Source organism: Neofelis nebulosa, chromosome 3 (assembly GCF_028018385.1).
Source record: "Neofelis nebulosa isolate mNeoNeb1 chromosome 3, mNeoNeb1.pri, whole genome shotgun sequence".
In the NCBI taxonomy this organism is placed as follows: domain Eukaryota; kingdom Metazoa; phylum Chordata; class Mammalia; order Carnivora; family Felidae; genus Neofelis; species Neofelis nebulosa.
The window spans coordinates 55,518,172-55,662,350 of NC_080784.1; the positions used below are offsets into that span (position 1 = coordinate 55,518,172).

General features: G+C 36.7%; 2 protein-coding genes across 12 annotated transcripts; one reads left to right on the plus strand and one right to left on the minus strand.

Moving 5' to 3' along the window:
- Positions 1-13,370: 13,370 nt before the first annotated feature.
- Positions 13,371-40,922, minus strand: CEP44 (centrosomal protein 44). 11 transcript variants are annotated; one of them, XM_058720872.1, is made up of 14 exons: positions 40,364-40,922; positions 40,133-40,189; positions 38,845-39,165; positions 38,114-38,145; positions 33,049-33,187; positions 29,595-29,742; positions 28,287-28,433; positions 27,337-27,459; positions 24,729-24,899; positions 23,468-23,674; positions 22,652-22,727; positions 17,036-17,160; positions 16,745-16,782; positions 13,371-16,003 (listed from the first exon to the last, which is right to left on the minus strand). In XM_058720872.1, exons 5-14 carry the CDS (start codon positions 33,135-33,137, stop codon positions 15,961-15,963), a joined length of 1,167 nt encoding a protein of 388 aa, XP_058576855.1. In that variant the 5' UTR covers positions 33,138-33,187; positions 38,114-38,145; positions 38,845-39,165; positions 40,133-40,189; positions 40,364-40,922; the 3' UTR covers positions 13,371-15,960. The 11 variants fall into 11 exon arrangements, 9 of the variants coding, with proteins under 9 accessions (XP_058576855.1, XP_058576858.1, XP_058576853.1 ...); XM_058720875.1 differs by lacking the exon at positions 40,133-40,189 and having other exon boundaries at positions 39,057-39,165; XM_058720870.1 differs by lacking the exon at positions 40,133-40,189.
- A 15-nt stretch (positions 40,923-40,937) lies between these two features.
- FBXO8 (F-box protein 8) lies at positions 40,938-87,209 on the plus strand. Its single transcript, XM_058720880.1, has 6 exons — positions 40,938-41,188; positions 60,816-61,152; positions 64,220-64,346; positions 83,935-84,053; positions 85,234-85,430; positions 86,575-87,209. The coding sequence occupies exons 2-6, from the start codon at positions 60,824-60,826 to the stop codon at positions 86,760-86,762; spliced, it is 960 nt and encodes a 319-aa protein (XP_058576863.1). The 5' UTR covers positions 40,938-41,188; positions 60,816-60,823; the 3' UTR covers positions 86,763-87,209.
- The last annotated feature ends 56,970 nt before the right edge of the window (positions 87,210-144,179 follow it).

Here is a 144,179-nt window from a genome sequence, read left to right on the forward strand (position 1 = left end):
TAACCGACTGCGCCACCCAGGCGCCCCTATAACATTTTTTAATAATGCATACAATCCACATAAATACACACATAGAAAAAAGTAAAAGGAAAAAGGTACACGAAAACCTTAACAAAGGTTATTTCTTTGTTATGAATTTAGTACAAATTTGCTCTTTGTACTTTTAAAATCTGTCCAAATGAAAATGTTATTTTTAACATCTTGAAAAATGAACATGTGATCTATATTCAGAATAAAAACAAAAGATTGTATATTCTTATATAGTCATTTTATAGGAAGTATGAAAGTTAAGCTATAATAAGTATTATCTAAAAAATTCAAGTTTACATATTCTTTCTGACCTAAGGGTAGAAGAAGTTATTTGTAACTCATCCAAACTCATCTTTAAAAATTTAACAGGATAGTCCAGTAGTCTATTTTTACCATAAATCTATCTTAGGCAAGAATGTTGATAACCTGAAGGTTAACATATATTCATTAGCATTTTTTTACAAAGTCAGAACAACATAATCCAAACAGTCTTATCCTTTTTTCAAACCTAAAAAAAAAAAGAAAGAAAGAAAAAAAAAAACACATGAAATACCTTTTGAACTTTTTCCCTTCAGTTTCTCATAGCATAACATTTTTAGTTCTCATGAGTAAAGTACATTCTTTAAGCTCTAAAGTGTGAGAACGTTATCCTGGAAGCAAAATGTTATTGTTAAACCACCGGATATATTTTAGCATTGACCATTTCATAACTTTGAAGATATACCAAAACAATTAAAAAACATGTGTCCTTCAACTTTAGCTTTCACAACTTAAAAATCAACTAAAACTATACTATGAGGCTAAGAACTTCTGAAAATTCTTATGATTTTCTTATGATTCTTATGATTAACTCTTGTAATTTTTGTGTGTTTTAGCAAAGTGCTTTCCTGTGTATGTTCCCATTCATCCTAATTCACCTTCCTAATGAAATGGGAAAGTATATAATTGCCATTACTTTTTACATTCCAATTTTAGATGGTAATGGTTTGTCATAAATTTTTCTATGTGACTTCAGATTTTAAAAAACCACTTTAATTTATATCGTTAAAGGATATTTTGGTCCAGGAAAACCCAGAGCAATTGATACTGTCTATGTAAAATTCAAGTAGCTTGAGTTGTATAATATACAGTATAAAATCTTTTACGTGTGTCAAGTGTTATGGTTAAAAATCATAGTTATTGAATAGTTCTTCTTTGCCATGAGAAAAGAATTAAAGAAATAAGTTTGATTTTTCCTAAAAATTACACACAATTTTCTGGATATAACATTGTACTCACACGGCCTCTAATAATCGCGGCAGTATATTGGTTCACGCAAATTTAAAGTCCACAGATCTGGCTTTCGAAGAAGCTTCCTTCAGCAATTCACATACTGTTTTTAGCATTGTGCCCTTTAAGATACTGTCTTCTTTGGGTTCACATGGCAGCTTATCCTCAGGCGTAAATAAGTATCAGCTCCAGACTCGAATCCTCACACTATGTTGTACAGAGTAAGAGAGAGAGCCTCTGCTGGTAGCTAATATAGAAAATGAAAGGGGCGCCTGGGTGGCTGAGTCGGTGAAGCGGCTGACTTCACCTCAGGTCATGATCTCACGGTTCGTGGGTTCGAGCCCTGCGTCGGGCTCTGTGCTGACAGCTCAGAGCCTGGAGGCTGCTTCGATTCTGTGACTCCGCCTCTCTCTGCCCCTCCTCCACTCACACTCTGTCTCTCTCTGTCTCTCAAAAATAAATAATAAAAATGTAAAAAAAAAAAAAAAATTAAAAAAAAAAAAAGAAAAAGAAAGAGGTTTCTCTTTCTCAAAAAGAACAAACTCTTTGCCCACAGTTGGGTTACCTGTTCACCTGTCAGTTAGTGTCTGAGAATAAGTAGAATGGGTTAAAATGTTAAGTGGGCCCACACCTGGATTCATGTCACTTAAAATTACACGCCTCAGAAAGGGAAGGCATTGTTGCCCATTAGGAAATTTGGGTGAAGTCTCCAAAGGAAGAGAAGTGTGAGAGTGCATGGCAAATAAGTGTCTACCCATCAAACTGTATAGATTATTTTGTATTAATAATTGTTATACTTCCTCACTTTTCAGACAAAACAGCCAAAATAAAAACCAATTCTATCGTCCTTAACTCCATGACCAAAGTGAACAATGTAACATGTTTTTGACTTGGAAATAGGTCTGGATTGACGAATTCACAAAGCCTGCTTTTTCGTATCATTAGAAGAACAGAGAAGACAGGGAGTCCCATGACATATCAGAAACCGCTTTAGGTAGTACTAAGAAAAATAATTGTATTTGAGTCCCTTAGGATAACTTTATGAAACTTCTGCCAGAAAATTATGATTTATGCAGAAACTGAATCATTGTTTGCAGTAGACATTGCACTAAATTCATATCAGTCGCATATAAACAAGCCCAAACAAATCAACATATGTAAGTTTCTAGAATTAGAGGTGGGAGATTATTTATCCTATTGGACCCATTTAAAGACATGGCTCTTCAGTGATTTTTCACAAGAGTACTGTCAACATTCTTTGTCATCCATCTGAGACAGAAACATCATTTTCCTTATCCAGCCACTCATCAATTCTTTGATTCTATTTCTTCACTATTTCTCTTTCCCGTCTCCCCTTTGTCTCCAATACTAATTCTTAACCATAAGCCCCTCTCTCTCCTGGACAGTGTGACAGGTCCCTAACAAGTCCTTGTGCTTCTACCTTTGTCATCTTCTAATTCCCTTTCTAAAACTCACTCCCCGCCCCCCACCTTGGGGAATCTTGGTAAAATGAAATTCTAGGCCCCATGACTTGCCATTGTTTCACAAGGTCAAAGCTCCTTAGGATGATACAGTAAATTCTACCTCTCCAGTTTCATTTCTCACTAATGGCTGCTACCATTTTTTTTTTTTGACAATTTCATGCAATACTACTATGAATACTATGGATATTCTTATACAGCCTTTAAGTACCTGTGAGAATTTATTTAAGGTGTACGCCACAGTGTGGTATTGCTAATTCTCAAGGTAACGCACATCTTTACCTCTATGAGATTTTGCCAAAGTATTTGCAAAGCAGTTGTACCGATTTGTATTCCTACCAAAAGTGATTAAGACCTCCTGTTGACTATAATCTTATCAAAACTTAATATTGGTTTTTTTCAATTTTATGAATCTAAAGGGTAACTCAGAGTGTATCTTCATGTGTGTACTGCTCATTCAGGATTCCTTTTCTCAGGATTCCTGTTGTTTTTTGTACCCTTTTCTGTTGGATCTATTCATGTATTTATAGGTGTTCTTTGTATAGGCTGAATACTAACCTGTTTGTTATTTCTACTGAAACTTCATCTTTGCTTTATCATCTCACATTTTCATTTGATGGACGAAATATTTTTAAGAGATTCTCGAATTTTTAGTGATGAAATCGCACAGGAATAAATCACACAAAAAATTAAAAATGGAGAATAAAGTATCAGCTGAGATTATGGGGGATAAGTGGTTAGAGGCCCTGGGGTTCCTCTGGGAACTTTCCTGTTTTCTACCAAATCCCTGAAGTAACTTCTGGAATCTCCAAAAAGTACATGGGCCCAGTTTGAGAACGAGGGCCCTGAAGCAAATTTCTCTGTACAGAGAAAAAAACCAAGGCTCAGAGAGCGTGAACTAAGTGCCCCAGGAACCCTAATAGTGGCCTTTCAACCAATGCCATCAGGAAGGAAAAGGTGGGGAAAGGAAGGAAATAGGCTGGAGCGGCAAGGGCATTCAGGTGGTGACCTTGATCTTAGAGGCTTTGTCCTCCACAGGTGTGCAAACTGAGGGCTTCAGGCAGTATTCCCTCATCCCTGACCTTGTACCCTTGGCATCCAGACTGCCAGCTCACTTCTCAATCTCACTGGCTTCACTGTGGATATAATATCAACAAAGGAATTTGAGCCCTGGAACCATTTTCTAAATGACTCTGTTGGGGAAAACCATGGCTGGCAGAGCAGAAAGGATAGATAAGGACAGTGTAGAAAACATGGGTGTGGAATGATCCAGCCATTCTCCATGACTGGCAGTTTGAAACCTTTTGCCAGGTGAGGCTGAAAGGCTTTCCAGGTTCCATGTGAAAAAGGACACCATTTCCAGTTCATATAAAGCAACTGAACAGCTTTTGGGAGTTGGAGGTCAGGCTTGACAGCACACGCTCCTTGTTGACCGTGTTTTGTCCCTATGAACATCTAAATTACCTGAGAGACACAAGGAGCGTAGGTTTTAGAGCTGTTAAACCTCTGTAACATTGACATTTTCTCAGGTTCAGGGAGTCGTCCCTCAGTCTACGCACCGCGTCTTTGTGGCCAGGTGTCCAGTGGGTTGGCAGGGTGGATTGTCACTGGCAATCCTGCATTGGCAGGGTGGCTCATTGTCATGAGCCGCACCATGGGGGCACACAGTGGCCTTCGCACCGGTGCCTGGTTCTCAAGAGCGTTCAGGATTGGAATTCCCACATGGCTACAATTTAGCTGTTTTCCTCTCCTTGGTGAGATTTCTGGGCCTCCGCACATCTAAGGTTTCCTTTACTCATCAAATCAATTACCTTTCATGCTTAAGCCAGTGTATGTCAAGCTACCCGCGCAATAGATACGGGATGCTGAAAATAGCTTCAAGTACCTTCCATTCTGACATATTTGCAGGGCTAACTGCCGTGTGAGCAACCAATCCTCCAGGAAGACACCGTCTTTCCTAATACAAGTATTTAGCATTAATGTCAAATTTGTTTTTTGTCTTTTACGGTTTGTGCATTTCTGTTTTAATCACTATTTCCCTACCCCAATGTCATAAAGCTGTTGTATATCGGCGCTTCTCCCTAGGCATATTTTTTTTAAATGTAGATTTAGCTCAAAGGTGATGTTGATACTGCTGTTTACAGACCTTTCTCTTCTATTTTCATATTTGTCTTTGATCTACTTGAAGATGTTTGTGAACGGTGTAAAAACAGGCTGTAAATGCATTTTCCCTCATAGCGGTAGCCGTGCATCCCTACTATTTACTCTATAATCCATCCTTTCCCCACCGATGAGTAACACAATATTCGTCATATATCTTATTCTATATAGACAGTCTGTCTGGGGGCTCTCTGCTCTACTAGCCAACTGCCCTACAATTGTTTAAGAATTCTAATTACTGTTATAATTACTACAGTTTTATAATATTTTCAAATATCTTACAGGATGAATTGATACCCCATTTTTCCTCAAAATTGTCTTAGTTATCTTTGAGGGCTTTTCTGTCTTAATTTTTATGATCTTAAATTCTGGAGGGAAAAACTGAAGGTTTTGGTTGGAATTGTGATGAAATTGTAAACTGGGGGAGAATGGACAATCTTTATGGAATATTCCTAGCATGATGATGGTAGGTGTCTCCATTAATTTAGGTTTTCTTTGTTTTTATTTTACATCAGCTTTATAATTTTCTACATGAAGTTCATACACATCTTTATTACACTTGTTACTATGTACTATATTATCTACTCCTTTTCTATGTATATGGATATATATATATGTATATATCTATATTTAACAAAAATCTCCATGAAAAAAAATAAATAAAAAAGAAAATCTCCATGGCTCTACAGAGATAAAATTAAGTTTTGCATATAGATGTAATACCCCCAATCCACCAAATGCTATTATTTATAAAAATTTGTCTGATTTTGTTTTTTTCTACATAGCCCTTCTCATTGCTGAAAATTAGTGGTAAAGAGAAATCTTAAGTAAAAAGTAGAGTAAAAAGGCAGATTCTGTAAAGAACCAAAGATAAAAATGACAGACTTCTCATCAGAAATAATGCAAACCAAACAGTAGAGAGGCATCTTCAAATTGCTGAAAAAACAAACCTGTTTACCTAAAACTATATACCTGGAAAAAAATATCTTTTGAAAATGGAAGTGAAAGAAAGTCTTTTTCAGAATCGATCAGTTGCAAACTAGTGAGAAAAGTTAAAGAAACTCCTTCAGACAGAAGGAAAATGATAAGAGGAGAAAATGTGGCTCTACATAAAAAGCAACCAGAAATGGTAAAAATGTGGACATCTATGACTTTTAAAAATTATTTAAACCTCTTTAAAAAAGAAGGAATTGTCAGAGCCTGGGTGGCTCTGTCCCGTTAAGCGTCCGACTTTGGCTCAGGTCATGATCTTACAACTCATGAGTGTGAGCCCCGCATCGGGCTCTGTGCTGACTGCTCAGAGCCCGGAGCCTGCTTCGGATGCTGTCTCTCTCTCTCTCTCTCTCTCTCTGCCCCTTCCCCGCTCACGCTCTGTCTCTCTCTCCTTCAAAAACAAACATTAAAAATAAGTAAATAAAAAAAAAAGGAATGGTCAAAGCAAACTTATTGGCAATGTTTTGTGGAGTTTATGCCACATTTAGAAGTAAAATATAACAAAACCTTGAGAGGAATGGAAGGATGTTATAATCTTGTTATGACCTACTTGAACTAGAGCATACTTATTAGAAGGTAGCCTGCAACAAGTCAGAGATGTATACTGCAAACCTAAGAGCAACCACACACACACACACACACACACACACACACACACACCACACAACACACACACACAAAGTATATTTATAAGCCAATGAAAGAGACAAAATAGAAACATAAAAGATTCAATTAGTGCAAAATAATGCTGGAAAAGAAGCCAGAACAACAAAAAAGGAACTAAGAACAAATGGGAAACAGAAAACAAATTAAGAAAGTGGTAGATTTTAAGCCCAGCCATATCCATCATCCAATTAAATGTAACTGACCCAAACACTCCAGGGATTTTCAGATTGGACAAAAAAACGACCAAATTGTATATTACCTTCAGGGAGCCCACTTTAAATACACCCACAGATACACTAAAAGATGGGAAATAATTACTGTACGACACTTTGTAAAAAAAAAAAAAGCTGGAGTGGCTATATTAATATCAAAGTAGATTTCAGGAGGATATTCCTAGATAAACAGGGCCAATTTATAATGATAAAGGAGTGAATTTGTCATGAGGAAACAGTCAATGTTTATACATCTAGCAACTGACTCCAAATACATGATAGAACTAAAAAAAACCTTTTTTTGTAGCCTCCAACAATTTATAGTTGGAGATCTCAACCACCCTTCTCTCAATAACTAAAATACATCAATTGGATGTTGTTAATGTTCAAAACTTCCGCATTGTGAGGGTAACATTCCTGACGTTATGGGGATGGCCCAACAGATGACCCCTGATACAGGGCAGGTGAGATCAACAGCAGTTTTAAGTTACATGTACTCACAGCCTATGGGAGGGGAACACTGCGTGCCATGCAGGGCCACATGGCAGTAACATTTGGAATCAGTGAACAATTAGGGGCTGTGGGAAGTAAGCTTTGTAGCATTATGAGGGGGGGTGTGCCTCCCGGTTGCTGCATAAGGATGCGATTAATTCTGTGTCTTCTGTGAATAATTCTGTGTCTGGCACGAAACTGAAACCTGCTGCTCAGGGATAAGCAAGAATTGTGCCTGGTCTCCCGGGGAAGGAGGGCTGTTTGGCTAGGGAACCTATGCGTGGCCGCAGGATGGGTTGGGTGTGGTTAGGCCATGTGAGGCCCTCCCCATTTTGCCAGATGCCACGACAGCACCTACTTTCGGCCTTTCAGCCTTTCATGGCACACACCCACCAAAAGGTTGACGGAACCAAGTGTTGGTGAGGATGCTGAGAAATGGAACTCCTAAATCGCTGGTGTGAAAAGTAGCACGGTACAGCTGTTTTGGAAAGCAGTGAAGCAGTTGCTCATCAAGTTAAACATAACTTTATCGTGTGACTCAGCTATCGCGCCTGGGTATTTACCCAAGAGAAATGAAAATGTGTCTTCCAGCAAAGACTTGTATTGAAATGTCTGAGCAACTTTGTTCATAATGCCCCCAAACTGGAAATAACCATCAACAGATGACACAATACAGAAATCGTGGTATTTCCACATAATAAAATAATCCACTCAGCAATATGAAGGGAATGGACTACTAATACACACAATATGGATGGATCTCAAAAGCCAAATAGTATAGGATTACATTTACATGAAATTCTAGAAATGGCAGAATTAAAATAACAAAATGCAGATTAGTGGTTGCTAGGGACGAAGGATAGAGGGAGAGGATTAACTAACTACAAAGAGTCATGTTCTGTATCTTGATTAGAGTGATGGCTACAAGAATATATACATTTGTCAAAGCTTAAAATTGGTGAATTTTGTTGTATTTAAATTATTCCATAATAAGACTGATGAAAAAAACATGAGGGGAAAAAACCTCCAGGCCTTAGGTTTCTACTATCAGCAAATTACCTCAGGGCAGCTGCTATTTTTGGCAAGTTCAAGACTACATTTCTGCTTCCTCTTGTCCCACTGGAATTTCTTCTAATTTCTTGTGATATTTCTTGTTATTTTCTGTTGACTCTGATTTATTGATTTTTTTAAATATCTTGTCTGCCATATTGCTACAAGCAGAAATCTCATTTTCTTTCAAAATCCACTGGTTTTTATGAGATCTATGTACTTTTTTTGTGCAAAATTTCCTCACTTTTTTAACAGGAGAAACTCCTATCAAGGCTAAAAAATATCAATGCTTAACATGGAGAATGATTTTAAAAGTTCACAGCTTGGAAATTAATGCTACGTGCTATTTCCCACTTTTAAATGCATTATCTATCAGATACAAAAATGTAATATATGTAAATAACGAGCCGATTTAAAATTGAAATGAAGATGTTGAATTGAGCAATCAGTAAAAGTTGACTACAAAATTTGTATTATCACGTAATACGGGGGCTAGGGGAGATCTGTGTGTTGATCTATCAAATCACAAAATAAACTGAGAATGTCCTATGTGCCAGGCATTGAGCTAAGTGTGGGAGGGTACGTCAGTAAACAAGACTCAGGATGTCTTCTCACATGTAGCTTCCGGTATGGCAGGGAGGACAGACTTTATGCAACAACCGTCAACAACAGTTTTTATAATGTACAAGTTGAAATGAAAAAATCCAGGTGCTTTAATATGTAATGGCAAGCCTAAGCTATGTTAGGCAGCAAGGGAAAGTTAACTGGAGGAAGTCAGGTTTGATCTGAAACCATGGGGTAAGTAGAAGTTGGCTACATGCGGTACGGAGGGTAAGAAACAATGACTGGGCAATAAGCAGCATTTCAGGTGAATGGAAACAGTATAAGGTCATCGTAAGTCCAACATGTTCAAAAACTGAAAAAGCAGTTTTTGAAGAGGGAAAATGGAACATAACACAGTAATTCAAAACATGTTGCAGAATTGAGAAAAAGATAAATGGACTACTGCGATGCTTTTATTAAAGTCTTCAACTGTGGCGGGTATTTTAGTTTTCTAGTTTGAATGTCAACAGACTAACCATCAGCACTCGAAAACACAAATCAGATTCTAGACTAGTAAATTCAGGCTTACTGAAATGATGAGGCTGAGGGCGAACATTCTGATTGGGTCAAGTTTATGAATGCCTAATGGTTTCTGCCTTCCTCTCCTTTTGGTCTACTCAGACCTAATCCATCTATTGATACCATTTCCTAAACATATTTTTTGAAATATAAGATGCATTTTTCCTCCCTCATTTTAAAACTTCTCAAATTGGGTTGTATGGGACAATTTTTTTTTTTTTAAGTTTGTAAGACCATTTATCCCTGAATTATAATTTAAATGTAAAATATGGATTCCCAAAATCATTTTCCAGGTTTTCCAAAAGGTGACTTTAGGACATAATACTGAAAAGTTAATATGTATGCAGAAGAGGATTGCTTTTTACACTTTGGGCAATATAATTAAGACAAAAAACCGGGAAATTTCTCAGCATACACACAGATATTTCAAGGATAGAAGATATTGTTATGAACTGTGCATGCTTAGTGAAGAATCATTTCTGATGAGACACCAAACATTAATTTGTACAGTTTACACCTAATTTTGGAAAAAGAATGTTTTAACTCCTAGTTATACATAATTCAACTGAATAAAGTAAAAAAAAAAAAAAAACTAAATGCATTAAAAACCCTAAACTATCCATTCAAAAGGGAAAAGAGTCCAAGATACTGAACATGGGTTGTAAAAAGTTATATTTAAAGCAATTCAAAAGAATCTGTATTTAAAAGTTTAGACTCAAATGTTTAATAATAAACAATTATTCGAGTCTAAGCTCTAAGCAAGTGGTATGTAAAGGTAAACTAGTGCTTCTCAAATTTAAGGCACCTACAAATTACTTTGGGTTCTTGTGCCATATAAATCTGATTCAGCAGATCAGGTAAGTGGCTTCAGATTTTGTATTTTTAGTAAGATTCCAGTCCAGGACCAGCTAGGTAATGTATCAAACCAAACATTAATGTATTAATGTATCTCCCACCACGCAGATACTAAATTGGAGATTATCTTTAAGTAAGATCAATTTATTTTTTTTTAATTTTTTTTATTTATTTATTTTTAGAGAGAGAGAGAGAGAGAGAGGAACAGAGGATCCTAAGTGGGCTCTCTGCTGTCAGCACAGAGCCCGACGTGGGGCTCGAACCCACAAACTGCGAGATCATGACCCGAGCCGAAGTCGGACGCTTAACCAAATGAGCGCCCAGGCGCCCCAAGTAAGATCAATTTAAATCAAATTTAAGATAGTCTTAAATTAGAAGAAATACATTTTCTTTCAATCCCATTATTTCCCTCCATCTCCAGTCATCATAAACCGAGTCACCCTTATCATGTCTTTCGTAGATTACGGTCACGGCCTCCTAGATGGTTTCTCTGCCTCTAGCCTTGGCACCTTACTCATTCTCCATAATACAGCACTAAAATGCTCGGAGTCCCATCTGGTTAGATATTCTGCTACTTACCTTTTCACTAAATACAAACTGCCCCTGGGGCCTGTATGAAGAGACCTCTAACCACCATTCCCTCCTCCCACACCTCATGACACACACTCATTAAGCTAGTTTTGGTGAATTTCCTTCAAATGACCTTCCTCTCAAGACCTTTGTTTATGCCAGCCCTTTTGCTTAAATCATCCCTGGCTATCCCTCATTCATCCCTTAGGACTTAGGCCGACAGCATTTTAGAAGCTTTCTCTCCACCCCACATTAGTCAGATGCATCATGCTTCTCTTTAGGTACTTACTCTTAGGTACTTACTAGATTCTGTCATTACTTATTTTAACTGTCTTTTCCTGCTCAGGTTTTTAGTGTATTGAGAACAGGAACCGTGTCCATCTTGTTCTCTGCTTATGGTCAGCGCCTGGCACACTGACCTACACCCAGTAAACAACTGAATCGGCTTTCATTCTAAATACCTCATTAACAGAGATACAAACTATGATGACCCTTTTCTAGAACACATGCTGATTAGATCCTCCATCAATACGTGTCTTCCACTGTGTGGATATAGCAGGACTGACCAGACTGCAACTTTCAACTTGATAAAATCTTACTTATCTGGAAACCTTGATTATAACTTATAACTTCATTATAATTTGATATTCACTCAGCCAACAAATAATTACTACGTACCACTTAGCTCGTAATAAATAAGCAAACAAACGATCAAATGCTAGGTACTAGGGGGAAATAAACATTGGAAGAAAGATGGAAAACCAAAAGACAGAACGGACACTAAAGTCATATAAGCAACTAATAACTACAAAATCGGTGTACAAATCAAAATTACAAACATGGCACTAAAGCAACAAAGAGGAGCATGTGCTTTGGCTTCTGCAGTTGATAAAAGGCTTTTTAAGGAAGGTACAGTGTCTTAGAAGAGAAGCAGAAATTTGCCAAATGGAAGGAAAGCCATTTTCAGCCAAAGAAACTGTTCAAAAGCACGAGTGAAGAGAGTGCTGTGTATATAGACTACAGAATTGGAGGAGAGGACTCCGGAAATGTAGATGAGACCTCAAAGAAAAAGATCTTCGCTGTCCAGGGTAAGAAGGGCTTTGCTCAGTAGGAGGAAGAGAAACTTCAGCATAGCATAATCAAAGGAACAATTCAGAAAAGCAGTGTGGCTACACTGAGGGAGGAAGGCTGTAAGCGGGGGGTCCATGAAGAGCGCCAGCACTAACCAGAAGAGGGAATGCAGTGGCAATGGGAAAAGAGGTACAAGGATTAAGAGGATACAGGACTCCGAGTGGGAGGTTAGGAGTAGTAATCTCTGGCTGAGTGAGATTCTGTTTTGTTTCTTGAGAGCAGCTGTCACTAAAACACACCAAAAACAAGCCACCCATATTAAAATTTAGAGATGGTAATATGTGTTTCTTCACCAGAGTGGGGGATGAGGAAAATGGAAAGTGAGCCAGTAGTAATGGTCTAAAAAATGATCAAATCCTGGCACCACTCTAATTCAAATGAATTGTTTTCCATTTATAACAATCAGTAACCAGCCCATAGTTTATTTTATCCATTTTTCATAAACATCCTAACAGGCATACATTCTTAGAGAAACTCAGAAGTTTCAGAAATGGCAAAATAGAAAAAGAAGTAGAAATACCATCTAGTAAGGATCCAGAAAGAAAGCACCTCGTTGGGGTAAATTTTACCGATACAGCACGTGAGAAGCTGTACGAGTAGGTGAGGCATGTACGGTCCAATCCATAGGGACAGTCAAAAGAGGTTTCAAAAAAACAGGTATAAAATAACTCTAGTGCATATGTACAAGTGTCTTTCAGGATTTCAACACCAAAGTAACTGAAGAGCTCAACCCAATTTACACGTTTGGGGATACTTATTAAGTTCTCTGTTCTTAACTTTAAAATGTTGAACACTTTGCATTTAAAATCTTCTTTAAAAACTCAAATTAAACTTTTCTATTAGTGATTTAGGGCTTGAGAGAGAAAAGTAAGACGTGCTATATACATAGTCCCTATTCCTACAAGTATTAGGTATAAATAACAATCATTATCAAACTAACATGAATTGTAGCCACCACCTCCCCAAATAAATTTGTCTCCATGTTGCTCCTGCTGTCAGTTCTGGTTTTCCTGCTTCCTTCACTCGGAACAGTATAAGAAACCTGCCATTTTCACTAGAAACATTAAAAGTCAAGGGACACAACAATTAAACTTTTAATTTTGTAGTTTAACTTTAAAGTTTCACACTACTCCACCTCTTCACCTTCTAAACAACCTGCAGCTGAAAGAAAGGACAGAAGAATCTGGGGACCGTTAAAAAGTAAAAATTAAATCTATCATGTTGTTATTTGAGCTCTGAAAGTGTTGCAGTTTGTAAAATTGACAAGGTTCTTTAATTTTTAATGCTTCCCCAAGTGCCTGTCAATTATATAAAGCCATGAGTACTGAATGGCGTAAAACACAGTTCCAAGTTTTATTTTTTAGTGAGTATATTTATTCCATGTTAAAACATCACATTAAAAATGCTACAATAAAACGAACAAAAAATATGGAACTTTTTCCAACTTATTAATCCTTATCTTTGCCTAGGATTTTCACACAGCTGATGTTACTTTTCTTTAATCTATTCTGACTAGTACCTTCCCTTACTCATTCTTTACAGTGTTCCTATATAATCTTCATCCAGACCAGCACAAGCTGCAGATGCCTCTGTTGGTAGTAAAATAAATACTTCTCATCCGGGTTATGGGAGAATTAAGGGGATGGAGTTAGTGAAAATTCCAATTAAGGGTTTAATAACATAGCTCCAAATAATCTCTCCAGGATTCTCCTTTCTCACTTTCTCAAGACCCTCAAATTAATCAAAAGGGGTTTAAGGTTACAAGCTACTAACCAAATTGTTTGAGAGAAAACTGTAATAAGAGTAAAATAACAATTTGGCTATCACTTCAATAACGTCAAAGTCAAATTAGCTTTGTTTTCCACAAAAACTATGTCGTCAGGGTAGTATAAGTGTAAATGTATATAGTGTTATTACGAGTTGACTTTTTTAGTTTTTGTTTCACGTTGTTAGACAAAAATATTTTTAAGATTGGATTCCAAATTTCTACTTGATAATATAAAACAACTTTTACTACATTTTCAATAGTTCCTTATACTTATAGTATATCTGCATATACTATATGCAAATTAGGATTAAAGAAGTTTCAAATCATCTAATTGTTATGCACAGTTGACTCTTGAACAACAAGGGTGTTGGGGAAGTCTACCCTCTACGCAATCAAAAATCTGCATATAACTTTGGATTCCTCAAAAACTTATCTACTAATAGCCTGCTGTAGACCAGAATTCTTACCAATAACTTAATGCTATGCAACACATTTTTTTTTTTAGGTTATAGGTATCACACACTGTATTGCAATAAGAAAAGAAAATGTCATTAAGAAAATCATAAGGAAAAGAATATACATTTACAGTACTGTGCTGTAAAAAATCCATGTTAAAATGGATCTGGGCAGTTCCAGGCAGTTCACACCTATGTTGTATAAGGGTCTACTGTATATGTATGCTATATAAAACAAAAGGACAGGGAGGGAAGAAAGAGACAAAGAGAAAAGGGGACATTTTTTTCTTCTGTTTTAAACAAGAAAACTTGAAAAAGGTTTTTTTTTTTTTTTTAATTGGAATTGAGTTTCTCAAAAGAGGAAATATAAAGTATGTTTTATGGGAAATCACTTGTTTTAATAAAAGGTAAAATACTGATATATGAACCACAAGGTGGTGCTATAATTCCATGCTGGTACTGATATTTTAGAATATAAAAGCAGTATTTTTTCTTTTATGACTGTAATATCTTGAGTTTTATAAATCTTTTATAATTGAAAAAATATAGCTAATTGGATTCATCAATTCTAGAGATATCTACTTAATACAATTTTTTAAAGTTGTAGGCTAACTTTAAAAATTCTTAAAGTCTAATAACTATGTACTAGAATACTAAAAATACTGAAAAGTTATTTCCACAGAGAATTTTAACGAAACGTTAATATTTCACGTGACAACTATCGAATTGAACATATAGACTATAAACAGATGAACAAATAAAATCTAATTAGATAATCTAAATAATAATAAAAAAGAAAAAATACTCCTTTTTTCCTTCAAAATAATGTAGTCAATTTTCTTATAGATTACCCAGGGCTATTATTACACTTTCTAATTTACAGAGATAAAAAAAGATAATTTCTCTAGTAATTTCAAGTGAATTTCATTTTTTCTCTTGGTTTAACTTCATCTAAGACCTTTTCTCTCTCTAGAAAAATATATAACTTCCCATCACCTAAAAAACCCAAAAAGACCTTACTGTGTACCTTGTAATACTGGATGGCCACCATCTGTGTCTGCGCTGCTGGTCTTAAAATGTGTTATGGAATAGAGCACTAAAATACTCAACACATTTCTCATGGTGAACTTTCTGACCTATTTCCAAACACAAAAGGAGAATCATACCCTGACTTTCTCAGTGTTAACTGAAAATGTACTGCTGCTTTTTGATTAACATTAAAGTTATATTTTTATTTAATTTGCAATGAGCATTTTTGATTTTTCATTACAACATATTAGTCAGTACAGATGGCAAGATGGTATGCACGAGAGCCTCCTGGGTACAATATGCAAGTCCCAGCTGGAGTGTTTCCAACAGGATGTAAACCATGGTCCACAAGCCTCTACTTTAAAAAACATATTACTTAGCACACTGCCAACAAATGTCAACACAAAAATACAGTGCTATAATGACTTCACTCTGTAAAAGACACGTACTGGCACATAAGTTTTCCTTAAAAAAGTAAAATACAGTAAAGCAGTGTAATCATAGCATAAAAATATTTAAGTATTTACTCAATATCGAAAAAAAACTCATATACCAAATGGAATTCAAAAATTCTTCATAAAAATATTGCAGTATGTTAAATTTATAGAAAATCCTTAAAATATACAACATGTACAGTAGCCAAAGTCCTAGAGAAGTTCACGCAGAAAATTCTATAATTAGTGATTTGGACATTTCAGTAACTCTGCAGTTTCTTCAAACCTGAAATATAACAAATAAATAATATGTTAAGTAAAAAAAAAGTCATAATGAGGCACAGGATTTAAGTGGCTGAAAATTATGCTTTTGAGCCCAAAATAAATTTCAGTACTTTTCTTATTTACAGGTATAAAAGATAAATTAAGTATATACCATGGCCAGAGGGGAGAAATACCACTAAAGTCAATTTTGAGTCTTTAATTCTTAGAGCATGAGTTATTTTAGTACTTATGAAATTTCAAAGTAGGATGCTGCATAATCATCTTACACAAGTTCATTTCATATTTCCTTTCAACTGCTTTTACTATTTCATATTCATACAAGACACAAGTATCATTTTTAGTATTATTTTACCAATAACTGAAAGACTAGCAATACTTTAACAATACTTAAAATGTCTCCAAACCATCCACCTACATATATTTAATATTTTGATAAATCAGTTATCAAAGGTAGATAATACTTTTGATTAACTTCAACCAGAAATATCTCTGCACTGTTTAATCCTACAATTAATTCCATTAACAATGTTTTACATCACTTGTTGGAAACCAAAATAGTGACTCATCTCACAAACACATAACTGTAGGGGGATTTATTATCCACTGGAGTCCTGAAGGAAATTCCACACCTGATTGAGAGACCTTTAAGGTTTGAAACACATATGCACTTTCTATATATACTGTAATCCAATACAACTCCCTACAGAGAAATGAATTTCTGTTCCCCCTTTCTGTTACTTACATTTTTTTCATCCTTTCCATTTTCTGGATTGTTGTTTCCTTTAATTTAAAAAGCAACAAATTTAGGCGATTTCTCAAAGTAAACCATCATCAAAGATGGACCGTGAACATATAAAACAGTCTAAAACATTGCATTAAGTACTGTTTACTTATCATAAAGAATTTTTACGAGAGATTAAGATTTACAGTTTCACTATTTTTCTTGCCAATGCATCTACAACCAAATCTAGTGCTTGCTTATTCTCCTGCCCTTAGAAAGGAAATCATCTAAGCAGTTGCCAGTTTTTCTTACCTCTGAATTCTCTTTCAGACCACAGTAACAAACCATTGGGGTTCTGGGAATTGAATCTGATGACACTGTACTATAACCAGAGGATAGAGGAACACTCGTTTGCCTCTCCTCTTTGCCTTTTCTATCTGTGGAGAAATTAATATTCAGGTTATCTTCACAGTGCAGTCACATCTAAAAATTTTATTTGTAAATGGAAGAAAAACAGACATTTTAATATAAAATGGCTACTGGTATTGACCCAGATAAATTGTTATTATTCTTTTAAGATTATACCTAGAGATCTAGATGTTAAAAACTGGCCAGTAAATATTATAAAAGGTACTACTATCTTTATCCCGATTGTCCTGATAGCAAGTAGGCAAGCTCATAATTTATTTTTAAGTATCAGCTACTGACTCATGAATATTCTTTTCTGAAGATGGTTGCAACTATTACTAATGCTGAGTATACTTTTGAAAAATCAATAAAGATTCCATCCTAAGTTAACCTGTATGGAAAAAACAATGCCTAAAATTCAGGGTTTAAAGATTTTTTTTTTTTTTTCTAAAGAAGTGAACAACTTTCCACCTCGTACACTGATACCATTCATGCGACAAAATGATGGCAAATCTTTCCTATGCCTAAATCAAATATAGAACATCACTTATAAGACATGCTACTATTAAATCAATCCCATTAGCCCTATGTCTTAGTCAAGATACATATGACCGCAAAATCAAGGCCAGAAAAAAAAAAAATAAGCACCCATTTAAACTGGTTTATATGAAGACAGTTTTATTGTAAGCCTACATAGACAACCTCAATTAGGGAAAAGGTATTACCACCTGAAGACTGAAACAACTGGAGGGGCGCCTGGGTGGCGCAGTCGGTTAAGCGTCCGACTTCAGCCAGGTCACGATCTCGCGGTCCGTGAGTTCGAGCCCCGCGTCAGGCTCTGGGCTGATGGCTCGGAGCCTGGAGCCTGTTTCCAATTCTGTGTCTCCCTCTCTCTCTGCCCCTCCCCCGTTCATGCTCTGTCTCTCTCTGTCCCAAAAATAAATAAAAAACGTTGAAAAAAAAAAAAAATTAAAAAAAAAAAAAAAAGACTGAAACAACTGGAAAGACTTCTACTTTCATTTCACACAGAGCCAGTCTCTTTTGTCTACTTTTCTTACCTATTTACTCCATACATCTGCTTACTTATCAGCATGAACTTGGAAGAAAAAGGCCAGCCTAGCCCAGGCTCAACATCTTGACTGACTCGGCATCCTAATTCCAAATTCCCAAGGGAGAAAAAATGCTCTGGCTCAACACCTTTTGAATTGGCATTCCATGGATTAGGTGTTTACTCTTGATTCAGTTGGTCAAGCTCAGGGATCAAGATCACATAGTACAATTTTGAAGATTATCTATACCCAGCTCTTTTAACAGGGGCTTTTGGCAATAGGTAATTTCAAGGAATAACCTGAGACTAGGCAGGAACTATATCTACCATTCCCTAATCTTGTATCATTTTCCATGGATAGAGATGAGTGTCCTTGGAAAGAGCTGAACATTTTTTAAGCTGTTCAAAAATAATGAGGTTTTAAGTCCTAGGACAGGAAATAAGAAGTGGGAAGACAGAATGGAAACTGAATGGAAGGTGAAGGAACAGCTTTCTGCTCTGCTCTCTGGGGCCTAGACTTGGAAGTATCTATCTAGCCTTCAAGGGTATATACCTCACAATGGGAAAAAGCTGGTATTAGGCAGGCTATGGAGGCTATTGGGAAAGCCACATAGGGCATTCCAGAGATTACAGAATGGGACATATACAGAACACAAGCCATATTTTAATAGCCAGATCAATGAAGTGTGTATTACTTTCTGTGATGATTTTTCCTATTGCTTTCCTAAGTCTTTAGTATACAGTCTTCATTGTTTAAACATAATGGCTTTTAACTGTGCTATGGGAAGTTGAGAAAAGATTTGGCAACTAAGTTCAGGTTGGAAAAGATGGGGTGCCTGAGGGGCTCAGTTGGTTGAGCATCCAACTTCAGCTCAGGTCATGATCTCACAGTTCGTGAGTTCAAGCCCCATGTCGCGCTCTGTGCAGACAGCTCACAGTGGAGCCTACTTCAGATTCTGTGTCTCCCTCTCTCTCTGCTCCTCCCCCACTTGTGCTCTGTCTCTGTCTCTCTCAAAAATAAATAAACTTAAAAAAAAAAATTAAGCTCAGGATGGAAAAGAAAGGAAAGAGTAGTAGTCCCTAGGGCAATTATTGTTTACAGTTTCAGAGTCATTGCCAATAGATCTCTAAGAAGAAAGGGGATCTGTAAGATCTAGATTTTCTAGCCAACTTCCCATGACCTTTAATCTTTAACTGACAACTTTGGAGAATTACCTTACTGCATTAAGAGAACTAGTTAGGTCCTTTGCCATTTAACTATACAGGTATCTCCCGCTTATCAAAAGTTCACATTATGCCACTTTGCTTTTAAAGAAGATCCACATTAGTGCCTGTTTTTGCTAACCAAAAGAAATCAAGGAGGATTTTCACTTTTTTTGAATAAAGGCAAAAAAATGAAAATAGCAGTCAGCACTTGTTTCACAGCAAGTTATTTTAGAGGCATCACACACCTGGAGCAGCGAGAGTGGCCCGCAAAGCTCCTTCCCTGGGAGTTACACTCAGCATCTCAGCATCAAGCCGCCATAGCTTTGAACTGTTTCTGTGAGCAACTGCTTTATCGGGACTTATTTTGTGCATCCATTGGCAAGATGTGTCCTAAGGCATCAAAAAAGCCTACAAAAAGTTATTTTTGAGGTGTGGGAATGCTCAAAATATTTTCCCTATAAATTCATGGTACTACTTTGCTTTATGCATTTAGGCTTATGAAAGGTTTCATGTTAATGCTCCTCTTTCCAATAGCAGGGAAAACTAATTTGTAAACCAGTCCTTCCCAATCAAGGGAAAATATGTCCGATTGATTTTTGGATATTCTGTCTTAAGTATCTCATACATAATTTCATATTTTCAAAAGTGAATCCATTTTTCCCCAACTTTCTCCTTAATTCTCTACTAAAGAGTACAGACTATGTACCCAATCACACAAGTCAAATACAAGTGGTCCGTTTTGACTTTTTCTCTCTCACCACAACTTCTATCAGCAATCAAGAGCTATCAATTCTAACAACTAAGTAATTTTTTTCTTAATCCTTACTATCATAGCCTTAGCAGGCACCCTCATTATTCTGAAATAAAGGATCTGAAAGACGCTTCAAATTACCGCCCTTTCCTGTGTTACTTTCCTATAATGAATCACTTTTCTGTTTTAAGATGATTTCTCTGAAATATAAATCTGATTGTATTTACTTTGCTAAAAATCTATGACCCCATATAAACTCCATGATTTTATCTTTCTACTCTTCTGTTTCAACTTCCTTCATATGCCCACATGTACCCTTCCTTCTAGTCATACTGGATCCATACACTTGTGACACTATGACTTTATTAATTTTTTTCTTATGAGGAAAAAGGCACAAAAAAAGCAAAGCAAAAAACAAAGAGCGTTCATGGTCATGGCCTATCCAATAATTAACAACCAGGTCACTGTATCCCCAACTGAACATAATTATTTATGTTCATAGAAAACCATCATATGAGGTCACTTCATTACCTTGATGAAACAAAACAAGACCAACTCTGTCATGTCTGAATACAGACAAGGACACCATGTAAGCAGCAAACACACAAAGGACCAGCTATAGTGCTCTCCCGACTAATATCAAGTACTTCTTTTCCACTGAAAATTTCAGCATTCATTCTTATCATCACTCATCAAAGTGTTCCCGCTTCCTAACAGAACACAAACTAGAAGAACGCTCATTTTAAACAGTCTCCAAAATCTCCCAGTGTAAGCGCAATCCTTATAATAAAAGCCTCTCCTCACTGATTTTTTACCAAACACAGAGACGCCTTACAGCCCCCCATGGAAACACTATTTCTAATAAAGGGAAAACAAATCTGAAACTTCTCAAAAACCATTCCCAACTTAACATAATCCTAAAATGAGATTGGTGAATTATTGCTCTCAACTTCCAAGTGAAATCAAACTCTCTGGTTCCATGTAGCATGCATATTTAAAGGACAAAGTGTAAGAATTTATAAACTTAACTCTTTTAACTGATCACTGTTAGATTACAAACTTCTTGAGACCAGATATTTATCTTGTTCATAATCTACAACCCATTTCAGATGATGGCCTATCTGCCTATCACTCTAAGTCTTAGTACATTGGCTTATGTTTGGTTATGTGTTAACTCAATGGGTTAAAGGTAGGTCTGTAAAAATGTTAATAAAATTATAATTGTGAACATGCAAAACCAAACTTGGAAAAGGCAAGCGTTTGCAAATAGCAGGCATTCAATACTCTTACACTACATACAAAACTGAACTCCATTATATACAGATATTGGAGCTAGAAGTACAGACCTAATTTCTGTCTGCTATGCAGATCATAAGGTAAAGATCCTGACCTCAAAGATCTCAGAGTTGAGCTTTAACATTTGCTGAATAAATGAATGAATGATAAATTTGAAGAGGAAACATTTACCAAACCTGAAATCTGTAGTCTAATAAATTTATTGCCTGAAATAACACTTCAAATCATTATATAGTAACCTAATCATTGAAACTGTCCTGCCATAAAACTGACATGTATACTAAATATGTAGTAGTTAAGAGAAAACTTCAGAGCCAAGTTCCCCAGATTAAAATATGCTCCATTATTCAATTGCTGTGTGGTCTTTGGCGTATTTATTTAATCTCTCTGTACCTCAGTTTCCTCTTCTGTAAAATATGGATAATTACAGTACTTGAATGTTTGAGAATTAAATTTGTTAATACAGCAGTTAAGGACAGTGTCAGGTACATAGTACTATAATGTTGGTGTTGTTATACACAGTAGCTGAAAGATTTAATGATATTAAGCATCCACAGATTTTAAAATGTTTTTTTGTTATGAATTCTCAGTTGGACAAAATATCTCTTCTGCAAATATGATTTAATTATTAGCATAAGACAAAATCTAGAACTTTGTCTATTCAAAAAGTATAATAAAAAAATAAAAGCTATCACCGAAAAAAAGCCCAGAAATATTAGCTTTGCTGCTCAGTCACAATGAAAATGTCAGTAATCCAGTGGAAGTAAGTGATATGGAGAAGACATTATCACCATTTAACTGATTAAATTCAAGAGGCTTGTAATACATTACAGGTTACTGACAAATGTTTTTTTTACTTATGTTATTTACAGAGGTGGAAGCTATCATAAGTTTAAATTAAAAACTCTGGAGTTCCATGTTTATTCTAGAGCATTTAGCAATTAAAAGAGTAAAATAAAATGCCTCTATAAAAGTTTGCAATTTTGTACACGGGACTTTATTCAACCACTACCTCGCGTAAGATATGTAAACTGGCTTTATTAAGCAATCCTTGACTTCAGTAGTCCATAATTTCAATACTGTCTTTTTTCCTAGGTGATTTGCAGCTTCTAAAAAATAAGGCTTGGGACTATTAAAATTATCAAATACCTATAAAAACCATCTTCCTGAAAACTCTTTACCTTACCACCAATACCACTACCATAATATTACAACTTACCAGAATTCAGAATATCCAAGTCATTACTGGATTCATAGTCTTCATTCACTTGACCAAAGTTTATATATTCATCATTCTGGAATAATATAATTTAGTATTTAGAATAAAATGAAAAGTGTTCTCATTTTATATTCTTACTATTCTATACTATATTCTTACTATCACTATTCTTACTATTAAGCATAAAAGATAACAAGATAAATGTTTAAATTTTAATTGTTTGTAAAGCAATACATAAATACCACTATGAATATGAAATAACCTTTCAAATGTGGAAGCAGAGGTAACATTCTTGAATCAACTAACTTTACTGTTAGGAAGGAAAGATAGACTAGAACCAGAAATTGAAATCCTAAGCAAATCAAAACAAATTTCTCAGACTTCATAAGGCAACGGCAAAGTTGGTAACTGTTTCCAGGAAATTTATAACTTGTAAATAAGAAAAGGAAGTCATGATTTTAATTGTTCCTGTTCTGTCCACTTTTTTCTTTTCACTATAAAAATAGGACCTTTGTACAATTAAAGAATATAATTTCAAGCTCTTCATAAAAATCAAACATTATCGTACCTTTTTTTAAATGCTTACAGTATCAACAGCTCTAAAAGCTGAACCTACAGAGGCTTGCCAGATTATCTCAGTTGCTAAAGAGAAAAACAATAACCACAATAGCAGCAACAAAATGGGCTACATCTAAACAGGGCCTCATTTCAACTAAACACTTTCTCCTTACCTAAATATTCTTTCAGTTTTTCTAAAAGAATACACACTTAACAATGTATCTGAGATATCCCATAAATGTTAAAGATAGGAAATACCTTTTTAGACAAAAGCATTTCTGTTTCAAGAAGAGTGACACGACTTAGAAGATTAGCCCAGGTTTTTTCATTTACCATCACTTTTCCTTTCATTTTTTCTTCCAAAGAGTCTAATCTACTCTCTACCAAAGTCAGTTTCTTAAGTTTTTCTTGGCATTCAGCAAGCATAGTCTGTAGTGCAGTAATCTCATGATTAATTTTAATATCCTAAAATGATTAGAAAGGTTAAAAATTGTATTAGACAGACTGAAATTGTTTTTAAAATCAATGTATTTCCATTTCCACGGCGTTATTTCAACAGTTATAACAGGCATACGGCATGAGAGTTAAAAGACTATGATCTATACAGGCAGAACGCTCAGACACTGAAACTACCTCTTCTGAGATGTGTGACCTTGGTGTTTCAATTTATATACAAACGTGTGTGTGTGTTTGTGTGTGTGTGTGTGTTTGTATGTGTGTGTATATGTACACATATATGTGTATATATACATATATATATCTCCAAGAGTTTGTACTTCATATAGTTCATCTGAAGATTAATTCTGCATGAAGCTATTAGAAAAGCACCCGGTAGTATAATAAAACTACCACTAACTAGCTATTTGTAACAGCACCCAGCACAAAGCTAAGAGGGAATGACCAAAATATGATAGTGCTTTGAAACTGTTCAGTTTGCTATTAACAGGAAATCAGCCTAATGACCATGTGGTAGTTTTTATAAATGCCAATTATAAACTGCGGTGTATAGAAGTTACAAGAAATAAAAGATAGAAAAGGAAGTCAGCAGAGCAGTATAGATAAGACACTGTAAGAAGGTCTGTGGCAATAAAGTAATAGAAAAGGTATTCTAAAAGTAAGAGAAGAAGATAGCAAGGTCCCAAAAAAGGAAATAAAATGGCAGGAGGGAGTGTGTACCAGTTTTTTCCATTCTTTAATGAGAGGGATAGATGATACAGAACCTTCACTGTACAAAGCAGTGTATTTCTGTCTCTAACCAGACTTTAAATCCCTTGAAGCAAAGTACTGTCTCTTATTCATCTTTGCATTACCCATAACACCTGGCCCCGTACCCTAAACCTAAGCAGCAAATAGTATCTGTTGAATTATAAACAGTAGACTTACTTATTCTTAAATACAGTGTTGTGTCATAAGTAATAATGCAAAAAGCTAGAGATATTCCAAAGTTTAGGTGCTGAAGTAATCACGTACATCAAAGTAAGAAATACAGGCATCTGTTAAGGAAGTCCAAAATTCTTACTTGTTGTTCAGACTTGATTGCAGGGAACTTTACTTCAGGAACCTTTATTTCAGTCGTCTTTAAGTCACACACATCAAATGCTCCACTAACATCTGTTACGGTACTTCTCGTACCTTCAGGAATGTCAACACCATCTTCATTATACAGGTGACGGATCACCACAGCTTTTGTCTGCATAGAGAAAAATATGTCAGAGCTGCCTCAGTGTTCTCCTCATACAATTATTTTCAACATAGACATAATTTTGCAGAAGAAATACCTTATCTTCCCTTTAAAATTTATGAAGGTTTAAATTATAACAGTAAGGTATATATCAAACATTGATTAAACTGTTAATATTACTAATATTTTATGATGATGAAATTGCAGTTATTATTTTTGGAGCATTCTTACATAATAGAAAAATTGAAGTAACTATTGAATAATGTCTGGGATTTGATTCATACTGTTTCAGAATTGGGGGCAAGATGTTGGAAAAGTGGTTATAATAAAGGTGAAACAAGACTAACAAGGGGTCGATAATTTGCTGATAGTGGGAATTGGTACTTTTATAAATGTTTGAAACATTCCATAATAGGTTGCCACATAATTCACATAAATAATCAAGAATTGGCTCCGTGAGTAGGACCCATTACAATTTTTTTCTATTAAACAAACCAGAAAATATCAGCTCTTCAGCTAACAATTCAAAATGAATAATGACAAAAGTCCTGAGAATAAGGCATTAGGTCAAACTATGCATTCAGACAAGACTCTCCTGCCTACCTCCTTTACCTTAGACTCTATATGCACTATAAAAATATCATATAATGTAACACAGAATTCACAAATCATACTCTACAGAAGGAACCGGGAAAAGAGATAATTTGTTTCAGTACTGACTTAATCTCTAACTGTAAACAAAGGAATGTACTTACTGATTCCAACTTTTAATATTAAAATTGCTGATAAAGATCCGATGCAACTGATTAAAATTTGACTAATAACAAACAATACTTTAAGAAAAACAAGTCTAAAATGCCATGAAATTTTGCACCTTTCCTTGTTAGGACAATATATATTACTACTCAGCCCTAAAACTGAAATAGAAGATTGAAAAATACATTTAGTTATATCAGCTTATATTTAGTAAGTGCTTATAGTGTCTGTACTAAGAACAGGAAGGTTAAAAAAAAAAAAAAAAAGCAGTATAGGGACACCAGGGTGGCTCAGTTAAGTGTCCAACTCTTGGTTTCGGCGCAGGTGATGATCCCACAATTAGTGAGACTGAGCACTGGGTCAGGGTTTGTGCTGAACATGGAGCCTGCTTGGGATTCTCTTGGTGCCAGCTTGGGATTCTGCCCTCTCCCTCTGCCCCTCCACCACTTGCATGCACTCTTTCAAAATAAATAAAAAAAAAACATTTTTAAAAAAGGTGTAAGAAATTTCTTGTTTATATTAATTCTTATATATTGGGGAAAGATACTAGATATAAACCACTTAAATATTAGAAAATCATATAAAACTAACAAGAGTTAGGTAAGAAAAGTTATTGATAGGAGGCGCCTGGGTGTCTCAGTCGGTTAAGCATCCGACTTCAGCTCAGGTCATGATCTCACAGTCCGTGAGTTCAAGCCCCGCGTCGGGCTCTGTGCTGACAGCTCAGAGACTGGAGCCTGCTTCAGATTCTGTGTCTCCCTCTCTCTCTCTGCCCCTTCCCTGCTCATGCTCTGTCTCAAAAATAAATAAAAACATTAAAAAAAAAAAAGAAAAGTTATTGATATAAGAATGCTTTTCCTACAGTAAAATGTCATTATCTGTTATAGAGGCATAAAAGTAGCTTTTTAATAGATTGTTATAACTCATGTACATTGTACTAGAAAGAAATAATTCTCTGGATTTTACTTCCACCAGAAACTATTCACATTCTTTATCTAATTGCATGTTGATTATTTATCTGATATTCTATGCTTTAATCTCAGAAATGGTTTGCCCCAAAAGGAAGATTGGTAAAAGTATACTGATCATTATAAAGTAATACCTTGAACTCAATTTCTCTTGGAGATAGAAAAGCTATCCCTAAATGCATGGGACTCATTAAGCCACAAATGCTCAGAGGAGACAAGGGTAGGTAAATATTTACTAACAAAGAGAAAATATTAAAAAAAACTTACCCAAAACCAGATTATAGATTTAGGGACTATCAATCACTGGATAATACACACTCATGGTACAGAGATAGGAATTCGTGCAAATGAATTATCATCATGTATCACTATAACTAATGGTATGTTCCTCATACATTTCCGTGTTTTAGAAAGACTAGATACATAAATGAGTACGTGTCATGACCACATTATACAACCTTCCCAAATCATCGCTATTCTATCTGGGAAATGAGGCAGATTTAGGAAATAGAAATGTAAAAACAAACCTTGTTCATTTTACATTTCTATCTTCTATGAGGACTGTTCTCCAGGTAATATGCAGTATACATTGTCAAAACTCCTTAACCAAATCTGACTAAAAATGTTTTACCAGCTACTAGTCAGAAAAGTGAATCTTGTACATTTGATTAATTAGGTAGATAAATCTTTAACACCTACATATTTTCTTAGTATCTTCCTACCTTTCCTGAAGTCATAAATCTGCCAGTGATATCAATGCCAACAGATTCTGTAGATGTCTTCTCAGTGCTTGAAGAAGGTTCTGACTTAACAGAACTGATTTTCTTTCTTTGTTGTGATGGAATCTTAAAAAAAAAAAAAAAAAGGTACTGAGACTAAATGTACGTGAAAGCTGACATTAAAATTATATTATATTTAAATTACATTATTTGAATTTTCATATATGAAATATGACTACCAAATAATAAATCTAATGAGATATGTCTCCTGAAAACTAAAAAGTAAGGAAAACGCATTATGTTTGAACTGTTACCTTAGCTAGTAGCTCAAAGTCACAAATCTGTAAAAACAAATGACCAGTATTTAATAAACAGGTCCATCTGACTCCAAAGAATGATCTCTTTTTTTTTTTTTTTAAATTTAAATTCAAGCTACTTAGCATACAGTGTAGTCTTGGCCTCAGGAGTACAACCCAGTGATTCATCTCTTACATACGTCACCCAGAGCTCATCCCAAAAAGTGCCCTCCTTAATGCCCACCATTCATTTAACTTACTGCCTCACAACGTATCTCCCCTCCAGCCACCCTCAGTTGGAGTCTCTCTTTTTCAAAAAAAAGTTTATTTATTCTGAGAGACAGAAAGAGCGAGTGGGGGAGAGGCAGAGAGAGAGAATTCCACACAGGCTCTATTAGTGCAGAGCCTGACGTGGGGTTTGAACTCATGGAACTGTCAGATCATGACCTGCACCAAAGTTAAATGCTTAACCAACTAAGCCACACAGGTGCCTCGGAAGTGACCCGTATTTAAAGCAAACATCAGGCATAAGGTTGCCTAAATCTGTGAACAATGCGGTAATTGTACTTATGTGTTAGTTGGCTATCTAGAGTACTGAATTTGTCCGCTAAAATATCAGGCAACTTAGAGTAAGTTAAAATCTATTAATAAAATTACCTTCTCAAAACTACTCAATTCCTTGTGCTTCTTCATCACACAATTCAAAATATCACAAACAATTTGGATTTTCCATTCTGCAAACCCACACTGGAGAAACTGCTTTTTTGTCAAAACTGGTTTATAATTAAATTGATCACGAAGAAGCTATAAAGAGGAAATAGATAAAAATCCAAAATGATAAATGGTCACCTGGTCAGGAATGTAATACCATCTTCAAGAAGGAGGATCAAGGCATTAGATGGAGGTACTAAAGAGATTTGTAGGCATGGTGGTAGTCAGAACCAGGTAGGAGGTATCCAGGTAGAAATGGGCAGCTAGGAAGTAGCAGAGAATAGATGCATGTCCAGGGAGATAACAAAATACAGTCAATGATCAAAAGGTTCACATATCCTCATAGGTACTAGAAAAACTCCTTAACTTAGTAGAAAATAAAGAATGCCATACCAGATGTTAGAAAACAACAGTTGTTTAGTTGTTATTTGTTTAGTTCTTCCACTATATGATTTCTTAGGTCAGCAGGCCTCTGAGTTCCAATGTTTCATTTGTAAAATGAGAGAAACAGACTAACTAGACCACCAATTTTCAAAGCCTATGCTCTAGAACCCTAGGATTTCTTAGAAGTGCCTCTTAGTCTTTCAAGGAAGCTGCTGGTGTTAGAGGCAAAGACAGGGAAGATTAAACAGAGACTCTACACATAGAAAAGATCCCATGTCATTAAATGTAAACTCTCAAAAAAAACAAAAACAAAAACAAAAACAACTTGATCTGATAAATGGGTTTTATTATTTTAACAACAGTTTGAGATAACCACTGCTTGAGTAAAAATTAGTAATGATCAGAAGGAATTTTTTAATCATTTTAATCAAGTTCAGTCCCAATATAGTACAAGTATAGACACTAGAATAGATAGAAGATATGGTCCCAGACGTCAAGGAACATGAAATCTCAAAGCTATAGTTCTTTCTTACTAACAACTAAGTTACTCATAATTCTACAAACCACAAAATTTACTCAACAGTCACATTTCTAACTTATGCCAACATGCCAAATTTTACTAAAATTTGATATAAAAAGAGTAAATGGTAACCACAGGCAAATGTTTACCAACTGCAATTTATTAGATTATAAAACATCAAGGGGACTTAAATTATATTTTGATTATAATAGGAACTGTCTAAATGAGAAATGCATATGAAAATACTGTCAACTGTATGTGCTGTACATATATTTAAGGAGTTATTATAAAACATTAATCTTAAAAAAATCATTATGACTTCTGAAATAATGTTTCATACAATCAAGTACCTTGTAGACAGTATCTATAAAGCGTAAGTCATTCTTCGCTATGAGCTCTATATTGGATTCCATCAGAAGTTCTGCTACATAAGGTGAGTATGAGGTAAGGGAATAGCTGATGATGGGCAAAGATGCAGTTGTATCTCCCTTTACCAAACTATTAGGAAGAAAAAGAAAAAGTTTTAAGGAGCATAATTCCACAAAGTTAGATAGAAAGGGAAATAAGATGCCGATAATTTGTAAGTTAACGTTATAGCCAAACAATTAGGAGATACACAAAAGTCTTTTGATTCCATCTCCTACTCTAAATCAGTATAGCCAGATTGCTATGAAATAATAGCTTATTTAACTTATTAGTTAGCATTTCAGTCATAGTACGGTCTATTCACCACAGTATTTGATGTTCCAAAGCTTAGCCTTATTTGATCAGTCCATTTTCTCTGATTAAACAAATGTACCACCTTATAGTGCTCCAGTACACTTTACAGTTTGGCAAACACTTGTTACCTTACCTCATTTGCTCTTTACAATAAACCTGCAAAGGTAAAATATTATGGATTTTAAATTACAGAGAGGAAAATAGGGCTAGAAACTGCAACTGGGCTAATCAGTTTGCATCTTCCATTTATATCAAGCTCATTAGAAATCTGTGCCTTAGATTACGTTAATTCTTCCAGTCTAGAAAGGTATCCCATTCTTTTCTACTTGTCTGTTATTCACTATGAATTATTTGTCAAGTTTCAAGCCATCCATAAAGCCATCCTCAACTTTCTGATCCAGACTGATCTCTTCCAGAATGAGTCCCAGGGTATTCAGTGTTTGATGCCTCAGGTTTTGTCTTGTACTGTTTTCTAATTGTCTACACATATGGGCATTATTTTCTCAATGTGAAATACCTTCACTGATTCTGCCACAACAAAGCAAGGAGGTATTTGTTCAATTATCCAGTTACATCTGTTCAACTGAAGTAAAAATGTGCTTACACAAAACTTGTTTTTCCACAAAATTCAAGACATAAAATTCCCCATCATCACCCAATTTTTTTTAAGAAGGCAGAGAACAAGTACATATTAAAATTACATTTTATTTTTCAGTACAAATATAAATCCTCTTTTATATTTACGGGTATAATAATATTTTACCCAATGATAAAACTGCTGGCAATATTGTCTGTTAGTTCAAAACAGGAAATGAGAACAATACTTTTGAACAGCAAAATCTGTCCATTTTATATACGTTATGACTAGATGACAGCCAGGTATACATTTAATACCTCTTGTTTTTTGGTTGTTTTTGAAAATTCATTTTACTTTGTTTTTTTTGTTTGTTTTTTTTTTTTTTAATTTTTTTTTTCAACGTTTTTTATTTATTTTTGGGACAGAGAGAGAGCATGAACGGGGGAGGGGCAGAGAGAGAGGGAGACACAGAATCGGAAACAGGCTCCAGGCTCCGAGCCATCAGCCCAGAGCCTGACGCGGGGCTCGAACTCACGGACCGCGAGATCGTGACCTGGCTAAAGTCGGACGCTTAACCGACTGCGCCACCCAGGCGCCCCTAAAAATTCATTTTACTTTGAAAGAGAGAGCAAGGGTGGGGCAGAGAGAGAGAGAGAGAGAGAGAGAGAGAGAGAGAGAATCCCAAGCAGGCTCCACGCTGTTAGCACAGAGCCTAACATAGTCCTCGATCTCACAAACCATGAGATAATGACCCAAGCTAAGACTAAGCGTCAGACACTTAACTGATTGAGCCACCCAAGTGCCCCTAATACCTCTTGTTTTAACTCAGAAATCTTTGTTATCTAGTTTCTGAGAACTTTGATTAGACACTGTGAGAAAACATATTACAAGTTGGCATACTGGCCCCCAAAAAATCAGATGCTGAGAGAAAACATTTTCAAAAAATGGATAAGAAACAGAAAGAATCAAAATATGTGTGGGGGGAGTGTGTATGAGTGTGAGGGGGGCAATCTGAATAAACAGCAGCAAGCAGTGTTATCAATCTCAATAGACTCTGCAGTTACTACGTTGTGAAATAGTCTAAAAGCAATTGTTCTTAATGATACTCCTGAGACAGAAAATCAAATGTTTAAATGCTATACTCAAAAGACAGAAGAATTATCAGTATATTTTAGAAGTATTCCTATCCAAAATGTGTCTTAAAATGATGCTTAAAAGTAGTAGGAAGAAAACTTGGCTACTCAAACTGGTTAAATCCCAGGAAGACTAGATTTCCCTGTTTAAGGAACCAAGACATGATTAGTACATACTATGGGACACCTTCTGTTTCTCACACAGAAGGGCTATAATAGGTCATCAGAACTCAACTTTCTCCCCACTCTCCTCACTATCCTTTCATTTGTAGCCATCTCTTGGAGTTAACTCTCCCCAGTGTCCAACAGAACATTCATTCTTGTATGTAAAGCACATTACTCCAGGATTCTCTTTTTTATTGTTTTAACCAAGTTTCACTCCACTCCTTGAACATATACCTAATCTGGACTTGTCCACTGTCATTGAATAAATGTCTAATTACCTGCTAATATGTACCAGGCACAATTCTAGATATGGGGATACTGCAGCAAACAAAACAAAGTACCGGACTTCAGTTGTATTCTAGTGGGGAATATTTTTTAAATTTTTTTAATGTTTATTTATTTTTGAGAAAGAGAGAGAGCATGGGGGGTGAGGGGTAAAGACAGAGAGGGAGTCACAGAAACCGAGGCAGGCTCCAGGCTCTGAGCTATCAGCACAGAGCCGGACATGGGGCTCTAACTCACGAATCATGAGATCGTGACCAGAGCAGAGGTAGGACACTTAAATGACTGAGCCACCCAGGCACTCCCAGTGGGGAATATTTTTAATCAATAATCCCAGATAAGAAGAAAAAGGAAATATGGGACAGAAGATGACAAGAGTACCATTAGGTTAGCATGAATATAGAAGGAATGCATGTTGCTACATTTACAAAGGAAAGCAGTCATATTGGAAAAGTAGACACTAAAGCAAAAGTTTCAAAGTGGGGTCTATTAAATGAGTTAGCTTGGTAACAATCTTTGAGCATGGTGTAAGTTCTCATAAGCAATCTATTAACTAGAATCTTCCAAATCAAAAAGAAATATCATCCAACCCAAAATGTGAGAGGATAGAATACTGTATAATTAATGAAATCCATTATATTATTTTTTATGAATTTAAAAGTTCTACAGAAACTATGCCTTATACTGGGGTATATATTGTGGTTGCATATTTTAAATCTCTTGAGTTAGATACAATTTTTCATTAATTCATACTTAGTGAAAAAAAAACCTCCTGTAGTTACTTGCTGTCTAAAATATTTTAAATATTACAGGGAAAATTTTCAATTGACCCAGATAAAACCTGTCTATTTAAATACCTCCCCAATGTCAAATCTTACCTCAAGTCATTGCCAAAAAGAACACAAATAACTTTGATACATAGCTTACCCTACACAATCCACTTCTTTAGGATAATTTAGCGAGCGAAGCACTTGTTCTAAGTTCCGTAAGCTTCTTTTTAAGTCACCAGTTGCCATTATTTAACATCACATTCAGCTCCAGCTTTTGAAATGATCTGATTTTTCACCTAAAATTAAAAATCCATAAAATGCTGGTTAGGTCTGTCTATTTCTGAATCTTCTATTTTATTTGCATCCCTTATAGGAACTAACCATATTTATCTTAGCTATTTCCCTACTAACTTGACTTCCCTACTGGGCTAGTACTGTCTTCTATTGACAGTATAGTATTCCTGAATCTAAGATATGCTTTTACCCTAAATATTTTTTCCTTACAAAAAATGTTTGCCTTATGTTCATGTTTTTAAAATATGTCCCATGAGGGACACCTGGGGGGCGCAGTTGGTTAAGCGTCCGACTTCGGCTCAGGTCATGATCTCACAGTCCGTGAGTTCGAGCCCCGTGTCAGGCTCTGTGCTGATAGCTCAGAGCCTGGAGCCTGCTTCAGATGCTGTGTCTCCCTCTGTCTCTGCCCCTCCCCTGCTCATGCTCTGTCTCTCTCTGTCTCAAAAATAAATAAAAACATTAAAAAAATAAAATAAAATATGTCCCATGATACTCTACCAAATACTGTATTTTGAACAAAGTGCCATTTGGGAGGAAACATGAACTTGAGATAATCTCCAGAAATGACTATTTTAGATGCTTATAAAGGTTACATTTGAAAAACCCATAAAAAATGGAGACAAGGGAATTTAGCACAGATTTAGTCATTATTCCTAGGGCTTTGACCTCACATAGTCGCCAATAGGATGCTTTGTTTAAAAAATAAAATGACAAGTTAAAAAAGATTCAGGATTCGGCTGGTAAAATATGGCAGATTAAGTGCATGTTATCTTCATTTCTTTTCTTTCAACACTACTAAAATGAAAGTAGATGATTAAAAGCCATGTATACTCACCAGGGCAAAATGAACTAGAGGGGATTCCACATGACAGAAGTACTAACAAAATTTTGAAAGACTGAAAGCAGATGAAGGAGTGATAACCAACCTAGCAGAGCAGAAACAGCCTAATCCTATCTATTTACAAGGAAACCAACAGCAGCAAGATAGTTTTAGAAATAAGGGGCCCTTAAATGCTTAAGAAAGGCCAAGGATAAGGCCTTGGATAAGGCCAAGGGGGTTGAAACATGGATGATGATTTGAAAGTCCATGTAAGGAGCTGCTAAAGCTAGAATTTTACTCCCCCTGCCCTCCCATAATTTGTTCAGGTGAGCAACTACCTGTTTCCCTGGGTTTAGCAATGACTTAGTATCAGAGCACAATCAATAAAGTTTTAAAAAATGGTAAGTTGTACTTCATTAAAATTTAAAACTTCTGTTCTATAAAAGACATTATTAGCAAATGAAAAGATAGTCCACAGACTGGCAGAGAATATTTACAAAACAAATACTGACTAAAAGAAGTGTTTCCAAAATATACAAAGAACTCTTATAAGAGTAAGAAAACACCCAGTTAAAAAATAGGCCAAATAGCTGAACATACATACCACCAAAGATTATATACAGATGACAATAAGCATATAAGAAAACACACTCAGTATTACATATCATTAGGTGACTGCACATTAAAAAAAAAAAAAAAAAAAAAAGATACCAATATACACCTATTATAATGGCTAGAATCCAAAAAACTGGTGATACCAAATGCTTATGAAGAAACAAAAGAGACTCACTTATTGTTATCATTTAGTCATTTTGGAAGACAGTTCAGCAGATACAAAACTAAATGTAGTCTTACCATACAATCAGCAATCATGTTAACAAAGTTTTCACCAAATAGAATTGAAAACACAGGTACATATAACATCCTGCACCTGAATGTTTATGGCAGCTCTATTCATAATCACCAAAAAATGAAAGCAGCCAAGATGTCCATCAATAAGTGAATGGATGAAAAATGTGGTACATCCATACAATGGGATATTTATTCAGCAATAAAAATAAATGAGCCATAAAACCACAAAAAGATATGGATGGACCTTAATGCATCTTTCTAAGTGAAAGAAACCATCTGAAAAAGCTACACACTGTATGAGTTTAATTATATGGCATTCTGGAAAAGACAAAACTATAGTGAAAATAAAAACTATAGAGATCAGTGGTTTCCAAGGATTCAGAAGGAAGAACACAAGTTTGAATAAGTAAATATAGGGGAATTCTTTAGGATAGTGAAACTATTCTGTATTATACTGTAATGGTAGATACATGACATTATGCATTTGTCAAAACCTATAAAACTTTATAGCACAAAGAGAACCCTAATGTATATGACCTTAAAAAAACATGCAAAAGCTAGGGAACCCCAGGAAAGGATGCAGACTGTGATGAGAAAATCAAACTATATTACCAATGTGTGAAACCACCTCATAGAAGGCATTGGATGGAAAAGGTGCTAACTTTGGAAATGAGTGGAGCTTGAGAGACTAAAGACAAAATCAACTGCATGTAAACACTCTACTCTAGTTTATAAGATGTTCCCCAAGGACTTATGAGGTAATTCTGATACTTCTATGCATATACCCTGGAATTGAAAAATTAAATAAATAGATGGTAGAATAGGAGTCTGGTTTCTCACTGCTGGAGTGGGAATTTACAGATTAGCAAGGAGAGGAGGCTAGAATGAGCCATGCTTACCTAATGGATTAGTTAGAAACATCAGTATGATGAACTCATGTTTGAAACATCAGTACAATGAACTCATGTTTAGCTTTACATAGATACAGATAGTTATATATTGAAGTATTTCAAGACAGTTTAGCATACACATTTCGTTTCTCTGCCAGCGGGAAGTGATTGAAAGCAACAACTCTCCAGCAGTAAAGAGCACACCTAGCATTCAGGTCTTGGTTTGTAACATTGTTCTCCAGTAAAAGGAACCAGGACTCCCTGGAGAAATGGTCAATTCTAAGACTGGGACAGAAAATCTGTAAGATAAGCCTGAAACTTTATGTAGTTCCAGAAAGTAAGAAAGTATACACAAAACAAATCAATCCCAAATTGGTGGGGTATGCCAAAGGGACACAGGAGACAAATGAAACAGTTCCCAGTGGTCAAAGGTGAAACTCTTTGAAAGACAAAAGTAATTTAATAATACTGGATTAAATGCAAAGTATGAGCAACACAAAAATTGAATTACTATACTTCAATGCATCAACAAATAAAGGAGAAAAGTGTTATTATTTAAATACATGCGGAATAGGCATTTCATAAAATTCAAAATTCACTAATGATATAATACTTAGGACGTTAAGAATAGAAGAGAACTGCCTGCATTTGATAAAGGGTATCTACAAAAAAAAAAAATACAAGAAGAAATAAAAGGAATAAAGACTAAAAAGGAAGAAATAAAAATATCACTATTCACAGATGACATAATTGTATATAAAAAAATACAAAAAATAAGTGAATTTAGGATGATTGCTGGGTACAAGGCCAATATATAAAAACCAGTTGTATGTCTCTATATTCCTCAGTTAAAAAATTTATTTTAAAAGTTATATGTGTAGAAATCAAGTAGCCACAAACATCACAAGCATGTGACTAAGTCTAGAATAGATGTGTAAGACCTCAAAACAAAAAAACATAAAACTTTACTTAGATATATTAAAGAGGCCCTAAATAGAAAACTATATACTTGTTTAAGGATTGGAAGACTCAATAAATTGATCCATAGGTTCAATGCATTCTACCACCCCCATCCCCACTGAAAAAAAAATATCTAAAGGATTTTTGGTAGACACTGATTTGAAAATGTATATAGAAGTGCATAAGGTAAAGGATAACTAACACAATCTTGAAAAAAATCAAAATTGGAGGACTAACCACTGGATAGCAAGACTCATTGTATAACTTAAATTTGAATTCGTGAAAATATGTACAAATAGAACAATGGAATGGAAGACTCCAGAAAAATGACCATGCATTTATTGACACTAGAATTATGACAAAGTTGATTCTTAAGAAGCTATGAAGAAAGGATGGTCCTTTTCCATAAATGGTTCTCTGTCAACTTAATATCCTGATAGAGTAAATAAATCTTGACCTCTTGATGTAAATGGTACTTCACATCTTTTACAAATTAATTCCAGGTTTGTTGAAGATCTAAACATAAAATGTAAGACACCTAGGCTTGCTGGAGATCACAGAGGAGAATATCTTTGATCTTCAGATAGAGAAAGATTTCTTAATGACTATTAAAATGAACCTCATTAAAATTAGCAACTCTGTTCATCAAAAGACATCCTTGAGCGTGGAAAGACAAACTATTGAGAGAAAGTGATGTTGTGGATAATGTAAAACCAACAAAAAGATGTGTATCTAAAATATTTAAAGAATTCCCTTCAGAGCAATAAGAAAAAGAAAGACAACTCAATAGTAAAAAAGGAAGGAGACCTGAACAGGAACTTTACAAAAGAGTAAATGTGAAAAAAACATTCAGTCACATTTATCATTAGGAAATAACCAAAGGAAGCCCAAAATGTGGAGCTCTAGAACATTTGAAACACAGTGCTGGGAAAGGGTAAATTGGTACCACTACCTAGGAAAACTTAATGGTGATATCTACTAAAGTTGACATATACTGGGACTATGAAATAGGAATAAAACTCCAGAAAATATATGTTACAAACAGTATGTGTGTATATATATATGTGTGCACCAACAGACTAAAACAATATTTGAGATTTTAAATAAAATAGGTCATTTTTGTAAATCTCAAAGAAAACATCATGTAATTATATTTTTAAATGACTCATTGCATACTTGTAGGGCTTTCATTAGATTCTCAAAAAACATTATTCCCAAAAGAGACTCATAAAATAAATAAATGTATTGGTAGGTAAATAAATGTTTATGAACCTTTGCTAGAAAGCGCTAAAAGGCTTCTAAACTGTAAGTAGTCAATCAGTAAGGCAAAGGTCAATAAGGCACTTAAAAATATCTATTTGTAATTGACCGTGGTCATTTCATAGAAGGAAAATATATAACAATACCTTGAAAAATGAATCCTCTGGAAATGAAGCTCCTTTAAAATGAAGTCATTACATTAAAAACAAAACAGAACAATTTATAAATCAGGCAGAGATAGTATAATCTTCCCCCTCCCCGCCAGTCAACAGTCCAGCAGTTGCCCAGGATACAAATCATCTCCTTACACACTTTCTCTGTTATCTATGCATAACTAGATTTGCAAAATCCTAAATTTAGTAGGTTTTCTATTTTAAGCCCCTAGCCACACAATTCTGTCCCCTTTTCTCCCCTCTTTAGGAACACAGTAACTTCCTGTTGCAAGACTCCTCTCCTTTAGCAACATGGTAAGATGTTTTTGAATACAATTTTATACACTCATACTTGAATTTCAGTTTGTGTTTTCTAGCCAATCAATTACTTCTAAATATTTCAATTTTTAGGCAGAGGGAATTTCAGGTACCATCAAATGAGAGATAACTAGAAAAAGAGGAAGTGATCCTGAAATCACATTATACAAAATACTGGCCAAGAAAATAAACCTTATTTAACATCTTTTAGGATGACCTGGGGATAAATAGATATAGGGAAGCAGTAAGAGAGATGACTTCCAAAGTGCAGCCTTTACTTTCCTGGGACAGAGGAAGTGGTAACTAATCTGCTTGTAACTGCAAAAAAAACAAATAAACAAACAAAAAAACCACATTCTTAGGTACTGTATAGGCCAGAATATTATTGCATTAAGTTCCAGACCCACCTATTTTAATATGATTCTTCTCCTGGTAACTTTTCCTCTAAGACATTCTATAACTTTAATATAAATATATCTCTTTTCAAAAACTTCCTTTAATTCTTCTAGATGTATATTCCATCTTTCTACTACATGCAACTTTGCTTTATTTAACACTTTGTGGTATCTTTCCTTTCTCTGAAGTCCTGGAACATATCAATGTCTCATATTATTTCTACCTCCGATAACGGAATTTCTGACAACAAAGTATGTCCTTGGAACACATCCTCTTCAGTACCAGCAGAATAAATATTTTGAAGAAGAGTAAGATACAAGTACAGGTTGGATCTGTAGGTGAAGGAGATAAGTAATAAAACGGGATAGAAAAATACAGGGATAAAAAATTGTATTACACACACAAAAAAATCACAGCTACTGCTATACATTGTCATGAAAGACGGCTAAATCTATTATAAAAATGAAAAACACTAAAATTAGGGTATTAAAAGAAGCCAATCTACAACTTAATCACAGTTTAGTATAGTACTTTCAGAAATGGAAAATAACTTACTTTTTAAAAAACTGATTAACATTTTAAATTTATAACCCTTAACAAAAGAAATTAACAGAAAGGATCTATTACTCTGCTATTGTAGTATAAATTCAATCTTTAAGATGGAATCAATGTTGCTTCCTCCAGAGAGTTTCTCTACAAGTCATATCTGCCCAACAACTAAATTTATCGGGGGGAAGGTGATGAAAACGGCATCGATGGCAGTTTAGGATTTTTAATCTAGTTTACTCGCATTGCTCTCACAGGTGTTAAGTGATGCCTCCCAATGGAATGCCATTGAACTCAGTGATTTTTGTTCAGAATGAACAAGTACACTGACTTTAACGATCATGGTCCATGGCTAAGAGTTTGTGACATAGCTTACAACACTAGATAGTATCTAAAACCGTGAATCAAAAATAAAAGGAGGAGTACATGTGAGGAAAAGCTAGGTTTATGAAATTTTAGCAAAAGATATTAAGGGAAACGCTGCTCTACAACAGGGAGAAAGATCTGGAAAAGGGAAAACACTAAGAAAACACAGAAAAACAGGCAGTACGGAACAAGAATAGAGCTCTGTAGGACTGCTGTGTTCACAGCTAAAACTGTCAGAACGTTTGTGGGTTATTTTAGCAAAATAGCGTACCCATAATTTCGGAATCAAATGCCAAGACTGATATTTTCACTGAGGGGAAAAAAATCGGAAGTTGCCTAGAAAGATACGGAAACCCAGGGAAATGCGAGCAAAGAAAACTCAACTACCTTCACCTCTTTCTTCTAGCCAGCCCTTCGGAGGAGTCGGATCAGAGTTCGGTGGTTCTGAAAGAACGAATCAGTCTGTAACTTCCCAGCCCAGACGCTAAACTGTAACCAAACCTGAGAGAATTAGCTTCCGCGATTCTTCCAACTTCGCGGTTTATCATAAGGGTATGCCAGTTGAGTATATAAGCAAGGGGTCTCCTCCATTTGATTTAAAAGGATGAAAACGCAGACCTGGTCATTCGCTCCCGCCCGTGATTTCGGTCAAGGCAGCAGGAGAGAGGCTTCCCCTGCTTAACCTGGGGCGCAGCCTCGCCAGCAGCCGCCAAGCAAACAAGTGGGCCCCGACGGCCTCTGGCCCCGCACAGCAAGGACAGAGGGAGGTAGCATATGCGACCGGAGATAGCCAGTGGAGCCCAGACTCCAGCAACGCGTCGCTGTGTCCCGACGCCGGCACCGAGGCGCACCCCTCGCGACGACCGTTTGTATTTAAACAGTGGGTCGCGGCGCGCCACGCGCCCGGCCAGCCCTTCAAAGCGGCAGGCTCCTAAGTGCTTCACGATTCCTCGCTGCAGATTCCACACTACTTTTGTCCAGACCCCTGAGGTGACTGACTCTGCAGAGGGGCTTTTCAACGGCCAGTCCGATCCCAAGTTACGGATTAAAAATTTGTCTAGTGTTCAAGCTCAGAGGGGCTCGGGCTGCTAAGCGAGAAACAGGGAATCTATAGCGAATCATAAACATCGGGGATAAAAATGCTTCTTCTTTAAGGCTCAGAACCCGAACGTCACTTCCGGCAACAATAGGAAACGTCAAAAGTCGGGCAGTCCGCAACTCTGGCTGCTACAGCTTGAGGCGAGCTGAGTCCAGAGGAATCCTGTGCTGCTTCTGATATCCTCACTGCTGTCACCACTATCGGCGCGAACAAGTGAAGTTTGAACCGGCTTCTCCATGGCCCGGGCACCGGTTCCCGGCTGAGCCATTTTCTTTGTGACTAAAAAAAGCCCCCGCCCAGAGACCGATTCGTCGCGGCGGCGGTGGGGATCGCAGGTCGTTCAGGTACAAGCATCAGCCTAGATATGTCAGAGCTCTTGCCTCTCTTCTTTGCATACCCTTACTTTTCTTCTCGGAAATAGACAACGGGTGCTTGCCAGTTGGCAGAAACTTGCCAACCAGAGAGACTTTGGGACCAATAGCTGTGCAGAGCATTTAGAGTGACAGCTGTGATGGCTTATTAAAATGTGGAATCTGTATCAGGAGGCGGGAGTAGGTGTGTTCCTTGTGTTTCTAGGCCACTGGAGTGTAGGTGAACTTGGGACCCCAGGTGATGACCCGGCCTCATTATGAAATAAAGGCAAGAAATGGCAAGGAATCCTCTTTCTAGCCCAAGTGTTGCTTTTCAAACAGTGGTTTCTTGATGCATAGGTACCATTTTCGGTTCTTTACTTACTTTTCAGTAATAAGAATGCAAACACTTTTTAGTTAAGGTTATGATGGATTTGCCAGTTGCTTCAGCAGTCAAACTTGTATTATAAATCTGGCATATTTTTTAATCTATCTCTTGTTTGTGACTGGGGTCTACTCTCTTACGGTGAGCGTTCCAATGAAATATTGTTAGGTGAAAATACATAAATTAATTCCAATCCTCAATGAAGTTTTTGTTCTTGTTTTTAGGATCTGTATGTATTAGTAATTTAATAACTGAGTCTACTTATTTTTTTAAAATTGAACTTTTATTTTCTTGGATCCTAGATGTTTCTCTCCAATACAATATATCATGATCTTTATTACTGCAAAGTGAAGCTAACTTATGTTTTGCATTTGAGCTTTCCTTTTAATATTTGGAGTTTGGCAACCGTATTTATGAGATAGGAGGTTTTTAAACCCCCCAAGAAAATGGTTTACAAAAGTGAGCAGATCTGAGAATGAAGAAAAAAATTTATTCTGTTTTTCAAGTTGAGTAAGAAACTTGCCATTGTTATTCACTTTAACTTGATATTTTGTCTGATGAGATACTGTATTAGTTATCCATTGCTGAGTGACAAATTACTCAAATTCAGCAGCTTAAAACCACAAACATTGATTATCTCACAGTTTTTGTGGGTCAGAAACTTGGTTACAGCTTGGTGGAGAGCCTCTGACTCAAGGTCTTTCATGAGTTTGTAGTCAGGCTATAGGTGGGGACTGGTCTTATCTGAAAGCTTCTCTCAGGGGTAGAAGGATCCGCTTCCACGCTTCCACGTGCACTCACATGGTTGTTTACAGACCTAGGTTCTCCACCACATAGAGAGTACAATAGAGAGTCTTTTGTCAGTAGTTTTTTATAACCTAATCTCTGAAGTGGTATTTGCCACATTGTAATAGAAGTGACTCAGTAAATCCAACCAAAAGTCAATGTAGAGAGGAATATATGAGGGCACCAGTTCCAGGATGCAAGGGTCTTTGGGGGCTATCCTCAAGACTGCCTAACACAGACAGCCTGGCTGATAACTTTTAAGAGTTAATGGATGGGCGGGGGGCGGGGTGCCTGGGTGGGTCAGTCGGTTAAGCTTCTTCTGACTTTGGCTCAGGTCCTGATCTCGAGGTTTGTGAGTTGGAGCCCCAGGTTAGGCTCCGGGCTGGCTCAGAGCCTGGAGCCTACTTCAGATTCTGTCTCTCACCCTCTCTGCCCCTCTCCTGCTTGTGTTCTGTCTGTGTGTCTCTCTCTCAGAAGTAAACAAACATTAAAAATGTAAGCGTTAGGGGCGCCTGGGTGGCGCAGTCGGTTAAGCGTCCGACTTCAGCCAGGTCACGATCTCGCGGTCTGTGAGTTCGAGCCCCGCGTCGGGCTCTGGGCTGATGGCCCAGAGCCTGGAGCCTGCTTCCGATTCTGTGTCTCCCTCTCTCTCTGCTCCTCCCCCGTTCATGCTCTGTCTCTCTCTCTGTCTCAAAAATAAATAAACGTTAAAAAAAAAAAAAAATGTAAGCGTTAATAGATGGAAATAACTGAGCAAAAATGCATCCAAATGAAATGCAGTCAGAGGAGAGATGTCAACTTGTAAAGAAATAAATTTGGGCAAGCATTACTTCTCTGAAAAAAGTTGGGCTTTTGTTTGTTGTCTTTTGGTCCTTCTAATTATCTGAAGAGGGGCCTACTATTTTTCTTGGGAAATTCTGCCTGAGGGCCAATGTGTGTGAGAGGAATGTTTGTATTTTTAGGGTCTACATGAGCAGAGCATATCACAGCTGGAGATTGTGTACTCTTTACCCATTACCATCTTATATAGTTGAAACCGTATCAAAATACATGTGAGCAAAGATAGCTCTCAAGGAGGAAAGAAGTTAGGAAAAGCTAGAGGTGTGCTTTTCTGGTATAGAAAGAATGCAAGTCAGTGGCCCTCTTTATGATGGTGGAAGATCAAGTAAGGATGGGAGAGGGGAATCTGAGAATAGAAGTGTACTTTGCAGGTCTGTTTTTCAGCATTATTAGGTGGCAGGTACCTCCTTCTATCAGCATTTCCTGGCTGTGCACCACCAGCACAGATTTTGTCAATGAATCGCATAAGCTTATTAGGAATGAAAGGTGCAGGCTTTCAGGGTTTGTTGTGACACTCTGTTAGCTGTGATCTGCTGTAAAAGTGCCTGTGCTCCTTCCAGGTTTGAAAGATGTTGTAAATCCTTACCCGCTCGTAAAGTATAATTCAGGTTTATCTTCTATACCTTAAGTGTTTCACAGTAGCCTAAATGTGTCAATTCTCAAATTACAAGTTTGGCTTTTAAATTGGGATTCTCTGTCAGGCTAGTATTTCATTTATAGTAGGTTGCAGCCAGTTAACTAATGTGATGTTGGGCCCTTAGATATATGCAAAATTTTAAACAGACGCTTGAGAAAATAATACAGTTGAAACACTTCCACCCACAAAATACCCTATAGTAATAACTGCTAAATATGCTGAAACAGCCATTATAATTTCTTGTATGTGATCAATTTAATAGGGATTTTTTTATGTGTTTACTGTGCTTTTATATAGGTTAAAAGATAGTAATTTTCCTTACTTCACAGTGTAAAATAAAACCATTGAGTCACCAAGAGATTATCTTCTTTGATCGCAGTGCATTGAAATTACTGAAACGTCTGGTTTTATAGTTCAGTACTTAACCAAGTTGTGTACAACTGTCTTTTTTCTGTATTTTGATTCAAATTTGGAAGCTGAGGCTAATCCCTTGGCTGGCCTGGGATAATGCATCAAGATCATTAATACTGAAGTCCGAAATACATCTAACTCATATTGCTTTTTCATTAAATTACTTAATAATTTTAAAACAACTTTAATGAAATATAGCTACTTCTAGAAATTTCTACTCCTTATTTGTTTTTTTCCTCATCACCTTGTTTTTCTGACAAATTTATCGACATAGATTCTATAATAAAATTAAAACATCTTGGCTTGAATAATTTACATCGTACTTGTGGCACATACTTTAGTGACAGAGATGAAAAAAGATTTGTGGTTTCAGGTTTAGGCATTAGGGAGTTTAGCTCTGTGTTCATGTGTTTGTCAGGAATAGATTCCATAAGATTTCATAAGCTCTTTGAATGAAGAAACAAGATTTTAGTTAGTGAGCCGTATTAGGAGAATCCCTATCTGCCCATACTGAGTAGTGATTTGTAGAAGTCATGAACACAGGGGAAAAGAATGGAAAGAACAGATGCTTAGACACACACACTCTCTATCACCTCTTCATTTTATTTTATTTTTTAGGATTTTTTTCTCATTGTCAGAGAAAAAAATTTTTTTCTCATCTCTATGTCTCAGAATCATAGAATTTTATAGCTAAAAGAGACCTTAGGGATCGATCATCGGGTTCAAAACTCTTGTTTTACAGGTGAGGAAACTGAGACCTCGAATTTAAGTGACTTTCCCAATAGAACTAATAAAGAGAAGGAGCCCAAATAAATCTATATTTTCTGTCTGTCTCTTTTCATTACTGGATATTTTCTCACCTCATTTCTGTCTTTCCTTGTATTCTGGCTGCCCTCAATATTTTAATTTCTTGTTTTATTTGTCTACAGGCAATTCAGTGAGAATTAGTTTTTGTTTTGTTATTTTAATTCCTCAACTGTCATAGCAATGGACATTTTGGTCCGTGGGCACAGAGCATGGTGTGCCCCAAGGAGGTGGGTTGAGATATGCTGCTATGGCAGTTGCTGATTTTCAGTGGGCTTGAGTAAATAGTGCGGTTACGTCAGAACCAGCGTAATTAACAACAATGCTGATGAGGAGTGTAATAATACTTTTTGTTTAAAAGTTAAAACAGGTGAGGTATGATAAATGTATTTTATTTAAAGGTTAAAGTAAAACAGTGGAACATTTCTTACAAAACAAGCCAAAGAAATTAAATAAAGCTAAAATTCTCAGCTTTTTTTGGTCACATTTAAATGACACATTTTAATTTTTAGATTTGTTTAGATGCCGTTTGGTGGCCCTCATTATAGAATCAAATTAAAGAACTGGAAAAAAGCTTCAGAAACCAAAGTGATATTGTAAATCTTTTTGAATTAAAAAAAAAACAACTACAAATGGTATGCCTTTTAGTAACAAAAACTGCTCTTGCAGACCAGATCTTTAAATTTAATGAGTGTGGGCTTGTTTTTGTTTTTTTTTAATGTGTTTAACGTACCTTGTGACCTCTTAATACTTAGTTATTTCCCTTTTCTTAGAAAGACCTCCTTGTGGACCTACCCTTCTTTCCCTCAATCGTTGCCATTCAGTTTTAGGGATGTGATTTTGGTTATCACATTTTTTTTTCTTCTCTTTTTTTTCTTTTCTTTTTTTTAAATTTCTCCACCCAGTGTGTTCTGAACTACTTTGGTGGTCCATTCTTTTGGAAGTGGAGAAATAAATGCTGGGCTGCCACTTGATTCTAAATGTCTTAGAGAAAATATTTTCTCACAGAATTTCTGATGTTCTTATGCCATTGAGTAGTATCACATGATATCATTGAAGGATAAATGATAACATAATCAGAAAACCTAAAATAATCAAATTCTAGTTGTTACTATCTAATTGAAGAATACCGAAAATTTCTAAGAAGATAAAAGTGAATTTCCTCATCTTTAAGTCATAATAAGATTAACATTTTCAGACTAACTTTTCTGGTATAACATTTTAAATCTTTATCTGAGATAGGAAATCTCTCATTTCTGAATTCCACTATTCAGATGTTTAGGAATTATTGAAGAAAACTAACTTTCTATGGTGAGTTATTTGAATGAGATTATTTATATGTCAATCATCACAAACCAGTGATTCACAGTGTTTTCTCAGGAAGAAATTTATGGAATTGGTTTGCTTCAAACCAAAGTATTTAAAGAAGTAGGCGTTTTTGATGCCTCCAGACTCATTTCTGTTTTTCCCATCTCCCACCGTGTATTTTCTACCTAAATGGTATGTAAGCCATTCTTTATTACGTGGAGTTATCCCCACAGCATGTGGAATGTTTACTGCCATGGAATTACTAAACGTACTAATTCATTTACCTTTTTCTTATAGAATAGTATTTCATTTGATGTTTGTTACATAGGGATGTTTTGATTAAAGCTGCTTAACATTTTACAGATAAGCTGTATATTAGATATAGCAACAGCTATTACTAAAATAAATTACTCTTACTTTTTGTGGAAATACTCTTTTGAAAAGAGAACAAGACATTACAAATACAGTCAGTCAAGAATACTGTCTGTTTTAGAAATGTAGCCATCTACTAGACTAGAAAAGTATTACGGTTCTCATACCCTGTACTAAGTTGGTGACTAATATAGTTGATGATTAATTTATTCTGGCTTCTTGGTGGAAGTGCCATTGTGCTCTGTTTTGACTGAAACTGTATTTCATTTGGTAAAAATGAGAAAATTACATCTAAAATCATGTCAGAAAAGTATTGCTATTTCTGCAATCTTTGCGTTAGAAAAAGGTCAGGATCTACATACTGCTTTACCAATTAAAACATGCTTTTATGACAGATACATATATATATATATATATATATATATATATATGTATCTGTCTCATCAATTAAGACTTAAAGCAATCCTGTAAAATAGACAGGAGTGATTTCCCGTATTTTATAGGAGACAGAAGCTCGCAAACCTTGTTTGAAATATCTAAGGTCATACGACATATGGCATAATTGGAGCTGTAACTTTAAATTCACTTTCCATTGTAACAGTGTCAAGAAAACTTACCCATTTCTCTCAGGCAGACATCATATAGCCTACATTCTCCAATCTCAGCATAATAAAACCCAAAGTTTAAAACCCAAAGAGGCCTAAACACTTATTTTTTTAAAATAAGCTTTTCCAAATAACCCATCAATACATAATAAAAGTATGTATTATTATTAATGTCACCATTATTATTTTAATAGAAACAAGGATTTTTAAGAATATAAGAGATGTGGGGCACCTGGGTGGCGCAGTTGGTTAAGCGTCCGACTTCAGCCAGGTCACGATCTCGCGGTCCGTGAGTTCGAGCCCCGCGTCAGGCTCTGGGCTGATGGCTCGGAGCCTGGAGCCTGTTTCCGATTCTGTGTCTCCCTCTCTCTCTGCCCCTCCCCCGTTCATGCTCTGTCTCTCTCTGTCCCAAAAATAAATTAAAAACGTTGGAAAATAAAAAAAAAAGAATATAAGAGATGTAGGGGCATCTGGGTGGCTCAGTCGGTTGAGCGTCCAACTTCTGCTCAGGTCATGATCTCATGGCTCATGAGTTAGAGCCCCAATGTCAGGCTCTGTACTGACAACTCGGAGCCTGGAGCCTGCTTCAGATTCTGTGTCTCCCTCTCTCTCTCTGCCCCCTCCCACTCACTCTCTCTCTAAAAAATAAATAAAAATATTAAAATTTTTTTTTAAATATTAAAAACAGAATATAAGAGGTTTAAACAAAACTTACTCTGATTTTTAAAATCATAGTATTTAATACTTATTATTAAAATCTTCTTAGTAAATTATCAGTATTTCTATATATTAGAAATAAGCTTATTTGAAGCAATCCGAATTAAGTTTATGTACTTTGATTTTTAATAAGTAATTATACCAGTTTTCTCTTTAATGTATTTTGCATTTCCATATTTATTAGATCAAAGAGGAGACACACAAATACCAGTTCTTTAGCATTTATACCTTTGCCCAATTATTATTATTTTTTTTTAATGTTTATTTACTTTTGAGAGAGACAGAGCATGAGCAGGGGGAGAGGCAGAGAGACAGGGAGATATAGAATCCAAAGCAGGCTCCAGGCGCCAAGCTCTCAGAAGCAGAGAGAACAACACGGGGATCGAACCCACAAACCGCAAGATCATGACCTGAGCCGAAGCAGGACGCTTAACTGACTGGGCCACCCAGGTTCCACTTCCCAATTATGTTCTATCCAATTATTGATGCATCCTATGTAAATAGAACATAGGATTTATATCTTTCAGGATTTGGATTCCTTGATCATGTCTTCTTTTGACCCATATAGGAAGTTCCATGAAGTCAGAGATGATTCATAGGTTATAGATTTTTAGTGATTAGTTGAATTTCCCGAAATTTAACATAGTTACTATTTGTCAAATGACGCTAGACTTGCTGCGTCCTTTGTCATTCTCTTTAGAGCAGGCATTAGAGTTTCTCTCGGATTCTTTTTTTAAACCAGTTTACTGCTTTATCATTCACATATCAAAATTCACCCATTGTAAGTGTACAATTTTACCCTCCCCCTTTTTTTTTTTTATTTTTATTTTTTTAACATTTATTTATTTTTGAGACAGAGAGAGACAGAGCATGAACGGGGGAGGGTCAGAGAGAGGGAGACACAGAATCTGAAACAGGCTCCAGGCTCTGAGCTGTCAGCACAGAGCCTGACGCGGGGCTCGAACTCACGGACCGCGAGATCATGACCTGAGCTGAAGTCGGCCGCTTAACCGACTGAGCCACCCAGGCGCCCCTACCCTCCCCCTTTTTTGAGGTGATTGTGGATGCACGTGCAGTTGCAGGAAGTATACAGAGAGATCTTTTGTACACCTTGGCAGGTTTCCACGGATGGGGACATTTTGCAAAACTGTAATCTACTATCACAACCCAGACATTGATATGAATACAGTCTGTCAATCTTATTCATATAACCCCAGTTTTATTTTCACTCCCATGTGTAAATAGGTATACGAAATCATTCACAGGTTCGACTGTCCAGCACCACAGCCAAGATACTGAACAGTTCAAGCACCACAGGGATTCCTCATGCTGCCCTTTTATGGTTAGACCCACTCCCTCCTGGGTAATGATACATTGAATGTGTCACCATCCGCTCACGTGCCACTTGTTATATCCTCTTTGGCAAAATATCTGTTGCTTCTTTTTAAATTGAATTTTTTTTTTTATTGTTTTGAGAGCTGTTTATGTATTCTAGATAGTGGTCCTTTGTCAGAATGTAGTTTTCAAATATTTTCTCTCAGTCTCTACACAGCTTGTGTTTTCATCTTCTTTACATAGGGCTTCAAAGAGCAAGAGTTCTTGATTATAGAGATATACTTTATCAGTTTTTACTCTTACAGAGTTTTACTCTTATGGATCATCCTTTTTTTTTTTTTAATTTTTTTTTTCCAACGTTTTTTATTTATTTTTGGGACAGAGAGAGACAGAGCATGAATGGGGGAGGGGCAGAGAGAGAGGGAGACACAGACTTTTTTTTTTTTTTTAAATTGGATCATCCTTTTGATGTCAAGTATGAGAACTCTGCCTAATCCTAGATCCTTAAGATTTCCTTCTATGAATTTTTCTAAAAGTTTTACAATTGTACACTTTACATTTAAGTTTGTGATCCAATTTGAGTTAATTTTTAAAAGATACGTGAAGTTTAAGTCAAGGTTCATCTAATTCAGTTTTTTATCATTGCATGCCACTCATCCATTTGTTCACTCAAAATATTTACTGAGTACTTTATAGGGATAAGGCACTGTATTTGGTACTGGATTTATACATGTAGCCTATTGATTGCAATCAATTCCTCGTGTTAGTACTTAAACTCAGTTCTTACTTTGCATGGTACCGTTGTAACTGAAATGTGCATATTAGAGCTTTTCACAGTCCCATGGTCACTGTTAATAGTTAGCACAATGTTGTACAAAGCAAGGACTGCCTATATACAGGCCTACCTCGGAGATATTGAGGGTTTGACTCTGGACCACAATAAACTGAATACCACAATAAAGCAAATCAAAGGAATTTTTTTTGTTTCTCAATGCATATAAAAGTTATGTTTATACTCTACTGTAGTCTATTACAGTGTGCAATAGTATTATGTCTAAAAAATGTGCACACCTTAGCTACAAGATATTTTATTGCTAAAAGATGCTAACCATCATGTGAGCTTTCAGTGACTCATATTCACTGATCACAGATCACCACAACAAATACGATAATGAAAAAGTTTGAAGTGTTGCAAGAATTGCTAAAATGTGACACAAAGTGCACAAATGCTGTCGGGGGGGGGGGGGGGGGGGGGGAAATGGCATTGATGCACTTGCTTGATGCAGGTTTGCATCAGTCCTTCAATCTGTAGAAAACTAAGTATCTGCCAAGTGCAGTGAAACAGAGCATGATAAAACAAGGTATGTATACATTTTAAAATATTTCTTTTACTATATATAATATGATAAATGTGAAAAATACACAGTGTAATAGGTTGTTCCAAAGGTATTGTCTTAACGAACATGTTTGAATAAATATTAGTATTCCATAATTAAGAAATATGCTTAAAAATATGAATCTCAACAATTGTAACATTAACTTTAAAGATCTAATGAATTGCCATGCTATTCACAAAGTACTTTAAAATTTAAATTACTGGTGATTGCTGATGTTCTAGAGATCTATAGTAGAAATTTCCTCTTATTAATTGACAGATTTATTTTGTCATGCTACCAGAAGTGACTTTGACATGTTGAATCTTCCTATGGAGTCTTAAAGTTTTCATTTCTAGAAACACTGATGATGATTAAAGATGATGGTAGTGCTTAACTGCCAAAAAAGTATCTCTGTTACCACTGACTGATGACTAAGTACTTGGCCTTAATTGTCAAACTTTGTTTTTATATATAGTGTTTCAATCTAAGCAAAGTTAGAATCTTTTTCTTACTTTATATATTCACCTAGCAAAGGTAAATGGCATCTCTCCCAATTTCTCAGATCCTAAATTAATGAAATTCAGAAGCAGGACTATAACCACTCACTAATTAAATCCAAAATAATCAGGTTAATTTGAAATGGAAAAAGCAACGTATGATTATCATTTAAAGAAGTTTGAAAGATGGCCACGAAACTACCTGTTACTCTGAATTAGGTTCTTTAAATGTTAGCCCCCGTAAGTCCCATGGGATAAGAATTATCCATTATCTTACTGATGAGGAAAATGAGGACCACAGTCTATAGGTGAATCAGATTCTGTGTTGGAGTTTTAACCAGATCTGTTTTCTCATCAAAGCCTGTGAGAAAAACCGCAGCCGGAAACAACAATGGAGGTAATAAGCAGTAACAGGAAAAAGAGATGAGAGCCAGCGCCGAAGAAACAGATGGGAGATTGCCTTTGCCATCTGTGGGCTCTAACGGTTCTGGGCATGAGGTTTGGTGGTTGAGAATAAAAGCTTTGGACTCACATAGACCTAAGCTTGAATCCTAAATTTTACATTCGCCAGCTATGAGATCTTGGGCAAAGATGTTTAACCTCTCTGGGTCATAGTTCCTCAGCTACAAAATTAGAATAATAATCTCCACCTGTTGTGGTTGTTGTGAGGATTAAAATGAGGTAACATAGAAAAGCTTTAACAGAGTATTTAGCATAGAGAAAGTACTAAATAAATGTTTCATGGTATAAAAACAATATTATGTTTAATATTTATATTATTGAATATTATCCACATAATGTTATGTACAGAAGGAGAGAACACAGCCATGAATGCCAAGTCTTAAAGATGAACACAAAAAGAGTTAAAAGGGGCGTTTCTTTCTACTTTCTTTCAAACATTTTCTCCATCCTTTAAAATAAAACTTTTTGTCAAAAATGGCACATCCGTTTTGATGTTTTCCTTGACAGGAGTCTCCTACTACTGTTAATCCATAATGCTGGGCATTTATCTCCTGATTAGTGGTTTTCAGTCTGTATTACAGTAAACTCCAGAGCAGTAATTTTAAACCGAGTGCATATCAAACCAAGAGTTTTTTTCAAATTCACATGCCTGGATTCCACACCAAATTTCTGTTTACGGAGATAGACGTTACTATTTTTCTGAACCATCTGAGACTAAGTTACGTATGGGATGCCTGAAGTGTGTTTCCAAAGAACAATAATATACTGTGACAGAGCCACTGCACAGTTATCAAATTCAGGAACTTTAACAGTGATATGATATTTGATCCAATCTTTAGTCCATGTGTTTAGTCTTTCGGTTATCCGAATAATGTTCCTGAACTGTTCCTCAGCCTTTCTTTGACTTCATAGCATTTGTGAAGGGAAAAGTCCTATCATTTTAGAGACTCCATTTGGTTTCCTCTGATAGTCCTCATGGTTAGCTGCAGTTTATACATACATTTTTGTCAGGAATACTGCACAATTGATTCTGTGTCCTTCTCAGAGTATTGGGGCCAGAGGCACATGATATAATTTGTCTCCTGTTGATAAATGTTAATTTTGGTCATTTGGTTATATACTGTCTTCATAATTTTTTTTTGTAATTTAGGAGTCATATGTGAGGAATCTTGGGAAACACTATAAATATTCCATTCTTTTTCAAATTCCAGATACAGCATCCACTCATAATCTTTGCCAGAATTATTTTTCCTATGATGCTTGTGAGATGATTCTTCTAATACCCCTGTATTCCTTTTATCTGTATAACATTTTTCTGTAAAGAAGAGCTTTTTATCTCCTTTATTTATATGTTTATTTATTATCAATGTAAACACATGGATTCTTTTTGTTATGTGATGGATTATAATCCATTAGTGTGCTTATTATTTGGATGCTCAAATTTTCATATGGGTTGGCCAATAGGAGCTTTTTCACATCCGCTCCCAATATTTCTTTTGATGTTATTCCATTGCATTTGTTTTGTGTTGATTATCTTCTAGCTCACTGGACATTCATAATCTGCATTTAAGAAACACTGCTTTAGGATTTTCTGGGTAGCCCTTGAGGATGTCCCAAGTGGACTGGAAAGGTTAAAGTTGGGAGAAAGATGTACCCTTCTGCCATATTTATACAATGCAGAACTTCAGTGGGTTCCTTCTGTAAGCCAGCTCTCAAATATGTAATATGTAGAGTTTATGATTTTATTTATTAGATCAAGATTAAAATTAACTTTTAACTCTTGTTGAAGAGTCACTGGGTAAAATAAGGAAAATAAGCCAAGTGATCATTGTGCAAATGCTTCAGCATTTGAATATGATTCAATGATTAATGATTGAATGTTAGATCTTTGAGACAATAAAAAGTTGATTTGTAGATGTATGCACCTATATAAAGTTGGTGGCCCTTGCTTTGGGATGATTGGTTTGATAGCCATTATGTTGGGCTGCTTCCAAATGTTACAAGGGGAATCTTTTCTCTAGGGTTCAGTTTCTTTAGAAGAAACACTTCTTCATTTAACCCAGATAAGGGAAAGGGGTTGGAGTAGATGCCTAATCATTCAAGACACTTGTTGCATGTGTGTTGAAGGATAGCTTCTGTTGTCTGTTGTTCCATTTTACTTCTTAATAAGATTGTAAGGGGGCTAATTTTTGTCAATATTGTGGAAGGAAGGAAACAGTGAGCCAGTGATCCCTTGATTTTTGTTCCTCATTTTACTCTGAATTAATTCCTTACTTATGCTGTGCTTTGGACCCTCAAAAGCCTTTTGAAGATTCTGCAGGATAGATAAGCTTCTGTTTAACCCCATGCACTATTCCATGCTATCTTTCTCCTTCCTCTTCATAGCTTCACTAGTAACTACTCCTTCCAATGTCATGTTACAGAAATCTGTTCAAATGTTTTGTTCACTCAACAGCCTGTTTTCCTTCTCTTTTTAAATTTCTCTTTTTTATTTCCTCTCATTTTAATAGGAAGGAAAAGTGATAAATATACGTATTCATGCTTAAACTTTTAACAAGATGCTAGGAATTGACCATAAAAGATTTGTCCAAAAATGAGTTAGAACATTCTTTCTTTTATCTACTATCCAATTGATATCTCACAAACCATGTTAATGAGATGACACCCTACCATATATATTTATCCTGCTTAAAACCTGTTTCTGAAACCATATTAGCATGCATCAAAATAGTGTTAGAGTTGAGAATACTAAAATCAAGCAATGTAATACCAAAAAAGCTTTTTTTTGGAAGGAAAAGCAACATATATACATAATAACCGTGGATGTAACATGCCTAAAATGTTGTCAGGTAGAGGTGCAACAGATGATTTAGAGGTGATAGTGGCTATTTTCTCTATAAATGGACCTTTGGCTAAGCAAGAAGTTTTATTCATGCTTATTGCTCAATATTTATCAAAGACTATTTTTGAAAAATGCCGGAATCTTCCTAAAGTAATGTTAATTTCCATTTATTTTATTCCAACTACTGTGCCACGGTAGCATAGGACTTTAGGAACACAAAGTTAAATTTGAAGTGTAAGATAATAAACAGAAATAGGAAATTCTTATGCATGCAATTAAATTAATAAAACGGTTGACTCTTTCAGCTAATGTGACATATTTATCCACAGTACCACTGAGTGTTCAAAGCGGCTCAGGTTGGTTACCCATCCCATAACCAGTAGTGCCAGGCTTCTGAGTTTTCTGTCCACCTGAGACATTTGCATGTATATGAACTCATGTACATGAGTGTATCTGCAAATAGTGGAGAATTGAACATAAATCTTTGGCCCTTACATGAAAACTGTATGTAATAGCTTTGAGATGTAAGGAGCGTTACTTGACCACTGTATTAAAATAATCAAAATTAATTAAATTGATAGCTATGTTTGCATAATTTCAGGAAAAATGAGATTCTTGAATAATATCCATTTGCATGTTTGGCCATTGCTTCATTTGAGAGTCTTCATCCAATTTAAAAAGGAGTTCTGGGATTTATTTTATTTTGCATTGACCATTTTCTGTAAAATGTAAATTCACACTTACTAAATAGTATCTAAATCTCTGCTTTTAAGTGTCAATTTTATTATCATTCTGAAAAATAAGACACTATAGCATCCGATTTACCTTGATTTTTTTTCCTATAATTTTTTCTCTTTTCTAAAAGGAAGAACTTCAATATGGAATTTTTATCAGTATAATTTCTCCTGTAACCTATGTAATTATGGCATTTTTATTTCCATCAGATGGTAAATAATGAAGCACTGTTTCTACCTTTGGAGACCAAGAGAAAATATCTTTGGTTTCATTTTGAAGGTCCTTAGAAAAAATCTTCTAAGTCTCCTGAACATGATAAACTTTACAGAAAATAAATTCAAATCTGGAGGAAAAGGCATGGGACCTCTTCAACAGTATTACAGCAATTTCCTAACTTGCAGATTTTGTATTTGTGATTTCTCCTACTTGCTAAAATTTATTTTTTGATCCCCCAAATCAGGACTCCTGGCACTGTCACAGTCATTCTCAGACAGGTACAGACCTGTAGAAAATTTGCATCTGTGAGGTGCTGTTCCCAGCTAAGGTTAAATTAAGGCAATGCTCTGTTTTCCTGTTGTAGCTCTGATATTATAAACAAGTGTCCTTTTTGTGATCTGTATAGTGGCACATTTGTACGTTTTTGTCCTTTTGTGTTGATGATTTCACTGTTGAAAATGCCCCCCATAATTGCTACTCACGTGCTGGGTAGTGTTCCTAACTGTAAAAAGGCTGTGATGGTGCTTTATAGAGAAAATGCCTGTGTTAGATGAGCTCTGATCAGGTTTGGTGAGTTCAATCTTAGTGAATCAACAATGTATATTAAACAAGATGTCTTTAAACAGAAACATGCATAAAGCAAGATTATGTATTCATCAGTTGGCAAAAATGCAGCCAGAGGCTGTAGTAACCTAACGGCATATATCTGCTAGGAACAATGGTTTAGTATTTGCTAATTCATTGTATGCAGTGACTTTATCCCACCAAACTACCACAAATTACAAGAATTGACCATATTTCTTTTATTTGTACATAGAATAGACTAACTGTGCTCTTAAGAGTGCTGTTTCCTAGGAGTAAGTATCTATATTTCTCAATCTGTTTTGAGAGAATAAAATTATCAGCAGTGATTTCATCACAAAATCTATATTTATACCCAAACTATTTATTTCAAATACACAGACTTCTTTGGTGGTTAATTTTTTTCAATTTTAAACTCTTTGTATATTCAGTAATCCCACTGTGCAGCTTGATATTTTTTAGACTGAATTGGCACAAATGACAGAGTATTGTATCTTTTATGATGCTGTTTTTAAATTGTGAAAATCTTTATACTAACATTTATTAAAACTTTAAGACAAATCTGAATATTTTGTACTTTGAAGTCAGTCCAGATAACTATTTTCAGGAATTTGACATCATGTAAGACCCCAGCGTGAAGCTATCATATTTTATATCTCTTTTAGCACCAAATGTTGACAGATTACTAATAATAACACAAGGACCTGTTTCAGGCCTTGTTAGTGGCACTATCATAAGGCATGCCGAGGTTTGAAATTGTTTAGTGGACACAACACAGTCTTCTTTGTTTTTCAGGTTTGGGTTTACTTGGTTGGTTGGTTGGTTGGTTGGTTGGTTGGTTGGTTTGGTCATCAATATAAACAACTGCATTTATGAGGGAAAGAATAACCATGGCCGAAATATGAAGTAACTAAAAGAGATGAAGAATAGTGTGCATCAGCATGAACAAATGAGTTTATTAAGCAGGCATAACATCTGGACAACTGAAGTGCCATTAAATAAGTTTGGCCAAAGTGCTCATCAATTTCACTTTATGAAAATCTTTTCACAACAAACTGATAGCTGATATTTTCTTGATTTTAGCTGGAATGAACTTTATAAGCATTATCTCATTCAATACAATGATCTTTTGAACTATAGATATTACTATTATGTAATATGCAAATGATCACATACATATAAAGAAGCTAAAGCTTAGAAGAGTCAAGTATATTCCCCCAAGGTCCTCTGTAAGTAATAACTAGTGGAGTCCAGATTTTAAACTCAGGTGTGTTCAGTTTCAGAGTCCACAACATTGTGTTCCCTCCATGACTCAGTTCACAGCTTCTGAAATGGATATCGTGTGGTTTTGAGAGTTTTAGCACTTTTCTGACAGTCCACCCACATTCCACATCTCTGTTATCCTAAGGAAGATGGGGAATGGGGATGGAACTCTATAAACACCCTTTCCTTTCTCCAAAGCATAAATTTATGATATGAATCTTCCCCAAGTGGTTTATCGTTTTATGTTCTTTCCCAGTATGAAGAACTGCCCCTAAAAGAAAGGGACATTCCAAGAGGGCAATTTGTGGCATTATTCAGTAGGAGAATAGAAAATGCAGTTTCCTTTGTCTGAATTATGCTTATATGAGCCTCAAATTTCAACCCCCAACCCAAGAGCCAGCTGCTAGCTTTACCTCTTTCTACCTGCCGGATGCTTTCTGAATCACATTATCCAGTGCTCAATTTAAGCGATCCCCATTAAAGTCCAGAGCCTAGGGAAATCACCCTGATTCTGTGTTCCCTAGCAACATCCCTGAGACTAACAACAGCTGCTTAACAGCTGCTTAACCAGAAAGATGCTGTAGGGAAAATACACAGAAATTGGTATTAAATGCCTTAAATCTTGAGATTTCAAACATTGTAGTTACCATGTTGTATTATTTATGTTTAGTGGTACAAAAGCAAAAGAGAAAAATAAATGTAAGTAATCATCAAAAAGGATAAGATATGCTAAATGACCTTGGCAGGCAACACGATTTTAGATATTTTCTTGCTAAGATAAACAGAAATAGCCATGATGGAAATAAAATACCTTTCTTTATGATTTTGAGTCATTTTGAAACATTTGAACATTTTGAAATGTTATGGTTGTCAAAATTAAGTTATGCTTACGTTGTTGTATGGCATGGCGTACTTAAACATTAACCAAAATTAAAATTCCTTACAAATTTTGTTGATATTCTTTATTTTTCTGTGTTAATCATATTTATTCTCTGTAGTTTGCCTTTTCCAGAATGTCAAATTATTGGAATCGTACATTATGTAGCCTTTTCAGATCATTTTCTTCCACTTAGTGATATGCATTTAAGTTTCCTCCCTGTCTTTTTATGGCTTCGTAGTTCATTTCTTTTAGTCCTAAACATTTCAGTGTATGGATGTACCACAGTTTATGCACTCACCTTGGTTGCTTACAAGTTTTGATAATTGTGAGTACAGATGTTAGACATTTGTGTGAAGGTTTTTATGTGTACATAAATTTTCAACATATTTGGGTGAATACCAAGGATCACAAATGCTGGGTCATATGGTAAAAGCATGTTTTGTAAGAAACTGCCAAAGTGACTGTCCCATTTTGCATTCCCACATCTTTGCCTGCATTTGGTGTTGTCAGTGTTTTGGATTTCAAGTATTCTAATGTGTATGGTATTTACTATCTCATTGTTTTGATTTGAGATTGTAGAATAACGTGGAGTGTCTTTTTATATGCTTATTTGCTATCTATATACCTTTTTTTTTGGTGAGGTATCTGTTGAGTTTTTTTGCAAATTTTTGCATGGGCTGTTTTCTTATTGTTGACTTTAAAGTTCTTTGTATACCAGTACTTTGTTAGATAACTGTTTTGTAAATATTTTCTGCAGCTCTGGAGCTTGTCTGTTCAATCTCTTAAGAGCCTATATAAAAAATACAAATTTGGGGTGCGTGGGTGACTCAGTTGGGTGTCCGACTTCGGCTCAGGTCGTGGTCTTGTGGTTTGTGGGTTCAAGCCCCGCGTCGGGCTCTGTGCTGACGGCAGAGCCTGGAGCCTGCTTTGGACTCTGTGTCTCCTTCTCTCTCTGCGCCTCCCCAACTTGTGCTCTGTCTCTCTATGTCTCTCAAAAAATAAGTAAATGTTAAAAAAAAAAAATTAAAAAATACAAATTTAATTATTATATTCTAATCACCAACCATTATTGTCGTATGTGTTATGGGGTAAAACATTATTTTTTGTGGTTTCTTTGTAAATAAATCTCCCCACGTTTGAAAATTATTAATATGTTCCTTCTCTTTGTACCCCTCATTCCTTTATACCTTAAGCTGTTGGGGTTGCAAGCAGTCAACTGTAAGGAGGAAGAGTGAAAAATTATCCTGGACTATTTTTCTGTTTTGATCAATGAGTAACCTATTACAGTGTCCATTATCTAAATAATAGCCAATAACTCAGTAAACATAAATGTGGATCATGCCTCTTTAAATCCTGAAAAAATATCTTTGACATTCTTTGAAATTCTATTCAATTTTCAAATTCCTAAGAATTTTCAAAATTTCTATTCACCCGTGGTGTTTTTCTTTCTTTCTTTTTCTGTTAATTCTCATTGTAAACAGCTCATTAAAACTATTTTAAGGTTACATGATGCTATGAAAGTTACTTTAATGACTTTATATGAAAAGTAGTTTTTTCTCCCAATTTTTAAATTGCATGCACATACATATATATTAGCAGTCAACTTGGGTTTGTAAAACAAGAATATTTTGGAAAAGAGATCATGGAATATCTGTGTTAGTTAAAAGCTCTTCCTGATTTCATTTTTCTCAATAAATTTATTAGCCTGGGAGAAGTTACTTACTTTAAAGCCAAGATCAAATAGGAAGCCTAGGCCAGTAGTTTCCTAATGTTTGTATAGTGGCAGTCCAATATTTCTAACAGATAAATGTAGAGCCGCTCTGGTTTGGAGGTCAAGTGAAGGTAGAGGAGGCCCGGGGCACATCTTCTTCTCCTCCTACCTTTTTCCAGGTGCCTCTGAGGAATCCATGGGTCTGTCTGGAGAAGAACTGGAAAATCAGTTTAAATTCTGATTTTTATTTAAAGAAACAACAAAACCAAATAGTCATTACTAAGCTATTTATCACGGAGTTCTAGGTGTCTAATTTATAAGGTTTCTGAATTAGACTTCAGGGCCTATGTTACATTTTATTACAGTCTACAACTTAAGTGTAGACTGGCAAGAATTAAAGGAAAAGCCTGTTTCACAGCTGTTATGCATCTGGGAGTTTGGTTAAAAGGGGCTAGCTTAGCTTAGCCCGAGTTGTGATAAAAAGCAGGGTCTAGAGGCCTTTTAACTAAAGTCCTGTGCTGTGATCAGAGCTGCATTTAATACTGGCCCATAAGTCCACATAATTATAATTTGTAAGAGTCTTTAGGACATCAGTAACTTTTAAATCTCACCATGTGAAAAATGATTATGTCACCTGTGGACTTTAAAAGCAGCTAGCAAACTGGGATAAAGGTGATTTGATATCAAATCAAATATTTCTGCAACTTTCTCTGTCGAAGTTTTGTACTTAGGAGGTTCCAGCTCTTCTTTGTAATCTACTACTCCTTTTAACATGCTTTAATGAGGAAGGCTAATTCTGGTAAATTAGTGCTTCGGGTCAGAGTTAACCTTCTTAATACATTCTGGCTTTCTCCCAGGCTTGCAGATGGGTCAGGGGCTGTGGAGAGTGGCCAGAAACCAGCAGCTACAGCACGAAGGTTACAGTGAGCAAGGCTACCTCAGCAGAGAGCAGAGCAGGAGGATGGCTGCCAGCAGCATTTCTAACACCAGTCATCGGAAACAGGTCCAAGGAGGCATTGATATATATCACCTCTTGAAGGCACGAAAATCTAAAGAACAGGAAGGATTCATTAATTTGGAAATGTTGCCCCCCGAGCTAAGCTTTACCATCTTGTCCTACCTGAATGCGACTGACCTCTGCTTAGCTTCATGTGTTTGGCAGGACCTTGCAAATGATGAACTTCTCTGGCAAGGGTGAGTTCAACCTAACACATTTGATTCAGGCATCTCTAAACACAACCGTGCTTGCATGTTCTCTTTGTAATGGATGTATATGTATTATGAAGTATTTCTTTTAAACCTGGTTTGTAGTTTGGCCCTTTATTAAAATCTGGAAAGACAATGGAGTTATCATCACAGTCAGGTTTGGTAGTGGGAAAAGGACAGTTTAAAAGAAAATTTTACAGTTAGAAGTAACCAATCAGGAGGTGGCAGTTATTGTAAATCAGAAATGACCAGTTTATTCTAAAAATACAAGCTGTTGGGGTGCCCGACTGGCTCAGTCAGTAGCGCATGCCCCGCGTCGGGCTCTGTGCTGACAGCTCGGAGCCTGGAGCCTGCTTCAGAATCTGTGTCTCCCTCTCTCTGCCCCTCCCCTGCTCATGCTCTGTCTCTCTCACTCTCAAAAAGAAACACAAGAAAAATCTCTTTTAAAGAAAAAAACCCCATGGGTAAATAGAAATTTTGAAAATCTCGGGGTTGTAAATGGATGTAGAGTTTACCTTAAAAATTAAAAAATCTAAAACTTACAAATTAAGTGAGAATTTATAATCCAAAATTTAGAGTGTTTACGTCCCTGGTATAGTTTGTGCTTCCCGTATGAAGATTGTGTGTTTACTTATTTACGTATTTCCTCTATCATAGGTGCTCGTTAACATGAACTTTAAATGTTTCATCTACTTTTTATTTTTTCTAACCAATATTTCATCAATGAAGTAGTCAGATAGTAGAAGGCAAGGAGATAATCTCCTTGCTGAAGTGAGGGTAGATGATAGAAATTATAGCAGTGATTATGTCAGTTTAAATTTAACCTATAAATTTAAGAATGTTTGGAGTAGAATCTGTTTTATGGAACTGACATTACTCCTTACATAGCATCATATACTTGGGTGTGAAAATGTTACCAAACCTAAACGAATCATTGGCTATTGAGCTTTCTAGCATTCTTTACTAAGGTTCATTTAAGTCTCATTCTTTTCTTTTTTTCTTTTTTTAAGTCTCATTTTTTAATGGGACTTTAATTATGTAAAACATATCTGAAAACAAAGGTCTTTTTGTGACTATAAATAATTTCTAAATGAAAACGAAAATCTAATGAGAGAATTAATAAATTATCCAAATAGTCAAACTTTAATAAAAAGGCATTACCAACAATGGCATTTCTAATAGAGGCTTTCTCATGCTACAAAATTACAGTATTATATAATTTCTCAGCCTCTACATAGATAAAAATCATCAGCATCATCTTATTCTCTCATCGTCGTGTTATAGTTTAGGTACTGTGGACGTAAGAGGAAATTCTATTAATTCGTAGTGTTTAAATTATAGTTATTAATTCCCTAACTGGCAAAAGAACAAATAAAAATACTTTAAAACTGGCTCATTATTTATTTAAAATTTCTTGTCTGCATTTTAGTATTCCTAGCAATCTTAATTTGTAATTCTGTATATGAACTTTGAAAAAAAAAACAGTTTATTTCTAAGCTTATCTGAATTCAATCAGAATGTATTCTTCATCTGGGATTTAAATCTGGTGTTCTTTTCTGGAAGAAGTGCTTCTTTTATTCTTACCACATTGTTATGCCTGTTTTTATGACACTTGGATTTTTGTTTCCTAGTGATAAATTGCTTCAATTTTAAATTAAAGGCTACCTTAATTTTATTTTAACTTTGGATGTGTGGAATACTTAATATTGAAAGGTTCTGTTACATAGCTCAGTAATAAAGGTCAAAAGCTAGAGGATTAAAGAAGCTGCTAAAATATTGATAATCTTCTGAAGTTCCTAAATTCACTATTTTAGAATCAGTGACTACGTTTGGTTGCTAAAAATAATGCAAGGATATAAATGACCTATTAAGAAGTTATTCTCATATTAAATTGCATATTTTACCCACTATCCTCACAATTTTGATGTTACAGGTTGAAACAGTAACTTTTTCTTTTTAACTTGTACATTATATGTGTGTGACAAGAAGTTTGAGCCAAAAATCAATTGAATGTCAGAAAATGAAAGTATTTTAATGTCTGTTACTAAAAGTAGGTGTTTTTGAGCACACAAAATCCGATAATTTTGAGATAGTCATTAAAAGTGCACTAAAATAGAATTTCAGTATTCTGTGTGTCTCTAGAGTAATGCACTTAGATTTCATGATCTATGGCATATATCTAGAATGTCTGGGCATTGTAATTATATAAAACTTTAGCTTTAAAATAACCAGTAGCTAATCTTTGCACAGAGTTGGACACAACTATCCCAGTCCTCAAAAATACTGTGTTTTGGTATGAACTATTTGCATTTTAGGTTTCATAGAATTTTTAAACAATCATGTGTTATTGTGATAGTAAAGAAATAGTATTTTGAAGCGGGATCTTAAGCAGCTAAGCTTAATGACACACACAACTATGTCTGTTCTGAAGCTATAGCATTCTAATTTCTATGTTTAGTTTGCCTGCTATCACTATATGTATTGTTAAAAAAAAAAAAAAAAAAAGGTTCTCTCCCTACCTAGCAATCTTTACCCCCACACAATTTTACTTTGTAGCGGAGACATAGCAACTTAATCCTGTTTAGTTGTTTTGATTAAGATTGCTAACTCTGGGGTAAAACTCCTTGGATTCAAATCAACTTTTTAATCTCTTACTGTGTCTGTGTTTCTTTACCTTTAAAACTAACATTATAGCATTGTTGTAAAGATTAAGCAAGTTAATACTATTTCAATGTTTTAAATAGTGCCTGGCATCTACTAAGCACTCTGTAAATGTTATAAATAAATATCTGTCATTGCTATTATTAGCAATAGGTTATGTTTAACTTCAGACAAAACTCATGAATATTAATCTTTATAACTCAGAATCTTTATCAGAATCGCCACATTGAAGGCATTTGTCAATCATACTCTATAGGCAAACAAACAAGTACAGAAGTTAACATTTTCAACATTAGAGCTATAAATTACAATTTTATTGTATGTTACTTTTATAGCGTGTATATACATATTTAACTTGTATAGTAATGTTTTCTCATCTGATTTCATCTTATAGGTTGTGTAAATCCACATGGGGTCACTGTTCCATATATAATAAGAACCCACCTCTAGGATTTTCTTTCAGAAAATTGTATATGCAGTTGGATGAAGGCAGCCTCACCTTTAATGCCAACCCAGAGGAGGTAAGTGGAGAACTTGAATATTTATAATAGTTGAACTTGATTACCACCTTGTCTCAGCTTTGCTGCAATATAATATAATAAACTTGCAAGTAAAGTAACAGGTCGTTGAATGTTTGAAACTATTTAATTACCTCTTATTGTAATATATTAGAATGATCAAAATGTGAAAACAGTGCTTTCACTGATTTTTTTCCCCTACTTTCATTTTACTATCATTCTAGAAAATTTCAAATTCTCAGAAATTTTTTTTTTTTCTCAGAAATGTTTAAATGTCTATTAGACTTATTCTTAGAAATATAATGGAGGGGCTCCTAGGCCGCTCAGTTGGTTAAGCATCCGACTCTTGATTTCGGCTCAGGTCATCATCTCAACAGTTGTGAGATCGAGCCCTGCATTGGGCTCTGTACTGACAGTGCAAAGCCTGCTTGGGGTTCTCTCTCTCTCCATCTCTCTCTGCCTCTCCCCCTGTTGGCACTCTCCCTCTTTCTCTCAAAATAAATAAACATTAAAAAAAAAAAAAAAGAAATATAATGGAAATTACACAGCACTCAGAACTACTGCTTCTAGGTGACTTATTTTCTGTGGAATAAAATAACTGGCAGTGATATTAATTTAAATTTTCAAAAACCAACTTTTTTTCATCTCTTGTAGGGGTATTAAGAACTATTTAAATCATGTAGCCAAATACTTTTTATACACTTTAAAAAAAATTTTTTTAAGTTTATTTATTTTGAGAGAAGCAGAGACAGCACAAGTGGAGGAGGGCGAGAGAGAGAGGAAATGAGAGAGAATCCCAAGCAGGTGTCATGCTGCCAGTGCAGAGCCTGACAGAGGACTCGAACCCATGACACCATGATAACATGACCTGACCTGAATCCGAGTCAGACGCTTAACCAACTGAGCTGCCCAGGTGCCCCGCAGCAAAATATTTTTAAAAATATCTTAACTTTTGCTATGTTAGAATTAGAAAAATGTTTCTCCCCCATGCACAATATTTTAATATTGGACAAAAATACTGATTTTATAAATGTGCTTATCATAATACAAATGACATGTTTTTAAAGTTTATTTTGAGAGAGAGAAAGCGAGCAGGGGAGGGGTTGAGAGAGGAGGGGATAGAGAATACCAAGCAGGCTCCGCGCTGTAAGTGCAGAGCCCGACATAGAACTCAATCTCATGAACCAAACCGTGAGATCATGACCTGAGTCAAAATCAAGAATGGGATGCTCAACTGACCAAGCCACCCAGGTGCCCCAATGCAAATGACATTTTTTTTTTAATTTTTTTTTTTTTTTAACATTTATTTACTTTTGAGACAGAGAGAGACAGAGCATGAACAGGGGAGGGGCAGAGAGAGAGGGAGACACAGAATCCGAAACAGGCTCCAGGCTCTGAGCTGTCAGCACAGAGCCCGACGCGGGGCTCGAACCCACGGACTGTGAGATCATGACCTGAGCCGAAGTCGGACGCTTAACCGACCAAGCCACCCAGGCGCCCCAACATTTTTAATATTAAATTGATTTTCATTTATTGCAAGCGATTTCTTAAATTTTTCTTGTACACAAGTAAAAAATATAACACCATGCATACATTATCAGTTATGTCTTAGCACCACAAATATAACAAAACATATGTATTATAAAGCCTGATATAAATATTTAAATTAAGAAATTTGTTCTCACTACTGTTTGTTTCGACTTTTCAGTGAATAGAGGACTCTTAATTTAGAAGGCAAATGAATGGATAAACTAAACTATCATAAATTTAGGTTTTGTAACTTGGCCCTTAATTGCAATTTTGTTCTGATGCATTTTATCATAAAATACATGTTTTTACTTTATTTTTGGTCAAATCCAAGTTCTCTTCCATCTAAATGTATAGCAATAGTAAGCCTGTCACTTTTTGATCGTGCTCTATGGCATAGCTACTGTGTATGAGAGATTCTTCTATACTGACATGTTTGAAGAATGTCATAGTTTCAGAGACTTCATTATTCCTGTTTGTTCAAATTAGACATTACTTGTAGCTAACTAAAATAGTTCTTATGACGAACTTTATAATAAGATACACATTTTGCATTAATCTCTTAAGTTTAATCGAATGATGATTGCTGGAGAACTGAGGCAGAATAGTACATAAGGATGACGAAAGGCAGCTAACACCAGCGCCAACCCTTTATGTCCAATTTATCAAGGCATTCTGGTTCCTGTCATGAATTATGCTGATAATGAGTAAAACTGTCATCTCCAATTCATATCACTTGCAAATGTTACATTCTAAGGGAAATATAACTTGGTAAGTACTGAGTTTTAGATTTACAAAGTCAGAAAAGTTGGATGTAACTGCTGATGTTGATTATGGTAAGTAGTCATGCCTTGCTAAAGGAGTATCAATTTTTAAAACAAATTATAAACCATCATTTTTATGCAAAGATTAAACCATAGATAGGCCCTCATATAGTAGACTATGATATCGATAGTTTTAAATATCTAAATTGGAAAAGCTAGATGTCAAAATATGTTTCCATCTTTGCAGCTACATATATCAGACTACAGAGTTCTTGTTACACCTCCTCTACTGTGTTTGGAGGGGTGGGCAGAGAAAATAGGGTAAAATTAAAAGACCTCTTTTTATCTCACAAAACTTAAAAAAAAATTTTTTAAGTCGAATGTTTACTAAGAGAGGGGATTGAAGTTATTAGGTAAAATAAGATTTTAGATCTTCAGATTTTACTTATCCATCCTACCTTCCATTATTATTGAGAGTTGGCTGTATTTTCTTTTTCTTCATTCCCTTGCCTGATATCCTGGAGCATTCCAGAAGTATTGAATTCACTATTCTGAAAGGGGCACATAGTGCCAGGAGGCATAGAGCTGAACCTTTCAGAGTGACTCATGGTTCCAGAATTCTGATTCTATGCTGTTATGAACATCAGTAACTTAGCATGTGTTGCCTGATAGCAAAATAGAATCCCATCTTTATCAGAATGCACCCAGGTTGTAAATAGACAAAGAAGGACATTGAAATATACTTGTAGATACAGAGAAATGAGGGAAAGTATTTTAATGACTATAATCTTTATTTCATTGACTAATATACACAATATCAACTTGGTTGTTTATCTGAGTCAAGCCTTCAGAATTGGAATCATGTAATTCAAAGAGTTATCCTAATAGATATTTTTATATAGAATTATCTGTATGAGTCATACTTTTAGCCAGGTCTTAGAATGACTCTTGCCAAGTTTTTTGAGTGCTAGAAATCAGAAAGTACTTTCTGGAAGTTTTTTTCTGCCCTCATTGGAGCACTGTCATGAAATGTGTTATTTTGGGTTCATTTAAGCCTGAGAAGTAAATTAGTTTTGATGATATGTTTAAGTATGTGTTGTTTATTGTTAGTACCTGAGATATGATGTGTGTAATTATTCAGTGTTATAAAAACTCTACTTTTCCATAATTTCTAGTTCTGTACTTATCATTTTGATAGCAAGCATCATTAAAATATTATAAAAATAAGAATACTTACAGCCACAGGGAACAAGATTCTCCAAAGGACATCGTTCATGTCACGGATATGGGTAACCAAACTCCACAGCAACTGCTGGCAGTGGCTCATGGGGTGGGGGAGAACATCTGCACAGTTTGTGGTACGATTATCTAGCACGCTGCTGTTATCTGCATGACATTGTGATCTCAGCTGTATGTAAAGTCTTGATCTTGTGCATGAGCTTGTGTACTTTGTGGCAGGTGACCACATTCTAGTAAAGGAATGTGCTGAAAACCATCCATTATGTTAGGCTGTTTTCCCCCTGCATGTACAAGTTACGTGTGTTGATTTTATTCTGCTAGCAGTATTATAATAAAGTAATTTTTTCTTATCCCCCAATTAGCTATATTCCTTGAGCTCCATTTAGTATGAAACATTTTCTTGACTTAGCAAACATGATTTAATTTCAAGATATTATAGGTTTTATTTTTGCTTGTGTAAGCATGTTTTTAAAAAGTCTTTTATATTCTCATTGGGGTCAGGGAAAAGTAGTCTTTTTTGTAACTATACAAGCACATTTTCTTTGTGTTCATAAAGGATGGCCCACAAGCATACAATTTTATGCATAGTTATTCGTGATGTGGGGTAGATAGAGTCTATTATGAGAAGAAATATTTTAAATTTGACCTGTGTACACATTTTAGAGGGAAATGCATAAGCAGTTTATTTTAAAGATAATGATTCTTTTTGTTGTTTGTCCAGCTAAAATATAAACAGGAAATTGTAGTTCTCCATTATATAAAGGAACTCAGAAGTTTGTACTCAGATATTAAATCTTAGTTTTTGCTCTAATATACAGCAACAAAATGCTCATTACCATTACTTCATAGCATAGCAACAATGATGAAAACTATTTTTATTCCTAAGGATAGAAAACTCTATCAGAAATTGGTGTCATCAGAATGTACAGATAAGCATTTCCCAAATGTATTCTTTGGAATAATTGTTCCACAGGATAATAGATAATCAAAAGAGTTCCCCAATCTAATAAATGACATGTTATGACTAGCTGGCTTATTTAAAGAATAACTTTTCAGAGCCTTTATTATATTTATATACAGTTTGAATATGAAAGAGGAAGTTATTGTATACAGTGTTATTCAAATTTATCTGACATAGTGGCTTTTGGAGTTTTTTGTTGTTTGGTTTTTTGATAAAATAACATTTGAGGGGACTCGTTCTGTACATGCTAGTATAGATTATCGGTAATCTTACTATGTGTAAATAAATATGTGTTTCTAACTGGAGAGACACCTAGCTTGAATAATTGAAATGCCCTCTTGTTCACTGACAGTTAATCTGATACCTATTTTACTTGTAATCCTCTCTCTTTTTGAAAGTCTATGAATCTATATCTGTTCTCTTTTGTATGATAGTATTATAAAAAAAAGAAAAACCTTAAAACTGAGAGTTGTGTCTTGAAAGATTGAGAGATTTATCTATGTTCTGGATTTTGGTTGTCATCTAATATGTTAAAGAAAATGTTACTTTGGAAAATAAGGGCAGGACAACAAACCTGATAGGCATATTGAATTCAAATATTCATATATGATATGAGCAGTTATCCCACAGTTATTTCCATGGTGCACTGATCATATCATGGACTCTCAAGGTGTGTTTACTTTTGCCTTCTTTTGATAAAAAGTTGTCCACCACCACTCAAAACATTACATGCTCATATGAAAGTATCCTCACCACAAAGAGCACAAAGAAATTCTCTTCAAATTCCTTACGCTTATTAGGAAGAAAACTATCCTTTCAGGTGCCTTCAGTGTACTTCTGTTGATTCCTAATGGGCATACTGAATCACGGGAACATTCCTAGACCAGTTAGGAACAGAATAGAAGGGATTGCATGATTGGCTTAGAGTTAATCATGACTGAGCAACCGTGGCTGAAATTCTAAAGACAAGGAAAAGACTGAGATTGCTTTGGGCTAGGTCTCCAAGCACCCGCAACATTAGTTTTACTAGTGAGCCACTTGTAAAATTTGTTATTCTGCCTCTATTATTTCTGGGCTCTACTGGTTTAGAAGTCTTACCCAAAGGAAGAATATTGATAAGAGGCACAACAATTCAAATTGGTTGCTGAGATGACCTTCTTGCCACTTTAGGTCCTCCTGCCACTGAGCAAAGAAGATACCCTTCCCCCCAAAAAATGAGGATCAGTAATTATTCTGTGGTTGAAGTAATTAAGCCTAATTATCAGTGGGAAATAGTTTCCCCCACAAAGTGGGGAAAACAGAAGGATATAAGTGGAACTCAGGAGATGTCTTCAAATTCCTTCTACTACTGCTATATCCTATTGTAAAAGTAATTTTTAAAAAATCACACTAACCCTATATGAGGAAGGTTGAAATCACATCACTTAGACTACTCGCTAGGTAAAGAATTTGAGCCAGCTGAAAGGATTGATCCATTTTCAGCCTCAGAAGTTGAATACAGATGATTCCAAAACCATCATGTTAATTTTATTTCCCTTGGCTCTCATGGCATCCATGCAATTCAGTTCTGGCCTGTAAATTGGAGGAAATATGTGCAGAGAAAATTTTAAGTTTCAAAAAGAGACAAAAAAAAAAAGTAGTACTGTGGAGTATCTATGTGTATGTGTACATACCTGTCCGTGTGTATACTTCTGGCACTAATATATGAGCATATAATGACGGGAACGGAAGCAGCCATCTTGCAGCCATGAGGGCTATTAATAACAGTGCTAGTAGCACATTAGGAAGAAAGAATTGGGTCCATGAGGCTAACAACTGTGGAGCCAAAATACTTTACAATTTGTTTGTTACACAAGGCAACAAATCCTTTACGGTTTTGAATTGGGACTCCTGTTGCTTGCAGTCCAAAGGATTCCACTGCATCGTCATCACCGCCATCATCACCCAGACTCATTAAGAGTTTTATATGTAATCCTGAACAAATTATTTTTATAAAAATAAACAATACTAATTTTCATTAGCAAATTAATTTTATCCCTGTTTTGCTGATGAGAATTTAGTCAGAGCAAAGGAGCTAGTTGACACTGAGAGGCATCCCTCACTGAATATAGCTTAGAAAGCTTTCTCCTCTATTGGAATGATTTACCCAAAACAGCTAAAATACTCAAGCTGATTGGCAAAACCCCTTCCCCTTGATTAGCATTAGAGTCAAAGTGAAAAACTATGCCTCGCAGACACTAAATATTATCCTCTGGCTAGACAATTATGACTAGTCAGGTTGTACTGAACTGGAAGCCATTTACTTTTTTGCGGGCAACGTGGCATGTGTATGGGTACGTATCAATATATCTGTTTTTAATCTGATCAATCATGAGTTATATTTAAGAAGGTAACGTTATCCTATGTCATTCAGGTCAATACCCTGCCCTGACCATAACATATCTTGGCTACCCTCCCATTCCTTTGTCTTCAGGAGTCCTTGGAGTACCTGCTATAGAATCACTCCATAGAATTACATGGACTCAGGGTAAACCTTTTAGAAGCTTCATAGGGAAATAAATTTCCCAGCCCCTTTTGTCTTAATGTAATTGAAAGAGAGATTCAGACCTAGAGTATCCTATAGTTTATTCATCAGGCAAACCACCTGATGCATTTTGCTTTTGTTTTCTATAGTTATCACAGGGGATATTGTTATTTCATTTAGTGTGAATTATCTAAGGGAAAAGTAAACAAAAATTAGTGGAAAATATATTGATCTAGGACCTTTAAACCAGAAGAAAGAATAAAGTTAGAATATTTTAGTACCACAGCACCCATACTACAAACTCTTAAATTTTAAAATGTGCAAAGCTAAAATGAGCAAAAATTTTTCTTTGTTTGAATTTTACTTTTGTTGCCAATTTAGATAAATATACCTGGAAAGTTTACAATATTGTGTTAATATTTTAAGAACATTTCAAAGATAAATCTGTTTACCTCTTACTTCCTTACCATGTCCTGACAACCTCAATAACCTCCATGTTCTTTGTTATTTGATGTGTCCACAGTTTCAGTGAAATTTGACAACACTTTCTAGATCTAAGTTCTCAATCTTAATGTCCAAAGTAGTTGTCTCTCCTACACGTCTTATCTGAATTTAGCAATTGCTAACACCAATGTCACTCTACAGTATGAATTCTTTATCTGAAACCTAAAAAAACAATATATCCTCAGTTCTTGGATGTCTTCAGTTGTAGAGCATCCTTTGAAATATTGGAGTATAAAAGAAACACTACATTAAATGCAAAAGTTTGAACCAAAACTATAGTATACATTTATTCCTAATGTTATATAACATTTTCATGTCATAAAATGTTTGAAGATGCTTTTATTATAAAAGTGATAAGATCATTGTAACCACTTGTGGCCATTTGTTAGCAGGTAAATATAGAATCATAGTGACTGTTGCTTTTTATTATTTGTACTGGTGACTCTGACTTTTGAGAGTTTACAACGTGAGGCATTTCAAAGTATGCTGGAGTTTTGATCCAACTCATAGGTTTTTGTGGTGGTTATCTTCTTTTCTTTTTTAACTTCAGTTTAATTATGTAATCCTTAAAAGTTTATAGCTTCTCTTGAAAGCCAGCTAGAGGCCTTGTACAGATTCATTCATTTTAAAAATACTTATTAAGTATCTCTCTAGTTACTAATTATATGACTTTGACCTTGGCAAATTATTTAATGTCTGTACTCCAGTTTCCCCGTACATAAAATGGGGACAATAATATTACATATATCATGGTGTTACTGTGAATATTAAATGAAATAATAAATGTTAAATACTGCCTCTAAGTGCTTCCCAAAATGTAGGTTTCATTTTTACTAGAGGTACAACCATAACAACTTACACTGTCAGGAGCCAAATACTGCTGTAAACTGTGAGGTTCTTCCTCTCTTGGAACTTTTGGATTCTAGTAGATAGATATTTGACACCTGAGTAATGGCCCTTCATAATGTATGTATTGGTCACACCAACATCTCCTAGCTTTAAATGGTAATACCATTTGCCTTTAATATCATTTCCTAGTATGTGATGAACAATCTTTTTCATATACAGTAACCTTTGTGCCAGTGGTGATACTTAGTGTAATGGTTTTTTTAGGACATTTTAAACAATAATTAGGTGTCCAAAATTATGTTTAAATTAAAACATGTGTCGTGGCTGAATATCGTGATGAATAGATACTTTACTTACATGAGTAAGTACACACATGTGCTGGCAATAAAAGTACCATTTAAATTCCAGCTTGCTTCTCTGCTTGTCTACTCTTAAGATACGAGGTTTTTCTTAATGTGTATTTCAAAATTGTTTCAGAGCCGTCAAAATATATTTATAAATGTACATGTGAGAATCTAGGTAATATGAGAAAAGTGCTTCTTATTTACCAAAGTGGAGTTTGTCATTTAAATATATACATATACACACATATATTACTGCGAATGCAATATTTACATGTAGTTTTTATAAAGTGGGGATTTAAATTAGCCAACGTTAGTATTCAAATGGATCACTTTCTCATTAGTTTGAGTCGTTATTAATTGTACCTTAATCTAATAGAGTTTTATTTCCAGATTTTGATTAGAATGCTTTCTTTTTCTGATTTACAAACAGTTTCGTGAAAGAAGGGGCTTTTCCCAAAAGCTGAAGCTTACGTCAGCTACCAGCAACTTGTCAATAATATTAGCTCTTAGTACTTATTTATCATTTAAGAATTACCTTCATGTTCTTCATCTTATTTACTTATCCCTGTCACGAGAGTGATACTTTTGGAGACTACTAGAACTCAGTGTGATTCTTTTTCTGTTTGAGTGTATTAGAATTAATTAAAAGGAACTTTTAATTGTTATTTAAAACCTAGATAATGACATTTATGTTATTTTGTCTGATGTCATTGCTTTCTCTCCTATGAAAAAGAAGAAGCGCAACGATCTGTCTTACATTTCTCCTCCATTTTCCCTGGACTCCATTAGAAGTATTTTCCGTTTTTGTTTTGATTTTCTTTGAACTGCCCCTCCTTTATGTAAGATTTCCTTTTGACATCTTTTGGCTGCAAATAATTTAGGGTATATACATATGACTATTCTTAGCAGTTCATCAACATTGTGCACTTCGATGTATGGAAAAGTCCTCCATAAATTTGTTCCAGGAAGCTGAAATCCAATCCAATTTCATTCCATATTCCATACTTAAAAAAAATGAATAGTATGATTCTTCATTATTCTCTAGAATCTTTTATTCTGAGCAATTTCAGTAAGGAATTGACTGCAATATATCAGCATTTTCTCTTCACGCCTATCACTTCCTCCACATAAGCATGGACAATGTGTGCTCTGTTTTTCCTAGGGAAGAGATAAGACAAATCTGCAGTTCAGATTTCAAGCTGACATCAAAATTATCTTCACATTTCTTTCCCAGTTGTCATTACCTCCTTTCCTCTTATTTATAGCTAAGTCACACAGAGGCTTTCTGTGAATAGCCTACTTACAGGCACCTCAGTAAGAGGTAAACTTCATTTACTACTCTTATAATCTTTTCATATAGGACAACTTTAACAACTTGAGCCTAGTTTTTACTTTCGTCTTTGAATCTAGTAACTAGATTAGGAAGAATGATTATAATATGTATAAATAGACTAAATTATAATGAATAAATGAAATAACATTACATTTCTAAAGTACATGTGGTAAGTCCGTGTTACAACAGAGGAGAGTGGTGTGGATACTTCCAGAAGAAAACACTGCAAAAGTTAGTGGGTAAAATGAAGTGAAATGACACAATGAAAACATTGATACCTAGTCTTAAAATGTGCTCATTAGGTAATCTTCTGCATTTATTTTGCTGCAGCTAAAAAGCACCGTGTTGATTTATTACTTGAACAGTATATATGCCCAAATGAATCTCACCTGTTCAAGTTCTATGTGGGGGTTTTTCCCCCTTAATTATAAAGTGAATACATATTCTCTGATTAAATATGGAGAGTGAGAACTGCTGATTGAACAAAAATTAGTAGGTTTTATATTTTGCTTCAGTGATCCTGAAAGTACTGTAAAAAAAGAAGAAATAATATCAGAGCAGTCGTCTGAACCATTGTTGCTGTTTTCCAGCAAGACAGTGGGGTACTCCATGTGACCTATGGAGGGCTGCCCCTCTGAACTAATTATTTTCACTATCCAGAAAATAACCATCCATAATAGTTTTTGTATCTCAATTTTTACATTACTTTTAATGCAAAAGGATGACATTTCAATTGCTCGTTTCACTGAGGTTAAAATGCATATATGAATATTATTATGTCAATTCTTACTGAAAGAAAAAGTAGAAATCTAGATTGAACTCTTCTGTCTTATAAAAATTTATTATTAAAATTTAAGGATCGGGGCGCCTGGGTGGCGCAGTCGGTTAAGCGTCCGACTTCAGCCAGGTCACGATCTCGCGGTCCGTGAGTTCGAGCCCCGCGTCAGGCTCTGGGCTGATGGCTCGGAGCCTGGAGCCTGTTTCCGGTTCTGTGTCTCCCTCTCTCTCTGCCCCTCCCCCGTTCATGCTATGTCTCTCTCTGTCCCAAAAATGAATAAAAAACGTTGAAAAAAAAAAAATTTAAAAAATAAAAAAAAAAAAAATAAAAAAAATAAAAATAAAAAAAAAAAAATTTAAGGATCAGTATTTTAAACGTCCTCTAATAAAGTCCTCTAAAAAAATTAAATGCAGTGTCCGTTTTGCTTTCCATTATATAATTATATTAACATTATATTATGCTGTAAGGACAGATTTATTGCCTGAAAAGTAGTAGCCATGGCAAATTTGAGCAAAGGCGAATTTGAGCAAAATTAGCTAGAACCCATCTTTTTTCTAAATTTCTTTATTAGGCTGTTCTGAAGGATACAAGGGTACCCCTTACTTTGTCACAATTTTGCTATATACACGATTGTTTGTTTGTTTTAATTTTTTTTTTAACGTTTATTTATTTTTGAGACAGAGAGAGACAGAGCATGAATGGGGGAGGGTCAGAGAGAGGGAGACACAGAATCTGAAACAGGCTCCGGGCTCTGAGCTGTCAGCACAGGGGCCAGATGCGGGGCTCGAACTCACGGACCGCGAGATCGTGACCTGAGCTGAAGTCGGCGCTCAACCAACTGAGCCACCCAGGCGCCCCAACACGATTGTTTTTATTGATACAGGCTGCTACACGATGTTTCTGCCAAGCGTCTATGCAAATAGCCAGTACTGTCGGTACCAGTAGTCAGTGTTTGGTTTTTTAAATTAAGACTTTATAATTTTTTAAGTCAGTTTTAGTTGTGTAACAAGAGTTGATTCTTTTGCATTTGGCTTTGCATACCTAGTGTTTTAGAATTCACTCTGTTCCTAAATGTATGCTTTCTGACCCTGAACGTAAGTATGGTAGATTTGGCTTTTGAAGTACACCATGGATAATGACTTTAATCGATAAGTAAGGCTTTATTAAAAGGGGAGAGAAAACGTGGGTATCGATGTAATAGAAGAAATGAAACAAAGTAAAGGTATCTTAAAATGAATTCTGTGAAAAGAGCCATTCTTACAATCATAACATAGATAAATTACATAGGTGACTAAGCCCCAACACATCGTTTTCTTCATTTTGAATTCCTTCTTAATATTGGCATAAGCTGTCTATTCATGATTTCTTGAATTGTTTGTTTGCCTCCTAAACAAATTACATCAAAACAGCTCACTACTCTAATTTGACTGTGTAAATCTTGGGGCTGTCATTTGTATAACAATTTTTAGTGACATATTCTGTGCTGTCTACTTTACAAAATTTCTTAATTGTTCTCTCTTGGATTACTGTAAACATGCGTTCTATTAAAGAAAACGTAACAGGAATTGACATTCATGTCACCTGGGTTCTCGCTGCCGCCTGGTGCTCCTTTTGTTTATTCCCTGTTGTGCCTGAACCGTTGTAGATAGACACCTTCAGCACTTCACTGGGAGATCCAATTCAGCTCTCTTTTCCAACTCTTTCTAGATGGTTCGTCCACCCGAAGAAGAAAACCAATATGCACTCTGCTTTTTGCCTTTATCACTTTCTTAACGTGACCTGTCTCCTAACTGTTACTACTGCCCTGTCCTCCAGGCTCAGAAAGCATTATCAACTCCCTGTGTCTGCTTTTGGTCCAAGATTTTTCTTTCCTTCTTCTGATCAGCTTCGTTATTTCCCATTATTCTATCTTCTGTCTCACTTTTTTGTTCCTTTGCTTTTTCCATCTTTATGGTCTTTGCCTCCCATTGGTTTTGAATTTCGGTTACCGTATTTTTTACTTTGGCCTGGTTTTAAGCTCTTTTATCACTGTGGTAAGGGACTCCCTGATGTCTTCTGTGCTTTTCTCAAGGCCAGCTAGCAATCTTATGACTGTTACTTTAAATCCTGGATGAGGCATGTTACTTGGATCTGTTTCAATTAGATCCCTGGCTGTGACCATTTCTTGTTCTTTCTTTTGGGATAAATTCCTCCATCTTGGCATTTTGTCTAGGTCTCTTTCTTCTTCTGCGTGTTAGGAAAGCTGTTATGTTTCCTGCTGCTGAGAGTAATGGTTTTATGAAGAAGACACCATACGATGTCCAGGGCCTGGCGCTTCAGGAAATGTCTCTGGAGCATGTTGTGTGTACTCCGCAGCTGTGTTACGTCCGCTCTATCCCTCAGGCCGGTCCTCCTCTGCAGGGATTTTCTTTCCTCCAGTGGGGAGTGTTTAGACCTCGGCCAGCATGGCGAGTTGTAACTTTTTTCAGTCCTTTCCCCTGCTCCCCTTTTCTCTACCTTGCTACTCCCATTATCTCCTCCTGCTCCTTACGTCAATCTTTTACTCACTCTGCTGGTTCTCTTTCTTTCTTTCTTCTTCGACGTGCATGGGTCAAGATTTTCTTGAAAAACCGTGTTTCCCTTATTGACCTTTAACGTTGCCGTTTATTTTTCCCATCTTTATACTAATAAATTTTTCAGGTGAGTGGGCTATCAGTTTCTTTACCTTGAGCTCATTCCTTAGCTTTCTTCTTTGACTTGAGCCCCCATTACTCTGAGGAAAGAGACCTTGAAAGGTACTACTTTCTCTTTCTTTTCTCCCTGTCACCAAATCCATTACCCTCTTTCCACGTGTTCATCTCTTTGAGCTCCCTAAAAGAAAAAGGAAACCAGCCTTGTTTTATGCCAGACACTTTCAAATCTTCACAATAGCCACTTAAATAAGATTTTTACTGATTAGGAAACCGAGGTTCCAAAAGTTTGCGTAAATTATGTTCACAAGATCATGAAGTGGCAGGGCGATGATTTGGTCTCTCTTGGAACAACTAGGCTCTTTCTCTTTCTGTACTATGGAATTGCACTGTATACCCCTTTCTTTACATTTCAAAGACTTTTACCCCCGGGACATTATTGTATCCCTGCGTTATTCATTACCTACTCCTTTACCGATTCTTCTTATTCAGGATCCTTAATCTGTACCTTCAACCCTCACTCACTTTTTTCATCTTATTACATTGCCAACTGCTTCCTCTGCCTTTCTAGTTGGACCTGTCATCACCTGAAATTCAACATTTCAAAGTCCACACTCATTACTCTTTCCTTTAATTCAGCACCATCTATAAACTGTGGAGTTTTTTGTTTTGTTTTTTTACCCCTGTCAGGCATTTCCCTTTTCATCTAAGCCAGAAACATCAGTTACCTTTACCTTTCACTTTTCATTATTCATTGGCGCATGGTTCCATGTGCTCTCACTTCTCATTTTTATATATATAGCACATGGATTTTGTATATATATGTGTATATATATGCATATATGTGTGTGTATATATATACACATATATATACACACATATATATACATATGATTTTAGAATAGAATATTTCCTTTGCATTTCTGTTGCTTTTTCCACATGTTTAAGCCTGGACAATTGTAGTAGCCTACTGTCTAATTTCCATTTTATTACTTATTTATATTACTGTCAAATTTATATTGCAGGCCATTACTTCATAATGTTAAAAAGTCTTCAGAGGCTTCCAGTTACATATAGGGTAGAAAATACACTTTATACCCTAAAACTCAGCCCCATTTCTCCTATAGTCTGATTCCAGACTTGCTCTGAAGTCCAAGATAGTTCGCCTGTTTTTTTGAAAATAGTCTGATTTTGGGGCGCCTGGATGGCTCAGTTGGTTAAGCAGCCGACTTCGGCTCAGGTCATGATCTTGCGGTCCGTGAGTTCAAGCCCCGCGTCGGGCTCTGTGCTGACAGCTCAGAGCCTGGAGCCTGTTTCAGATTCTGTGTCTCCCTCTCGCTGACCCTCCCCTGTTCATGCTCTGTCTCTCTCTGTCTCAAAAATAAATAAAAACGTTAAAAAAAAATTGAAAATAGTCTGATTTTTTTTTTTAATCTTCTAATGCTTTGGCTCATATGATAGAATATCGACTAAAATATTCCTCTCCAGTGTTCTTCTCATTCTGGGCTATGTAAACCCCTACCATTCCTTCAGAGTAGATATTCCAGGAAACATGATTCAAATACCCTTTCCTACAGTGATTTTTGTTTAATTGAACTACTGAAATGCTTATTTTTCATACCAGTTCATTTAGGCCTTAGTTGACTGTCTTGTGTCATTGATTTGTCACCCATGCCTAGTGTGGTTATTTGTGTATCTCATCTCCCCAGATAAACTTTAAATTTGCTTAATGCAAAACTTTCATACTTTTCAGTGTCTGTCACTGAATACCTTGCATATTTACCATTTGCTTAATACATTGTAAGTGAAGATGTAGATGTAAATGAAGATGTAATTTTAATAGGTTTGTTTTGATTCAGTGTTTCAGAAATGCTTTTAAAAAAGATGCATAGCTATCTATATGAATATATACACATACACACAGACATACATATGTCAGTTTTACAAACTAGTCTCTGGGTGTTCATCTTTATATTTAAATTTAAAGTTAAATGGATACTTTAAAAGAAATCACATTACGAAGGAATTTAGGATTTGTAATATGAATATTATTTATGTTTATGATTTTCTGGAGAAATATGAATCCTAATGTCTATGCAATCTATTTTCTTTTTTTTTTTTTTTTTTTTTTTTTTTCTTAATTTTTTTTTCAACGTTTTTTATTTATTTTTGGACAGAGAGAGACACAGCATGAACGGGGGAGGGGCAGAGAGAGAGGGAGACACAGAATCGGAAACAGGCTCCAGGCTCCGAGCCATCAGCCCAGAGCCTGACGCGGGGCTCGAACTCACGGACCGCGAGATCGTGACCTGGCTGAAGTCGGACGCTTAACCGACTGCGCCACCCAGGCGCCCCTGCAATCTATTTTCATAATAAGAATTTTATTTATCCCCTGGTAACTTTCCTTTAAAAATTTTTTTTAACGTTTATTTATTATTGAGAGACAGACAGAGACAGAGCATGATCATGGGAGGGGCAGAGAGAAGGGAAGACACAGAATCTGAGGCAGGTTCCAGGCTCTGAGCTGTTAGCACAGAACCTGACGCAGGGCTTGAACCCACAAACTACGAGATCATGACCTGAGCTGAAGTCAGAGGCTTAACCGACTGAGCCACCCAGGCATCCCACTGTAACTTTCCTTTAATACCATTCATTAAATAAAATCCATTTTGGTCAATAGTTTTCTTCCAGATGACAGAAACTTCCCTTTATGCTATGGAGCCAGTTCATGAAAGGACTGACTCCGTCATGATTTATCTTTGAGTTATACAGCAACAAAAATTAAATTAACCAATGACAAACTATTAGCCTTGAACAGCTGTAGCTCAGAAGCATGATCTTCCTTACATGGCACAAGCCTGCCTCCTTATTACTGACATTTAGTAACCATACTCCTACATCATCTAAAATAGGATTTCTAACCTGAAGTTGTTAGATGGGCTTCAGGCATAAATACATATATGTATATATGTACATACATATATATATGTATATATGTACGTATGTACATACATATATATATATATGTATGTACATACGTACATATATGGGCTTCTGAGTGGCTCAGTGGGTTAGGCATTTGACTTTGGCTCAGGTCATGATCTCACAGTTTGTGAGTTCAAGCCCCACATAGGGCTCTGTGCTGACAGCTCAGAAACTGCTTCTGATCCTCTGTCTTCCTCTCTCTCTGTCCCTGTCCCTTTTTCTCTTTCACGCAAACACACTTTCTCTCTTTTAAAACAAAATGTTTTAAAATGTGTGTGTGCATTATTCTGGGAAGACGTTCTATAACTTTCATCAGCTTAAGATCTTCACTGAAATTACAGGGTCTATCTTTTTTCCTTATGATAAAGCCTTTCAGGTGTCTTAATCTTAAACTTCTTTCCTAAGTATCTTTTTTAGGCCTAATATCCCTAGATGCCTCAACTCTTCATTATCTAACAGGACTTCTAGACCCTTCAACAATCTTATCAGGTCTTGATTTCCTTTATCCAGATAAGTTCTAGTTTATCAATATGGCCCATAAAATGTGACATCCAGAATCAGACACTTTTATAGTGAATTATGTAGACAGTAGTGAGCTACAGACTTCTTTTTTTTTTCTGGAAACTATGTTAATATAAACTAACATTAATGTTCATGATTTGCTTTGTGAGACACCACATACATAGCTCACCCTGCTGAGAGCTCTAGTCCTGAAAAGTAACTAACATGCTATGCGGTCTGAAGGGAACTCTCTGTACCATTCTTCTAAAACTATATTGAAAATTAAAAAAAAAATAGTTATACCACTTATTAAACAAATGTACAGTTATTCAACAGGTCTCATACTATGTTTTCTTTTGTAGTTCCATGCTTACATAATAAGATAGGAATTCGAATGGTTGCTAGCTTGCTTATTGAAGAAAATTATAATCTGTCTCGTGCCTTTTCCCATTTCACATCCCTTGACCCTTCAGTCTGATAGCCCTTCTAAGGTAATCTTCCTTTCCAGAGGAATCCCAGGCTTGAAAACTGATGCCTCCTCTCCTCATAAAACCAACAGAGTTGGTTTATTTCAGGTTGTGTCCCTAGTTTTCAGGCTTCGGTTTAAAACTGACTGAGTTCATGCCTACTCCTCTGTATATGGTTGATTTTGGAGACTTCAACATTCTTAAAACATGTGTTCCTTAAAAAAGGAAATTGTCAACAGCATATTTTTAGGATCTCACATGAGGTAAATGCCAATGTTCATTTGTAACTAAGAAGCATTAACTGATGTTAAAATGCACATATCATATAATTAGAGAATTATGTACTATTTAATGGATCATGCAGTGTTTTTTAATATTTTGTATCATTTTAAAAAGAACTAGTTTTACATGTCCTAAATATTGGCTTACAAGTAGGTATAAATAAAGAACCTATTACATAATATTTAGTTGGCATTCCTCTTTGAATCACTTAGATTAAAATTAAGCACTGGTAATACTTCTGAAAAATTGCTATTCTTTTAAGTGGAGGAATTTTGGAAAGAAATCAAACCTGGAAACTTTTGCTAAATAGATGATTTAAAACATACAGTCAACTCTCGATTATTCAAACTAATGGAGGAAAGGATGGAACAAGCATTAATATTTCTTTAGTTCCTGCCCCTCAGATAACTGCCGAGAGCTTCATTCCAAATTCTTGGGCTTTCCATCTTGACCATGTTACATTTCCTAGCCGTGTATCTAGGATGCAGTCTGAAGTGTGGCTTACAATTGAGTTGACACGAACATCTCATGTTATATTCTGCTTTTATATACATTTCTTTAAATCGGTGCATTAGCACTGTCTTTTACTATTAAAATTCACATGAGAAACTGATAACATTGCCATTAGGATATTATCCTGATGGCTCATAAACTTAGTTTTATATTAAAAAATCTTTTGTTTGAATTACAACTTACAGATAATTATAACCTTTCAAAAGCATTACCTCATGGTATCAAATTGCTTTTTAATTTTTTTAATATAAAAATTTTATGAGACTTTTTATTTTGAAGAGTCTTTTATAAAAATTCCTTCAACTTTTTGAATTCTTAATGGGTGCAATATTTCTGAGTACTATTGTAAGTGTTTGTAAAAGGGAAGAAATGCTGAAGGAATTTATGTGTGAAAACAGTATGTTGTGTGTATATAATACATCATTTTCTCTACTAATTAACTGCACACAGTGTGCTATTATCCAGACATAAGTATTCATGGGAACGCATGTATCTGGATAACTACGAGTTGAAATAAACACACCTGCCTTTTATTTCAATAACTGCACATTCAAATCCACATAAGGTATTTATTTGAATGTGACCTCCACATACATGAGAGAACATTGGCTTCAGTGTTCTATTTTTTTGTTGATGTTTTGTTGTTGTTGATTTAAATCTAAAATAGGTACAGACTGTGGATAATGCTTCTCTGGAAAACTTTGCATGCAGGGAAAAGGAAATTCAAAGATAAATCCTATGAAAAACCATTGAAACTGTTTTGTTTTATTGTATTTTGCCTCACTATGTATTGAAGCTAAATTCTTGTAGAATGTAGCAGTGCTTAAAGCCAAAGTATGTGTACAGACCCTAAACCCACCTGGAATTGTGCCTACTTTAAGTTGAATAATGTATTTTTTTTTTTAATTTTTGGTTTTCGGTTTGTAGAATCTTATCTCAAGTTATTCCCTTGAATAGTGTATTAGAGCATATCTTTAAGAAATCATGTTTTCTGTTAGGCAGTGGAAGTGTTTGTTAAAAGGCTTAAAGTCTATAGCGTAGTTTCCCCTTGCCCCCACCATTTACGCCATATTTCCGTAAAGTTAGTTTTAACTGACATGAGCCAGAAAATTGAATTAGGATTTCTTTGGGAGTCTTAACTTTGAATTTCCTACTTTTCATTGCATGTAAACTATCAACCACAAGTAATAGTTTTTCAGTTCAAGTTCTAGCTTGTATTTTGCATGTTAAAGCTATAAAAAGTCTATTAATGCTGGAAAGAATTTATGGCTATTGTTCTGCTATCGCCTGATTGTTAAAATTTATAAATAAAGACCAACTTTATTTATGTAAACTTGTCTTTCTGCCATAGGGAGTGAACTACCTTATGTCCAAGGGTATCCTAGATGATTCACCAAAGGAAATAGCAAAGTTTATCTTCTGTACAAGAACACTAAATTGGAAAAAACTGAGAATCTATCTTGATGAAAGGTAAAAAAAAAAAAAAAAAAAATTAAGTCTTCTTTAGAATTAGCTAAGTAATGTTTTTGATGAGTTAAGCTTTTCTTTAAAAACTATACCGCATAGCAGTCATCTAGTTGAGAAATTTCTCTCGCAGCTATTTATAACTACCATGCAGCCTAAAAGCAGACAAACAGTATGTGAACCGATGGCTTTTTTTTTTTTTAATGTTTTTTTATTTATTTTTGAGAGAGAGAGAGAGAGCGAGCGAGCACAAGTGGGAAAGGGGCAGAGAGAGAGGGAGACACAGAATCCAAAGCAGGTTCCAGGCTCTGAGCTGTCAGCACGGAGCCTGACGAACATGGCTTTGTTCTAATAAAATTTTGTTTACAAAACAGGTAGTGGGCCCTATTTGGACCACTAGCTATAATTTGCTTATCCCTACCATAAACAATTGATAGAAATTAAAGATGATGATCATACAATCATGATTGAGTTCAACAAGAGTTGAAGCATATTATACCAAAGTGTGACTATTAGAATGCCATTGATAAAAAATACTTATAATTATATATGTACACACATATACTTACACAAGTATTTATATAGTTGTAAATAATCTAAATGTTCATAAGTAGAAAGAAGGGTACTGTGGAGCCATTAAAAAGAATGCTTTAGATCTGTGTGTAAAGATATAGAAAGATATAGAAAGCTGTTCACAATATACCATATGAACTAGGAAAAGCAAATACTGGAAAAATATATAGTACATGTTGACATTTTTAAGTCCACATAAATGGTTGTCACCTCTGGTGGTGTGGACTAGTATGGAAAGTGAAAACTCTTAATCATTTTCATAGTTAAAAGCATAAAGAATTTTGTTCTTATTTGGATTTAGTCAAGAAGACGCTTGAAAAGAAGCTGTCCCTTCTAATGTTGCTAAATTTATTTTTTCTTCATTTTATAATTAGAATTGCTAGTTTCAGTTGCTTTATAATAACCCATTCACAAAAGATTTTAAAATTAGTGTCTTAAATAATCATAATCAGATTTTTTAATTTTAAGGATTATGTATTACTTTGTAGGATTAGCTGATCTCATAATCAGTAACAAAGTATTTTCATCCAAACAGATGATGATTTATGAGTGCTTATCGTTTTCTTAGTAGAGAGATGGTAATTAAAGCTGTATCTTTTTCTTTTTCCACTAGGAGAGATGTCTTGGATGACCTTGTAACATTGCATAATTTTAGAAATCAATTCTTGCCCAATGCACTGAGAGAATTTTTTCGTCATATCCATGCCCCCGAAGAGCGTGGGGAGTATCTTGAAACTCTCATAACAAAGTTCTCACATAGATTCTGTGCTTGCAACCCCGATTTAATGCGAGAACTTGGCCTTAGTCCTGGTAAGAATATATATAGTGAATTCCTTCCATCTCCCTTCCTGCCTCCAGGTAAAAATAGTAGTATATGAGACATTTTTTCTCACCGTGGGGAAAGATAGTTTGAGTAATTATAAATAACTTCTCTTAGTACTTGTAGCAATCACTAAATGTATGGAACACTACATTTATGTGAGCTTAGAGGAATAGTTTGTTATAACTGTCCTTCATATGTAGTAAACATATCATTTTATTTTTTTAAGTTTACTTATTTATTTTGAGAGAGAGAGAGCAAGCAAGCAGGGGAGAGGCAGAGAGAGAGGGAGAGAGAGAGAATCTCATGCAGACTCCTCATTGTCAACGCGGAGCCCGAAGCAGGCTTGAACTCACGAGCTATGAGATCATGACCTGAGCCGAGACCAAGAGTCGGATGCTTACCTGACTGAGCCACCCAGGCGCCCCTAAACATACAGTTTTAGAAAGAAAATGAGACTTAGGTATAAATTCTTTAAAATGATTCTGGCCTGAGCATTGCATATTATTATTAATTTAACTAAAAACTTGAGAAATCATTTTTAAAGCTTTTCATAGTTCACATATTACATAGGTAACACCTAGAGCTTTTCTACTAAAATTTAATTTTAATGTAACGAATCTTTATCATCTGTGTCTGAGTATATGTCTGTGTGTGTGTGCAGTATAGGCCAAGTATCCTGCATATTTTTTCATTTGACTGAGCTTTACTTATCTCTTCATATCAACAACTTTATTATGCTTATCTTATTAAGTGGCGATTACAAAACATTCGCCCATCATGAAATTTGGTGAAAATGCTTTTACAAGACGTACTATTTAACTTAGCTTTCTTAAGATTGCAGGATTCTGTAATAAAAACACTATAGTAGTAGCAAGTACTTGTAGCAAATAATACTAGCAAGTATCTTGAGGCTTGTTACTTTTTTGATAGGAAGCATCAAATACTGCCTTGGGCATATAAAGTCATTTTGTTATTGTCTCATGCTGCTCAGGTTTAGCAATCTTTTTCCCTAGAAATTTACATTCTAATCTTGATTTCTTTAAATGGTGACAAGTTTTGCATTATAGGGTGCCTTGGGGACCACATTTTCCAAAGCAGCTAATAATTTGAGGTGTTTCTTTTTAATTCCAGATGCTGTCTATGTACTGTGCTACTCTTTGATTCTACTTTCCATTGACCTCACTAGCCCTCACGTGAAGAATAAGATGTCAAAAAGAGAATTTATTCGAAATACCCGTCGTGCTGCTCAAAACATTAGTGAAGATTTTGTAGGGCATCTTTATGACAACATCTACCTTATTGGCCACGTGGCTGCATAAAAGCACAATTGCTAGGACTTCCACTATTAACTTCAAACTAAAGTTACCCAAGGACTTATTTAGCAGTTATGGGGGTTACATTAGTGCTGGTCATCCTGGCCTCTGTATACAATCAAGCTTGAGTGTATACCTTTTTTTTTCCTTTTACTCTTTTCTTTTTTAGTAATTTCCTTGGGGAGCTAAAGGATTTTGCAGAATTTTTCTTAATTTTGCTTATCATGTTTTGCACAAAGCAGAGCCATTGTCTGACACAGCTGTTTAAGAATGTTAAACTGACATTATACTCCAAGGGATGGTATATTTGTGCATTAGATTTGCTTGAAAAACTATTCGTTTTCATTCTTTTTAAAAATACCATGTAATGTGTACATATTTAATGAAAGAGATTTATAATCATAATTATTTTATTGTAAAGATTTTAACTAAAGCCTTTCCTTTTCTCTCAAACTGAGTTCTGAAATTTATTTGATTCTGATCTGAGCGTTTTACTGTCTTCATAAAAGTTGGATCTGACTTGGATGAAAACCAATACCAGTTTGTCTTTCCTTTGAACTTTGAAAAGAGTATTTATTGTTTTGTTGCTAGTAACAAGCAAAACCCGCACTTATTTTTATAATATAAATTCATCACTTGACTTTCCATTTTTAAAAGTTTTCTCATTTGTCATGTTTTAGTCTTGTCTCAATAAGTCCTTTAAGCCATTTGAGATAGCAAAATGTATTAAATCTAAGATTTACATACATAGGAACAGAATGTTATTAGAACTTATATCTGATGTCATTTGTCAAATTTTACCGTTCTCTTAACTTGATGATTTGTGTTTAGAACCAGTTGAGTAAGGGATGTTGTGAATGAATAAAGGTTCTTTATTCATTCATTCATTCATTCATTCATTCAATAAATATTTACCAAGGGCCTTCCGTGTATTAAACACTGTGCTAGGTAGTAGTGATACCTAGACATGGACCCTGCCTTCATAGATGTTACATGACTAGTAACAAAAGGAAAAATACAGCTTCATGGAGAGCAAATGTATGAAGAATAGCTTAACTAATAATCATTTAATTATGAACCACTTGGTATTGAAATGGTAAAGACTAGTATATTTATATGGTAAGTCAGAAGTTTCCTGGAAATACTAAGTGCTAAGTGAAAAGCATCAGCTTTGAAATGAGACATTATGTGATGGGTCGAACTCTAGTCTGTGGGGGGAGCTTGGAGGGGCAGAAACTTGGGCTGGAGGTGTACAATCCTGGCTTTACTTTAGAGATCTGATCCTAAGTAAATAGCGGTCTGGTAACATCTCAACTACAGTGATGTCCTACAGAATTTTCAGCGACATGACATAAGGTGATCAACCAATGTCAGAAGTCAAAGGGACTTTTAGACTGGGAGTAAACAAGTTCTCAGATCTTGAGGCAAGTATCTACATTTTCACATGTGCATAATTTCAAACTCCATGACAATCCTTTCTAATTTTAACTTCAAAACTAACGTATGGAAAAGTTTCTAAAGACACTAATGATAACATTATTGTTTCTATTTTCCAGTGAATGGCAGGCATCTTGCCCTCTCTAGCTCCCCCTATCTTGTCTTTTTTTTTTTTTTTCTATCCCCAACTCTCCCTTACCATTAGGTCCTTTCTACATCTCTGTTTTAGCTTTACTCTCTCTTTTCTTTCCTTCTATTTCTTCTTCTTCTTTTTTGTATCTTCCATTTCCCAACTTTTTCCCTTTTCCTGGTTTATTTTCTCCACCCTGACCTGATTACCTGATTATAAATGTGGGCCGGCAATATTCTTTTTTTTTTTTTTTAACATTTTCTTTGAAATTTTTCGAACGTATAAAAAAGATGCATAAAATGCCTGTATAACCACTGTGTAGATTCTACAATTACATTGTAATTGTACTCACTTCACCACATATTTGTACATCCCCCTGTCCATCAATCAACCCATCTTATTGTTTTGATACAGGTAATCCCAAGTTTCAGACATCAGTACACTTCATTCCTAAAGCCTTCAACTTGTATATTGTTAGCTAGAGAGCTACCTTGTTTAAAGTTTTTTCTTTATAGGTAAAATTTACATTCAATGAAATGCATAAATCTTAGGGACACGAATCCATGAATCTTCATAAATGCATATACGTCAGTAAACCAAGCATGTATCAAGATAAGCAACTTTATGCAAACTGTTTATAGGTAATATTTGCACCCTTCGCATAAAGTATAAAAACCTTGTAACCACATACAGTGTTTACCCCATTCTTCCATTTGTTGTCTTACAGTTGTCATATGTGTTACATAGAGTGTATGTTATAAACTCCACAATATGATAGTTTGCTTTGAGTAGTCGTATGCATTTTAAACAACAACAAAAAAAAACCCTCCTTCATATTTACACACATTGTCATTTCGAATGCTTTTATTCCATCCCAAAAATCTAAGTTTCCTTGTAGTATCATTTATGTCAGCCTGAAAAATTTTAACATCTATTACAGTTCAGATCTCCTGCCAATTTATCATAGTTTTCTTTTACATGAAAATGCCTTTATTTTGTTTTTCTTTTTGAAGAACGCTTTTGCTGAATATATAATTCTGTGTTGACAGTTTCTTCCCCTGCCCCCTTTGATACTTTAAAGCTATTCCTCTACTGTCTTCTGGTCTCCTCTGTTTCCATTAAGAAGTCAGTGCAGGGGCACCTGGGTGGCTCAGTTGGTTAAGTGACCGACTTGGGCTCAGGACATGATCTCGCGGTTTGTGGGTCCGAGACCCACGCCAGGCTCTGTGCTGACAGCTTATACAGAGCCTGGACCCTGCTTCTGATTCTGTGTCTCCCCCTCTCTCTGCCCCTCCAGTGCTCGTGATCTGTCTCTCTCTGTCTCTCAATAATAAGTAAACATTAAAAAAAAAAAGTCAATGTATTCAACGTGTTTTCTCCCTGTGTGTATAATAATGCCATTTTCCTCTCACAGTTTTATTTTGTCACATATTTTTCTGCCTCATTTTCTCTTTCCTCTCCTTTACACATGTGCTAGAACTTTTGATATCATCTCACAGATTTTTTATTTTTTTTTTCCTCTCCAACTGGATTATTTCTCTTGATCTATATTCTAGGTCACTGACTTTTCTGTAATCGTCCTTCTTTGAAGCCCATTCAATCAACTTTTTTTCTCTTAATCATGATGTTTCTTGGTTCTAGAAATTCCTTCTGGTTTTTTATAATTTACATTTCTGTACCGAGATTTCCTGTCTTCATTTACTACAAGCACATCTTCCCTTACAACCTTGAACATAGTTAAATAGCAGCTTTAAATCTTTATCTGCTCATTTCATCCTTTTGACTGTCTCTTCTTTTGAGAATAGATTGTATTTTCCTGTTTGTTCAATATGTTAGTAATTTAGTTTTTGTCCTGGACACGGTGAATAAAATATGGTGAAACCCTGGATTATGATATATTTCTCCAAATAACTTTTTTTTTTTTTTTAAGCTGGGAGTTAACTGGAAGAGCTCAGTTGCAAGCTCTCATTCCCCTGAAGTTGGTGGTAGCTCGGATATCAGTTTATTTCTTTAACGTGGCATCTTTTTTTGTCTGTACAGACTTCAGAGAGAAGCCAGAGTTTGGGGCACAGTTCCTACACAGAAACCAGGGCCCTCTCTGGTTCTTTTCTTGCCATTATTTCTTTCTTAATTTTCTAGCAACTGCTATTGCCCCAAACTCTGTCCCCTGGTTCTTCAAGTCAGTGAAACCATAGGCTATGATGCAGACTGGGGACTTACCCTCATGCAGAAAGTATAAAAATGGGAAAACTCATCCAATGCCTCCATCTTCCAAGCATTCTCTGCTCTGTAGGATCAGCCTGTATTGGATTGCTTTCCATAACTTTCAGGTAGTGGATTCCCATATTTTGTCCAGAGTTTGTGGTTTTATCTGTTCAAGGAAGAGCTATTTGGCCATCGTTTGAAGTAGAACCCTCTTTGATTGGGCAGTATTCTTTTCAATACTTTTTAATCCTTTTAAAAATGATGTTATTATTGATGGAGAACACAAGCAGGGAAGGGGCAGAGGGAGAGGGAGAATCTTAAACAGGCTCCAGGCCCAGCATGAACCATGAGATCATGACCTGAGCCAAAATCAAAAGTTGGACGCTGAACCAACTGAGCCACCTTGGTGCCTTTTTTCTTCTATACTTACTGAATAGGGATTTATCCCTGGCATTTTAAAACATAAGTATGTTTAAATGCTCTAGTAAAGAAAAACTATCATAAGAAATGTTTACTGAATGCTTAACTCAATTAGAAATTCAGTGTTTTCCAGGGGAAGTCCCACTGGCTTTTGGGGAAGGATATTCATTATGGGAGACTGCTCCCTATAGCATAAGAAAGACATCAACATTCCTGGATTTTGCCTGCTAGATGCCAGTTCCATCCCTCAGTAATTGTGATGTACAAATAATGTACCCCACGTATTTCCAAGTGCGTGAAGTTGGGAACTGGTGGACCTTCTTTCTGATAAAACAAGTTTACCTTGGTAAAACACAAACTCCTTATGGTACATCTGTTTAAAGTCTTTCAGTGTCCCCGTTTCTACAAAACTTCTGTACAACCTGGCCTCAGCTTATCTTTTTTTAAAGCCTCATCTCCAACATTCCTCAAATGTGGTCTGGTCTGTCTTTGCCTTTTACAAGCTGTTCTTTCTGAGATATCCTTCTCTCCCCTCTATATCTAAAGTTCCCCTACTCATCATCTAAGATCCACCTCAAATAGAAGTTATTCATCAAAGCTCTCAAATACTACCTTTCTATTATAAGGCCTGAACTAGGTAAGTGGCAGAGGATTTAGAAAGGATGAAGGAATAGATTTAAAAAATACTGAAAATTGACAGGATTTAGTGATTTTGGAGGAAGATTTTTGATTTAAGGGTCTGGTTGTCCGCTATCAAAGGTGTAGCTGCTAAGAGAAGCAACCAGTGGAATGAAATGGAACAGATAAGGATCCCAACTTTTGGATATTTTGTATTTGAAAGCAATAATAGGATGTTGATTGCAGCTGGAGAATAAGACTAGAGTTTCAAAAACTCAGGGCTGGATATGTAAGTTTGGGGGTCATATTAGCATGTAAAATGTGTTTGAAGTGAAGTATCGGAGAAAACTCCTCTAAGAAGTTTGAGTAGAGAGAAGTATTTGGAAAAATGGCATTATAGGTTTTGGTAGAGGAAAAGAGGGTTTGTGAAGACAATAGAAGGACCAGAGAAGAATGGTATCCCAAGAGCTAGGGCAGTGGAGTTTCAAGAAGGATGTTGAGCTTGCATTTGGTGCAGCCCAACCAAGTAGTTGTTTTTTTTTTTTTTTTTCCCATCTACACTCAAGCCTCTTTGAGTCCACCTTTTCCACTTGAGGCTGAGCTCTTTAGTTAGTAGCAGTGCTAATGGCTTTTATATGGTCTCTGACCAAATATCCTCTTGCCTGGTGTGTAATCTGAGCTCTTCTGAAACCCACAAGAGTACATATGGTCCACTGCAACTCAGGCCTGTCTACACCTTCCATCCCCACTAAGGGCTGTGCTATTTCAAGCCTGGAACACACCATATCAACGGGGTACTGCTAGTGCATTTTTCCTACACACAATCACCAGTTATGTTTTCTAATATACAGATTTTTTTTTTAAGAAAGGAAGGCAAGGAAAAAATGCTTAAAACCTTTGAGTCCTCCAAATTTATCATCAACAGGATTTTTTGTAAGTACATTTTAACACTCTCTAATCTCGATGAACCCTGTATTTTCACCTTTCCATTAATTTTGCTCTGTTTTCTTCTGGAAAGCGTGTAACCTCTCCCTCACATTTACCTGTTGAAATGTTATTTGTCCCTCAAAGTCCTCTTAGACTCTTTCCCCTCCAGAGACAATTCTTGCAAGTGGAAATTTGATTCTTATATCTCCCTCAGTACCTAACACAGACCTTGGCCCAGAACAGTTCCTCAATAAATCCAACTGAATTATCTTAGATCTGGTTTAGTTTCTACATAAGCACATAAAAAGATGGCTTTACTATGCCCGTTTAACAAATAGATATTTGGAGCTTTCAGTTGTATGCAATTTATAAATTGGAATATATTAGAGCTCTTCAAAGTATTTAAAACCACAAATTCAACTATGTATTCTAGATATATATTCATTTCTAGAGGGCTTCTAATTTTAAATATTTCAATGAATTGCTATAAGATTGTCATTTTTTTTTTCAACTTCAAGAGTTTAAGTCATTGAACTTGCCTACACGGAGCTTTGACATTTTTTTACAATAGTATAAATACGGTGCTCCATGAGAGTAAGCTTATTCAGAAGTCAACATTTAAAATAATAACTTGTTTATTGTAATTGGAGTCTGTTTTCCTGTGTTTAAAGTGAACTTCTTAAATAACGCTGTTCACTGCCTACTTTCTTTGGAAGCATTCATAATTGAATACGTCCACTGTGGGAAGCCATCCTAAGGAAATAATCCAAAATAGGGAAAGGGCAGTACTTACACCATTAGTTCTGTCATTGTTTTTAATTTAAGGAAAAAAAAAAAAAAAGGAGCTAACTGTGGAATGCCCAAAACTTGGGGCTGTTAAAACAAATAACTAGCAGATATTTGAGTGCACAGCATATCTCAGAACCTATGCTAGCCACTGGTCAAGTAGACCAAAATACATCCTTACCGTGTATTACTGTGCAGCTATGATGTTTATGAATAATATGTGAAAGCATTATAAATAATGATGAATACCAAAAGGATATGAAATTATATGTATATGTGTTCATATATATGTGCGCGCACACACACATTAAGTTACGGTGTAAAACACTGAAAAAATCTATGAATGGAAAAAGACTGGAATAAAATATATCAAAATATGGATAATGCTTTTTTTTTCTTATTTCCTCTTTCAAATAGTATTAAGGATCATATATTTTAGATAGAACTAAAGAAATTCATTGAACTATCCAGAAAATAAAGATAAATGGTGTCCCTAAGTCAACTAGCATAGTTTCCCCTCAAAATGTTTCCATGTATTTTTACTCAAAATTTGTTTTATTTTTAAAAGACACTTGGTTGATCTGTTAAATCATTTCTGGACAAATGTTTTGTTTTCAAGCTTAGAAAAGTGGATTGTTTTATATTATTTTTGTCTAATCGAATTAAAGACCAACAAGAGAAAGATACCAAATCTTTACCGGGAAAATTTTCATTTGCTTAAAAAAAAGAAAAGAAAAGAAAAGAAAAAGGCTTTCTTCTCGGCATGGTCGGACAGGAAGGTTGGATTTAATTTAAAATGATTAATGAGATTTTGTCAGGCTCCTTGACTTTACCACCGCTGCAGTTTGTCAGTGCAACAACCTGGGAAGCCCGGACGCCACTCTGTCGCCCAAAACCACTCTCCGGGGAAGAAATTAACTGGCGAACCTAGTGTCAGGTACACGTCAGTGGCGTTGTCTCTTGGGTATTGACAGTTTAAAAGTCTGAATCAGAAATATGTAAGTTCTGGGGACGCACATCCCTGAGATACGGTTTTCACTCTCTTTGCAAGTGGCTACTCACTTTTTCAATATGTGAGCTGTTGATGCTTTCCAAAGGGAACCTTTTTTTTTTTAATGTTTCTTTTTTTTTCAATATATGAAATTTATTGTCAAATTGGTTTCCATACAACACCCAGTGCTCATCCCAAATGGTGCCCTCCTCAATACCCATCACCCACCCTCCCCTCCCTCCCACCCCCCATCAACCCAAAGGGAACCTTTTTAAGCCAACCTCTTTACTAATGTCTCTCCTCCCGGATTTGTTTTAAAAATGAAGATAAACAAGAATTGTAGGATCTCAGGTTACGTGCTGTTTTCTTCGTTGGTTTGTTGGTTGGTTTTTAAGAATTAAGGTGAAGTGTTTTTTGAAAAATGAAATAATTTTTCACTTTTGGAAAATACTTCTTAGCCATCGGCTTGACCCAATTTTATAATCAAGTTTTTAAATTAAGTTGAAAGGTTGTGATCTGACTTAACCCACCCTTTTATACTTACTTATGTGCTTATGTTTAAAAATACGATGATCAGCTAAAACCAAGCCACTGAACATGGTTAGTTATTAGATGGTAAATGCAATGTGTAGTTTTGCTTTGGTGTTTAACTGCAAAAGAAAGCAATGCCAGACTTTACTGTCTTATGTAAAAGCCTGTCTGAAAGAGTTCAGGCAAAAGGAATTTCTTCCAACGAAAGCATAGTGAAGGTTTGAGGGTATGAGAGACACCTGAAGACTACCTTTGTAATAATTTAATATAATGCATATTTGCCAATTTTTATCGAAGCAAAACATGAACAAAGAATGCTTTCATGTTGAATGATTTCAGAGGAGTCATCTCTTCTGAGCTGTGAATTAGGCAACCTGAGGAGAGAGACACTCTGACCAGCACCAGACTTGCAATGAATCGGCTTGTGCTTCTGCTGGGGGCAGCCGGAGAAAAAGCACAGAAGAGTGGACACATCTAGAAAAGTTTATCAAGGCCGCTGCTCTTACTAAGAGGATAATAAAAAGGGCAAAACAGAGTAGCTGTGTGTATATACCTGCACACTCTCATATCACATCGCTCTGCAGTGAGTATCTTCCAAAGCAAATGTCATTTTCAGTCCTGAGGCCATGAGATCATTTATTGCATCTCTAAAATTCTCAAAAATTATGTACACCATTTTTAATATGTGTCCATTTTTGTGTTATTGAAATTTAGCAGCTTCATTACGGGTTTCCTCTAAAAGTGGACTGCAGTATCCAATGTAGGTAATCATATTTATGAAGGAATTCAGTTATTCATTTCATTTCACTTTGGAGAGATTTGTTTTTACTACATACCTCAAAATATATATACATATTTTCTCCTTCCCTTAATCTTCAACAAAGAAAATAATACATAGTATTTTCCAAATGCCATTCAAAAAAGATTATGGCCCTTGTCAATAATAAGCCAGAAAAATGAAAAACTCTTGAGTGAGGTCAAGCTCAGATTAGATTAGCTGAAATCCAATGCCTTTGGAACAGTGTTCCCAGGGTAGCATTTATTACCATGATGAATTTGTTGGTTCTGGGTCTGGTTCTCAGCCTCAGAAATGCGGTTTTATCAACAGACCTCAAGCAAATGTATTCTCCATGGCATTGATTTTTCAATCTAGAACTGAAGGTAATACTGCAATGATAACTTACTGAATGTGAGTTCTCTTTACCAGCCTACAGAAAGTTGATTGATGATCATGGACTCAGAGCGACAGAAGTTACCAGAATCAAACACTTTATGTATCATATCAAACAGCATAGCCAAATGCATCACTCTCTCGATAGAGATGATTGTCGCACATTTAAAATTTGATAGCTTAAGTCACTTTGCACTATGTATGGCTGACAGTTGGTTCCATTTTCCTTTTTATTTTATACTGTTCAGGGGAGCGATGTTTTGCCCTAGCCTTCCTCACCAGTTTCCCTTTTCAATGACTCAAAATGTTTCTCATACTTTCTCTTTTTTTCAAGCTTTTATTTAAATTCCAGTTAGTTAACACACAGTGTAATATTAGTTTCAGATGTACAATTTAGTTTCTAATACTTTCAATGACTATTACATCAACTTATTTAAAACTTTCATATAGCTGATCATGTTACAGGAATGGCCTAAAGTCATTCTGAAGCATTTTGCGCTTTTCTCACCATTTAAGGGAAATCTCATTTCTCACATATTCAAGTTCACTGTACCTTCCTTCCCCCTCCTCTCCTCCCCAGTGCCTAATTTGGGGCATTATATTACATTACAGTGAAGTTTTAATTTAAATATTCAAGTAAGCCTTTAAAGACAGCTCATTTTGTGCAAGGAAGGAATTAACTAGGTGCTAGGAAGAGAAAAATGAAGAAAACTGTCCCTTATGATCAAAGGCTTCAGTAGAGGAAGGCAATGATAATCCATACAGTTCTGTAATACTTCATATATAACACCACAGTTTGGCAGAGGTCTGGAGAAGTTATGAGACTTTTGGAGGTTCGCGGGAACATTTACAGGGATCAAGAGAGGCTGACCTCCAAGTACATCTTGTATATTATTAACTTTAATGAACAGAAGAAAATGTGTTAAAAGATCTTTAAAAAAAAAAAAGTAGCGGTTTAGAAAGAGTAAACAATTAACACTCACTGGCTGAGTGTGAAGGATGAATATTACTTCAGTAAGTATCATGCTGGGTGGGGGAGGGGGACAGCATGATCAAAGGCATGGAAACATAAACGTGTAGGAGGGACACAGAATGGCCACTAATCTGCTGGAACTGGATGGCAGGGTGTGAGCAGTGAGTTAGCAGCAAAGAGGACCGGAAAATACAGATTGGAGAAAGTAAGCTAAAATAGAGAGTCGGCACTTTATTTCTGTAGGCAATTGGAAAGTCTCGTGAAGAACGGTATCATTTCTGATCCCTAATTCAGGAAGATCTTTCGAAAGCCAGTCTAAACTATGCAACAGAACGCGGTACATTCCAGGCAATCAGTGACGAGGCCACTGTAACCATGCAAGTGAAATATGGTGGATGGCTGACCTTCAGCGTCGTGGGGCTGGGGAGGGAGGAAAGATTTGGGAGACATTTTGAAAGCAAACCACCTTGGGGAGCTACCAGCTGTTGGGTGTAAGAGGAAAGAGGTAAAAATTACTCCAAATAGTCTGAAGAAGGTATTGCTGTTACAGATAGATGGACACAAACCAAGGACACGTTTGCTTGGGCTGGGGGGAAAGTGGTGATTAGAGGAAGAGAATGAATTCCCTTTTGCTCGGATTTAAAGTACATAGAGGACAGTTATGTGAATTATTATTCAGCAGTTAGTTTGGAAATGCAATATAATGCAGAGCTCAGAGATAAAAGCTGAGCTAATATTTTGGGAGAGTCCTCAACATAAAAAATGTAGAAGAGGGGCGCTTGGGTGGCTCAGTCGGTTGAGCATCCGACTTCGGCTCAGGTCACCATCTCACTGTCTGGTGAATTCAAGCCCCACGTCTGGCTCTGTGCTGGGCTCTGTGCTGGTAGCTCAGAGCCTGGAGCCTGTTTCAGATTCTGTGTCTCCCTCTCTCTGCCCCTCCCCCACTCATGCTCTGTCTGTTTGTCAAAAATAAATAAACATTAAAAAAATTGTTTGATGTAGAAGAAATAGCAGCATAAATACACATATTGTCATGATCACTTACACAGTGCATGAAAAATTGTAGGATCTAAATAAATAGTTGTTGAAGGAACTCGGAGATTGATAAGTATTCTCAAACCACATATCCAAAAACCTCTTAGTACTTTAATAAAATGCCTTGGATATAAAAAAAAAATTCATCCTGTTTCAATTTTAAAAATTTTTCACAGTACAATTTTAGAATTAAATAACTGCCTGTTCAGAAAATCTTCCTCTTACCTGTCCATGTCCTTGCTAGGACATGAGGTGTCCTATTTATCAACTATTCTTTGTAAATTGATAGACTGTAATTGGTCCTATAATTGGAATTATCAAAACTAAATTATCAAAACTAAAATTATCCTATACCAAATTAAATCTTGTACTGCTGATTAAGACCCATACAAATCCTCCCCTAGCCCCCACCTGAATATTTCTCAGAACCCTAGAAACTCTGGTTCATTGTTTTCACACCTCACTGAGGTTAAGGACTCCAAGGCATCTTCTAGGTTATTCCTTCTTGCCCTCATTTCTTCACCAGGATGCAGGTCGCTAACACACTTCTGTCTTCAGCAGTTCTCACAGTCTCGGAATAGGTGTCTTTGTAACAGACATGGGGGGAGGAATCCTCTCCCCAAAGTGCTTAGCCACAGTCTATGAGGCCCTTCTTACTCCTCCACTGATTCTGCCTTTCGCCATCCGTGCCTTAGTTTCCCCCCAAGGCCTTCTCTGTGTGTGACTCGGCCAGACGTCTTAGTGCCACCGGCCTCACCAATTTCCCAAGCAGACCCACACTGGCCTCAGGACCACCCCAGTGCTCCTCAGCCTCTCCAGCCAGGCACCTGCCTCATAACTTGGGGGACTACAGAGTTTATTGTCTACACCAGGACACTTTGGAGAGTGCTAAAATGCTAAACCAGATGGTACTTCAAGACAACAGGCATAAACTAGGAAGTATGGTCACCCTACCCGTGACTATAATACAATGTGATAAATGCAATAATAAAAGTTTAAACACTTTTCAGTGGAAACACTGTGAATGTAATGCACCAAAGGGTCAAAATTTGTTTCCAATAAAGAACATCTCTAAATTATTTTCCACTTGGTATTCATGATAAAAACCACACCATGAAGCTGGGGCTATTTGTGCTATGCTGCACTGCAGAGCACTGGCTCTAGAAGGAAGTAATCTTGCAGCCTCTTGGAAAGATTCAGCGTTAACTCATTTTTTTTTAATGTTTATTTATTTTATTTTGAGAGGGAGGAGGGGGGCAGAGAGAGAGGGAAAGGAAGAATCCTAAGCAGGCTCCATCCTCAGCAAGGAGCCTGAGGCCAGACTCCATCTCACAACTGTTGAGATCATAACCTGAGTCTAAATCGAGAGTCAGATGCTCAACCAACTGAGCCACACAAGGCTCCCTGAACTCATTTCGCCTTTACAAGTACACTCCAAGAAGATCAACATAGCTTTAGAAAACACAGGCTGGAGAGTCCTAGGTACACTGGCTATAGTGATAGATATGTACATGCATATCTGTATCTATCTAAATAGGTACACTGGCTATAGTGATAGATATGTACATGCATATCTGTATCTATCTAAATATAACTGTCTCCGATAAAGAATATCCCAAAAGCAAAGGGAGAAACAAATGCAAAGACTGTGAGGCGAAAACATTCGTGTACAATCAAATTAAGTTTCAGAAAACAAGGTACTGTTGTATTCACTTCTCTGTCTTAAGCACCTTAAAAAGTTACTGAAACTGGGTAGCTCAGTCAGTCAAGGGTTCAACTCTTGATTTTGGCTCAGGTCATGATCTCACAATTCGTGAGTTTGAGCCCCGCGTGGGGCTCCGTGCTGATGATGCAGAGACTGCTTGGGATTCTCTCTCTTCTCTGCTCTTCCCCTGCTCATGCTCTCTGTCTCAAAATACAAAAGTAAAGTTAATTTTTAAAAGTCATGGAAATATAAGAAAACATCAATAACTATTTTGCATGAATGAATGAATGAATGAATGAACAAATTCATAGAGGAAGATGGGTTTTGAGAAGAAGGCAGAGCTCATATCTCACATGGTCTGGTAAGTGTTGGTAAGGAATTTGGATCTTATTCAAGTGGCACGGACAGTTACAGAAGACTTAAAAAGAAGAGTGATGTGTGATTTATGTTTTTGAAACAATGTTTTGATGGCTGTGTGAAAAACAGGTAACTAAGTGGCTGGAGCAAGAATGAAGGAGGGAGGCTGGTTTTATCTGGCTTCTGAAGTTGTACAGATAAAAGCCAGGGAGGCTCAGAAAGGACAGTGGCAGGCGGGATATTAAGAACTGGGTGCTTCTAGGTTTTTGGCTTTCAAAACTGGGTAGATTGTGGTGCCATTTGACTGAGATGAGGAAAATTGGGAAGGAGTATGGTTAGAGAAGAAATCCAAAGGAGTTTATCCATTAAAAGAATACAAAAACCAGTTAAGAATCGGGGAACTGTTTATGATAAAATGTTAAGTAAAAAAACCAAATCACTATTCGTTATGTATACAGTAATTATGGCTCTGAAAACAATATGTTTGTGTATTGAAATAAATGAATAGAAATTATGGTTGAATAAAAACTTGGATTTATTGAGAATTTGGGTTTTTTTTAATTTTTTAATTTAAAATTTTACTCTGCTTGTTGTAATATTATAAAATACAAATACAATTCTGTAAAACAAAGCAAAACAAAACAAAAAAACAAAACAGTAAGTCCATGAGAAAAAGCTTAAAATGATTGCCATCCAGAACACAAATTCATTATAATAAATTCATTAAAGCATTTTGTAATGGAATTATTTTATTTTATTTTATTTTATTTTATTTTATTTATTTTATTTTTGAGAGAGAGAGGGTGCAAATGAGTGAGGGGCAGAGAGACAGGGAGAGAGAAGTGGGGCTCACTACGGGCTCATGTTTTTTTATTTATTTATTTATTTATTTATTTATTTATTTATTTATTTAATTTTGTGGGGGAGAGTGAAAGTGGAGGAGGGGCAGAGAGAGCGCTACAGAGGATCCCAAGCAGGCTTCTCACTGACAAGCTGACAGCACCAAGCCGGATGTGGGGCTCGAACTCAGGAACCAGGAGATCATGACCTGAGCTGAGACACCCAGGTGCCCCACCGGGCTCATGTTTTACCCAAAGTGGGGCTCATGCTCACCCAAAATGGGACTGGAGCTCATGAACTGTGAAATCATGACCTGAGCCGAAGTCAAATGCTTAAGGACTAAGTCACGCATGCTCCCCTGTAGAATTATTTTAAAACCATTAGAAGCTCCATTCTCAGGTCTTAAAATCCAAAGCAGTAATAATGAAGGTTTGAGGGAGAATAGAGGTAGAGAATAAAAAATAAAATAAAATAAAATAAAATAAAATAAAATAAAATAAAATAAAATAAAATAAAATAAAATAAATAAAATAAAATAATAAAATAAAACTCAGGTTATTGATATAACATTCTACTGGTAAAGACCTCAAGAGAAGGAAATTCCATGAACTCCCATGGCAATCCATTCCATTACTTATAACTTTAATTTTCTTAAAATTCTTCCACCTTTTTGTAACATAAGATCTCCAAATCTCCCTATGCTGAACTGTGAGTTAAGCTGTCAGTATGGATAACAGCCAGCTGTCATCTTCAGTTTAGAAGCACTTTATATACCCAAACCCTTTTCAATTGTTCCTTCTTTTGTTCATACAATCTTTTTACAATGAAAATTACATTAGGAATAGATTTTTCACTAGTAATCCCATACTATACCTTGTTATGACTACATTTTTTTAAATGTTTATTTATTTTTGAGAAAGAGAGAGACAGCGCATGAGTGGGGGAGGGGCAGAGAGAGAGGGAGACAGAATCCGAAGCAGGCTCCAGGCTCTGAGCTGTAGGCACAGAACCTGACGCGGGGCTCGAACTCACGGACCGTGAGATCATAACCTGAGCCGAAGTCACTTAACCGATTTAGCCACCCAGGCACCGCCCCCCTTGTCTTAACTACATTAAGCGCTACAAATAAACTTTATCCAAATGATTTCTGCTTGAAATAATCATTGTTTTCAATCAATAAAGTTATTACAATTCAACTATATCATAGAGCCCCCATGTCAAGCTAGCAGATACAAATTGATGCCAGTTGTGTATTGAAAACGCTAAGCTTCACATAAATGTTTTCACTTTCCATCACACCATAGTTACTCTAGAATTCAGATTACTCTAAAACAATCACACCTACCAGAAAACTCATTCATATTTCCAATTTCTGTATAAAATACATATTTTTTTGCTTATTTACAACTGTTATCAAACCTCCTGGGTATGATTCATGCATTTCAAATGTAATGAACATTACCATGGCCAAAGGGAAAATGTAAGGAGAACATTTTTAGTGGTGCATATTAACATGTTAATGTTCTACTAATTATATCCTTAGGAAAAGAACACACAGACTTGTGTGTTGGAGAGAACATCGTCACATAAAGAAATACTTACCTTTAACATCTCACTTTCATATTTAAAGAATACTCAGCTGGAAACAAAGATCCTGACTTATTATATAGTAGATAAACACAAGAAAGTCTTCAACTCTATTTTCAAACAAGTCTACAAGTATTGCTACATGTTATATAAACCATTTTTCTAATAAGAAAATTATTTTTATCTCTTTAGGAGATCTAAAGCTGACAAAGATCTAATTTCATTTGGGAATAATGTCTTAATTCTATCCCAAAGAAGAGATCTGATTAAATGAAATAACTTTAAATCTTCACTATTAAGTGTGAGGTCTCATTTAAGGGGTCTCTGAAAACAAAATAAATGCATGATTGCATGTATGTACATATTAACATATATGTTTGATTACTCATCAACATGGATGTTATTCCAATATGTTAATGTTTTGGACAATAACTCCCCAAATTTGCAATCATAGTATGATACCTAAGTTTACCTATGTAAATTTGAAAAAACCGACCCAAGGCTTTGTGGGACCCTATGCAAAACCAGATGTTCAGATCCTTAGGCAGATTTCTATAAACCACAAACCTAGGAGTACAGAGAAGTATGGGAAGGGAAATAGCAAAATTTCTTTAGATAAGCTAGGGGATCTTGTAGACAGACTTCTATGGAATGCAGCTGGCTGTATTCTTTCCTTGAAATGATGAGCCCCTAGTAAGGAATGCTTTGTAAACTGAACACACAATGTTTTTTGACAATTAGCTACTATTTGTAATGCTGAAAAAGAGACGTTTCAAGCAAAATATGGTGGAAATTTTCATAGAAATACTCTATCCTTTGCACCAAAGTTTGCTCTTCCTTGTGGTCAGTTTTGCACATTTTGCCACCTAGTGGACAACGTGAAAACTACAGGATTCCTCCCCACTCCCACCTTCCTCCAGCCCCCCCCCCCCGCCCCCCGCTCCCGCCCCCACCCCCAGCTATCGATTTCCATACTCACCAGAAAGAACTGCCCAACTACCTAGGGCAATGATTTTGTTTGTTTTGTTCATTGGTGCTAGAACAGTGCCTGGTACTCAGTAGGTGATCAAAAAATAATCGGAGGTAACTCCATTTAAAGACTATTCTTACGGAGAATGTAATTTAAAATATAGTTACAGTATGATATTGGCGACATGAGTTTCCTAACTAAATTGGAAGTTCCAAATTATTTCAAAAGTAAATGGTGGATTCTATATTGTCAGGTTAGAGATGTATCTACTCTTCCACCCCAACTGCTCCAAATAAAACTAAATCTACCCTGGAAAATGCCCTTTTGTCTTTGTCTTAAAACCACGACTGGTTTTCTTCTTGCTTTGGGCTGTGATGCTCACTATTCCCTTTTTCTGTTGCCCCAAATTATGAAGCCCTTTCAGCTCTCTTTTTAAAAAAAGTATATATGCATACATATGAATATGTATATGTATATATATATACATATATATATATATGTATATATATATGTATGTGTGTATATGCTTTTTTTTTTTTCAGAATAGCATTCCATGTTTCTACTCCACTGGGCCTAAAGTGTTAGTGATTCTTAAACATATTTCTCCTGGTGTAAAGATTGGTGCTTTTAAAAAATACAGTAATGATCATAATTTTTAAATAGAATATTCCTCTAATGTCTTTTTGATTTTGAGACTTTTTTTTGGAGATGTTTTAAAAAGCAAAGCATATGCCTATGTTTCAGCATCTTAAAATTTGAGCCAGAAAAAAATCATTAGGTAATCTACCTCAAATTTCTTTCTCCAGAGGATTATATTCCATTCTAAAATCAGCAAAATATATATACATATAACATATAGCAGTATGCTAGTAGTTCATTAAAAGAACTTAATCATTTTGTTTTCAAATCAAGCTGATCTTTGACAATAGTCTAACGCAATAATGTATTGTTGAGATACAAATCATTTTTTAGCTGAAATTCTATATTCTTTACATAAAATTCATTTATGTTGCATAGAATTGAAAGTCTCTCCAGGGTTCATAGTTTTAAACAACATGCACACAAATCCAAATAAATATTAAGTCCAAAGCAATGACTTCATTTTGACCCAGTCAATAGGAAATACAACCTTACATATATAACTTGCCAATACATTTAGAATGACATCTTTGAAGAAGCCTACTTTTTTTTTTTTAGAATGCTGAGCTATGTTATGAATTAAAATATGCAAGATTCAAAGACTTTGAAAATGGAAGTTGTAATGCAATTGCTTTCTAAGGTATTTTTGCCCTTCTAGGGGGACAAAAAGGGGTTTAAGTAACATTTTATATGGACAATTATTTCTTACCTCTCTGTGTAACTGAGTGTAACTAACATTCACATGCACATGTAAAATAACATACACAAGAAAAACAAGTTTAGAATACCATTTTAATTATTTTTTAGTGTATGTGGAATTACTTGCCTTTCTCAGCTATATCCCCAGGTCAAGGTCTATAGCATTTATTTGAACCAGCAATCTATCTTTTATTTTCATACAGGTCCCAGGAGGCAATAGTCATACATTGTTACTCCAGCCTTCACAAAGGCAAAACAGTACAGAGCCCTGTCCTGTAATAGACAACATGGGACACACACACAATTTCAGTTCCTGTTACGTTGACAAGACTCCTTCAGATAAAAAATGAAAACATTCTTTTATCATTATAAGGTTAGTGACCATTTTAATAGAATAAAAGGATTATTTCTGCTACATTGAGGATAGAAAGTTTAGGGTGTGAATATGTAGTAAAGATGTCTTTTCCTTTTATGCTTGTGCTCATAAGCTCTCTTAGAGCTTATTTAGTTGAAATAAAGCTATCTCCATAATTTCGATGTTTATGAATAAAGCTAATGAGGACACAGATCATATAGAGAGCCTGTCCAAATAATTCAATGTACATTTTTTGAAACATCGAAAGGAGGTAGGTAGGTGATTTTCACAGGCCGAGAGATTTTACCTTTGAACATCAACAATATAGCATCACTTATATTTGCTTTACCATGGTGACGAAAGAGAAATTCTACATTTAGTTTACTCACCTTGCAGTAATGATATGTAACATTTTTTAAATAAATAAGAGTTTCAAAATTAATTTTCATGCCTAATATGCACAGTTTATGTGGGGAAAGACTATGAAGGTCACCCAAATATTCACACTTGTAAATTATGGAAGAGAGACAGAAGAGAAAGTCCAAGAAATATAATCTCTAAAGTTTTCAAAGTGCTTTCAAATAATTAATTACTTTAGATTTTATATTTTGATAACATTTTCTGCTTAAACAAACCATCCCTCTTTTGAGAGGGAGCCTTTTAAAAGATAAAAATAAATCAACATAGATGATTACAATATTTGTTTAACTAAACAACAATGCTTCCATTCTGCTACAAAATAAATACAACACAAGTAAACGGTATTTCATAAAAGTGTAAAATGTATAAGTGGGTGTTTCATATGGTCAGATATAAAATTTATTTAAGTTATGTTTTACAAAGAAGATTATACAGCATTTTCATATTGATTTTTAATGATTTCTTGCAAATATTCATGTATTGCTTGCCAACCCATGTCTAGGAATTAAGAAGAAAAGATTATTTAACCCAAAGAGTTAGTTGTTCTTTCTTGGCTTAAATGGGATAAATTCTGATTTCATCGAGGGGAATGTATTATGATAATTTCTAAAATATAACCTGTTTTATGTATGTGCCAGCAGTTAAAACATTTCATTTTAAAATAACTGTGTATGCACTTCACACACTGTACCTTAGCCAATTTGACAAGAAGTGATATTAAAAAAATAAATAAATAAATGAAATAACTGTGTATTTTTAAAAGTCAAATATACTATCTGCTGCCATAGTGTTATAATTTGATAGGGAAGCAATACTTTTTTCTGCAAAGTTTTACAACAAAACGTCATCAATGTAGGAAATCTGTGCAAAAGACTAAAATAAATTTTATTAAATTGGAAATGTAATTTTTTCATTATAGCTATGCATATAACTCATAAAAATTAGGTGGACAATTTCTATATGGTTATCTTAAATGTTACGTGTGTCTTTCTAAACACTTTTAGTTCCTTCTTCTTTTCGCTTTAAGGGTGCTCTGGCATGTGTCTAGCACAAAGCATCCCCGACCTTTTTCTGAATCTCAAGTGTACCACGGGAGATTCCAAACGGAATTAAAAGATCACTCAAAGTCTTTGACACAATTGGAGTAATATTTATGAATAGGAGAGGGTTGTCTCCTTTCAGGCTTTGTTGAGCAGAACCACTGATAGATTTTAGCATCTTAACAGACTGCCACCAGAACTAGGCATGTCGCGTGGCCTTAGGAGATTCTGAGTGTGTTGCGAGGGGAGGGCGAGGGGATTCGTAGTCTTGGGCAACTACCTCCCCGGGCCACTGGCTACACGTACAGGTGTGTGGGGGGGGGGGCAAGGAGGGAGGGGGAATGGGCAGGAACGGTGTGATAAAAACAAGAGGCAAGTAGAGAACAAGGCTAAATGCCTCCAAGATTCCGGGATCTTACCAACAAGGAACACTTAAGGCATCCTTTATATAAGGTCTTCCTACTGCAGGGCCTGATGCCCAGACACAGGCCGCTTTTCAATGGGGCGGGGGGGGGGGGGGGGTCGAGATGGTGTTCCGGGACCTAACAATAAAAGGAACGCGAGACACATGTTGCGTCCCATGCCGTTTCAAGACCATGTCCGCGTAGCTTTCTGGCACCAAGTAGATCACAAAGTGGGAAGAAATAGAAACTGCAAAGGGGGTGGTACCCTCCCCCCAACTCTGCCTCAAGGGAAAATCCAAAACACTGGTGCCCGACTTCAGTTTAATTCTTTGCAATCTTTCTAAGTTTTGTGTTTTGTTTGGAGACAGTTTAAAAATAAATGTTTGAACTGCTGGGCTAGGAAACAAACGGGAACGAACCTGAAAAGGTCAAGTCAGCTTTCACGGTCCTGGTCAGTTTTCTCCCTGGCCTGTTACCCGAGGACTGCCTGGAGGAGGCGTTTACTCGGACGCCGCCTGCTCGGGTGAGGTACCCTGCTGAGAACCGTGAAAGGCGAGAGAGGCGCTCTGGGATCTGATTGCTAAAAAAAAAAAAAAAAAAAAAAAAAAAAAAAAAAAAATGTATTTGTAACCGGATGGAACCAGTCTCGCTCCTTCGTGGAGAGCGCAGTTTGGCCGCTTGCCTGGCGCTGGGGCTACGGCCGCAGTCGCTGGTGGGTTGTGGAGAAGTTCACGTCTTAAAATAAATGATCAGGGATAATTCTTTCCCAAGGCAGAAGGCCCGTCCCCCACCCCCGCTAGCAAGGCGATTCACATTGAACTCTAGGGCGCTTTGTTCCCACCGACCGGGTGCGGGTCTCGGATTTGCACGCGCCCTGGCTTCTCCACCGCAGCCCCCCGACCCCCACCCGGGCTCTGCTGGCGCGCGGGCCCCCAGGACCCCCGCCAGCCTCAGCTTAGAGTTCCCGGAGGCCCGCGGGCCAGACAGGTCAAAGAACGCATATACTTTTCAATTAACCGAGGGGTTTGAAATTGAATCCAAGCTGGCAGGAAAAAGCTGCCGTCTCGCTGTGGAGCTGCAGAGCGTCGGGTGCGGAGGTTGCGGCAAGGTGTGCAGGTATCCGTCCCCTGGGCTGAGCAGTCCTGCGTTAACTCTGCCGCAGCTCCCAAACACAGCCTAACCGTCCAGGTTTACGGCCGACTTGTGTCACCAGCGCATAAATTACTGTCAGCCCGGACGGAGGGTGCAGAGCGATCCCGCACGCCCTGGACACGCCGGCCGGAGGCAGGTTAACTGCCGGGGGGCTCCGCGCGAAATTTCCGGACCCGGAGTATTTGCCCCAAAGAAATCTTTTCAGCCGTGTCACCTTGACCCCAAATACGTGCTTTGTACAGACACGCAAAAGGCGCCGGGGCTTCGAGAAGGCTCTAGCAACCGATCGCGTCTGCTCCAGACGGCCTGATTATCGTGCAAACATCAGAGAATGCAAAAACCCTGAGCCCATCAACATTAAAGTGACATTCTCAAGGTCACATCAGGCAGTGGTAACACTGCTGCCTGATTTCTTGATTCCCCCTTTCCCCGCCTGACCCCCTCCACCCTCCTGCCTCTCAAATGCATTCCTTTAGAGATGACAGGATCTAAGGCTGCCTGTAAAGAACGAGTCACCATTTGCTGTCATTGCAAATTATCAGGATAATTTTCAGTGTGATATCTCCACTTATCCTCCCAGGAATGAACTTCACATCTTTTCTCGTGCTACCTCACAATTCAGACAAGAGGAATCTCAGGCAATCTCAGATAAGCGGGGTGCTAGACACCCAGTTCGCCTCCTGGCCTCTTGGGCCTCTGGGCGAGGGATTACCAGCACCCATCTTTGTGAGGGAAAGCATTCCCGCAAAGCGGGAGGACTAGGAGAGATGAGGGTCAAAGAGGGTGGGCGCGGGCTTGGAGAAATGCTGTAGTGAGCAAGTGGGCAGGCAATCAACTTTCACCTTCTTGTAGCTATTAGAAAAGGGACTGGTTTTCGTCCAGCAAACTGTACCCTCAGGCGTTCAGGGCTTGACGTTATCGTGATTATTGCTCACTATTCACATTAATTATTTTAGGAAAATACACACACACACACACACCCTCCACGCTTTGAGTAAAGGGGAACACGAGCCATTTCAGATTCTTTGTCCAGTTTCCTTTTTGTTGTTGTTTATTTTTTAAAAAGCTGGGTTAGATTGTTGGTAGCCCCCAAAGCATTGATTTCTTACGAGGCCACAAGGTAGTGGTCTCTCCCTTGTTCTTCTCATTCAAATTCTCTTTCTCTGTCTCTGTCTCTGTCTCTCTCCCAGTCCAAGTAGAAAAGTAGAAAAGAGAGAAACCTCAGCCTTCAACTGTCAACTGTTTTCCAAACACCAGATTAATGTTCCCCAGGACTCGGTAGTAACGTGACCTTTCTGTTTTCAGATGTGTTTTTCAACATGTAATCGTTTGTTTGTTATGTCTCTCAGCATGGAATAAGAAAAGCTGGGGGAAGGGGTGCCTGTTGCCAGAGGGGGGAAAAATGGATTTGGAGCCTGTTTTTGTTCTCTGCTCAACACAGGAAAGCTCCAAGGGTTTTTATTTTTATTTTCCAGAAGATAATCCCCAGGAAAAAAAAAAATCCACAATACTGAAACTGAAAAGAAATCTGAGCATTTGATGAGCAACAATTTAAAAGCAACATATTCCCAAATAAAAAATCTAATAAATGGCCTTTTTTTAATGAGGGGGGACTTCTGAGATGTGGGTTAACCCACCCCCACCCATTTTTTTTATTTAGATAGTTACATAAGAAGTATTTTTAAAAATTATTTCAAGCTTTTTGCTTATGATTTATGTCCCTTTTTGGATTGCTATAGTTCAATAATTTTTTTTAATCTGAGAAATAGGAAATCTTTGAGATGTGTGTCTATATGTCACTATCTTCTAAAACTTACTCCTAAAGTTTTCAAAGCAATATGTTTACCAACAACTTGATTTCCAAGCCATAGGTTCTGAATGAAATTGAAAACAACATACTTGAATTCGTTATTTGGCAGCCAGTGTAACGATTGGATCACCGGTTCCTAACATATTAAAATATTAAACAAGCAATGAGAGTTTAAGGCTTGTTATAAGATGTACCTGAAGAAAGTTAACAACGACAACAACCAGACTTCACATTTTAAAACAGTATTTAATCGAGACGGACTCCTATTAGAAAAGGCTTTATCCCAAATGAGAATTTAAAAAGCATATCACCCATCCTCAAAAGTGAATTCCTGCTAGAGAGCGGCCAGTTTTAAGCTTGTTTTCCCTCCATAAAAGATTATTAGGCTGCTTTCATGGTTGGTGATTAAGCATTTCACCAAGAACCTAAGACTAAATGGCTGTCCCCACTTAATCAATAGCTTTTATTGCTGGCATCAACTTCACTAACGACCCACTGTTGTTCCCCTACTCCTTATTTCTTCCTGCCTCTCACCACCCGTTGCCAACGCACCCCAAGTTCCCCCTCCACGCCCTTAAACTTGGAGAACTCGCGGTTCCCAGTCTAGGAAAGTATTTCCCGACAAATGGCTTTATTGCTGACTTTCACCCTCTCCCTTCTCTCTCCTTCCCTAACGGATGCTCTATCACCGGGCACCACTGCTGAACCCTCACTGCCCACACGGAGGCTTCGCCGCCGCACGACTTTATAGGCCCTTCCGCGGTTTTATGATTGGTTGCTGCGGTTGGAATGTTTATAGATAATAAACAACTAATCCATTTCTGGCCTAATGAATTGCCCCACCCGCGTACCACTTTAACACCCGTAACTAGCTCCAGGATCGATCCGAGCAAATGAGTTGCGGGACCGAAACCACCCGACCTCTCTGGCGATCAGCATCCAAGCGGAATAACCCAAGGTCAGCAGACGCGTTCACCCATTTTCCAATTCCTCTCCCTCGAAAACCCCCCCCATCAACTCGGGCCCTGCTTCGCCCGCTCCTCTCCCCACAGGTGCCAGGGACGGACCCCAATGAGGGGATGCTTCTGTGGGCTCTTAAAAAAAAAAAAAAAAAAGCGACCCCGCAGTCGGGGAGCCTGGGACGCGCTGCGACCTCAGCGCACCCGCAAGGACCCGGCGTCCGTCCCGGGGACGCACCAAAGCTGGCGTCCGCAGCAGCTCAGTGTGGCCAGATCAGCCGCTCCGGTGTCAGGCAGCACACAACCTAGGGACGGTGTGAACCGTGCTCGTCCCGAAAGCGGTTCGCCCGCGCGCGGGGAGGAAGGCGCGCGTTTGCCAGAGCGCTCAGCCCTGCTCCCCGACGGCTGAAAGTGGAGGCGGACAGGTAGTGTGGGAAGTTCCCAATCCAGTTAACACTTTGGAATCTAGTCCGAAATACAGAAAATGTACGTTCAGACTCCCCAGAGACCTGGAAAACGTGGAGGATCTGCCAAAAAGCATTCCAAGAGCAGAGGAAACCAACGTCTGGCTGAGATTCTTTTATACACATTATGGCAGCTGCGCATGGCCCCCGTCAGTAGCCAGGGCAGGGGGTGTGATGACTGTGACGGGGGCCGTGCAGGGGGCCGCCGGCACCAATCGCCGGCATCTCCTACGGTGTTGCGGTGGGAGAGGCAGCTGTCTGGTCTGGTCTGGTCTGTGAGCGACCCAGACAACGGGGACGTTCGCCACGGGCCATTCCCTTTCCTTTCCGTAAGCACCCAGCGGAGGGGAGCCGGGTGAGAGTCTCCAGAGGAAGGGCCAAGAGCAACAATCCTCTCGCGAGAGCCCTTTCCAAAGCCCATGCATCAGCTGCATTTTGAATGAATAGATTTCTTTCAGGTAGACGGCAGTTTGAAAGCTCTGCAGCGTGGCGTTTATGAACTTAAATTTTACAAAGCGAATGTTTACGGCGCCTTCCCTCGGCGCCCCCAGTTCGCAGGATCTCTTCTAAGAACCCAAGGAAGGATCCTTAGAAGCGCTCACTGCCCTGCGCACCCCAGGTGTGACTTTGCTCCTCTTTATGAATAAAAGAGTAGGTGAAGGTGTTGTCGAGGCCGAATTTATTTTCCTGGGCGGCCTGGTCTTCTTGCTTTCACTGGTCATGATTTGCAAATCCGTCTGTTCCTTGGGGGGGGGGGGGGGGGGGTGGCTGCCGCGTGCGTGCGTGTTTGTAGGCGGGAGGACTTCCATTGTTCTATCATTCAGTCGACAACTAGCTCCTGAATGTCCACGGGTCCGGGCATTGGGGACGCAGCAGTTCACAAAGAACAAAAACCTTTCCTGGAGCTTTCACTCTAGCAGGGAGGGTTAGGTGTGCATTAGAACTCACTTTGGGCTGTACACTGAGAGAATGTGCTTTTAAATAAAAGCATAGGGCACAGTCCCAGCCACCTGGTTGGAACCTCTCTTGTTGTCACCTAAGAGGTTTCTTGATTACGTGTAGTTTAAATCACACTGCCTCCCTTTCCCCAGTCCTTCTACAATGTGCCTGAGGCACTAAATAGCAGACAGGACCCTCCATTTCTTTCCCCTCACAGGGCCCATTTCCACATGTGTGGCATTGGGGAGAAGGGCACTCTGTGCCACTGTAGACTAACGTTGGTCATTATTCAAGCCATGAGGTCAACAATTCAATATTTTCAGTGTCCCCGAAGGAATCTTGGCCCCGTGAATCTTCAGTGACATGAGGCCAGCTTCAAAACAAAAAGCAGGCCATGTTCCCTGGTGACAGAGGGGATTTTCTGTTTTCATCAGCATCCCTGTTTGGACCGTCCATCTACCTGGGATCTCAGTCTCCTCCACCCCTCAGGGGACATAAGTGTTGCCTAGGGAAGAATTAGCAGCTTCTCACGGTCAGCCAGAGCTGGCCAGGTTTCTGCAGACAGTGGCTGATTCTGCTGGAAGGTCTTTCAGTCCCTCTCTCTTTCTCAGCTGAAAGCCTCCCCTTCCGTGGGAAGGAACGTTGCCCTTTTAACACCAGGACAAGGAAGCTTTCGGGATCCAGGGGTTTGGCCGGGCCTCCTTGCCAGTTTGTACTCTGGCTTGCGTGCAAGGATACTCATTTAATTGCCCCTGATGCAAAGAGGATTTAAAAAGATCTGCAAAGAGAAACTCGAAGAATAATAATAATAATTTTTTTTTTAAAAAAAGGCAAAAAGTGCACCGCGACCTGTTTGATTATTTTCTCTGACATTGTTGTTTGATTTGAACCCGCCTCATCAGGAATAAAAATAAATAAGAACACAAAACGTTGACTGGTTCTCCAGCACTGAATGTGTGCGTGGTTGTTATAGAGAAAAGAAAATAAAGCCCGGTTAGTTAATGAAAGGAAGAAGTAATTTGCTTAAATAGATCTTGAGAACAAGAAACAGAACGCGCAGAAAAAGCCTGCCGCCACCGGCAACCACTGAACCACCGTACCTTCGCAGACTCGCGGGGACTGGGAAGCGGGGAGTGGGTGAGTCATCGAGGACGCCCCCGGGTTCGCACAGCCTTAAAAGCCTGGATGGAGGCGCATATCAAACAGCGGGGAGCTGGGCTTCACTTTATTTGATCATCAAAGGAATGGATAAATCAGCAAGGCGTTGATGTCTGCATTCCAGGTAGCTGAGACCTTTGGAAAGGTGTTTGCACTTCGCTGTGGCTTTTTCTGAAAGTGACCGACAGCAGCCTGCAAAAGAAAGGCTCTTACCTGCTGGCAGGCACAGCTGTTGCTTGTGCCTGGACCGGTAGAGATGGTGGGAGCGCGAACACTCGCACGGGCCTGGCACTTCCAGCCCAGGGGGCGCGCCGGCGGTGTCCTTTCCCACAGAGGTGGTGGCTGAAGACTGCTGGGGTCAGCAGGGCTATTTATTCTTCAGCTTCAGAGAGCATCCCGGGTGACTCTCCGATGGGTCCGCGAGAGTGTTCAGGCGTCACAGCCTGCAGAAAAGGGAAATGCCCCCTGAAAGTACCTTTTCAGCTGCCAAGGGATTAGGTTGCAATATTGCTGTGTGCATCTGCAAATTTCATACACAAATGGGGGGACAACTGGTAAGAAAATCTTCTGTAGAGCTCTTATTTCATTTCATTAATATTCTCTGCCACCTCCCCGTTAGCTCCCACGCTCACCTGAAGTTGACATTTAGTGAAACTTTACACAGTCTTTATAGTATCCAGTCTTGTTGTCTTCTTCCTTCCTAAAGTTAGGCTGCCTGCAAACTTGGCTTTGGAGTTAGCCAAGGATCACTGTCAATGCCAAAGCACAAAATTACTGTGTGTACAGAGGTAGGCTTTAAGGGAATCTTCTGCCAGGGCAGGCCTGGAGATGTGGAATACTAATTTGCACATAGTGAGTCATAGATATAGCTCAATTTTACTTATCACTTGAATGTAATGTAAAAACTAGACCTAACAGGCTTTTTTCTTCTCCCTTCATGTTACAAGTTGTGGAAATTAAGTAAATATTCTGCCTCTACCTTGCTGCAGGGAGAATATCATTAGAGAATTTGTGGCATCACATTTTACCTTTGTACCCTAGAAAAGCCTTTAGCAACATCTTTCAGTGCAAAAATAGGGGCATAAAATGTCAGTGTGTATTTTAAAAAAAAATGGTGCATAGATTTAAGAACTTCCTTACCTGAATTTGGGGAAGAATGGATGTGTTTTATGAAAGAAACAGAACTCAGGGTGAATATATGTTAGGCATTATTTTTGGTATTGGTGACAACAGAAGGCTTTTCGAGTAAAATTCAGTTAAAACAAAAATATTTATCATTGACATGATCAGAAGAATACAGTATTCATATCAGAAAAGAAAATTTCTGGTGATCTGGAGGTAGGAGCTCTGCTGACCCAGGGGAGGTTCAGATGAGGGCTGTCCCCCACTCTTCACTGGACATCAGCCCCCCCCCCCCCCCCCCCCCCGCCCCTTGACTCACAAATCTCAACTTTTCAGAGCCTGGGTTTCCTATCTCTGTCCTGTTACTCAGGATCCCATTCCTTTTCTTGTTATCCTCTCCACTTGCCAGCCACCGGGTAACTTACAGTTCCCTGAAGGGGTAACTTAGGAAACATTTCTCTATCCCCCTCCCCCACCAAAACTTATCAGGTTTTCTCCAGGCATCATTAGGTCCCAAGGGTTGATAGACAAACTTATTCATACGAAGTGCTAATGGATGGCTTAATGTGTTCTCCTGTCCAATCTATTATAGTTCCTCTAAAGCTGATGTTTCCAATGCCTTCGAAAAAGGTGGAACCAAAAGTGGAAATTCTAGATGGCTTTGTCACAAGGAGAGATATTTTGGGGGAGGTTGCTAATAAAGGGCCTTTCAACTACAATAATGTCTTATCTGTCTATTGGTTCCACTGGCCAGGAGCCACCTTTAGTAGTGAGCGAGTTGTTGTCCTCCATATGAACAAGTGAAACCCCTTCTCCAAAAGGGCTTTTACTTGGAAGTCTAATATGTGAAATAAATTTAAAAAGAAATGCCTTGGGCGATAGGAAGGTGGTGGACTTATTACCTGAAAATGAAGCTAGTAGCAGCCCAGCATCCTTGTCTCTTTTACTTCTTGGGAGTACAGCTTGAAAATCATTATTTTGCATGAGGCCAATGTGGAAGATGTTGACATCACTGTAGACGTCAGAAACAACCAGTTGGAGGTAGGGAGAAATTGTGTAAGAAGCATTATCAGTGACCATGAATGAAAATAATCCCATGTATGTACATAATATGTATAGAATTAATAGGTCCCACATTCATACATAGATTCATAACTATGTTTATAAACAATGATTGCTGGAAAAGGGTTCACTTTTTACGTCTTCCTCGAACCAAGCGTCTGGTAATGTCACCATCTGTGTTGAGGAATGTACACTAGAAAATCAAGGTCTGGGAAGAGAGCCACGGGAATGAAATTCTGTGAAAGTCGTGGAGATATTTTTCTCTGTTATCCCCATTCGCAACAGGTCAGACCGTACTGATAACAGCTGCAGAAACAATTGGGGACCTTATTCATAAAATCAAAGGCACAATGCCAGATGGCGACCAACCAAAGGAATTGGGGATGGAGAGGATTACAAAATGCTGGTGAAACAGGGAACAAGTCCTCTGGGGAATAAACATCCCTGTGTTTTTGCTACAACATAGAAATCAAATATTTTTGCGTGGAAAAGTGCAACCCATACAGTATAAATTGAAAACAACAAGTGTTTGTTAATTAGAAAGTTTATTCATGGAGAAAAACAATTTTCTTAGTAGAGAGTTTGACGGGTTGTTCAGGCTGCTCTGTCATTTTTCTTGTCTCTCTTCATAATCTCTATGTAATCCAGAAACAGCCAGTAAAAAAAGAGAATCTCTGCTTCTTTAATTACTTCCTGTAAATTTGACAAGTACCACCTCAGTCTCATTGGCTAATCTACGTAGAAATAGACCACTCTTTCAAAGACAACATAATTATTTGGGTACACCTACTTCCCCAGCTATATATCATGCCTATCAAAGCTAAGTGCTTCCAACCTGCCTTAACAGTATCTTAACATCTCACTTGAGCAGTAGCCTTACCCGTTAAATTTTACTTAATTCCTTAGCTGGTAAATGTTCAAGCCACTGATGATAATATAGACACGCGGTCAGAAATAAAACCCAAAACGAAATCTATCAAAATAGAGGATAAAAAATAAAATCGGTCTTTGTGATGAATCAGAATTATTGAATCCTACTTAATCCCACTCAGTCTTGAATATTTTGTAACTTACTACGATATACTTTATACTTTACAACTTTATACTTATGAGACTCTTCTTGGTGAAAGGCCCATAGGAATAAAAGTAAGCTTATAACAATTTTATATGTGTGTGTTTAGTTGGGAAGGAAATATACCATTAAGAAAAATAACCAAAACCAGAAGTATATTACAATTCTGGTGATTTAATGAGTTGCTAAAGTTCTTAATCCTGAAATACTAGTATTTTCCATAGAGTTCTGAGAAGAAAAAAATCAAATATTTTAAAGTGTTAGTGCTGATAGATAAAATAATTTAGATTAACTCTTTAAAACTAGAGTTTTACTTGTTACAAAGTTTATTTATTTATTTTGAGACACAGAGAGTATGAGCAGGGGAGGGGCAGAGAGAGAGGGCGAGAGAGAGACAATCCCAAGCAGGCTCCCTGCAGTTGACATGGGGCTTGAACCCACCAACCAGGAGATTATGACCTGAGCCGAATCAAGAGTCGGACGCTTAACCGACTGAGCCACCCAGGAGCGGCTAGAATTTTAGTTATTGGTTCAAGATCCTATTTCCTAAGAAAAATTAGACCTTTATAATTAATATTGAAACTGTGAGCATTATTTTCAATGCAAGGCTAGTTAGAAATATCCCAACTGAAGGGATATGTGTGCCATGTACGTTAAAGTTCTGTTTTGTATATTGTGAACTCAGGGAAATACCTGGCACCTATGACACCAGTTTGATCCACCCAATGTGATAGTTAAGACTCTTTACTGGATTTTGAAGGGTTCTAGCTTATCTCCTTTGGCTCTCTATTGACCCTGTAAAGCCTTTGATGACAAACATGTACTCGATTATGTACTGCGTTTAGGTTAGTATTGCGAGGCATAGTGCTGGGTTATGGATTCCAGCGCTTGACCCTGAGTATTACTTTATAGCTTTATGTAAAAAAAATATTTGGGTTTTTTTTTTTTTTTTTTGTTTCACAGTTTGGTATATACATTGAAAATAATAAGAAGAAGCCGGGGGGTATCAGGAAGCAATAACAAGGTGGGTGGGCTCTCATGTCATGTCTAATATGTGCTACGTGAAGTGGAGACGAACACAGTTACGAAACGAAAGTTTCACAAACATGCCTTCGGTGAATTTGGAATGCTGCAGAAATGAGAGATTTCTAAAAGGAAACAGAATCGTCCATTACAAATCCGTGATTCTGTTAATCTTTGTATCAGCAGATGTATCAGAACCAAAGGAAATATGGTAATATGTGCTCGTATCTGGAACACATTAAACTATTGCAGTAAAACAATGCACATCTGCATATGTGATTAGTCATGCTTTAATTTTCCTTTAGTGGCTGTGGATGGGGAGGAAGTGTTTGAAAAAAACCTACCGCTTACTTTTTTATCCTTCTTAATTGAGGAGGAAGGTGGTGGAGAGTCAGTCTTACCATTGAATAGTCTATCCCAAACTTGAAAGAAAGAATGGCACGATCAATCAAGGAATATTTGTGTGACAGATATTTCTATAAGGAAGCGAAGGCACACAGTCTCCATAAGTGGGAAGATAATATGTAAGTACTCAAAATGTTAAATAACTATAAAGGAGATAAATAGATACATATTTGCTTGGTACAAAATGCTGAACATATCAAAAGTCAGTAAATTTTATTTGCTTCTAATAAAATATCTCTAGAAGGATACACAAGAAGCTGATAATGTTGGTTGCTTCCAAGAGGAACTTAACTGGTTGAAGGATGGGGTTGGAAGAGAGACACTTTTCTTTATATACACTTTTGCACCCCTTGCATTTTGAATACCAAGAATGTATTACGAAACTGTATCAAAACTAACCAAATAAAATAAATACGTTCTGAAATAATGTTCAGATGGACACCATATACTTGGAATTCTTTGTTGGGTCTTAATGAAGAAATAGCATTCGGACTTAATATTAAAAGATAGATATTTGAATGGGCTGAAATGAGGGGGTAGCATTCCAGGCAGGGCAATTATGCAAAGGTCCTAGGAAGGTAAATATAAGACCCTTGTGGTCTCAGTAAGTAGATCAGGCAGACTATAAATAATTTGGGAGGTATGGCAAGAGATTAAGGTGCAGATTATGAAGGACTTTGAATGCCAGGATAAGGCATTAGTAATACAAACAGCAAGAAGCTTTTTTAGTGTGAATTGAGATGGGAAATATTGGAGCCAATGTAACATTCCAGGCAAGGAAGTTGGGGTGTAGGTGTTGGGGTCAGTTTGTAAAGCTCAGAGCAAAGAGATGGAGACAAAGTCACGGCGACTGGAGCCTGAGGAGAGGGGGAGGCTGAATGCTGGAGGCTCCCCAGAGAAAGTGTCCTCATCAGCATCTGATTCTTAAGGATCAAAAAAAAAAAAAAAAAAAAAAATGAGCGTTGAGAAAATGTTATTGTATTTATTGATTTGTAAGTAGTTATTGAGAAAGTATAGACCATGTATTTGTTGAGTGTACATTTTCATGAGAATGGAGGGGTGGGAGTAGTGGTAAAAGTGGTAAGAAGACAAAGGAAGCACTCATTAAAATGAAACAATCCAACACAAGCAGTATTTTTTGAATGTTTACTATGTGCCAGAAAATGTATTAGGCATTGAGGGCACAGCCTGAAACAAGATGACCTACTTTATGGAGTTTAGGGATGTCTCGTGAATATAGGCATGAAACAGGTAATTAAGGTGAGTGGCTTATGTGTCACAGAAGGAGAAGACTGGGTGTTCGGGAAGTTTACAGCAATGAAAAGAAGGATAGAAACAGACAAAATAGCTGGAAGAAGGTGGCAGGGATATATGAAGTGTTGTTTTTTTTTTTCCTCTTGCAACTGGATCCATCTGTCTTTGAAGGTATATTGGAAAGGGTCTGCGGCAGAGGCAAGAGCAGACCATTGATGATGCAAAGTCCTTGGGAGATGGGATTAAGCGCAGGTAGAGAAGAGGTAGAGAAGTTTATCTGTGGAAAATAAGGACTTTTGGGGCGCCTGGGTGGCGCAGTCGGTTAAGCGTCCGACTTCAGCCAGGTCACGATCTCGCGGTCCGTGAGTTCGAGCCCCGCGTCAGGCTCTGGGCTGATGGCTCGGAGCCTGGAGCCTGTTTCCGATTCTGTGTCTCCCTCTCTCTCTGCCCCTCCCCCGTTCATGCTCTGTCTCTCTCTGTCCCAAAAATAAATAAAAAACGTTGAAAAAAAATTTTTAAAAAAAGAAAATAAGGACTTTTTCCCCCCCTAGTAGGAAGGAAGAAAAGAAAACTACAGTGTAGACATAATGCTGCTTAGAGGTTGGGAGAAAGAAAACCAGCAGTCTTCAATTCTGGGTACTTCACCCTTCAAGTATGGTTGGGGCCTCAGGAATATGATGAACTGGGTTCCAAGGTTGTAGACTGCACTGTTAACCCCACGTCAACTCGAGGCAGTGGTATGGCGAATGGGTGACGTGCTCCCATAGAGCCTGGGGTGGTGAAACGGTTTGATATACCTCAAGACAAATCTCTTACCACTAACTGAAAATCCTCACAAAATAGGCTCTAAATGGAAGCTTTGGAAAACAGTAGGATTGTATAAAAGGCATTTTATTTCTTTTTCATATTATGTGAAAATAAGTTATATAATTTACTCATGTAGGTAAACCTCTCACACGGTAAGCAGTCCTGGTATAGTAAAACAGAATACTTTTTATTTTCTTACTTTTTTAAAAAACAATTCTTTTTTTAAATTTTTATTTATTTTTGAGACAGAGAGAGACAGAGCATGAACGGGGGAGGGGCAGAGAGAGAGGGAGACACAGAATCTGAAACAGGCTCCAGGCTCTGAGTTGTCAGCACAGAACCCCGCAGGGGGCTCGAACTCACGGACCGTGAGATCATGACCTGAGCCGAAGTAGGACGCTTAACCGACTGAGCCACCGAGGAGCCCCAAAAGAATAAATTTTAAAAAGTATGGGTTGACCTGAGGCATCTGGGTGGCTCAGTCCATCGAGCCTCTGACTTCAGCTCAGGTCATGATCTCGAGGTTGGTGAGTTCGAGCCGCACATCTGGCCTCCTCTTGTCAGCCTGTCAGTGCAGAGCCCCTTTGGATCCTCTGTCCCCCTCTCTCTACCCCTCCCTACTTGCATTCTCCCAAAAATAAACAAATATTTTCTTAAAATTTTAAAAAAAGGATGGACTGAGTCAATACAGAGATGTTCAGCTAGCTTGGGAATCTCCCTAAACGTGTGTTATCAGAGTACGGGGGCAATGGACCTCTCAATGAAAGGATATACGTAAGAGTGCGTTAGGTGGCTTTGCCTGAGGTGTCTTGGAAGGATAAGAACTCAGGAGATGGAGTACTTTGGGAGCCTGAGTCAGGGGGCTGAGTCCACAGGTTTCTATTCCCAGCCCCAGTTTCAGATAAAAGCAACTGTGAAATGGGAAAAAAAAACAACAAAACCCTTCGTGACTGGTGTTCCCCAGGGATAGACAAGACCGAAGTATCTGGAAGGTCCGCACTAGTGTGTGCTGTGGGGCAGCCCTGGAAGGAAAAGGACAGACCAGCGGCCAGGTGACTGGCCATCTGCTGCCCGTGGGTCCCTCCCTCACATCTGCTCTCCTGACCAGGGGACCCCTTCTTCCTCTTTACTTCAGCCAAAGAAGAAAGCCCTCCTCTCAACAGGCCAGGAAAGATGAAGGATAGGGATCCAAAGCTGTGTAGATGATAATCAGGATTTATACTAGTACATTTAACACATTTAATAGTTTGGGGAGTGTAATCCAGATTTGAGTATCCAGAAAAAGGATAACTTCTGGCTAGAGATTGGACGGTATAAATCAAGTGTTTCCCTGGAAATACAGTGTTGATGGGGCCACTGTAGTTCATGCATAGAAATTTTAATGAGAAAAAGCTACATATTATGTTGTCATACACTCCCTGGAAAATCTTTCTTTGCCATTTAGTTGTGAATGCATTTCCATTTTATTAAACCATGTTGCCTATCATTTTATATCATGTGATAAACTGCAGCTAAATATAAAAAGTTACTGCAATTTAAAAATGGATATATCCATTATTGCCACATTTTACAGGGCATCAGAAGTCAATCTGTCCTCATTATTTTTTTTTTAAATTAAATCTATCAGATAACCTAAGCCTTTAAAGCCATATATCCTATTTTAATTAAAAAAAAATTCTGGTTGTGATCATTGTATAGAATTAAAATCCCACGTAAAATATGGGAAGAAGGGAGGTAAGAGGAGGTCATCTAGTGTTACCTGATAAAAGGAGACAGTAATATTTAAAATGAGGTAAGTGTTGCACCGATTTATGATGTATTTTATCTTCAGGAGAAACCATAGTTTATCGTGGTGCCATTCAGCTTGAATCGTCAGCTGTATATCTTTGACTTTTTGAATGTAACTGTTGAAAGGAAAAGACTTTCAGAGATGTGAGCTATGAGGCAGATCAAAAGCTTAAAGCAATTTTGCTTTGCTAGCTCGAATATATTTTTATTGAAACATATTTTGTTGTCATGTGTGCATAAATATTATATAGCATCAGTTAAAGAGGGTGAGGGTCCCAGAGTTGCTGGGTGTTGTTAGGAGAAAGGCAAGTAAGAATTAAAATATCTTTATAACTTCTATTATCTCAAACACTTGGCTCTATTTTTCTTTTTTTAACATCTAACTTTGCAGTAGCTACTCTTTTCCGTAGGTGATTCCTATTGTAGAAAATAAAATAAATTCCTGATGTTAGAGTCACAGACTAAATTTAACATTACATTTAAGGAACATAAATCCTTATGAGATAATAGTAAACATTAATTGGAGACTTTTAAGAAGTGTATTATAGTTCCACATTCTACAGGAACCATACACATAATCTATACTGTTCGTTTTTGGTTTTCAACTTCTTTTTTCTTCTGTCATTTTGTTTGTATTTCTTTGTTGTTTCGAACTGTTAACACTGTAACCGATCATTAAACAATTAAAGCTTGTTAACAATCAATAATCTGACAGCGCCTTGTGGATTTGAGTTAGATTATTTATTTATTTATTTATTTATTTATTTACTTCAGCTTCAGATTTTCTCACGATATTAACATTTTCCTTCTCTTTAAATATCTTTAGAAACCAAGAAAAATATTTTTTCTTTAACTATTGGAATTAATTTCTATGATTTTTAACTTTTCCCTTTTCGGGAGTTGGTTTGTTTAGAAAGGAATAATAAAAATAAGCTATTAAAAGTCAGGAGGGTCACCAGGAATAGGATTGAACTAGCAATGCTATAGTCTGAAGACAGGAAGGAATTTAAGTTATTTAAACAGTCTGTGGAAATTAATCACAAAGGATTTAAATTATTGGGTTCAAAAATATTTATTAGAAAAGACAAGGGAGAACATGAGGAGATATTCTACTGTTTGTTCTATGCTTTTAAAATCTATTTTCTTTTCATTTCAGTTTTTAAAGACTACAGTTGATAAACTGATCAGAGGTTAATTGGCTTTTCTGTGCCCCCTTCACTGATGTCTTTTTAAAGAATAAATGCCAAAAAAAAAAAAAAAAAAGAATAAATGCCTAGAATGTGCTCTTGCTAATGTCATCCTTGGTACCCTCAATAGAGCTAATGGTTTGAGGTTTTAGGGGGGAAAACAAAATCAGGGCTCATAAAGTAAATGTTCTGGCTCCTTCCTCCAAAAAGCATGGACATCTTATAAAATATAGATTCTTCACTGCTGTGTTCTCACCTCTCTGTGAAACAGAAGAGTAACACAGGTTTTCATAAAGGGATTTAAAAAATGGTACAGCAGCTTAGTGTTTTCAGTTGGTGTAGCAATTTATACAAGGACCTTGGAGACTCTCATACAATTCTTAGTATTATTTAGAGAACAGCAGCTTGAAGGGTTCTGATGTCTTGTATATCTTACCCAGACTTTATTAGAATGTTTACAAAAGGACTCACTTCATAACTCACATCCTTTCTTAAAGCAGTAACTATAAAGCAGCAAACATATGACAGATGTGTGTCTGTGGGTCTTTTCTGTCTTGTTTAGGCTTTATAGAGAGTTTCTTTTTTTCCTTTTAAGAAAATCATTAGTGGAGGATCAGTTCACATTAACATGGATTCTTTTGTTTGTACTCTTTTTTTTTTTTCCTTTGGCTTGTTTGAAAATGTATTTTCCTTAGGTCCATCAGAGAAAATATCGTGTAAGTTTCTGTATTTAATGTAGGTCACTCCAGACTAAATTCACATTCACTACACTTTATGGTAACAGAATACCTTTTAATATTTTTTCCCCTTATTTTATCCTTTGCTCATTCAGAGACTTTTTTTTTTAAGTCTGTCCCCTCCTACCCCCCCCCTTTTTTTTTGGTACTTCAGCAAGGTGAACATCTGATTGAATAGGTTTTAAAAATCAAAAAGCATCTTATGAAAACATTTGAGAAAAATGAGTCCTAGAATTTCTTACAGTTAAACAGGCAATTATTATAACTGATGTATATACAATTATTATAATATATAAATACCCCAATATATATACTGAATGAAAACAATGCATGAGGATAGGTTAAGTAGTGAAACGAATACTGAATACTAGAATTGTAAACAAAAATAAATCCATTTATTGGGAAAAAATTTATTCATGATATTTTGTAAATATGTTATTGGCAGATATTGCATTAAATATTTTAATTTTACAACCTAACCGACACTATCAACTATTTTAATTTCTCATTTTTCAGAAAGGACTTGAATATACCATATATGATAAAATAGCACTAATCCATATTCCACTCATTTATCCTTTTGTTTAAATGGCAATAAATTAGTTCCACTAGAGAACACTATTAGTGGAATTAAAAACAATTTAGAGAAAAATAAGTTTATTAAAATGATTACAGTAAAAAAATTATTTTCTGAAAATATTTGAGTCCCAAGTGCAAAGGAAAAAAAGAAAAATTTAAAATGATGTGTTTTTACAGTGTGTCCTCAATGTTGAAATACAGCACATTCTTTCCCTGTAAAATATTTCTGTTAATTATAGTTCATGTGTTAAATTCTAATGGGCAAAAATGTTTCATTATAGTATAGTTATAGTATCATAGTATTTTAGTATATATTTAATATTTTGATCTATTTAGACTTGTTATCAATTCTTAACGTAGTACATTTCAATATATCCTGTATTTTGGAATCATAAACCACCATTTCTTAAAACATGGTATAATTTTGACTGCACATGATTGAACTGATGTCTTTACTCTGCCTCCTTTCCCCCCAATTTTCTCTTCTCATTTTCTGGGAAAGACATTTTCCATCATGTTTATCATTGTGGTCTCATTTATTAGGCTTTTGCTTTTCAGATACATTTTAAGGTTTTTTTTCTCTCAGTAAATTCTTCTTTGACATTACAGAAAGTGTCAGTTTATATTGTTTTAGGAGCTGCTTGATGGTTTAGGAGGGACTTTTTCTAAATTCTTCCTAACAAGTTCATTAACTGCCTTCCAATTAACTGACCCTTTCAGACTTTTGATAACCCTTTACTACAAGGGAATAGCATTCAGAGCTCATTAATTTTTTTTTAAATAGTGAGTTGGTTAATAAAAAATAATAAGGGGGTTGTAATGATTTTAATGATCATATTAATGTATTTCATTACTAATTTATAATCATCTTTTAAAGTGTTTTTCTTAGAAATTTCATATCTTTCTGTCACCTACCTTGCTAGCTATCAAAGTCAATCATTTGCTATTATGAAAAAACTATTCAAGTCTTCCAATGTCCTGAAATCTGACTTTATTATTTGCATTTACTGTAGTAGTGCTATATTTGAGAAAAATGTCACTATACCCTCATAATTCAAAAGCATTCAGGGTAAAAATTCTTTTATTTTAAGTCATATTAAAATTATTAGTTAAGTTTTTTAATAACCAGTATAAAAATATTTGCAATAACTAAGCATGGTTCCCATTAAATTATTATTAAATTTATGATTAGTACCGGATGTCAAAGTAAAGCTTCAAGTCTAAATGGCACAAAACGAAAAGTTACCTGAAGCTAACCAGTTATTATGGGACTTACTGTCTTTTCCTAGAAGCCAAAAGCCATCGTGTTGACCGTATTATTTCATTACTATGTATATTTTTCTGATCATTAAACATACATACTTTATAAAGAATGGCATTTTATGAATTGAAGTAAGTCACTGGTAAAAAGTAGAAGGCGTTGTCAACTTTCGGTCGATTTAATAGTTAAGAGCGATTGTAAAAGTGCATTATCATTTTGAATTCTGATCATGTGCCTTTTTATTGCTGGACAAAAATCAAGCCTTTCTGCCTGTTACATTGCTACAATTCTTCCGTCAGAAGACAGGACTGTGAAAATCTGCAATAGCCTTCAATGTGACTTGATGAATAGCGAGAGAGCTTAGTGGAAATGTTGAACTCCTTCATGATTAAAAAGCAAACCTTTAATGTAGTTTTTGTTTACCATGTCATAAGTGCAGCGTTGGAAGTTACTGCCAGAGAGTCATTGGAACAGGCATCAGTAAGGCAATGTCAGCCAGCCAATGCTTTGAAAATGATTCAGTTCCTCTAGCCTTATGACTAAAATAATATCCAGTGGCTCCAGCCCCAAGCCTGGTTAATGCATCTGTCCAGAACACATAATTACTCGGTCATAACATTCCCCCGGCCACCAGCCAACAAACCAATCAGCATCTCTTCCTAACCTACCAGAATTTTTGCTGTGTCAAACTGTTTGATCTCTAGGTAGTAAAAATGCAAAAAATGGAAGGACACTGCACTGGAAGGTTTTAATTTAGAATAGTTTCTCATGGAAATTAAATTTGAAGAGAAACATGTTTTTGTTGTCTTGACTGAAGTTGAAATTTTAATTTGGTATCCCTTTGCATATCGTGTAGTTTATTTTTTCTTTATAAACTCACGTATTTCAGTCATTTCAGTGAGGAAATCGTCTAACGACAAAATAATGGTAAATATATCTCCAGTTACTGCTAAAAATGATTTTGTTTCCAAAACATTACAAATATAGTGGCAAAATTTGCTTTTTCGTTAACATAAATATGGTACGTGCACATATTTGTGTATACAGAATGCCTCGTATCATCTTCCGATGGCAATGGCAAAAGTATGTATCTATTCACATACATGTATGAGAGCATATACTCTAAGTTTCTACATAATCATTACATGTAAATAATTGTTCATGAAATCCTTAAAATTGCTCTAGATTAAGTTATGTTGTTTCCCATGTTTTTCACAGACTAGTCTAAAAATGTTTCAAAATGGATTTCAAAAATCATTTTTTATGAGGTGAAGCTTCACTGAGGTGTGAAATACAAGCTTAGCCATAAAGAACGAATAGATTTAGGCAACCAGAGGGAGTGAGGAAGAACACTCCAGATAGAAGTCAAAGCATGCGGGAAGAAGTGTTACGTGTGAAAGAAAACGGCGTGTGCAGGACAGTATAAGAAAGTTGGTCTTTCTGGAGTGCAAAGGCCACGCGTGAGGGTAATGGGAGATGAAGTTGGAATGGTTGGCACGAGTGAGGTTGTGAATGACCTTATATACAAAATAGAAGCCTAAATATTAGGGCCGATAATTTGAAGAAATGGCGCTGGGATACGGCCAGGGGTTAATTCATGGGCACATTTGAAATTATTTTCTCAAGTATCTGTCCCCTCTCGACTTCATCCTGTACCAGGTGGAGATGGCAATGTGCCAATTGGATCATATTCTTGGCTTCATGTTTGGTAGGAGTAGAAAGAAGGGTAGAACTACATTGTTCTCACCAATAGTTGGTACATTTTCTATAGCACCACTTCTTTATCTCAGGCACCTCAGCCACAAGAGAACAAGAACGAGACCCGAAGACAAAAGATCATGTCGCAGAACAAAAGATCATGTCGCAGACGCAGAACGTCTCCTGGATACGTGGTTACTGAACGTTCTGGAGGAAGAGCACAGTAAATGTCCCTTTGGGTTTGAGAGGGGAGAATTATCATATGCATATTACATATACCCACATACAGACGCATAATGCTTTTTGCCTCGTGTCTTTGTGTCCTCTGTGGTGCCATCATGGATGTGTGTGTGTGGACATCCACATTTGTAGTTTATGGGCTGGTCTTCATGGATCATTTCATGTCCCATGTACTGTTCGCAGTGCTGTTCACATGTCAAAACCTTGAAGTATTTGCCAAGATGCTGTAATAAATAACAAACATGAACCATCTCTAAGACATACCTCCCTTCCTTTTTTAGTAATTGAATATTTTATAATTCCAAAGGTGACTTGAGCTTCCACTTGTGCTGATAGGATGAGCTCCTACCAAGAAGGTGATTCCGTGGGGAGAATGTGTAAAGTGCGAAGCTGCTCCTACAATTGAAAATCTGCATTTTTCCATCCAACTATATCCTTAAAAGTAGATTTAGTATTTTGTGTGTTTTTTTTAATTTTTTTAAATTTTTTTTTTAACGTTTTATTTATTTTTGAAACAGAGAGAGACAGAGCATGAACGGGGGAGGGGCAGAGAGAGAGGGAGACAGAATCGGAAGCAGGCTCCAGGCTCTGAACCATCAGCCCAGAGCCCTACCCGGGGCTCGAACTCACGGACAGTGAGATCGTGACCTGAGCGGAAGTCGGATGCCCAACCGACGGAGCCACCCAGGCGCCCCTTTGTGTTTTTTTTTTTAATGTTTATTTTATTTTTGACGGAGTGAGAGAGAGAGACAGAGTGCGAGTGGGGGAGGTGCAGAGAGAGAGAGGGAAGCACAGTATCGGAAGCAGGCTCCACGCTCTGAGCTGTCAGCGCAGAGCCCGACGCGGGGGTCAGACTCACAGAACGTGAGATCATGACTCAAGCCGAAGTCCGAAGCTCAACTGACTGAGCCCCGAAAGTAGATCTAGTTCTTAAAGATCTAGTTTTATGTCCACCCATCTTGTTTGCCCATCAAACAAGATGGGTCGACGTAACTCTCAAAGTGATAAATAAATTTGAGAAACTACCTTAGAGAGAAGAAGACATAGTGTTCATGAATTACTATGTCTCTACTATTAATAAACGCTATATGATTTTAGTGATTCAGTGATTTCAGAGAGTGGGTATCAAGCATGGAACTTTCCATTTTGAGGTAATGGAATTCATGCTCTAAGGCAGCAGTCCCCAATAAAAATAGAACAAGAAACTTATATGTAATTTTGAAATTTGTGGTAGTATAATGGCTACATTAGAACAAATTAAAAAAAAAGCAGATGAAATTAATTTTAATAAGATTTTATTTAACCCAATATATCCATAATATTGAATCTATAAAAGTATTAATAAGATTTTTATATATTTAAAAAAATTAAGTTTCTTAAATCCAATGTGTCCATGAGATTCATAACAAATCTCAATTTAGAATAGCCACGTGTGCCTAGTGGCTACCGTATTATACAGCAGAGCTCTAAGGTGAGAGAGCTGAACTCATTATGGGATGCTAGCTTGGAGGCACGTTTGAAACTGATGTATACCTTTATGTTTTGGTCCTTGGATAGCAACATCACAAAGACATTCACCGTAGAAGTTTTTCGTTTTTTCAAAAAAAAAATTTTTTTAAGTTTACTTATTTATTTATTTTGAGAGAGAAAGAGACAGGGCAAGTGGGGGAGGGGTAGAGAGAGAGAGAGGGAGACAGAGAATCCCAAGCAGGCTCCGTGCTGGCAGCACGGAGCCCAATGCAGGGCTCGAACCCACAAAATCATGAAATCATGAGCTGAAACCAAGAGTTGGAGGCTTAACCCAATGAGCCACTCAAGCGCCCCATTTCAGAAGTTTTTTTTATCAGATACTTTATTCATTCAGATTCACCCACATACTTACCATATTTGTTTATTATATCTTGAGTTTTTGAATTTTTTTGGATAAATTTTATTCAGCCTGAAAAATATTTTAAATGCAAGTCTGCTGGAGATGAATTTTCTGTTTTTGTTGGTCTGAAAAATATCTTAATTTCCTTTCATCTTTATCTTTGGAGGACATTTTGGCTATGCATATAATTCTAACTTAAATCATTATTTTATTTAAATATTTTAAGTATAGCTTTAAATATAGCTTTCTGGATCATTTTTTGTTTTTGTTTTTATTTTTGCGTATGTTGTTGTGTTGAGGGTTCAGATGTCACTCTGTGGTCTGTTTGAGGGTAATCTGTTCCTTTTTCTGAAAATTGCTGTTAAGATTTTTCTCTTTGGATTTTTTTTTCAGCATTGTTTTCAATGTCAGTTAAACCACAATGTGAGCAGGTGTTGATTTCTTCTTAGTTTTTCTTACTTGTGCTTTGTATGGTTTCTTGAAAATGTGGCTTGATTTTTTTGATCAATTTGGTTACCTTCTCAGCCATTTTCTCCTTAACTATAACTGCTGTTATATATCTGTTCTCTTTCTGTTCTTCTGGAATTCTCATTATATTCATCTTAGGCTTTTATACTGTATCCTTTTATAATTTATATTTTTTCTTTTCTGTATTTTTCATTCTTTAGTCTCTCTATGCTTCATTCTGAAAATTTTCTTCTGACCTATACCTCAGTTTGCTAATTTTCTCTTCAATTATCTTAAATTTATTGTCAGGTCTGTTCACTGAGATCTTAATTTTGGTAATTAGTTTTGCAAATGTTCTGGAATTTCTATTTTAAGAAGTAGATTTCAGTTCTTTACTAAAATTTATAATCTTATCTTATGTCCTTGAGCAGAGTAAGTATTAACTCCAAATTTGAAGTTCTTGTGGGTCTGTTTCTATTGTTTGTTTTTGCTGTTTTTCAGTAGCATTGCTTTTCTGTGCCTGCTTTTCCCCAAACCCCTGCCCCAGATAATGTGTTTACAGAGCTCCCTTAAAAATATTCTAGAAAAGAAGATAATGTTTTAATTTCTAGAGAGGATTTACTTTTCTCTCAACCAGGCATCTGGAAGCATTAGCAAGATGGGGATCATCTTAATCCAACTTCATGTATTGAGATGATTTTAAGCTGAACAATAGTCCTGCAAGTCCTATACCCTTCATTCTTATCCTTGTCCTTCACCCCTATTATCTGAACGCCCATTCCTCCAGAGTTCCAAACCAAAGTAAGGCATTGAACCGGAAACTCCCTTTGGGAGTCTCTGGACTGTTTCTCTTCTCTCATTCAAAGGTACTACTCACTCTCTCACTCTTCCTCTTCCAAACTGGGCGAGGTGGGATGGGGGGGGGAGATGAAAAGTGGTTACAAAGCTGGGCACACTTTTCTGGTTCTCTTTTGTACCTCAGGATCCCGAACTAGTAATTTTTCACTAACATGTTAGCTCCCCCATGCCTTAAAGAAAATATGTCTTGTCCAGCTTTTCTGATACATAGCAGAGAACTACTCCAAATTATCTAGCCTACCATTGTCCTTTTAAGTCTTTCTAATTTCTAAAACTGATGTTACTTTCGTCCATTTTATGATCAAACTTACCTCGCTGTAGCAGCAACTTTTCTATCTTTGGTTGAAGCTGATCTAACAGATTAAGGCAGAATCCCTCTGGGCTAAGAATCATATTTTAAATACGTTAATATTTTTCACCCAATTTCTTTTTTCCATTCAAAGTTAACCAGAATATACCTCAAATGCTTTCCCATTATGTTATATTTTCTTTGAGATAAAGTAAATATTTTCCAGGTATATGGTGTACCCCCAAATAGGTCTGGTTATATCTTGAGATTGTAGTATCTCAGTAAAATATATGTTAAATATTAACTTGTACAGAAGCCTCAAAGGTACTTCTGTTTACAAATTGTTTAATATGAGCAATTTTTAGCATTGCTTTTGAAGACAATTGATGTGTTTCTTTTCTTCACGTGTAGCATGTTTTCTAACTGCCCTGTTACTGCTTCAGCCACATTTTTGGGTTTGTGTTTGACTTTTTTGCTAATTTACTTGCCAGCGAAGGAAATGGCATTTGAAAAAACAAAAAACAAAACAAAAAAAAAACCCCTAAGGATCAGTTACAGTAGCAGAGTTCTTGGAGTCTAATGGAGATGTTCATATAGAGTTTGTTTGTGAGTGCTTTAGATATTCGGAGAAACTTGATATAGCCCAGGCCCGGCTAATTTAGAAGAGGAAGAGATATGATTTGATTTGTCTAGGAATTCTCAATCCTATTTCCCTTAACTCTGAGCTCCTTTAGCTAGCGTATGTATATCAGAGTCAATTTGTGCACTCCAACTCCATATACTTGCCTTGCTGTCTGACAGGAGAGGTCCCTGTTTCTACAGACAAACAGGCTCACTGTGGTAGCCGCTCACTATTTCCTCATGTTGTTCATGGGCATGCCCCTAAAACAGCAACTCACCATCCTCACTGAGCATCTCTTTCTCTAGCCCTGTGGCTTCCCTATCCCAGAAGCAAGATACTAAGGTTTCCACTGGGAGCCCATGCGTGTGCAACCGATAAGTGTTAATAATGCCCTTGGGACAAATTTTGAACAATGAAAGGGCTGGTAGATAAATTCTACTCTCTTCCTCCATTGTAAAAAGACTGTTTAGAGACTGAGTGGCTTCATAAATGCACACTGAAGATATCTTGTGAAAATGAGTGATTAGCTCGTCGTGAGGCTGTGTCCAACATTACTTGGTTTTGATCTCCCTCCCTTTACCCCTCATGCCTATGTTTCTGGATAGCATTCCTCCATAAAGTGTTAGCACATCTGTTTTTGCCTGGGCTCTGTTTCTCAGAAATGATCCTAAGATAGGCTGTATCAGCAACATAATGAATATTTATGACTGTGATATTGCTAGCATAGTAGTAGATTCTTGGTAAACCCATGTGGGATCTTGATTAAAGACTTACACTTACCAGAAGATACTTTGATAAAGATGTTTAGCCAATTGAAGTTTAAAATGGCAATAATAGCAAAGATTTAGTGAAAATCTACTGCCTGCCAGATCCTGTGATAAATGCTTTCCAACTGTTATCTCTGTTAGCTTTTAACAGTCCAACTAGTTGGTCCTACTATTAACCCAATTTTTACATAGGAAGAAAGTCAAGTTCCTAGTGGTTAAACAACTTCATTAAGATCACGAGTTAGTGTCAGAGCTGGATTCAAATTAGACAATTCCACAAATTCTTGACCACAAATTGTGTTGTCTGCCCGAATTTTTATTTTTTTTTGTATATTTCTATTTTATTTAGGTATGCTGCTCATGGTCATAGGAAAGTTTAAAAAATCTATTCCGTTTCACATATTAAACAGCTGAGGAAATATAAAAAAATGATGAATGTTGTTACTACAACTAATGAATAAGACATTTGTTAATTCAGGTTAATTATCAAAGTCACAAAACACGTTTTGCTGAAGGAAGAAAAATGTGAATACAAGTAGGTGGTTAAAGGCAATTCTTATACACTATCTTAATCATCCCAAGAAATACTATACTATTACATTATATTATCAAGAACATTCAATCTGGTTTTCCACTTCAAGTCAACTGACTTAAACAGATAAAGTTTTTTACATATTAGCAAATTAAAAAAAAATAGTTTGAAGCAACGAGAACAGTACAGTCACATGACTAATTTATTATTCTTTTTCTTTAGGTGAGAAACATGATTAAAATGACATTATCTTAGCAAAATCTTGCTAAATCAGGATATAGATGGTATAAAATCATTAGTAAATGTTCTTAGAATCTATTTGACTTGAAATGGATTCTAAGTAGATAGGCATACATCTCAGCAGGAAAGCTGACATACCAAGTATTTTCATAATTAAACTAACATTCAACAAGTTTGATCCTACTCTCTGTTTGGCACTGTTTTAGGTGCTAGAAGCTTGGAAGTGAAAAAAGACACAAAATTCCTGCCCTTGTGAAGCCTACTTTCTGCTGAGGGAAATAAACAGTACAAAAACATAAAGTATTTTTTCAGAATGAGAGAAGTACTATGCGAAGTAATAAATCAGTGTGGGATAATAGCCCTTGTTGAGGGGGTCATGGTGGAAATCAGCCATTTTATCCAAGGGAGTCATTTTAAAGAGTCTCGATTCTCAAATACAGAATGTTGGTGATGATAAAGATCTAAAGATTTACTCTTCTGTGCCATGGATGTCTGTAGGTATAGATCAACATGGAATCACAGAGGTAGAAAGGTCTTTGTCAAGCCCCTTCAGGTTGTAGACAAGATTGAGAACAGGAAATTCCAGTTGATTTTACCCTACTTTACACAATAGTTAGGAGGAGGCCCAGCCCTCTAATTCAGGTTTCCTAGTTCTTGGTCAAGTATTCTTTACAATGTTTTATTCACTATGTCTTTGTATGAATAAAAAAGGATGATTCAACTCCAGACGTCCACAAAGCTTCTTCCAATCTCACATTTTTCAGGTCTTTATTCAACTTCTCAGTCTTTCCCTGTCATTTTATGTATATGTCCTCCATGTTGAAAAGTGGGTTTGGAGGGACTGTCATCCTATGCTTTGTCACTTACATAGGTCCCACTTGGAGAACTTTGATAACTGCAAGCAACACTTCCTTTCCAGGGGGACCACATGCTCTGAGAGCTATACTCATTGTGTAGAAGCCATTAACTTGCTTCTTTCTCTCCCAAATGCTAAGTTGCATCATCAGGGTGATCATAAATGACCTTCAAGGGTTTAAAGAAACAGCATCAGTAGATTATGTATGTAGCCCTCAGATTACAGTGAAGGATCCATCTCTTCTAATGAGACTACTTTTTCTTGGAAGTATCCTAGGGGGATAACTGACTTCTTATTATAACTGAAGCTATTCCTACTTTGGGGATCATACCACTTAGACAAGCTGGTATGAAAATGGATGCCTAACTTTAGCAAAAGTGACTAATGATGCCACTTTTTCTGGAAGTCACTCAAGGTCAGCCTCAACTCACCGATCAGAGTGGTTATACAAGGTCGATCTGCCCTAGACTTCTCTTTGTACCTGGATCCCTGCTTTGAGCAAAGTCGAGAGGCCAAAAAAACTTTAGGAGAAAATCACCTGACTTTCTTGGTAGACCTTGATGGTTTCTGGAATTTGTTCATATGGTTGGATCTTGGACCCTGGGCAGCATGGTTGAGATCAAGATTGGCCTCATCCTGTACCTCGGCATTCTGTTGGTCGTAGCCTTAATAAAAATGCTGTATGGAACAAATTGAATAGATTTGGTAGAAATGAGGAACTGATATTACTGGGAGATAATTCTTCACGTGTCTGTCATGTTTCTTTACATCCTGTGAGTGAAATTCTGATAGCTGTTTATTCTTGACTATCTTTTTAAGAATGCTTGTATGGCTAATATCTTTGGAAGAAGAAAGAGTTTTGCCTTGTAAAACAAAGAAAGGCATAATTACTTCTGATATAAAGAAGGTAATATTCCCTCTGGGGAAAAGATCAGGCAGGTTCACTATCTGTTTTAAAAGATTCAGGTTCCCTAAGTTCATTGTTCCTTTCGTATAATGTAACCCACTACATGTGCAGGCATTATCTGGCCTTCTTCTCATCACCCTGTAGGAATGCAGCTGTGAGGAAATGTACAATTTGATACTCTGGCTACTGCTTACTCTAGGTAATAAAGTCCTTTGTCTCTGGCCCAGGAGTCTTGTGTCTTCTGCTCGCACCCAGCAATCTATTGCAGGTTAATTGTCAGCTTGCCAATAGGGTGAATTCTCAGACACTTTGCAGTTCTTGACACTACCCTTCTTATCACTTTCCAGGTTTGTTTTTCTTCATCTTTGCCTCCGTCTCCATCTTCTTTCTCTTCTTTTGCTTTTTTTTTTTTTTTTTTTTGGTGTTTTTCTTTTAAGCATACATCATGATCTAAGATATCACACGTATAATTTACCTATCCTGTTTATTATTTTTCTCCACTAGTAGGAGCTTTGTCTGTTTTGTTCACTGCTGTAGCCCCAATGCCTCGAAGAGAAATGGATCCATAGTAGATAGCTCACAAAGATATATTGCATCTTTGGCACCCATACAGATAGAAAGTAGCTAAATGGATTATGCTGTGATCCAGACTCATGATCGATTTTGTTGATAAGGCTCATGTGTGGACAGAGTTAGTATGTATGGACATGAGCTGATAGCTCCATTTATGCACAGAAAAGTGCACCATACAACGTAAACTCCTTTGTATTCTCTTTATTCCCCTTAAATAATCTGTCTGTAGAGAATTGCCTTATCCTTTTGATTATGTTTGGGGGGAAAATGTTTGCTGACTGCTTAGAGAGGTTAAACTTACCTATGCTCTTGTTATCATCACTGCCTGCTTCCTCTAGGTTTTTTTCTCCCAAATTATTTTACATCTCCTATCTCCTCATTTTTAGCTTTTTTTTCCCCCTGCATTCTACCAAGGGGCCATTTATCCCTTGTTTTAAAACTATGTGACTACTTCAAACTTCTTTTTACTGCACTTTTATTTGCCACTAAATTTCTTACAAGGATGGTCTATGCTAGGTGCTATTCCCTTTCTCGACGTTGGCTTCATTTTCAACCTTTTGCTATCTGATTTCTTCACTCACCACCATTGAAATTGTTCTGTCATTATTGATGATCTGGATTTACTCAATCCAAAAATCTCTCCTCAGACTCCTTCCTAAAACACTTAATGGCTGTGTCAATTCCTATCTACTCACTACTTATTATATTTCTTTTCTTTTCTCTTTTGTTTCTACCACATAGAGTGATCTTGTGTTTATCTTCCCATATTATGATTGTTCTTTTGGGCATTTCTCTTCTTTATTGTTTACTGTCCTAAATATACATAGGTGTTCATTAATTCAACAAGTATTTATTGAGTGTTTGCTATGTTCTAAGTACTTAGACTGCATTAGTGAACAGAATGTTCAGAGATCTCAACCTTCATGAATTACATTCTCTCTTTTTTTTTTAATTCTTAAATGCTTATTTTATTTTTGAGAGATAGAGAAACAGAGCATGAGCAGGGGAGGGGCAGACAGAGAGGGAGACACAGAATCTGAAGCAGGCTGTGAGATCATGACCTGAGCTGAATCGCATGCTTAACGGGATGAGCCACCCAGGTGCCCTGTGAACTTACATTCTAACAAGGGGAGTCAGGCAACAATAAATATAATAAATAAGTTAAAATTATGTAATATCTTAAAAGTCAATAGAAAGAAAGAACATTCAAGCAAGATATGGGGCATCCTGAAGGTGAGTGTGGGTGCAGAAGATCGAAAGCAGGAAGCAGATTGTATCAATGACAGGCCCCATTGGGAAAAGAGTCTGCCAAGGGCTCACCTCTTTTTCCTCTGTATCACATCCCTTGGGGAGCTCATTTACTTCACATTCTACAACCGGTGCCTGTATGCTGGTGATTTCCTAATCTATATCTCTAATATTACCTCTTCTTTGAGGTGTCATCCTGTTTAAATCTTAGCATTACTCATTGATTTAACCAAGTTTTGAGGACCTACTGTGTTCCAGTATTGTAAAAGTGATGCAGATATGAATAAATCAGTGCCCCAGAATTCAAAGAACTCCTATAGCAGGACATATTGTGATTTAGCAGCATCGTTTTAGAATCACCGGGAAGGGCATTAACAGAAAGGTGGGAATACTAAGGGAAGGAGTCATGGAAAAATTCCTGGAGAAGGTGACACCTCATTTGAGACTTAGCAATAGTAGGAAGGAAACAAGCAGAAAGGAGGAGTCATAAGGCCTAATATGCCCAGATGCCATGATTTTTTTTATTCCATCCCAGATGAATAATACCAATCCTGCCTTGGGACCCTCATCTCCAACCCAATAGCACTTTACTCACATTTTCTTCCCTCTCCTAGGAGAGACATCGTGTACTCCAATGTGTCATAAGCATCAGAATACCACCAGGTTGTAATGGTAAGTCTGACTTACCCATATTTGTATCTACTGTATGTGTATACAGTGCTTGATTATGGGATCAAATCCTACAAAGAAGTAGGTTAACAAACCAAGTGGAAAATGGAAAATTACCATGTATTTTTGACTTGTTTGTGCAAAGGTCCAAATGTGCTGAAAGGGAAGGAATTCTGTGTAATGTAGAAAGGATGTAAATTTAACATTACACATCCCGAGCAAAGAGTTTTCGTTTTTTTCTTCTTTCGGTTCAGCCTCCTCAGACATCATCACATCCCCCAGCAAACCACTCTTTTTTGCTGACTCTTTGACTATTCCAAGGTCCTGCCTCTATGACAACTACCTCTTCGGGATCTGGCAATTGTAAATTGCCGGTTACGTATCTCCAGACTAGAATAATGTCTAGGATCATTTGCATGGAAATCGCTTTGATTACATAGCTCTATTTCAACTGAGAAATTCCATGTTACGTAACAGTTGTTATTATTCATAGTAGCCGAACCTGAAAGTTATTCCGAGCCGGCTTCACAAATAGTACAGCTAGGGGAGCAATTCATCTTGGAGAAAAATATCTAGGCATGACAATTACTGTTTTATTTGAATAAGGAACCGTGTGGATGGCGACACCAAAAACAGCATCCGCTGACACTGTCACCAGCCAGCAGCACCTACATGTCCCCTGCCCTTCACCAGAGTGTGCACAATGTTATGGGAAAATGTTAAGTTGTAATAAGTGCTAACTCCTGGGACCTACCCATGTTCCCGTCTACCTTCTCCCTGGCCTTCCCGGGCTGGTAGCTCTCTCTGCCTTTAGTACCTCTGAGTACCAATGGCCAGAGGTCTTCCTTATGGTATAGCCGGGCTCCCAGGAGTCTGTACATCTAAGTCACAATGTCTAATGAACTTAAGATAATAATGAAAGAGGCATAAAAGGATTTCTGTGACCACCTTTGTCTTTAGAAATTCATGTCATCTAGTGCCCTGAGTAAAATTCTCAATCCTTGAAGTGTTTAAGAGTACTTTTACTTCCTCGTTGTCACCATGAAGTACCAGACCGTACTGGGATATTAAAAAATTAACAAAAAACTCTAGAGCATGATATTATCTTACATTAGAGAGCCAATGTAAGGTTTGGGAGCTTTGATTTTGGGTTTAGACAGAGCTGTATTTGAATCCCTAGGAGGTCACACACTATCAGGGCACTTTGGACAAGATGCTCTACTTTTCAAAATTTTGGTGCTCTTGGGGCGCCTGGGTGGCTGAGTCAGTTAAGGGTCTGACTCTTGATTTTGGCTCAGGTCATGATCTCACAGTTTGTGGGATCAAGCCTCACATTGGGCTCTGCGCTGACAGCTTGAAGCCTGCTTAGGATTCTCTCTCTCCCTCTCTTTCTTTGCCCTTACACCACTCGCACTCTCACTCTCTCTAAATAATTAAACTTAAAAAAAAAAACAAAAACAAAAAACTTCGGTGTTCTCATTTAGGAAATGGGGGTATTAATAGGACCAACTTCATAAGGTTGTTTTCAGTATTATATAAAATGATGCTGCTTCCAAAAACGACTTATCTTTTAGAGATTCTATAGTGAAATATTTATGAATGAAATAATATAAAGTTTAGGATTTGCTTCAAAACAGTACAGCTATGAGGACTCCAATGATTCTGAGTTATTCTGGAAATAAGTTGATTGGCCACGAGTCTGTAATTGTAGAGGATGTGTAGTGAGGTGCCTGGGGGTTCATTGTACTGTTTTATTTTTGTATATGTTGAAAACTTCCCTAAGAAAAAGTTTAAAAAGATAAGAGATGATGCAAGTAAAGCTCTTAGCACAATGTTTAGCATAGAGTATGCATGAAATAAATAAATTATTGTAATGGCAGTCTTCACAAAGTAATGACCGGCATTATTGAAACGGTGAAATAAATATTGATATAAGTACGTCTTCAAAATCAATGTTCTAACTTTTACAGGTTATGGTTTTTAACAGTATAACATCGAGTATGTTCCTGCTATTTATGAATTTTTCCCTCTGTTTTGACCGAATCATATATAACTCATGATTTGTCACAAACAAATAAAAGAACTTAGTCATCATTATTTTTTTCATCTGGTCCTAACTAGGTCTGCTAGAATGGGTGAAAAGAGGAAAAGGGGCAAGTTTTGAATTTTATGATGTGATAGAAACAAAATTAACACCTGCAAAATTCAAAGCCAATCAATAACTAGTTTTATTTGCCTAAGTACTAAAAAATAAATTCAATAATCACATGATATGTTTTAACAGAATAAGGAGATTTTTTTTTAAATCTATTTTGAGAGAGTGAGAAAGTGCACATAGGTGCATGCAGGAGAGAGGGAGAGAGAGGGGGGAAAGAGAGAATCCCAAGCAGGCCCCACACTGTCAGCCCAATGGGGAGGTTGATCTCATGAACCTGAGCTGAAATCAAGAGTCAGACATTTAATGGACTGAGCCACCCAGGTGCCCCAGAATAATGAGATCTTAACATTGTTTCTAAGAATGTTTAAGTTAGTGTCTCTTTGTTAAAGTCACCTTTCCTTATTCCTGTGGGACTTGTGGGCAGCTCTATGCCCAAGCCAGAACCTGCCGTGCTCCACTAGTCTCAGCATTGAGGCCACGCCTTGCTCTCCCCGTCTGGGTATCCACACAACTTCCTGCAACATCACATTGACTGCAGCACAGTATGCTTCCCGCCCTCGTGGATTTTCTGACCTCTCGTAGATTTCTCCTCCTCTCACACAAAAATTGGACTGTAAAACACATCCTCCCTGCAGAATCTCACAAATCCTTCTTTTTAGAGATTTTCACTTTTTCTTACTGTCTGAAAGGCAAGCAAATCCCTAGCACCCGTGTCCTCCAGTGGGCTTCCTCTTTTCCATGACTTCTGGAAATAATTATCTTTGCACTTCAGAGATGAAAGCTTCGTTAAATATGTGAGAGACCAAGCAGATGTGGCAGAACGGATTATGCTGCACATTGTCTTGTGTCACAGCAGTACAGCTGATGAAGAGCTTGCCCACGATGGTGTCTTTGGAGAGGTTAGGAAAGATGGTTGTTTGGTGGAAGAAAATTAACATCCCTGTTATCACAGGATCTAGTAGTGAAACCTAGGATACATGTGCCCAAACGATGTGGGGCTATTTTTTTTTTTCCTTCAAAACTTCACCTAATTAAAGCATGGACACCAAAGAAAGCAAAGTAGAAAAGACTGAGTGTTTAGAGAAGTTTCTTGGTTAGTATCCGTAATGACACGCGAAGTAATTATTCAGTAAGAGACAACTGTGTCGTGAGTTTAAGAAACGGTAGTATGTGGCCATCCTTGCACATTTACTTCTCATTATCAGATTATTTTATATTTATTATTGAGCCTATCACACAACATTTTTATACTTGTATTTTTTATTCTTTAAAGAGAGAGGTTGTCATTCTTTGAAGGATTCGACACGTCAATAATAACATAGAGCTAGATAGTGCTTTACATTATTCAAGTAATTTCATGCCTACTATATTACATGATGATTTTAAAAATACCTTTTGAAATGTGATACAGAGTAAGGAAGTGTTCCAGATGTGCCCTTCACGTCACGTAACACACAGCAATCCTGCACACTTATTCATAAGTCATTGATGGCTGAAATGAAATGAAATGAAATGAATCCTTTGTTTTCTCAAGGCTGCAAAGATGTAGGAAACATACATAGTTCTCATCCTGTGATTTGGAGGTCTGGTGGTCCCTGTTTTAAAGCAACAAAACTTTAACTAAAAGGCCAATCCAGAACCCTGGAAGATGTTCACCATGGGCCTTCACATGTTCGGTGGAGGGAGAATAAACCTTCATTTTGTTGGAAGACCAGGTTGTGGGAGCAGGGTTCATGATCTTCCTTCTCTAGGTGACAGCCAGAGAGTCACTCAGCAGATGGATGACCACATTCAAATTAGAACTGAGTCTACCGACCTTAGTCCATTTCATTGTGTTCACATGAAAATGAACATTAATTATTTCTTATGCTTGGTAGTTAGACCAGAGAGTTAGAAAAGGTTTGTGTTTCATTGGCCTTTCTTTTAAATGATTGTTGCTGGGTGCTTACGTCTTTAATCTACATTTTAAAAAGGACCTCCTTTGCTACAGTGTTTGCAGGATTTGTCAGCATTTGAAGATTTTGTAATTGAGGGCATTTTGCAATTTCTAGATGAATAACTTCACATTCAGTCTCCCTCCTCCTCAGTTCTCTGTGCTGGAAATGGCCTGCTTTACCCCACTTAACCACATGCTGACCGCCATGAAAGCCCCGCGAACTGGAACCTGCATTATAAAATCATCTTGATGCCCTTTTTGGCAAAATTTATGTGTCCTTTTAGGCTCATGTAAAATTTTGTCTTTACTGACCTTTATTCAGTTTCTCCTTTATAATGATCATCCATATGTTATTTTCTTTATATCTTTTCTGGTGACTGTGTATTTTTATGTGATCCTCCAGGATTTGTCACTTTAGTAGGTATTTAGTAGGTATAGTATATAGCTCTACCTATATAGCAGTATATTTAGTAGGTGCCAACATGTATTTGTATTTGTTGCCTAGATATAGTGGAGAGATCGCTGCTAATGTATTTTCAAGAACTAACAGAAAGACCAACCATGTTTCTGCTATTACTGTAGAAAAGTTATAACAGGGGGCGCCTGGGTGGCGCAGTCGGTTAAGCGTCCGACTTCAGCCAGGTCACGATCTCGCGGTCCGTGAGTTCGAGCCCCGCGTCAGGCTCTGGGCTGATGGCTCAGAGCCTGGAGCCTGTTTCCGATTCTGTGTCTCCCTCTCTCTCTGCCCCTCCCCCGTTCATGCTCTGTCTCTCTCTGTCCCAAAAATAAATAAAAAACGTTGAAAAAAAAATTAAAAAAAAAAAGAAATACAATTGATTTAAAAAAAAAAAAAAAAAAGAAAAGTTATAACAGTATCCACAATCCATAACAAATAATAACTCAATTATTTGGGGAATTTAAAAGCATTCTGGGAAGCATTTAGTTACAGGATCAATCTTTTTCTATACTTAACAAGTTTAAATGAGAATGAGGCCAGACTTTCTATGGATGTTTCTTTACTGGATAGTAAGTTATATCTGCTCTGGAATATTTCTTAGCACTGAGACATTTAACATATCTTACAAGTAAACAATTACATTTTTGGTAAATGTTTTGATTTTTTATCATGATGCCAGCTTTTTTCTTTGGCTTGTGGTTTGTCAGCAGTTTGGAATCCTTTTTCTGGAATCCTAGATCTTCTCTGTCACCCCTTGTTTCAAAGAAGCAAACGGATGGGTAAGTATAGAAAAGAGGGATAAACTGAAAGATATAGAACTGGTTAATTTTTTGTGATCCAAATTGTCAGGAACCGTATAAACTTTTTTTTCTTTTTCTTTCTAATTATTTTCCTTTCTTTTTTTCTTCTGCTATCTTTGCATACCCATCCCATTTTGAAAATGTGAAACAGCGTGACTAATGAAAGACCTGAGAAATAACATTTAAAGATGAGATTACGGGGGTGCCCAGGTGGCTCAGTTGGTTAGGTGTCCCACTTGGCTCAGGTCATGATCTCACAGTTCATGAGTTCGAGCCCTGAGTCAGGCTCTGTGCTGACAGCTCAGAGCCTGGAGCCTGCTTCGGATTCCTCTCTGTCTGCTCCTCCCCCACTCATGCTTTGTCTCTGTCTCTCTAAAAAATAAATAAACATTAAAGAAAATCTTAAAAAAAGATTTAAAGATGAGCTTATCAGGTAAGACTTAGCACCTGGCATATATATAACACATTTCTAAAATCTCATTCTACTCACTGTTATCAAGGCAACATGTCTCATTAAAAAAGACATGGGATTTTGCATCAAAGCAGAAAACACTTAGAACTCTTTATATATTTGAGGTTTCAGTGAACTAATGTTAATGGAGATGAGAGATGATTTTGACGTACATTTGGTTTGACTGGATTTTTTAAAATAATTAACTTTTAAAGCAATGTAATGGATCAATGAGATATTTGTAGACCTAACACTGGTAATTATAATACAATGGGAGAAATCAAAAGACATTCTATGTAATTAAGATACATCTACATGTTCCATTCTGAGATGACTATATATTATATGATGTAAATTTAGTTTCTTTTGGAGGTTTTGGCTTTTCTGTAGGGATAAAATTTGTCCCGATAATTTTTAATTACTTTGGAAATTCTGAAATACTTTTATTTCTTTCTAAGTAAATTCCCACCATGACATATATTGTATTGTACAAACGTACAAAAGATTAGCTGCATTAATGTTCCTAAGTCACAGTTAGGAAAGCAAGCAAAGTTAAAAAAAACACTTATAGGAGAAAAATGTCACATCTTCTAATGCTTTAAATATATTTAAGTTCAACTTGTATTCAATTTTCTTTTTTTATATTTATTAATCTCAGAAAACAGTTGCAGCAGGATAATAATTCTGAGATATTAGAGAGATTTTTTTCACCTTACATTACTAAATTTACATGTCCTGGCTCCCCCCTCTCCCATTCTCCCAAGTAAGAATCCCTCCTTCACTGCC

Bases quoted from the DNA above. Each gene is read 5' to 3' on its own strand.
- CEP44 (XM_058720871.1), bottom strand. From the start codon at position 33,137: ATGGCAACTGGTGACTTAAAAAGAAGCTTACGGAACTTAGAACAAGTG. The intron at 29,743-33,048 runs GTAAGCTATGTA...TCTTCCTAATAG, and splicing joins AAAGAAGTGGATTGTGTAGG to TTTGGTAAAGGGAGATACAA. The intron at 23,675-24,728 runs GTAAGAATTTTG...TAATCATTTTAG, and splicing joins CAATCAAGTCTGAACAACAA to GATATTAAAATTAATCATGA.
- FBXO8 (XM_058720880.1), top strand. From the start codon at position 60,824: ATGGGTCAGGGGCTGTGGAGAGTGGCCAGAAACCAGCAGCTACAGCAC. The intron at 61,153-64,219 runs GTGAGTTCAACC...TTCATCTTATAG, and splicing joins GATGAACTTCTCTGGCAAGG to GTTGTGTAAATCCACATGGG. The intron at 84,054-85,233 runs GTAAAAAAAAAA...TTTTTCCACTAG, and splicing joins AGAATCTATCTTGATGAAAG to GAGAGATGTCTTGGATGACC.